This window comes from Pristiophorus japonicus, chromosome 8 (genome assembly GCF_044704955.1).
Source record: "Pristiophorus japonicus isolate sPriJap1 chromosome 8, sPriJap1.hap1, whole genome shotgun sequence".
Lineage (NCBI taxonomy): Eukaryota > Metazoa > Chordata > Chondrichthyes > Pristiophoridae > Pristiophorus > Pristiophorus japonicus.
This window is the reverse complement of record NC_091984.1, coordinates 22,945,090-23,089,268: the sequence shown is the minus strand read 5'-3', so window position 1 is coordinate 23,089,268 and position 144,179 is coordinate 22,945,090. Positions and strand designations below refer to the sequence as shown.

The window sequence follows — 144,179 nt, the reverse complement described above, 5'->3', positions numbered from 1 at the left end:
AAGATTTGTCAAGCATGATTTCCCTTTCACAAATCCATGCTGACTTGGACCTATCATGTCACCATTTTCCAGATGCACTGCTATGACATCCTTAATAATTGATTCCATCATTTTACCCACTACTGAGGTCAGGCTGACCGGTCTATAATTCCCTGTTTTCTCTCTCCCTCCTTTTTTAACAATCCAGTTTATGTGCTGAATTATGGTCAAGGTCCAAAATGGATCGCTGGTACTGTTACGGCCAAGGAGGTTAACAGAGTGTTTACTGTCGTGCTCAAAAATGGTCAAACATGCAGGAAGTATGTTGATCAGATAAAACTGCAGCACACGGATGAACTGGAACCGTTTGCGGAAGATGCAGTCAGTGACCAACCAACCAGTGTTCATTCATCAGAAGACTCTGCTGTCATTACTGAATCTGGACTTTCAGTCTCTGACATGGTCATTGTTATGTATGCAGCACCTTGTAACCAGCATTCTACTGCCACCAGAGGGCGCATCTGTTGGAGTCCCAAGAGATCCCAGCATCCCTTGGGAGCACTGCATATAAGCAGGCCTCCCCTGCTGTGCCAGCACTCTGGAGTCAGAATAAAGAGACTAAGGTCACACTTACGAAAGTCTGCCGTACTCAGTCATGTTGCTTTATTTGAGAGATAACAACTGGCGACGAGTAATAGATAACAAACCATCACATGAAAATGCGGAGAACTATTGGTATCCTGGAGAAATTCTCAGAAGGTGATGATTGGGAAGCCTTCGTGGAGCGACTCGACCAATACTTCGTGGCCATCGAGCTGGAAGGGAATGAGAATGCTGCCAAACGAAGGGCGATCCTCCTCACCATCTGCGGGGCAACAACCTATGGCCTCATGAAGAATCTTCTTGCCCCGGTCAAACCAACAATCAAATCATATGAAGAAATGTGTTCGCTGGTCCGGGAGCACCTAAATCCAAAGGAGAGTGGTCTGATGGCAAGGTATCGATTTTATACATGTCAACGTTCTGAAGGCCAAGAAGTGGTGAACTACGTCGCCGAACTAAGGTGCCTTGCAGGAAATTGCGAATTCGATGGATTCCTGGAGCAACTGCTAAGAGACTTTTTTGTGCTTGGCATTGGCCATGAGGTTATCCTTTGCAAACTATTGACTGTTGAAACACCGAACCTGAGCAAAGCTATAGCGATAGCCCAGAGATTTATGTCCACCACTGATAACACCAAACAAATTTTACAGCATAAAGATGCATTGGCAAGCACTGTACACAAAGTAACGCCATTTTCAGGCAGGAATGCATATGGCAGAACATACAAACCTGCAGCTGCACGACCTCAGATGACTCAGAGTCTGCCATCCAGTGGGAATGCGAGGCAATTAACACCTTGTTGCCGCTGCGGAGGTGAACATCGAGCCCATCAATGCCGTTTCAAACACTATGCGTACAAAGACTGTGGAACAATGGGACACCTCCAGCGAATGTGCAGATGAGCTACAAACCCTGCAAACCACCACGTTGCAGAGGAAGACCGATCCATGGAGGATCAAGCTGAAATAGAGACTCGAACCGAGGAGGCAGAAGTGTACGGGGTACACACCTTCACCACGAAATGTCCACCGATCATGTTAAAAGTTGAACTGAACGGAATTCCAGTATCCATGGAATTGGACATGAGTGAGAGTCAGTCTATCATGAGCAAAAAGGCCTTTGAGAGACTGTGGTGCAACAAGGCACAAAGGCCCAAGCTGAGCCCTATTTATACCAAGCTGAGAACTTATACTAAAGAGCTGATCCCTGTAATTGGCAGTGCAGCAGTAAAAGTCTCCTATGATGGAGCGGTGCACGAACTACCACTATGGATTGTACCAGGGGATGGCCCCACACTGTTCGGCAGAAGCAGGCTGGGAAAAATCCGCTGGAACTGGGATGACATCCGAGCACTTTCGTCCGTCGATGACGCCTCATATGCCCAGGTTTTGAGCAAGTTCCCGTTGTTGTTTGAGCCAGGCATCGGAAATTTCTCTGGGGCGAAGGTGCAGATCCACTTGGTTCCCGATACACAACCCATCCACCACAAGGCACGTGCGGTGCCATACATGATGTGAGAGAAAGTGGAGATCGAGCTGGACAGGCTGCAACCAGAGGGCATCATTGCGCCGGTGGAGTTCAACGAGTGGGCCAGTCCGATTGTTCCAGTTCTCAAGGGCGATGGCAAGGTCAGAATTTTTGGAGACTATAAAGTAATGATTAACCATTTTTCGCTGCAAGACTAGTACCCACTACCCAAGGCAGACATTCCTGCTTTCTCGCCATACCCCTTGATCCCCCTAGTAGTAAGAACTACATCTAACTCCTTTTTGAATATATTTAGTGAATTGGCCTCAACAACTTTCTGTGGTAGAGAATTCCACAGGTTCACCACTCTCTGGGTGAAGAAGTTTCTCCTCATCTCAGTCCTAAATGGCTTACCCCTTATCCTTAGACTGTGACCCCTGGTTTTGGACTTCCCCAACATTGGAAACATTCTTCCTGTGTCTAACCTGTCTAAACCCGTCAGAATTTTAAACATTTCTATGAGATCCCTCCCCTCTCATTCTTCTGAACTCCAGTGAATACAAGCCCAGTTGATCCAGTCTTTCTTGATATGTCAGTCCCGCCATCCCAGGAATCAGTCTGATGAAACTTCACTGCACTCCCTCAATAGCAAGAATGTCCTTCCTCAAGTTAGGAGACCAAAACTGTACACAATACTCCAGGTGTGGCCTCACCAATGCCCTGTACAACTGTAGTAACACCTCCCTGCCCCTGTACTCAAATCCCCTCGCTATGAAGCCCAACATGCCATTTGCTTTCTTAACCGCCTGCTGTACCTGCATGCCAACCTTCAATGACTGATGTACCATGACACCCAGGTCTCGTTGCACCTCCCCTTTTCCTAATCAGTCACCATTCAGATAATAGTCTGTCTCTCTGTTTTTACCACCAAAGTGGATAACCTCACATTTATCCACATTATACTTCATCTGCCATGCATTTGCCCACTCACCTAACCTATCCAAGTCACTCTGCAGCCTCATAGCATCCTCCTCGCAGCTCACATTGCCACCCAACTTAGTGTCATCTGCAAATTTGGACCTATTTGTGATGCTGGCAGGAGGGAAGACATTCACCAAGTTGGACTTGACCTTGGTCTACATGACGCAAGAGCTGTCGGAATTTTCGAAAGGCCTCACCTGCATCAACGAGCAAATGTTCATCTACAATAGATGCCGTTTGGGATTCGATCGGCCATGGTTATTTTTCAAAGGAACATGGAGAGTCTGCTAAAGTCGGTTCCGCGCACCGTGGTTTTCCAGGACGACATATTGATCACTGGTCGGGACATCATCGAACACTTGCAGAACCTGGAAGAGGTTCTAAGTCAGCTAGATCGCGTGGGACTCGGGTTGAAACGTTCGAAGTGTGTTTTCCTGGCGCCAGAGATCGAGTTCTTAGGGAGAAGAATCACGGCAGACGGCATCAGACCCACCGACGCCAAGACGGAAGCCATCAAGAACGCGTCGAGACCACAGAACGTGATGTTCCTGGGACTTCTCAATTATTTTGGTAATTTCCTACCCGGCTTAAGTACCTTGCTAGAACTTCTACATGTGTTGATTGGGTATGGGGGAAATCACAAGAGACTGCTTTTGAGAATGCCAGAAATCTCCATGGGAGCGAGTCCAGCGTCCAAGCGGAGATGCATGAAGGGATCAAGCCATTCCAGCGGCGCAAAGACAAAATGTCCATACAAGCGGACTGTCTTTTGTGGGATAATTGTGTGGTTTTGCCTAAGAAAGGCAGGGAAACGTTCATATGCGACCTACACAGTACTCACCCAGGCATAGTAATGATGAAAGCTATAGCAAGATCCCATGTGTGGTGGCCCAGCATCGATTCAGATTTGGAGTCTTGCGTGCGTCAATGCAACACTTGCTCTCAGCTGAGCAATGCACACAGGGAGGCACCGCTAAGTTTGTGGTCATGGTCCTCCAAACCGTGGTCTAGGATCCATGTTGACTTTGCTGGCCCATTTCTAGCCAAAATGTTTTTGGTTGTTGTGGATGCTTATTCAAAATGGATTGAATGTGTAATAATGTCTGTAAGCACGTCCACTGCCACATCGAAAGCCTACGAGCCATGTTTGCCACACGCGGCCTGCCTGATATCCTTGTCAGCGACAATGGGCCGTGCTTCACCAGCACTGAACTCAAGAAATTCATGACCCGCAATGGGATCAAGCTCATCAATCTGCCCCGTTCAAGCCTGCATCTAATGGCCAGGCAGAATGGGCAGTTCAAACTATCAAGCAAAGCTTTAAATGCGTGTCGGAAGGCTCCCTTGCAGACCCTCCTCTCCCGAGTCCTGCTCAGCTACCGCACAAGACTCCACTTGCTCACCGGGGTTCCCCTTGCCGAACTGCTCATGAAAAGGGCACAAAATTAGGCTCTCTCTAGTCCATCCTGATCTCCAAGCAGCATCAACAAAGCATGTAACATGATCGCTCAAATTTGTCACGCGATATTGAAGTCAATGACCCTATATTTGTACTCAACTATGGACATGGTCCCAAATGGCTTGCTGGCACTGTCATAGACAAAGAAGGGAGAAGGTTGTTTGAGGTCAAACTTGCAAATGGACTAACTTGCAGAAAGCGTTTGGACCAAACCAAACATAGAAACATAGAAACATAGAAAATAGGTGCAGGAGTAGGACATTCGGCCCTTCGAGCCTGCACCACCATTTAATAAGATCATGGCTGATCATTCCCTCCGTACCCCTTTCCTGCTTTCTCTCCATAGCCCTTGATCCCTTTAGCCGTAAGGGCCATATCTAACTCCCTCTTGAATATATCCAATGAGCTGGCATCAACAACTCTCTGCGACAGGGAATTCCACAGGTTAACAACTCTCTGAGTGAAGAAGTTTCTCCTCATCTCAGTCCTAAATGGCCTACCCCTTATCCTAAGACTGTGCTCCCTGGTTCTGGACTTCCCCAACATCGGGAACATTCTTCCTGCATCTAACCTGCCATGTCATGTCAGAATCTTGTATGTTTCTAAGAGATCCCCTCTCATCCTTCTAAACTCCAAAGTATAAAGGCCCAGTTGATCCAGTCTCTCCTCATGTGTCAGTCCAGCCATCCCGGGAATCAGTCTGGTGAACCTTCGCTGCACTCCCTCAATAGCAAGAACGTCCTTCCTCAGATTAGGAGACTAAAACTGAACACAGTATTCCAGGTGAGGCCTCACCAAGGCCCTGTACAACTGCAGTAAGACCTCCCTGCTCCTATACTCAAATCCCCTAGCTCTGAAGGCCAACATACCATTTGCCTTCTTCACCGCCTGCTGTACCTGTAAGCCAACTTTCAATGACTGATGGACCATGACACCCCAGGTCTAATTGCACCTCTCCTTTTCCTAATCTGCTGCCATTCAGATAATATTCTGTCTTTGCGTTTTTGCCCCCAAAGTGGATAACCTCACATTTATCCACATTATACTGCATCTGCCATGCATTTGCTCACTCACCTAACCTGTCCAAGTCACCCTGCAGCCTCTTAGCGTCCCGCTCATAGCTCACACCACCACCCAGTTTAGTGTCATCTGCAAACTTGGAGATATTACACTCAATTCCTTCATCTAAATCATTGATGTATATTGTAAAGAGCTGGGGTCCCAACACTGAGCCCTACGGCACTCCACTAGTCACTGCCTGCCATTCTAAAAAGGACCCGTTTATCCCGACTCTCTGCTTCCTGTCTGCCAACCAGTTCTCTATCCACGTCAGTATATTACCCTCAATACCATGTGCTTTGATTTTACACACCAAACTCTTTTGTGGGACCTTGTCAAAAGCCTTTTGAAAGTCCATATACACCACATCCACTGGTTCTCCCTTGTCTAGTTACATCCTCAAAAAATTCCAGAAGATTTGTCAAGCATGATTTTCCTTTCATAAATCCATGCTGACTTGGACCGATCCTGTCATTGCTTTCCAAATGCGCTGCTATTTCATTCTTAATAATTGATTCCAACATTTTCCCCACTACTAATGTCAAGCTAACGGGTCTATAATTATCCGCTTTCTCTCTCCCTCCATTTTTAAAAAGTGGTGTTACATTAGCTACCCTCCAGTCCATAGGAACTGATCCAGAATCGACAGACTGTTGGAAAATGATCACCAATGCATCCACTATTTCTAGGACCACTTCCTTAAATATTCTGGGATACAGATTCTCAGGCCCCGAGGATTTATCAGCATTCTATCCCATCAATTTCCCTAACACAATTTCCCGCCTAATAAGGATATCTTTCAATTCCTCCTTCTCACTAGACCCTCGGCCCCCAGTACTTCCAGAAGGTTATTTGTATCTTCCTTTGTGATGACAGAACCAAAGTATTAGTTCAATTGGTCTGACATTTCTTTGTTCCCCATTATAAATTCACCTGAATCCGACTGCAAGGTATTGTGTTCCTAACACAGATGAGACTGCACAGAGGTTAAAGTAACAGTGACCTCAGTCTTTATTAAGACACTCCAGAGTGAATCACAGGCCTTAGGGGCCGGCTTATACACAGTGCTCCCAAGGGATGCTGGGATCCCTTGGGACTTCAGGGGATGCACTCCCTGGTGGCAGAACATGGGAGTGCAGGCTTTACAGATACACAACATCACTCCCCGCCAAAGTAAAAGTGAAAACTATTGACAAGGTGAGGCGATCGGGAGCCTTTCCGTCCCTGGTGGACCGCCTCAGTACAAATGTCTGTTCTGGTGTGTTGGCTGTGCCCTCGCTGGGCTGGCGTGTTGTTGGCCCTGCAGGGCTGTTGGGTGAGCCTGGCCTTGCTGGGCTGTTGGGCGTGATGAGTTTGATTTCCTGGTCCGGGGTGGTGTTGTTGATGCTTTGGGTGTGTGCTGTGGGCTCGAAAAAGGTGGTGTCTGCTGTGGGTTGTTCAGGGCAGTCTGTGAACCGTAGCCTTGTTTGGTCCAGATGCTTTCTGCAAATTTGTCCATTGTCTAGTTAGACTACAAACACCCTATACCCTTCTTTAGCTATCACCGTGCCCGCAATCCACTTGGGACCATGTCCATAATTTAGCACATAGACAGGGTCATTCAGATCAATTTCCCATGACACAGTGGCGCGACCATCGTTTACATTTTGTTGCTGCCGCCTCCTCTCTATCTGATTATGCAGGTTGGGGTGAACCTGCGAGAGTCTGGTTTTAAATGTCCCCTTTTCATGAGTAGCTCAGCCGGGGGCACCCCTGTGAGCGAGTGGGGTCTCGTGCGGTAGCTGAGCAGTACTGGGGACAGGCGGGTTTGGAGTGAGCCTTCTGTGACTCATTTAAGGCTCTGTTTGATGGTTTGTACTGCCCGCTCTGCCTGCCCATTGGAGGCTGGTTTAAACGGGGCTGAGGTGACATGTTTGATCCCATTGCGGGTCATGAATTCTTTAAATTCGGCACTGGTGAAACATGGCGCGTTGTCACTGACCAGTATGTCAGGCAGGGCGTGGGTGGCAAACATGGCCCTCAGGCTTTCAATGGTGGCGGTGGCGGTGCTTCCCGACATTATTTCACATTCAATCCATTTTGAAAAAGCATCCACCACCACCAGGAACATTTTACCGAGAAAGGGGCCCACATAGTCGACATGGATCCTTGACCATGGTCTGGAGGGCCAGGACCACAAACTTAGTGGTGCCTCTCTGGGCGCGTTGCTCAAGTGAGCACACACACTGCATTGCCGTACACAGGATTCTAAGTCTGAGTCAATACCGGGCCACCACACGAGGGATCTGGCTATCGCTTTCACCATTACTATACCCGGGTGTGTGCTGTGGAGATCGGAGATGAACGTCTTCCTGCCCTTTTTGGGTAGCACTACGTGGTTACCCCACAACAGGCAGTCTGCCTGAATGGACAGCTCGTCTTTCGCCGCTGGAACGGCTTGATTAGCTCTTGCATTTCAACAGGGATGCTGGCCCAGCTCCCATGCAGTACACAGTTTTTTTACTAGGGACACAGAGGATCTTGGCTGGTCCAAGTCCTAATCTGGCGGGCTGTGACAGGTGATTTATCATTTTCAAACGCTTCCATGACCATCAACAAGACTGCGGGCTGCGCCACCATCAACAAGTTTGCAGGCTGTGCCATTTCTAGCCCCATGGTGGGCAATGGTAGCCGACTGAGAGCACCTGCACAGTTCTCGGTGCTTGGCCTGTGGTGGATGGTATAGTTATACGCTGATATCGCAAGTGCCCACCTTTGTATGGGGGCTGAGACATTAATATTTATCCCCTTGTTTTCAGCGTCCAGGGATACGATGGGCTTGTGATCGGTTTCCAGCTCAAATTTGAGGCCAAACAGGTACTGATGCATTTTCTTTACCCCGAACACACACGCTAATGCCTCTTTCTCAATCATGCTGTAGGCCCGCTCGGCCTTAGACAAGCTCCTGGAGGCATAGGCAACAGTTTGCAACTTCCCCGCAACGTTAGCTTGCTGTAATACACACCCGACTCCGTACGACGACGCATCACATGCTAGCACAAGTCTTTTACACAGGTTATACAATACAAGCAGCTTGTTGGAGCATAAAATGTTTCTGGCTTTCTCAAATGCAATTACTTGTTTTTTTTCCCCATACCCAGTTCTCACCTTTATGTAATAACACATGTAGAGGCTCTAAGAGGGTGCTTAGCCCCGGTAGGAAGTTACCAAAATAGTTGAGGAGTCCCAGGAACGACCGCAGCTCCATGACGTTCTGTGGCGTGGGCGCATTCCTGATAGCCTCAGTCTTGGCTTCTGTGGGGCGAATGCCGTCCGCCGCGATCTTTCTCCCCAAAGACTCCACTTCTGTTGCCATGAAGACGCATTTCGACCTCTTCAGCCGCAGCCCTACGCGATCCAATCACTGCAGGACCTCCTCCAGATTTTGTTGGTGCTCGGCAGTGTCCCGACCCGCGACCAATATGTCGTCCTGAAAATCCACCATGCGTGGTACCGACTTCAGTAGGCTCTCCATGTTTCTCTGGAAGATCGCTCTGCAGCTGACCGAATTCCAAACCGGCATCTGTTGGAGATCAACTAACCCTTGTGCGTTTTGATGCAGGTGAGGCCCTTCAAAGACTCCTCCAGCTCCATAGAAACATAGAAAATAGGTGCAGGAGCAGGCCATTCAGCTCTTCTAGCCTGCACCACCATTCAATGAGTTCATGGCTGAACATGAAACTTCAGTACCCCCTTCCTGCTTTCTCGCCATACCCCTTGATCCGCCGAGTAGTAAGGACTTTATTTAACTCCCTTTTGAATATATTTAGTGAATTGGCCTCAACTACTTTCTGTGGTAGAGAATTCCACAGGTTCACCACTCTCTGGGTGAAGAAGTTTCTCCTCATCTCGGTCCTAAATGGCTTATCCCTTATCCTTAGACTGTGACCCCTGGCTCTGGACTTCCCCAACATTGGGAACATTCTTCCTGCATCTAACCTGTCTAAACCCGTCAGAATTTTAAACGTTTCTATGAGGTCCCCTCTCATTCTTCTGAACTCCAGTGAATACAAGCCCAGTTGATCCAGTCTTTCTTGATAGGTCAGTCCCACCATCCCAGGAATCAGTCTGGTGAATCTTCGCTGCACTCCCTCAATAGCAAGAATGTCCTTCCTCAAGTTAGGAGACCAAAACTGTACACAATACTCCAGGTGTGGCCTCACCAAGGCCCTGTACAACTGTAGCAATACCTCCCTGCCCCTGTACTCAAATCCCCTCGCTATGAAGGCCAACATGCCATTTGCTTTCTTAACCGCCTGCTGTACCTGCATGCCAACCTTCAATGACTGATGTTCCATGACACCCAGGTCTCGTTGCACCTCCCCTTTTCCTAATCTGTCACCATTCAGATAATAGTCTGTCTCTCTGTTTTTACCACCAAAGTGGATAACCTCACATTTATCCACATTATACTTCATCTGCCATTCATTTGCCCACTCACCTAACCTATCCAAGTCACTCTGCAGCCTCACAGCATCCTCATCGCAGCTCACACTGCCACCCAACTTAGTGTCATCCGCAAATTTGGAGATACTACATTTAATCCCCTCGTCTAAATCATTAATGTACAATGTTAACAGCTGGGGCCCCAGCACAGAACCTTGCGGTACCCCACTAGTCACTGCCTGCCATTCTGAAAAGTACCCATTTACTCCTACTCTTTGCTTCCTGTCTGACAACCAGTTCTCAATCCACGTCAGCACACTACCCCCAATCCCATGTGCTTTAACTTTGCACATTAATCTCTTGTGTGGGACCTTGTCGAAAGCCTTCTGAAAGTCCAAATATACCACATCAACTGGTTCTCCTTTGTCCACTTTACTGGAAACATCCTCAAAAAATTCCAGAAGATTTGTCAAGCATGATTTCCCTTTCACAAATCCATGCTGACTTGGACCTATCATGTCACCATTTTCCAAATGCACTGCTATGACATCTTTAATAATTGATTCCATCATTTTACCCACTACTGAGGTCAGGCTGACCGGTCTATAATTCCCTGTTTTCTCTCTCCCTCCTTTTTTAAAAAGTGGGGTTACATTGGCTACCCTCAACTTGATAGGAACTGATCCAGAGTCAATGGAATGTTGGAAAATGACTGTCAATGCATCCGCTATTTCCAAGGCCACCTCCTTAAGTACTCTGGGATGCAGTCCATCAGGCCCTGGGGATTTATCGGCCTTCAATCCCATCAATTTCCCCAAAACAATTTCCCGACTAATAAAGATTTCCCTCAGTTCCTCCTCCTTACTAGACCCTCTGACCCCTTTTATATCTGGAAGGTTGTTTGTGTCCTCCTTAGTGAATACCGAACCAAAGTGCTTGTTCAATTGGTCTGCCATTCCTTTGTTCCCCGTTATGACTTCCCCTGATTCTGACTGCAGGGGACCTACGTTTGTCTTTACTAACCTTTTTCTCTTTACATATCTATAGAAACTTTTGCAATCCGCCTTAATGTTCCCTGCAAGCTTCTTCTCGCACTCCATTTTCCCTGCCGTAATCAAACCCTTTGTCCTCCTCTGCTGAGTTCTAAATTTTTCCCAGTCCCCGGGTTCGCTGCTATTTCTGGCCAATTTGTATGCCACTTCCTTGGCTTTAATACTATCCCTGATTTCCCTAGATAGCCACGGTTGAGCCACCTTCCCTTTTTTATTTTTACGCCAGACAGGAATGTACAATTGTTGTAATTCATCCATGCGGTCTCTAAATGTCTGCCATTGCCCATCCACAGTCAACCCCTTAAGTATCATTCGCCAATCTATCCTAGCCAATTCACGCCTCATACCTTCAAAGTTACCCTTCTTTAAGTTCTGGACCATGGTCTCTGAATTAACTGTTTCATTCTCCATCCTAATGCAGAATTCCACCATATTATGGTCACTCTTCCCCAAGGGGCCTCGCACAATGAGATTGCTAATTAATCCTCTCTCATTACACAACACCCAGTCTAAGATGGCCTCCCCCCTAGTTGGTTCCTCGACATATTGGTCTAGAAAACCATCCCTTATGCACTCCAGAAAATCCTCCTCCACCGTATTGCTTCCAGTTTGGCTAGCCCAATCTATGTGCATATTAAAGTCACCCATTATAACTGCTGCACATTTATTGCATGCACCCCTAATTTCCTGTTTGATGCCCTCCCCAACATCACTACTACTGTTTGGAGGTCTGTACACAACTCCCACTAACATTTTTTGCCCTTTGGTGTTCTGCAGCTCTACCCATATAGATTCCACATCATCCAAGCTAATGTCTTTCCTAACTATTGCATTAATCTCCTCTTTAACCAGCATTGCTACCCCACCTCCTTTTCTTTTTATTCTATCCTTCCTGAATGTTGAATACCCCTGGATGTTGAGTTCTCAGCCCTGATCATCCTGGAGCCACGTCTCCGTAATCCCAATCACATCATATTTGTTAACATCTATTTGCAGTTAATTCATCCACCTTATTGCGGATACTCCTTGCATTAAGACACAAAGCCTTCAGGCTTGTTTTTTTAACACCCTTTGTCCTTTTAGAATTTTGCTGTACAGTGGCCCTTTTTGTTCTTTGCCTTGGGTTTCTCTGCCCTCCACTTTTCCTCATCTCCTTTCTGTCTTTTGCTTTTGCCTCCTTTTTGTCTCCCTCTGTCTCCCTGCATTGGTTCCCATCCCCCTGCCATATTAGTTTAACTCCTCCCCAACAGCACTAGCAAACACTCCCCCTAGGACATTGGTTCCGGTCCTGCCCAGGTGCTATAGGCCGAAGTTAGGCCGAGCTTGGTGAACTTCTTGCTTCCTGCCAGCGTCGCAAATAGATCGTCTGCCTTAGGTAGCGGGTATTGGTCCTGTAGCGAGAAACGATTAATAGTTCTTTTCTAATCGCCGCAAATCCTGACTGTGCCATCACTTTTGAGTACTGGAACAATCGGGCTGGCCCACTCGCTGAATTCCACTGGGGAGATGATGCCCTCGCGTTGCAGCCTGTCCAGCTCGATTTCCACCCTCTCCCTCATCATGTGAGATACCGCTCGTGCCTTGTGGTGAATGGGTCGTGCCTCTGGGACCAAGTGGATCCACACCTTCGCCCAGTAAAAGTTTCCAATGCCTGGCTCAAAAAGGGAAGGAAATTTGTTCAGAACCTGGGTACATGAGGCCTCATCGACATGTGATAGCGCTCGGATGTCATCCCAGTTCCAGCGGATTTTGCCCACCCAGCTCCTTCCAAGCAGTGTGGGGCCATCGCCCGGGACAATCCAGAGCAGCAGTTCGTGCACCATGCACTCGTAGGTTACCTTGACCATGGTGCTGCCCAGGCCAGTGATAAACTCTTTGGTGTACGTTCTCAGTTTCGTGTGGATGGGGTCCAGGGCTGGCCTGAGTGCCTTGTTGCACCACAGTCTCGCAAACATCTTTTTATTCATGATGGTTTGGCTAGCACCAATGTCCAGTTCCATGGCTACGGGTAAGCCATTCAATTTTACAATTAGCATTATAGGTGGACATTTCATCGAAAATGTGTGAACCCCTTGTACTTCAGCATCTGCCTCCTCTCTCTGAGGCTCGAAATTGCTTTGATCCATCATGGACCAATCTTCCTCTGCCATGTGGTGGTTAGCAGGTTTTGCAGAGCTTGCAGCTCATTTGCAAGCTCGTTGGAGGTGCCCCATTGTTCCACAACTCTTGCAAACATATCCTTTGAAGTGGCATGAATAGGCTAAATGGAAGCCTCCACAATGCCAAAAAGGTGTGAATTGCCTTGCATTCATCCTTTGTTGCGGACTCAGAGTCATCTGGGTCACCTGAGGCCTGTTGGCAGTTGCAGACTCATGGTTTCTGCCCTGTACATTTCTGCTCGCAAACACAGTTCCAGTTAATTTATGAACATTGCTAGCACATGTGTGCTGAGAGATTTGTTTGGTGTTATCACTGGTGGACATAAACGCCAGTGCTATCACAATGGCCTTACTGAGGGTCAGTGTCTCTAAAGTCAAAAAATTTTCGTAGGATGGTCTCGTGGCCAATGCCCAGTACAAAAAAGTCTCTGAGCATTTGCTCCAGGTAGCCATCAAACTCACATTGTCCTGCAAGTCGCCTTATCTCGGCAACGTAGCTCGCCACTTCCTGACCTTCAGATCGCTGGCACGTGTAGAACCGATACCTCACCATCAGCACGCTCTCCCTCGGGTTAAGATGCTCCCAAACCAGTGTACACAGCTCCTCATACGACTTATCTGTGGGTTTCACCCGAGCCAGAAGATTCTTCATGAGGCTGAAGGTTGGTGCCCCGCAGACCGTGAGAAGGACCGCTCTCCTTTTTGCAGCGCTTCCTTCTCCGTCCAGCACGTTGGCTACAAAGTACTGGTCTAGCCATTCGACATGGACTTCCCAGTCCTCACCCTCCGAGAACTTCTCCAGGATGTGCACAGTTTGCTGCATCTAAACGTTGGATTCGTATCCTCGTCACCAGCTATCGTGTTCCTAACACAGATGAGACTGCACACAGAGAGGTTAAAGTAACAGTGACCTCAGTCTTTATTAAGACACTCCAGAGTGAGTCACAGGCCTTATGGGCCGGCTTATATACAGTGCTCCCAAAGGATGCTGGGATCCCTTGGGACTTCAGGGGATGTACTCCCTGGTGGCGGAACATGGGAGTGCATGCTTTACAGATACACAACACAAGGGACCTACATTTGTCTTCACTAATCTTTTTCTCTTCACAAATCTATAGAAGCTTTTGCAGTCAGTTTTTATGGTCCCGGCAAGCTTCTTCTCGTACTCTATTTTCCCCCTCTTAATTAAACCCTTTGTCCTCCTCTGCTGAATTCTAAATTTCACCCAGTCCTCAGGTTTGCTGCTTTTTCTGGCCAATTTATATGCCTCTTCCTTGGATTTAACATTATCCTTAATTTCCCTTGTTAGCCACGGTTGAGCCACCTTCCCAGTTTTATTTTTACTCCTGACAGGGATGTACAATTGCTGAAGTTCATCCATGTGATCTTTAAATGTTTGCCATTGCCTATCCACCATCAACCCTTTAAGTATCTTTTGCCAGTCTATTCTAGCCAATTCACACCTCAAACCATCGAAGTTACCTTTCCTTAAGTTCAGGACCCTAGTTTCTGAATTAACTGTGTCACTCTCCATCTTAATAAAGAATTCTACCATGTTATGGTCACTCTTCCCCAAGGGTTCTCGCACAACAAGATTTCTAATTAGTCCTTTCTCATTACACATCACCCAGTCTAGGATGGCCAGCTCCCTAGTTGGTTCCTCGACATATTGGTCTAGAAAACCATCCCTAATACACTCCAGGAAACCCTCCTCCACCGCATTGCTACCAGTTTAGTTAGCCCAATCAATATGTAGATTAAAGTCACCCATGATAACTGCTGTACCTTTATTGCATGCATCCCTAATTTCTTGTTTGACGCTGTCCCCAACCTTACTACTACTGTTTGATGATCTGTACACAACTCTCACCAGCATTTTCTGCCCCTTGGTATTCCCTAGCTCCACCCATACCGATTCCACATCATCCAAGCTAATATCCTTCCTTACTATTGCATTAATTTCCTCTTTAACCAGTAATGCCACCCCACCTCCTTTTCCTTTCTGCCTATCCTTCCTAAATGTTGAATACCCCTGGATGTTGAGTTCCCAGCCTTGGTCACCCTGGAGCCATGTCTCCGTGATGCCAATTACATCATACCGAATAACTACTATCTGCGCAGTTAATTTGTCCACCTTATTCCGAATACTCCTCGCATTGAGGCACAGAGCCTTCAGGCTTGTCTTTCTAACACATTTTGCCCCTTTAGAATTTTGCTGTAATGTGGCCCTTTTTGCTTTTTGTCTTAGGTTTCTCTGCCCTCCACTTTTACTTTTCTTCTTTCTACCTTTTGCTTCTGCCCCTATTCTACTTCCCTCTGTCTCCCTGCATAGGTTCCCATCCCCCTGCCATATTAATTTAACTCCTCCCCAATAGCACTAGCAAACACTCCCCCTAGGACATTGGTTCCAGTCCTGCCCAGGTGCACACTGTCCGGTTTGTACTGGTCCCACCATCCCAGAACCGGTTCCAATGTCCCAGGAATTTGAATCCCTCCCCTCTGCACCACCCCTCAAGCCATGTATTCATCTGAGCTATCCTGCGATTCCTACTCTGATTAGCACGTAGCACTAGCAGCAATCCTGAGATCACTACTGCGATTCACAGACAGCCACGAGCAACCTAAAGAGGACACCACCAACTTCAACCCTCCAATACACACACAAGCGGCAACCAATATCACGGTTGACCATGAAGCTGAATCCATCATCCTCAGCAGCCCAGCAAGGCCAGCTGCGCAGCAGCCCAGCGAAGGCCCAACCAATTCACCTGCACCGGTGTTTTTACCGAGACGATCGACTAGGGAGCGGAAAGCCCCAGATCGTCTCACCCTTTAAATAAGTGTACTATTGACTTTGGGGGAGTGATATTATGTATGCAACACCTTGTAACCAGCATTCTACCGTCATCAGAGGGCACATCTGTTGGAGTCCCAAGGGATCCCAGCATCCCTTGGGAGCACTGCATATAAGCAGGCCGTCCATGCTGTGCCAGCACTCTGGAGTCAGAATAAAGAGACTAAGGTCACACTTACTCAATCTACAGTACTCATTTGTGACATAACAGTCATCACCATTCCCATTAGATCGGTTACTCAGCTTCCAGTCATAACTGACTCGTCCAGAATTGGAGTTTAACTGAGACGATCAACTCGTGAGCAGAAAGCCCCAGACCATCTTAATTTGTAAAGAGACTGATACTAAGATCTTGAAGGGGGATTTTGTTATGTATTGATGCTTGGGGTCACTAGACACTAGGGGCGCCACTGTCGGAGATCATTGGGCTGTATGCACATGTGCGTGGGCCCTGGTATAGAAGAGCGAGTACCATGTCTTGTGCGCAATTTGGGCATGAATAAAGTTGAACCAGGTTTACACCTGAGTGAGTTTACAGTAACAAGTCTTTCGAGTCATTATATACTTTACACCATTATGGCCTATCCTGATGTTTGATCCCAGTATAAATTTGGTGCTTCAACTAGAAAGATCTTTCCTTTGTTTCCCATTCTACAATAGTGACTACACTCCAAAAGTACTTCATTGGCTGTAAAACGCTTTGAGAAGGGCAGTATATAAATGCAAGTCTTTCTTTCTTCTTAGTCGGGCATAGAATATAAGAGCAGGGAGGTTATGTGTGAACTGTATAACTGTAGTTCGGCCACAGCTAGAGTACTGTGTACAGTTCTGGTCACAGCATTACAGGAATGATGTGATTGCACTAGAGAGGGTATAGAGGAGATTTATGAGGATGTTACCAGAACTGGAGAATTTTAGCTATGAGGAAAGATTGGATAGGTTGGGGTTGATTTCTTTGGAGTAAAGGAGGCTGAGGGGAGATTTAATTGAGGTGTATAAGATTATAAGGGGCCTTGATCAAGTGGATAGGGATGACCTATTTCCCTTAGCAGAGAGGTCAATAACCAGGGGCCATAGATTTAAAGTAATTGGTAGAAGGATTAGAGGTGAGATGAGGGGAACCTTTTTCACCCAGAGGGTGGTGGGGGTCTGGAAATCACTGACTGAAAGGGTGGTAGAGGCAGAAATCTTCATCACATTTTAAAAGTACTTGGATGTGCAGTTGAAGTTCCATAACCTACAAGGCTACGGACCAAGAGCTAGAAAGTGGGAATAGGCCGGATAGCTCTTTTTCGAACAGCACAGACACGATGGGTTGAATGGCCTCCTTCTGTGCTGTAAATATCTATGATTCTATGAAAGAAAAGGTAGAAAATTCTGCTGTGGTTACAAATTTACTAGCCTGCTGATGTCACAAAGTGAAAATAGCAGTGTTAAGATCATTAGAATCTGCACTGGAACTGAATACTGCAGTTTTTTTGACTGTCCATGAAAGGTTGGAAACTATTGGGGGAGATATCTTCATAAATAAATGCTTTATGCTCACACTTACTATTTCAATACAAGAAGTGAACAGAGAAAATAGTTCCTGTTTGTAAGATTTGTTTAGTTTGACTGATCCTGTGTTCTGACATTTTGGAGTGAAGTTCTTATATTTTTATGATTGGTATTTGTACCCAATCAGATTGGGGGCACCCGTGTTACGAATCAGTACTGACCATGAAGTTGGTGCGGCCCTCTTGGAGCTCTGTGGAAAAGTTGCAAATCTTGGGTTTTGAAATCAATTGATTTTAAAGTAAAGGGGAGGGCCATTTTAACCTAACCCACCTAATAAGAAACGGACAGCATCAGATCAGGCATCTGTTTAACTTCGATGGGAAATAAAATCATGCAGAGGGTAAAATGGGTACCCAATCCGATCCTGTTAGTTTCCCCCTGGGCAGGTTAGGATAAAATTACCCTCAAAATGTTTTTCAGAGGAGAAGCAAAAATGTATGCCTCACTTTTGTGGAGGAAACACTGTAATCAGGTGCTGGAGTTACACCTGGAGTGGGGCAACTTTCTTTCCTTCATTGAAAATGAGAGGGGAGGGGAGATAGATTAGCTACCTGATAGGATGTGTTTTCATTTTTGGAATGGTATCCATCCTTCACACACCACAAGACTATGGCCTATCGAAGTGTGAGCTTGGCTTAGTTGGTAGAACCAAAAAAGGATAGAACAGGGTATTTTCTAAATGATGAAAAGCTAAAAACAGTGGATGGCGGTCCAAAGAGACTTGGGATCCAGGTACATAGATTATTAAAATGTCATGAACAGGTACAGAAAATAATTTAAACGGAATGCTGGCCTTCATATCTAGAATACAAGGGGATAGCGGTTATGCTGCAGCTGTACTAAACCCTGGTTAGATCACACCTGGAGTACTGTGGACAATTCTGGGCACCACACCTTAGGAACGATATATTGGCCTTGGAGGGAGTGAGGCATAGGTTTACCAGAATGATAGCTGGACTTCAAGGGTTAAGTTACGAAGAGAGATTAAACAAATTAGAGTTGTATTCCCTAGAATTTAGATGGTTAGGGGTTATCTGATTGAAGTTTTCAAGATATTGAGGGGAACAGAAAGGGTAGATTGAGAGAAACTATTTCTGCTGGTTGGGGGAGTTTAGATCGAGGGGGCATAATCTATAAATTAGAGCCAGAACTTTCAGGGACCAAGTTCGAAAACACTTCTGCATGCAAAGGGTGGTAGAGTTTGGAACTCTCTTCCACAAACAGCAATTGATGCTAGATCAATTGTTCATTTTAAATTGGAGATTGATAGATTTTTGTTAACTAAAGGTATTAAGGCTTATGGGCCAAAGGCAGGTATATGGAGTTAGGTTGCAGATCAGTCATGGTCTCATTGAATGGTGGAACAAGCTCAAGAGGCTGAATGGCCTACTCCTGTTCCTATGATCCTAACTCTTGCCTCTGAATCAGAAGATTGTGCGTGTTAGAATTTGGACTTTCCCCAACCATTTCATCTTGGTTTTGCAGGGAAAAGCCCAAGTTTCCTATCATCTATAAACTGCACTCTTCTATGTGCTGTGTATGGCACTTGTCCAAGAGAACAGTTGCTCCCCCCCACCCCATTACATTGCATAGTACACCTGAGGTCATGTTGAATGCCCACCACATTCTCTGATCTCTCTCAAATAGAAAGTACTATACCAACAGACTAATGCATACAGGTTATAATTATTTAATCAGATTTATTTACAAATTAAAAAAATACATAGAAGCAGCAAGACACAGCATGATGCTGAAACAGCACAACACTTCCAAACAGTAACTTTGGGATCAGTTCATAGGGAGTTAAAATGTCCTTTTGAGAAATTTTATTTTTACAGAGTCTGACGACAGCATGATTTGTGGATGGCACAATCAGATTTGTCTCTTGGGTAGACCTTCCAATTGGGATTTTCATAGATGGTGTGAATCTCAGTTCAATCATTAGAATTCAAATGTTCTGCCAGTCTAAAACCTATGGAGAATTCCTCGGTATTTAATCAGTTCACAAGCCTCAGAACTGAAACCTGTCACGTATCCATGATTAAAGACACAATGGTTCTAACTTTTGCAAAAAAACGCGATTGGAAAGTTGCTGACAAATGTTCTGGTTGCTGAAGACCTCTTATACAATTTAATTAGCACCTAGACTAAAATCTTTATATCCTAATTCCAGATCAAACAACCTGATCTGGTCATGTAAACATTTCAGAATAGATTTTCAGATCATCGTTATTTTAATGCTAGTCTTAAATAATGCCGATGACAAATATAGGCTTTTGTCTCCAGATCCACATTTTGAAACTGGGTAAGGCAAAACAGTTTCTATTTTAACTTAAGTTAGTGTGTGCAACTTGAGGAACTTTGGCTCAGAATTGTTGAGCTAGAGTAGGAGCTACAGATATTGTGATGCATCAAGGAGGGGGAGAGTTACCTGGACACTTTGCTCCAGCAGGCAGTCTCACCCTTAAGCTTAAGTAGTACTTTAGAGTTAATCGATGGTCAGGGACAGGAGGGTGTGACTGCGAGTCAGGAAGTTATGAGGACCCAGGATGCAGTGATGGAGGAGCCTCAGCCCTTGACCCTGTCCAACAGGTACCAGGTACTTGCTCCCTGTATGGATGAGGAAAAGGACTGCAGGAAGGATGGGCAAACTGACCACGGCACCGTGGTACAGGGGGCCATCCAAGGGGGAGGGAGAAGGAAGGAATGTGTTAGTGGTAGGGGACAGTATAGTCAGGAGGATAATGTTCTCTGCAGCCGTAACAGGGAGTTCCGGAGATTGTGTTGCCTGCCCGGTGCCAGGGTTAAGGATATCTCCTCGCGACTGGAGAAGAACTTGGAGTGGGAGGGGGAGGATCCAGTTGTCATGGTCCATGTAGGAACCAATGACATAGGTAGAAATAAGAATGAGGTTTTGCTGAGGGAGTTTGAGGAGCTAGGGTATAAATTAATAAGCAGAGCTTCAAGGGTAATAATCTCTGGATTACTACCAGAGCCACGCGCAAATTGTCATAGAGTCAGGCAGATCAGAGAGTTAAATGTGTGGCTCAAAGAGTGGCGTGGGAGGAAGCGGTTTCATTTTATGGGGCACTGGCACCAGTATTGGGGAAAGAGGGAGCTGTTCCGTCAGGATGGGCACATCTTAAGTCAGGTTGGGACCAACATCCTGGCGAATTGAATAACTAGGGCTGTAGATAGGGCTTTAAACTAAAAATGACACGGGGGGGCGGGAGGGGTCAGGTGAGGGAAAATTTAGATATCTGAAGAGAAAGAACAGTGTAGCAATTTGGGTAAAAATAAACAGAGTGTGACAGGAAGGGACAGAGAGTTTAATGGTAGCAGTGCAGCAGAGAATAAGGTTCAAGTAGGGAATAATGGTAAAAAAATGAAATTAAAGGCTCTTTATCTCAATGCAGGGAGCATTCATAATAGAATAGTTGAACTAGTGGTACAAATAGAAATAAATGGGTTTGATCTAATAGCCATTACCGTGACGTGGTTGCAAGGCAACGAAGGTTGGGAACTAAATGTTCCAGGGTACTTGACATTTCGAAAAGACCAGGCAGAATGGTAAAGGGGAGAGTGGGGAGGAGTTGGGTGGTAGCCCTGACAATAAAGGATGACATAAGGACAGTAGAGAGAAAGGATCTCGGCTCGGAAGGTCAGGAAGTAGAATCAGTATGGGTGGAAATACAGAATAACAAGGGGCAGAAAACTGATGGGAGTAGTATACTGGCCCCCGAACAGTAGCTATACCGTTGGACAGAATATTAATCAAAGAAGTAGCAGGAGCTTGTAACAAATGGATTGCGATAATCGTGGGGGACTTTAATCTTCATATAGACTAGACAAATCAAATTGATAACGGTAGTCTGGAGGACGAGTTCATGGAATGCATTTGGGACAGTTTCCTAGAACAATATGTCATGGAACCAACCAGGGAACAGGCTATTTTAGATCTAATGAGAGAGTGTTAATTAGCAATCTTATAGTAAAGGATCCTCTGGGGCAGAGTGAACATAATGCAATAGAATTTCACATTATGTTTGAGAGTGACTTGCCCAAGTCCGAAACTAGAGTCTTAAACTTAAATCAAGCCAATTACATAGGTATAAAGGATGAGTTGGCTAAGGTAGATTGGAACAATAGGTTAAAAGGTACGGCAATAGATAAGCAGTGGCTAGCATTTAAAGAAATCTTTAATAATTCTCAACAAAGATACATTCCATTGAGAAACAAAAACTCCATGGTAAAAATTATCCATCCATGGCTAACTAAAGAAGTTAAGGCTAGCATTAGATCGCAACATTATAAGCTTCTGCTTTCAAAGAAGCTTATAATAAGCCTGAGGATTGGGAGAGTTTCAGAAACCAGCAAATCGTGACCAAAAAATTGATAAAAAGGGAAAAAATAGACAGAGAAAACTAGGAAGAAATATAAAAACAGATTGTGAGAGCTACTATAAGTATGTAAAATAGAAGAGAGTAGCAAAAGTAAACACTGGTCCCTTAGAGACTGAGGCAGGAGAAATTATTATGGGGAATAGGACATGGCCGAAATGTTAAACAAATATTTTGTATCTGTCTTCACAGTAGAAGATACAAAAAGCATATCTAAAATGATGGGGAACCAAGGGTCTATTGAGGGTGAGGAACTTAATGTAATTAATAAAGGTAGAGAACAAGTACTAGTGAAACTACTGGGACTAAAGGCCGACAAACCCACTGGACCTGACAGTCTACACCCTAGGGTTCTAAAAGAGGTGGCTGCAGAGTTAATGGATGCATTGGTTTTGATCTTTCAAAATTCCCTAGATTCTAGAACAGTCCCAGCAGATTGAAAGGAGCAAATGTAACACCGCTGAAAGAAGGGAGAGAGAAAACAGGGAACTACAGGCCAGTTAGTCTGATACAAATCATTGAAAAAATGCTGGAAGTGGTATCAGGGCACGTAATCGTGATTAGGCAGAGTCAACATAGTTTTATGAAAGGGAAATCGTGTTTGACAAATTTATTATAGAGTTTTTTGAGAATGAAACTAGCAGAGTAGATGAAGAGGAACCAGTGGATATAATAAATTTGGATTTCCAAAAGGCATTTGATAAGGTGCCACATAAAAGGTTATTATACAAGGGCTCATGGGATTGGAAGTAATGTATTAGCATGGATAGAAGATTGGTTAACGGACAGAAAACAAAGAGTAGGGAGAAATGGCAGGCTGTAACTAGTGGGGTGCCGCAAGGATCAGTGCTGGGGCCTCAGCTATTTACAATCTATATTAATGATCTAGATGAAGGGACCATGTGTAATGTATCCAAGTTTGCTGACAATACAAAACTAGGTGGGACAGTAAGCTGAGAGGAAAACACAAAGCATCTGCAAAGGGATATAGATAGACTAAGTGAATGGGCATTAAGGTGGCAGATGGAGTATAATGTAGGTAAATGTGAAGTTATTCACTTTGGTAGGTGGTCCGAGGCATGGTTGGGGGCAGGCATTGGGAGGGACAGTGGTCCCTGGAGCTCAGAGTGGAAGGGTAGAGTGGTCACAGCCATGGTACTTGGTATCAGGGCACTTAATCATGATTAGGCAGAGTCAACATAGTTTTATGAAAGGGAAATTGTGTTTGACAAATTTATTAGAGTTTTTTGAGAATGTAACTAGCAGAGTAGATGAAGAGGAACCAGTGGATGTAGTATATTTGGATTTCCAAAAGGCACAGCGCAGCCCTGGACAATGTGGACCATTTCCCATACCTTGGGAGCCTCTTATCAAAAAAAGCAGACATTGATGACGAGATTCAACACTGCCTTTGGCCACCTGAAGAAAAGAGTGTTTGAAGACCAGGCCCTCAAATCTGCCACCAAGCTCATGGTCTACAGGGCTGTAGTAATACCCGCCCTCCTGTATGGCTCAGAGACATGGACCATGTACAGTAGACACCTCAAATCGTTGGAGAAATACCACCAACGATGTCTCCGCAAGATCCTACAAATCCCCTGGGAGGACAGGCACACCAACATTAACGTCCTCGACCAGGCCAACATCCAAAGCATTGAAGCACTGACCACACTTGATCAGCTCCGCTGGGCAGGCCACATAGTTCGCATGCCAGACACGAGACTCCCAAAGCAAGTGCTCTATGCCAAGCTCCTTCACGGCAAACGAGCCAAAGGTGGTCAGAGGAAACGTTACAAGGACACCCTCAAAGCCTCCCTGAAAAAGTACAACATCCCCACTGACACCTGGGAGTCCCTGGCCAAAGACCGCCCTAAGTGGAGGAAGTGCATCCGGGAGGGCGCTGAGCTCCTCGAGTCTCATCGCCGAGAGCGTGCAGAAATCAAGCGCAGGCAGCGGAAAGAGCATGCAGCAAACCTGTCCCACCCTCCCTTACCCTCAACGACTGTCTGTCCCACCTGTGACAGTGACTGTGGTTCTCGTATTGGACTGTTCAGCCACCTAAGGACTCATTTTTAGAGTGGAAGCAAGTTTTCCTCGATTCCGAGGGACTGCCTATGATGATAGTGGATTCACTTTGGTAGAAAGAATAGAAAAACAGAATATATTTTAAATGGTGAGAAACTTTTAAATGTTGGTGTTCAGAGAGATTTGGGTGTCCTTGTGCAAGAAGCACAGAAAGCTAGCATGCAGGTACAGCAAGTATTAAGGAAGGCAAATGACATGTTGTCCTTTATTGCAAGGGGGTTGGAGTATAAAAGTAAGGAAATCTTGCTACAATTGTACAGGGCTTTGGTGAGACCACACCTGGAGTACTGTGCACAGTTTTGGTCTCCTTATCTAAGGAAGGATATACTTGCCTTGGAGGCGGTGCAATGGAGGTTCACTAGATTGATTCCTGGGATGAGAGGGCTGTGTTATGATGCGAGATTGTGTAGAATGGGCCTATACTCCCTGGAGTTTAGAAGAATGAGAGGTGACCTCATTGAAACATACAAGATTTTGAAAGGGATTGATAGGGTAGATGCTGAGAGGTTGTTTCCCCTGGCTGGAGTGTCTAGAGGTTCACAGTCTCAGGATAATGGGAAGGCCATTTAGAGATGAGGAGGAATTTTGTCACTCAGAGGGTTGTAAATTGATGGAATTCTCTGCCCCAGAGGGCTGTGGATGCCGAGTCTCTGAATATATTCAAGGCTGAGATAGATAGATTTTTGGAGTCTAGGGAATCAAGGGATATGGAGATCGGGCGGGAAAGCGGAGTCGAGATCGATGATCAGCCATGATCATATTGAATGACAGAGCAGGCTCGAGGAGCTGTATGACCTACTCCTGCTCCTTTTTTTAATGTTATGTTCTTATACAGTTATGAAATAGCTAGTTGAGATAAAAACTATGAAGTCTGTCTATATTGTCATATTAGGTTCAAACTCCACTCCAAAATACATAATCCACGCTGACACTCCGGTGCAGTACTGAGGGAATTCTGCATTGTCAGAGGTGCTAGCCTTCAGATGATAAATTAAACTGTATGTCTGATCCAGTGGATTAGGTTAACCTCAAAGATCCCATGCATTTTTCGACGGAGTGTTCCTGGCATCTTGGACAACATTCCTCCCTGAATCACTAAATATTGATGAACTAGCTATTCATCTTATCGATGTTAGTGGGATATGCTGTGTACTAAGTATCATTTTATCAGGGAGGCTGTGAGGGTGTCCTTGTAACGTTTCCTCTGTCCACCCTTGGCTCGCTTACCATGAAGGAGTTCCGAGTGCTTGCTTTGGGAGTCTCGTGTCTGGCATGCGGACAATGTGGCCTGCCCAGCGGAGCTGATCAAGTGTGGTCAGTGCTTCAATGCTGGGATTGTTGGCCTGGTCGAGGACGCTAATGTTGGTGCGTCTATCCTCCCAGGGGATTTGTAGGATCTTGCGGAGGCATCGTTGATTGTATTTCTCCAGCGACTTGAGGTGTCTACTATACATGGTCCATGTCTCTGAGCCATACAGGAGGGTGGGTATTACTACAGCCCTCAAAGCCTCTCTGATAAAGCGTAGCATCTCCACTGACACCTGGGAGTCCCTGGCTAGATTGCCCTGAGTGGAGGAAGTGCATCCGGGAGGGCGCTGAGCGCCTCGAGTCCCATCGAGTGCTTGCAGAAAACAAGCGCAAGCAGTGGAAAGAACGCACGGCAAACCTGTCCCACCCTCCTTTACCCTCAATGACTGTCTGTCCCACCTGTGGCAGGGACTGTGGCTCTCGTATTGGACTGTTCAGCCACCAAAGGACTCATTCTAAGAGTGGAAGCAAGTCTTCCTCGATTCCGAGGGACTGCCTATGATGATGATGCACTAGGTAACTGGCACATTTACCAATATAACAATCTCTGCATTTCAAAGTATTTCATCATAGGTGAAGTGCTTTGGTTTTCCACTCAAGTGGAAAACCATGCCAAGAGCATGCAGAAACCAAGTGCAGACAGCGGAAGGAGTGTGCGACAAACCAGGCTCCCCACCCACCCTTTCCTTCAACCACTGTGCCCCACTTGTGACAGAGACTGTAATTCCCACATTGGACTGTACAATCACCTGAGAACTCACTTTTAGAGTGGAGGCAAGTCTTCCTCAAATACGAGGGACTACCTATGAAGAATATAGTGCATGGGTCAGTGCCAAAGGTATACTATACAACTCTGTGCTGAATGGAAAAATCCTATGGTTGCTTTAAGCTCTTGTTTGTTTACTTGTGCCTGATTTGCCCTTTATGTGGCCATCAGTGGAGCACAAGACCAGTTGCTACAGTTATGATCTAAAGGGCATAGCACTTATTGCTTATTCAGAAAATCACAGCCTGTTCAAGTATTTTCTGAAGGTTTGTTGTTCAGTGCTAACACCTTAGCCTCCTGGGAAATTGAAAAAAAAACCCACAAGAAATTGTGCAAGCAGCCCAGTGTAAAGTCGGTCTAATCTAACCTATTCCCATCGATAAGCTGGAGATAGTGGAGGTTATTTTCACCTTCAGCCCTTGGGCAGTAAACTGGCAGAGTGAATTGGCCGCCTCTTATAGAACCCACGTGATTTTCATTTGGGGAATCAAAATTGGACAGTTTGTGTGATGGACAGGTAATCCGCTCTGCCAGTTTACTGCCAAAACGGTGAAGGTGAAAATTAACTCTCACCCCACCACTGTTCTAAATCTTTGGAGCCAAGAGGATGGGATGACTGTAGAAGCCTTAGTTGTGGAAAATGAACCAGGGGTCAATGCAGGTTCAGAGACTGTATACAGCCCAGGAGTAAAGCACAATGTAAAGCACTGTCTATCTGCAGTGTCATGATGGCATTTTCATGTGCATGCTCAGGTGCTTTCTCCTGGATCGATCAAACTTAATAAAATAGTAGGCGGAAGACAGGAAGTAACAAATAATCTGATGTGTTGGGGCGGGGGGGGGCGTGCAGGGGAAGGCTGGGTTTTGGGAAGATTATTTAAAAAAGGTAAATAAACAAAGTGATTTCAATTAATTGCATTTTTATTTGTACTCTTAAAATTCCATAATACATGTTGGTGTGTCATTATCTTGATTGTTCTTTTCCTAAATTTAAAATAAAAAAATCCTTATCTGAAACATTTTATTCTTCTTGTCTTTCTTCATTACTTCTCCAGTAGTTAATCTGCCTTGGCTGTCTCTGAAGAGTTGGCACTGTTGAATAGGCAAAGTTAAAATTCGATGGGTTAGAAAATGAAACTGTATCGACAGACTGCATCCACAGGTTGACTAGGCAGCAAGACTTGCAGGCTGTGCAGTATCAGCATCAACAGAGACTGTTACACCTCAGTCATAGCAGCATACAGGAGCTGATTGAATGCAGAGCTGGCTTTTGTTTGCTGCTATAAAATGTGCAAATTTAAAAGAGGCTGTGTTTCACAACAGTGTCTCCAAATGTTGGATGTTTCCTAATAAAAGCAGCAATAACAGCAAAAATGAAATCAGAGATGGCAACAGCAAAAACAAAATGGCTGGCCGCCCGCAGCCTAACTGTCCCAACCTAATTTCTGCATCCATTGTTCCGGCCCTTACTAGTTCAATATAGATTCTATACATCTTCGAAGATCAAAGTGAAAAAAGATCATTGCTCTGCCGGAGGTAGGTTAGTATTACCAAAAAAACTAGTAAACTACGGGCACACAATGCAGCAAGAACAGTTTGGGTGTTCAGATTGGAACGAGCCATCGCTCTCTTTATCCACCACTTCCTGCTGGCGAAAACATTGTGCAGTAAAACAGGACCATTTTCAACTAACAAAATAAAGGATCACTTCCAAAAGCCATCAACATTAGAAACCAGGTATAACTTATACTCTTGTCTTACTAAGACCCCCATTGAAAAAGGCAGAGTTTTTGCCTTTTGAGTTGATTAAACAATAGTCCAATACTGGCTGGTCCTAATTTGGATTCCGTTATCCAAGTCATCAGAAAGCTGCAGTTTAATATGTTATACAAATGATGGACTTTAATGTGCATAATAATCTACCCAGTAGGAGAAAAGGACAGTCATCTCAAACACTTTCCAACACATTTCTGGTCAGTGACGCAGGTAGATATGGATATTGATTTCAGGCTTTTTGGGAGTTTGTAGGTTCACAGACACGGCTGGAGGTAGGAGCCAGACTCCTTCTGGTACAATTCACTGACTATGCCATTGAATTTGCACTAGAGGGCAGTCATGACCTATGCAAAAACATTTCCTGGCTGTATTAGCAGTGAGTGAACATTTCAAGCACCTTTATTATGTTTTGAAAACAATGCAGACAGGTTCGGTTAAGAATCAATAGTGCATGGACATTAAGATAGCAATGTTTTGCCTAAAATTCAACGATATCTATTCCAAAATTACATATTAATTGGAGAAATATTGGCTTCGAAGAACCAAACATGGAACATTAGTGTACAGGCATGCATGAACAAAACCAACATTTTTTACATCCTTTTTTTAAAGTTACTGTGATAAGGCTAATTATAAACTATATCTTTCACACGTCCATGAAGAAATCGTGCTGCGGCAAAATAAATCAGAATAAAGTTTACAATACAGTAGAGTTGAAACAAACAGGTCAAGATCCTGGGTTTAACATTCACTCAGGTTATTAAAAAAGCTTCAGAAAAATAGAATGCATTCTATTTGCAGTACAATTAAAATTGTAATTGTTATATACATAAAAATGTATTTTGTCTATAGTGCCCAATTGTATTCTAGTTTTTTTTTTAAAAAAAGAGGCCATTGCACAATTTAAACTGGATAATAACTAAGATCCTGTACCTGAATTTCCACCCTTGTACCATTGTTTGACAAATAAATTAAAATGTTTTTGCACTCAGTTGTCATGGCTTTGCATCCATATATTAAAACACACACACACACACACACACACAATTAAAAAAAAAGTTCTGCTGGCACACAAAATCATTCAGCCCATTTCCCCTTCGATCCTGAGCACTAAAACCTCTCGGCTTCAGTACTAACTGGGAGGCAAATTTTTCAAAATGTGTGCAAAGCTCATTTTGTGCTCAACCCAACAGGGTGTTTGTGTCCAAATGGAGCTGGGAGAACTGGGCCCTGAAATAGACTAATACTGATCTTTGCACCATAGGTATGATATGCAAGCATGTTCAATAGAATGCTCATAGCATTAGAGCAGCACCAGGACTCAGCATGCCAGCTGGATTCCTTAGTTACTGATATAGAGTTTCAGCGGATCTACAGCACAGAAACAGGCCATTCAGCCTAACTTGTCTATGCTGGCGTTTATGCTCCGCACGAGCCTCCTCCCATCCTCTCAGCATACCCTTCTATTCCTTTCTTCTTCATCTGCTTAACTAGCTCCCCTTAAAGGCATCCACCACATGGTGGCAACGTTAAACGTATCACAAATAAACCACCTGCTGTCCTGTCACAAAGTTTGGGGATTGCACAGGTTTGTGCTTATAGAAACCTTGGAGCTGATTTTTCCACATGGAATGAATTCAGGCAAAGAATGTCAACTAAAAGAAAACCCCAATTAACTTACAGTTGTTGCACCGGATGCTCCTCCAATATCTATTTCCCAGCACAAATTTTTGACTTGATTTCATTATTTTCAAAATGCAAGTCTTCTTAATTGCAGATCATTTGCTGCCTTTTCTTGAGGTTGGAAGGACCTAGACCGAGGGCCTCGGTGTTAATATTTGCGACAGGTGGGGACAAGCAATAAACATGCTTGTAGGATTTTCCTCAGTTCATGGCTTTAATGGAGGTGCTATCACGTGATAATTGTGCAATAATAGTTCGGTGACTGTTTACCAGTGTCACCAACAGTAACCTCGAGGTTCAGATAATTTGCTGGAAATTCACATCAGGGGTCTGTAAACATCTAAAGAAAAAATATATTTTGGGTGTAGGCACTGGATCAGAACTACCTAGTTCTGACAGAGGGTCTGCACCTGAAACATTAAGCTTTTATCTTTCCAGAGGCTGATGGACTGGCTGTGCAATTGTTTTCATTTTACACTTGCAGTTTTTGCTTTGAATCTCATGGATATAATCAGTTTAATAACTGGATTATGCTCTGTGTCAACTAAAATTATGATTAAGGGATCTCGCTGTGCACAAATTGGCTGCCATGTTTATGTACATTATGCCAGTGACTACACTGCAAGAATTATTCATTGGGACATCCTGAAAGGCACTATATAAATGTAATCTCTTTCTTAGATGTAGTTGTTGAACAGTTGGAGGCACCAATTTACGTTGCTGACACAGACCTGTTTATACTGTTTCATCATGGGGGGAGAATAATGGTCTCTTAAACTTAATTCTGCCCCCCCCCCCCCCACCCCGTCCTCTTCTCCACGTACAGATTCATCGCTGGTGACCTCTAGAACCTTGCCCATAGGGAAATTCATCATAGATGAACATAAGCTTTGAGTGCTCATAGACTATTCAACTGCAAGGAAGGGAGTGGAGGCATAGAAACATTGCCAGCCTTAAGCAAGTCCACACACACACCGGCAGCTGGCGTCTGGTGGCAGATTTAGAAAATGTTCTCGTCCCTAAGCCAGGATCATGGAGATCAATTTGTAGGCGTTCTACTGCTACCTTTGCGGAGATCAGCTATTAAGGATCTGGAATCCTCATCAGTATAGCTCTGCAACTCACGTCAATTAGCTGAGCCAATTAGGGAGCTGGTAATATGGAATTTAATTAAATTTTTTTTTTTAAAGCGGAAAACTCGGTTTAAAGCCATCCATCTAGTTATCGTATTTGTGGATTCTTGCGTATTTCAGCCAGCTAAAGCAACCATTACGATGCACCAAAAGGATGACCGGGATCCCTCAACACTTGGAAAGCAGAAGAAAAGGCCAGAGAATGTGTTTCCCATATGTATTGAAAATGTGAAGATATCTTTTCTCTGCTGGGAGAGATCTTTCATTTAGTGAATCATTTCTCCATTGGCAGCCCAGAGCCAAATATGACATTTATTAGGAGGACAGCCAAGGTGCATCCCAGAGCAACCTCATTCACTTACACAGAAACCTGTGCATCTGCAGATTGATTTAGAGCTGGGCAAGTGGAGGGAGGGGGGGGGGGGGGGGGGGGAGGGGGGAAGTTGCCAGTATTCATGTCTTTTTTTCTCCCTCTGGTTCATCCACAAGTTGGCAGTATGAAGTGTGACATCTATAAAACCAAACGTAGACACTGAATGGGACATGACGCACCCTCGTTATACATTGTCAGAGGGTTTTCTGGGTACAATTATTTGCCAGGCTGAAGATACCTGCTCTACGCGGCAATAGGCACCTTGGAATTATTTAGGTGGGTAGCACACTTGGAGGAGGAGTGCCTTGTGCTGAAATTGTTCTCCTTGGCTCTTCCTGCTTTTATAGCAGCTACCAAGCAAGTTAAAAAAAAAACAATTACTTTGAAGTGAGTGTGTTTTCTTTTATTTAGAAACAGCTGAAATTGGAGCTAGATATTGGCACATTCTGTATGCTAAATTCACACAGTTTTGAGCCTGGAACTCAACTCTCTTTCTACAGAAATACAAACAAAAAAAAAACAAGACAGGTGGTGTGGTGTGGTACCACAGACACAAAATGTGGGTTTATGCAAACTACTGATCTTTAACTGTGCTATTAAGGAGAGGAGCCAAGCTGCCCTGGGAGATAAAGTTAAGAGTTTGAGATAGACAGCTGCTGGCCTCACAAACCTTGTAATGGTCAGCTCAGCAGCTGCAGAGTGGAGTGGCCTAGTGCCTGGAGAGGCCCGAGAGCAGGTCATCTACCCACTCTTTGGACAGGTTATGAAAATTAAAAGGAATTTTTTTTTTTAAAAAGGGTTCAGAATAAATTAAAATTAAATTCATTTACAAACAAGGATATACGAACAAATATTCAGTCATCAACAGACTTGTATAAGACAACCAGTGACCAACAGTTAGTTAATTGGTTACAATTTATTACAATGATTTGAGAGCTTTATCAGGGCAAAAAAAAACTAGCTTCACCTTCATCTAGTTTTTAAACAGTTGCCATGTTTAAGTACCTTGATCTATTTTATACATTTTTTCCAGTTAACAAGCAAACAAACATTCAGTTCCAAAGCTGCTACATATGCTTTGCTCAATACTTTTATATTCCTGCGCCAAAAGTTGAATTTGAGTTAAAGTCTTGATTAAAGAGGTCTTTAACCTCAGGGGGCAGTGTGTCAAAGAGGTGGTCTTCAACGACAAGCCCGCTTTTCTTCAGAAGGCGACAGTGGCCTAACTCTGCTGGAAGTCGGTCTAAGCAGTTCCCCTTCACCTCGAGCTGCGTGAGCTGCACAAGCTGACCAACTTTTTCTGAAATGGAAGTGATGCAGTTTTGCCCTACATTCAAAACCCGCAACTTTGTGCACTTAAAAACCTGCTTTGGCAAAATTTCCACTCGGTTTCCTGTAACTGCGAAATACTGTAAATTCTGGAGAGACGTGATTTCTGCTGGAATGATGACGATGGAATTGTGACTGACATCCAGGTGTCTGAGCTTCTGTAACGTGAAGAGAGCTGCTGGCAGAGATTCCAGTTTATTCTGAGAAAGGTAAAGCAACTCGAGGTTTTTCACCAGGCTGATGGATGAGGGGATGGTGATGATTTTGTTGTGCCATAGTTTCAGGCAAGTCAAGCGCTTCAGGTGTTGAAAACTGATCACTTCTTCGATTGTGCGAATGTTGTTGGATTTCAAGTCCAGCTCCTGCAAGTTGGTCAGGCTGAAAATGGCGTGCGGGATCCGTTCCAGCTCGCAGTTCTGCAGCTCCAGCTCAGTCAGATTGATCATCTTCTTCAAGCTGTTCAGTACTAAAAGTTTTGTTCCATCGTTGTGAACCAGTAGAGCGGTGAGATGGGGTGCAACGTCAGTGATGTTTGAAGGAACTTTGGTCAGATTACTCTTTAGGTGCAAGATCTTCAGGTGTTTTAGTTCTCGCAGCGACTCGAGAGCGATCATCTTATTGTTTTCAGAGTTCAGATTACCGACTAGGTACAGTTCGCGCAGGTTTTTAAGCAAATAGACCCAGGTGGGAATTTCTGCAACGTCGGTGAACTTGATGTGCAGATACCGAAGGTGGTCCCGGAGGAAGCTGAAGGCAGTTTGTTCCACTTTCGCAGGGCAATGGTAAAGGTGCAGTTCCTGAAGATTAATCATTTGGGAAATTTTGGCAGGAATCTTCGCCTCAGGAATCAGCTCGAGCTTCAGCACCTCCAGCTCGGTCATGTCGAACACAGCGTCGGGCACCCCAGAGAGCATGAAGAGGTGCAGCTCTTGCTTGTCTTGAGGATTCCGAGACACGTGCTGTTTGAGTTTCTCGTAAGTCCACTCGTGGTTCAAACTGAGCTCCCGCAGTTTATTTTCACTCACCTCCGACAGAAAGACTCCAAAGCGCTTCGAGTAAAGTTGGTCATATTGATCGACCATGTGCAGCAGAAATGCAAAGTCATTTTTAACGTCTGGAATGTCACTAAAGCTACTTTCTTCACGGACCTTTTCAAATGAGTATTCCTTTAAGGGCCGCCTGAACAGCCAAAACAAAGTATATATGCAAACCAGTCCATAAACGCATATGAGTGCAATGTAACTAATTAGTAATTTTCGCAGCATAAAAGCCATGTTGTGAGTACAATAAAATTGAGTATATCCAGTCAAATGCTCTATGTCTGGTTTGCAGACATGATCAAAACTTATAGAAGTCACAAAAGTAAGCGTATAACATAAAATAAACATTAATTTCACTGTTTTTATGACTGTCTGCACAACATAGAGTTTATATATCAAATCACTGTCTTCCACATGAGCACGGAACTTACGAACTTTTTCAAAAAGGGCTTTGGCCTGCTCGCCATCTTTCTTGTCTAAAATAGTCATGCTAGGAACCTCAATGACAGGCTTCTCAGCCGAAAATTTAGGTCCAGTCCTTGAGATCATGGGTGTGCTGGAGCTCGGGCTTTCTTCTTCGCTGCCAGTCGATAAATGCTTTGCCACAGAAGTTTTAAAGCGTTGCTTATTCTCCTCAGAGTCCTCACACGCAGTTTCAGAAAGCGCTTTTGTGGTCCATGGAGACTCGAAACATTTTCCCAATATAGAAACAAAATGTTCAATCTTTGAACTGGTCTTGGGGTACTTGAACCAGAAATTGCTACTGACCATGAGGATGAGTGTATGGATTAGAGCAAGGTAGGGGAAATACTTGGAGTACCAGGGCAAGGCCACATGATAGCACATCTGATTGATGAAAATATATTGCTGGTACTCTAAGTTAGTCGGACGCCCAAAGTTGAGAGGGCCTCTTTGTACGGGATGATCAATGTCATCAGGTAGGTCAACGGTTATCGTAGGCACGCTTCTAAAAGGAGAGACGTTGGCTCCCTCAGTAGCATGATTCCGTCTCCCTCGCGAAGAGGTAGTGCTTCCTAAATCTGGTACAGCAGATGCTTCGGGAAATGTTGTCGGACTCTCAGAGACGCTACGCTGGGTTTCTGACCTTTCGTCTAATTGGGGCTCAGGAAGACACACGACTTGATCTTTGGTCAGCTGCATGGTGCCCGCAAAGATAGCGACCATCAGCATTACAATGGCTAAATAGTCCATGAACACATCCCACCATGGCTTCAGGATTCGATAGGTTGCCTGTATGTCATTAAGAGATGCAACTTCTGTGAGGGTAAACATTCCTGTAAAATACATAAAAGGCATAATAAATGAGGGAGTAAATTACTGAGACAAACAGAGATCATTTTTGAAATGAGGAGTTTGGTGCATTCCCCTCCTCACATAGTTAACAGAACAATTGTACAATTCAGTGTGGTACTGAGCCACACACATTAGAAGTGCCCTGGTTTAATCCCTGATGCGAGTGGAGTTAGCCGATCTCAGTCGGGATCCTACAAAGGGTCTCAATGGCCTGGGGTAAGGAAACAAAAAGATGGCCAGAGTTTATGCAATGCATGTGGTGCGGGCATAAAGTGAAAACAGGGTCATAGTCAGGCCTGGTACTGGTGGCAGGCTACTTGACCATGGAAGGCAACATTCACCATTTGGGGTCACGTGAAAAATGTCCATTTGGGGCAAGCATCTGGAGGGCTTAGCCTGTGCAACTGCACCTCATAAGAGGAGAGAAAAGTTGTCAACATTTTTGGAGTAAGCAAAAAAATTGGGACATACATGTCATGAACAATCAAGATATTTTAAATTCAAATTTAAGGTATATAGCTCATCCCGATTTAAACAAAGAAAAACCATAACTAACAAACTCAAAAAGATGTTTTAGTATGCATTATAGCAATGATCAGGGCCACTGGTTTACAATTACTGACTGAATAAGTCTAATTCTATAATAAAACAGAAAATGCTGGATATACTCAGCAGGTCTGGCAGCATCTGTGGAGAGAGAAACAGAGGTTACGTTTCAGGTCGTTGACCCTTCATCAGTTAGAGATGTAACAGGTTTTAACCAAGTATAGTGGCTGGGAAATTCTAATTCCATATTTGTTACATGGCATTCACAATTTTTTTTAAACCAGTGTTTTGGGGGAACAAATTCACAATTCCATTTATTTTCCATGACAATCATAATTCACTCTCAGGTATTTGTAGTCTCTGGTTATAAACCAATTTATAATGCTATTTTTTTTTTAATTTGGTAAACTGAATTAAACATTTGTATTAAAAAAACCTCACTTGTACAAATTATGTACAACTACGTAGTGGGTGTTTTTAATATTGCCCTAGTTTCAAATTTCTGAAGTTAAATCACCCAATAAAAAGCTTCATTACAGCCCAAGCTGTGACTCAACAGAAATAGTTTTAGCCTCCGCTTTGCTTAAAGCAAAGCGCATGTACAATGGATTAAAAGCAAACAGACAACCACATCTCGTGCAGTGATGTATGAATCGTTTCTGGGAAAAGACACCAGTCAGTTTTAACCTTTAAGCCGCTGCCAGTAAGACCTGAAACCGATCAGCATTGCTTTAAAGGAGGTACATCTTTCTTGCTCAACCACTTATTTTTGTTCTGAAGGAGGATGCCTTGCAAATGAACAGGGGGAAGCAATGTGACATAGCGTACTTGAATTTCCAAAAGGCCCCCCGACCCGAACCTCCCCGACCCGACCCAACCCAACGCCACCTACCTGTAAATCTGGTGCTGGGGCCGGCCCGTTCAGCCTTCGGTCCCGAAAGGCCTGCCTGAAGCACTTTCACACAGGTAGGAAGATGGTTTATTTAATCTTTTCTTTGCTTATAAATGTTTATTCAGGTTGGATTTATTTGTATAATATTTATATAAGTATAAATAAGGATTTATTATAGAATTTAATGACTTCCCCCCCCCCCACCCCCCCACCTCGTTCTGGACGCCTAATTTGTAACCTGCGCCTGATTTTTTAATGTGTAGAACAGGTTTTTTCAGTTCTACAAAAATCTTCACTTGCTCCATTCTACTTTAGTTTGGAGTACGTTTTCACTGTGGAAACTTTCAAATCAGGCGTCAGTGACCAGACACGCCTCCTTTTGAAGAAAAAAATTCTGTTCCAAACTAGAACTGTTCTGCCTGACGAGAACTGCAGGAAAAAAAATGTGGAGAATTGCGATTTCTAAAATAGTCAGTTCTCCACCAGTTGCTCCTAAAAATCAGGCGCAAATCATGTGGAAACTTGGGCTCATAGAAAATAGGTGCAGGAGTAGGCCATTCAGCCCTTCGAGCCTGCACCACCATTCAATGAGTTCATGGCTGAACATGCAACCTCAGTACCCCATTCCTGCTTTCTCGCATACCCCTTGATCCCCCTAGTAGTAAGGACTATATCTAACTCCTTTTTGAATATATTTAGTGAATTGGCCTCAACAACTTTCTGTGGTAGAGAATTCCACAGGTTCACCACTCTCTGGGTGAAGAAGTTTCTCCTCATCTCGGTCCTAAATGGCTTACCCCTTATCCTTAGACTGTGACCCCTGGTTCTGGACTTCCCTAACATTGGGAACATTCTTCCTGCATCTAACCTGTCTAAACCCGTCAGAATTTAAAACGTTTCTATGAGGTCCCCTCTCACTCTTCTGAACTCCAGTGAATACAAGCCCAGTTGATCCAGTCTTTCTTGATATGTCAGTCCCGCCATCCCGGGAATCAGTCTGGTGAACCTTCGCTGCACTCCCTCAATAGCAAGAATGTCCTTCCTCAAGTTAGGAGACCAAAACTGTGCACAATACTCCAGGTGTGGCCTCACCAAGGCCCTGTACAACTGTAGCAACACCTCCCTGCCCCTGTACTCAAATCCCCTCGCTATGAAGGCCAACATGCCATTTGCTTTCTTAACCGCCTGCTGTACCTGCATGCCAACCTTCAATGACTGATGTACCATGACACCCAGGTCTCGTTGCACCTCCCTTTTTCCTAATCTGTCACCATTCAGATAATAGTCTGTCTCTCTGTTTTTACCACCAAAGTGGATAACCTCACATTTATCCACATTATACTTCATCTGCCATGCATTTGTCCAATCACCTAACCTATCCAAGTCACTCTGCAGCCTCATAGCATCCTCCTCGCAGCTCACACTGCCACCCAACTTAGTGTCATCCACAAATTTGGAGATACTACATTTAATCCCCTCGTCCAAATCATTAATGTACAATGTAAACAGCTGGGGCCCCAACACAGAACCTTGCGGTGCCCCACTAGTCACTGCCTGCCATTCTGAAAAGTACCCATTTACTCCTACTCTTTGCTTCCTGTCTGCCAACCAGTTCTCAATCCATATCAGCACACTACCCCCAATCCCATGTGCTTTAACTTTGCACATTAATCTCTTGTGTGGGACCTTGTCGAAAGCCTTCTGAAAGGCCAAATATACCACATCAACTGGTTCTCCTTGTCCACTCTACTGGAAACATCCTCAAAAAATTCCAGAAGATTTGTCAAGCATGATTTCCCTTTCACAAATCCATGCTGACTTGGACCTATCATGTCACCTCTTTCCAAAGGTGCTGCTATGACATCCTTAATAATTGATTCCATCATTTTACCCACTACCGATGTTAGGCTGACCGGTCTATAATTCCCTGTTTTCTCTCTCCCTCCTTTTTAAAAAAGTATCATCGAAGTCTCTGATTTAGAAAACTAGCTATTTTTTTAAACTGAAGCAGGCCCCGAGGTGTATGAAACCCTGAAACATTTGCTTGTGCCGGTCAAGCCAAAGGGCACATCATTTAAGCAGATAAGTTAGAACAGCACTACAGTCCTGAGCCCCTGGAAATTGCTGAAAGTTATCGTTCGGAATATGAGATCAGTAAACCAACGAAAGAATCAGTAAGTACATTGTAGAATTAAAAAAAGCTATCTATTCACTGTCATCTTGGAAACTTTCAGGACTGAGCATTGCATGACCACTTTGTTTGTGGGATGGAAAATGAGGCGATCAGAAAAAAGTTGTTGAAATCTCCTAACTTGACTTTTGATTTAGCTTGTCAGGCAGCTATGTCAATGGATATGGCCGACCAATATTCCCGCGAATTTCATATCATTTTGAGTCATCAGACAACCGAGGTGAATCGCCATCAGGTTAAAAGTAAAAGGCAGTTGGGCCCCATGGCCTTAGAAACTGGCCAAGGTAACAATACACTGAGGTCATGCTATCGGTGCCTGGGACAACATATTGCTCAAAGTTGTCCGTGTGTGAAGGCAGAGTGTTTCTTCTGCAGGATAACTGGGCACCTTGCGAAGGCATGCCGACTGAAGAGCAAACCAACTTTCAAGGCTTTAAATAGAAATCCCCAGAGACTACATAGCATGGAAGAAAAGCAACAGGATGAAAGAGATACGCATCATCAGGAGCACGAGGGTATCGAACAGCGATTCGAAAAGTATCATCATCCAATTAGATGTTGCAGGAAACAAGATACCCAGGGAAATGAACACTGGTGCATCCATGAGCGTAGTACCGGAATCGCTATATCTCAACAAATTGCGTGATTTCCCATTGGAGAAATCCAAGATAGAGCTGCAAGGCTACTCAGGAGAGAACATTCCTGGATAGGTCGTATCACCGTACTGGTGAAATACAAGGATCAATTTCAGAGCTTGCCTCTTAGTAGTGGAAGGAGACAAGCCTGCTTTCCTAGGAAGAAACTGGTTGGGATCACTGGAGCTGGATTGGAGTGAGATTTTGTATGTTGAAACGAGATTTGCATCAATGGATGATGTCATCAAGTATCTGAGGGTGTTCTGCGAAACAAGCAGTCCGATCCAAGGCTTCAAGGCGAGTGTCAGGGTACAGAAGGACTCGAGACCACTTTACTGCAAACCATGTCCTGTACCATATGCATTCAAGGAGAAAGTTGAGCAAGAACTCGAAAGACTAGAGACTGAGAACTTTGGGCCCAAATTTCCCCAGCCTCTTGGAGCGGCGTAGTTAGACATGGTGCGCCGACTTTGTGGTGGAGAAAACGCGCCTAAAACTTACCGGGATAATTTGGCCGCTCCTGGATCCCTGTGGTCCCGTGGCGTGGCGCTGCGAAACCTGCAGGGGGAGGAGCTTGGGTCGTGCTTGCTCAGCGCAGCCGGCAAGGGGGGCGGGGCTTGGGTTCAGCGTGTCTTCGAGTGCCGGTAGGGGGACGCATGTCCGTTTGTGCATGCATGCGCACTTGCGCGTTGAAGCGTGCGCGCATGCACAATGGGTCAGGAACCTTGGCAATCGACCATTTAAAGGGAGAGCGTCCTCAGTGCATCAGTAGCATTGGCAGTGTGCCATATTGGATGGTAAGGTGTTAAAATTGATTTTTGGGTGGCTGAAGGAGTGGAAAGGAATGCTGCATAGGTTCATGCAAGGTGAGAACTGTGTTTTTTCACATTGCCTGAGTGTGAATTCGATATACCAATGACGCAAGAGCATGCAACAAGAACGAAGAACTTTTTGCATGAGGAAGTGGAGAAACTAGTCACTGTCATTGAGGACAGATGGCAGGAGCTGGATATCAGTAAGAGTGGTCCCATAAAAGTTCCACCCAAAGAGATGAGGAGACACTGGAACCTAGTTGCAGAAGAATTCTCCGCAGGGGTGAGTACCGCAAGAACTGGAAGCCAGTGTAAAAAGAAATGGCAGGATTCTAGTCAAGTAGTGAGTGTAAATATTATCTTGAGTTTTAAATGGAATTGCAATTGTTACTGTGATCATCTGTATATGCCCCATCCATAAGAAGCTCACCATGTGGCAAAAATTGTACTTTCACCTTTGAAGAAATTGGCCAACAAAAGGAAGAGAACTAGAACAGGAGGAGGGCCGCCAAATCTGCCCCAACTATCACCACTGGAACGGAGGGTCATTGCCTTGCTGAGTCGCACCTGCAGAAAAAGAATCAGCTCTGCACAAGCTGGGCTCACACGCGAGGGTGAGGGTCAATCATGAAAATGCATCGTCGCCCTTTAAAATCAACCTGCTGACTGGCCTGCTACGCGTGAGACTATTCATTCTACCCATCCTGCCCCTTCCTTTCCTGCTAACCATTTGACTGATCTATTGTATTTTGCAGAGCAAGAAGATAATCTAGAACATCCTGAAGATCAACAAGAAAATCCAGATGCGTCCACTCCAGATCAAGGCGGGTGGGGGGAGGAGGGGTCCATGGATCTGTGTTCATGGGAGAATGCTGTCGTGGTATGGATCAGTCCATGGTACAGGGCATCACTTTGCCAGACACCTCCATGAGCTCTGCCACGACATTCCTTGGTTTCACACCTTCCGAGGTTGCGGGTCCCAATGGCGGTGGTGGAATGCAGGTTGGAACAACCAGGGCCGCACCGTCCCAGCAAGCGCCTCGCACTGGAGGGGTGCAGATAGGCAGACCCACAGCGAGTGGAAGGAGAAGCTGACCAGTCTCTCCTGAGATGCAGCCTTCATCAGATGTGCATCAGGTTATGTCATTGGGTGAGGAGACAAATGCCCTTACCCAAACACTTGTGGCCGTCAGTGGGGTGCGTGATGAGGTTGTGACACTGTCGGGAGAAATATCAGCAATGAAACAGGAACTGAGGGCGGGCATGTTAGAGGGAGTGCAAACGATGGAAGAGGCCATGAGGGTGCTAGCTGCTGCAATAAGGGCGCACAGGCCTGGCAATCAAATGGCCCTCCCACACCAGCCTCTGTTGAGACCCAAGCCGGGCTCCCAGCCCCCCCACCACCATCACCGCCCCTATGAGGAAGTGCACATTCCCCGATATGTGGTTGAGAGATCGGTGCAGCCTTTCTTTGCTGTTGTTCTTGTTGTTGTGGAAGTGCATTCCAATAAAAGAAGATTCTAAAGCACTAAACACCTTCACAGCATCAGCACAACATCAAAACAACTTCAGCACATCTTCACGACATCATCAAAAATAAATGAAAGATAAATCAGCTATTGAAAATAGAGCAGTCCTGCCTTGCCGCCTGCAGAACAAAAGAAGATTTTTTGTATTAAAACTGAGTCATGTTCCATTATCACCACACATTTAGGAACAACTGTAAAAAAAAACATCCCTCACCCCTACAGTCATGCGTACATGCCGCCCCTAGCCCTGACCGAAGGGCTAGCCGGTGCATTCTGCAGGCGACAAGGCAGGACTGCTCTATTTTCAATAGCTGATTTATCTTTCATTTATTTTTGATGATGTCGTGAAGATGTTGTGCTGAAGTTGTTTTGATGTTGTGCTGATGCTGTGAAGGTGTTTAGTGCTTTAGAATCTTCTAACTCACCTCACACCCCACCCGCAACCCCCCCCCCCCCCAAATCTCTGGCTACCTACGCTGATTTCTTAAATGTAGGTAAAGTTTTTCTGCACCTACAAAAGTGGCCACATACACTGGCCTAAGTTAGTTTGGAGTAACTTTTAGCTGGCCAAATTTGCTTCTATGGCCAAAACAGGCGTAAGTGGCTGGTTGCGCCCCCTTTTGGAGGAAAAAAAACCAAACTTAAAAAAAAACCTAACTAACTGACTTACACTGGAGAAAGTTAAATGGGGAAATTTGCGATTTTTAAGTTACTCCAAAAAAAGCTACTTGCTCCAAAAAAAATGGGACAACTCCTGGGGAAATATGAGCCCATTATCTCTTAAGATAGATCTATGTAATTGGGCTGCACCCATTGATATTGTACCAAAGTCCTATGGTAAGGTAACATTATGTGGTGATTATAAAGTAAGCATAAACCAGGTTCTAGAGGGTAATCTCCCCAATACATTGCCAAATGTAGAAGATTTGTTCATAACACTGACAGATGGTCAGATCTTTTCAAAGTTGGATCTTACAAATGCCTTACAACTTGAACTAGATGAGGAGTCCAACTATAAATATTCATCTAGGCTATATCAATTTAATAGGCTACCATTTGGAGTATCTTCCGCCCCCGTCATATTTCAAGGGGTGATGAACCAGATTTTGCAAGGCATTGAAGAGGTAGTATGTCATTTAGATCACATACCAATATTGAATGAAGTGCTCAAACGGCTAGAGAAGCACAGAGTACGAGTGACTGCTCGCATGTGTGACTTATTTCAAAACTCAGTGGAGTACTTAGGGCACAGGATAGACAAAGATGGTTTACATCCAACCAGGCGTGGTCCCGGCCTGCAAGACCATCAGCAGACGGGGGCCATCGGAGAGAGTAGCGTGCGGCGGCCCAGCCCGGAAATCGGCGCGGTCCCGGCCTGCAAGACCATCAGCAGGCCAGGGACATTGGAGGGAGCAGCGTGCGGCAGCATGCCAGTGCAGGGAGCAGCGCATGTTGTTGCAGGAGGGCGACTGCTACGAAGCCAGGTCGCTGATTGTAGTGCGGGCTGGCACAGCAGGAGAGGTGAAGGAGCAGCAAGAATTTGTAGATGGAAGTGACCGGGGCCCAGGAGAGGCGCGAGTTTGGGGCCCAGAAGAGGCGGGGGCCCAGGGGCAGCATGGGCCAGTCCACACTGCGATATGTGCATGCACTAGATCCGTGCAGCAGGGCTGGTCTCCAGTCGTCTTGGTTAATCCTTGCTACTGGACCAAGACATCTGTCAAGCCCGTGTGGTGGCTGGTGTGCAACAGCCACCACACGTTAAAAAAATCTATGTACAGGCATCTTCCACCCTCCAGGATGTAGTTCGGGATCTGGAATATTAGGTCCTTCATGGAAACACCTGTGAACTCATCCCTTTTTGGCGTGGAAGCAAGTCATCCTTGTTTTGAGGGACTGCCTATGATGATGATGACATCCAACCAAGGGAAAGCTGGATGCAATTAGAAATGCACCCACTCCCAAGAATGTTACTGAACTTCGATCATTTTTGGGTCTTTTGAACTATTATGGGAAGTTCCTACCAAATTTGGCTATAGTGTTACATCTACTGAATGAGCTGTTGAAAAAACAGATCCATTGGCAGTGGTCAGGAGAATGCGACGTGGCATTCAAGGAGAGTAAAAGCCAATTGGTAGAGAGCACCATGTTAGTTCACTATGACGTATCTAAGGAAATCAAGCTAGCATGTGACACATCTCCATATGGAGTCGGGGTAGAGATCTCTCATGTACTACATTGTGGGGAGGAGAGACCAATTGCTTTTGCTTCATGCACTCAGTGCCAGTGAGCGTAATTATGCGCAAATCAAAAGGAAAGCTTTGGCATTAATTTTGGGGGTCAACGAGGTCCACAAATACTTGTATGGTCGTAAGTTTACCATCGTTACGGACCATAAGCCCCTGAAAGCAATCTTCCATCCAAAGTCCCCAATTCCAACCGTAGCTGCAGCCTGAATGCAGGGATGGGCTTTGATTTTGTCAGCATATACATATGATATTGAATACAGACGATCAGCTGATCACAGTAATGCTGATGCTAATGACTTCCCCATCACAAGTTACACCCAATAGGGTGTTCTATTTTTCATACATTGATGAATTGCCAGTCACAGCTGAAGAGACTGGTAGAGCAACCAAACGTGACCCAGTTATGTCAAAGGTGTATGATTATATTGCAAATGGCTGGCCAAACCAGGTATTAGAGAAAGATATTCATCCATTCTTCATTCATAGGAATGAATTATCAGTTGATAAAGATTGTATCATGTGGGATGCAAGAGTGGTTATACCAAATAAATTCAGGTCCAAATTATTCGGAGATCTTCATGACAAGTACCTGTGACCAAGAGTTTTGCATGCAGTTACTTATGGTGGTCAGGTCTAGATAAAGATATATAGAGTACATCATCAGTCAGTGTACAACATGTCAATCGGTAAGCAAGAAACAACCATCAGTACCATTACAATTATAGAAATGGCTTCCCAGGGTAAGGCAAAGATTACATAGTGATTTTGCTGAGCAATTGCTCATTATGATTGATAGCTACTTGAAGTGGGTAAAGGTGTTTCCAATGTGGAAAATAACAAGTAAAACACTGGACCATTTGCGAAGATTATTTTCTTCATTTGGCCCCCCAGAATAAATTGTTGCTGTTTTGTTCAGAAGAATTTGCACAGTTCACAAGCAAAAATGGTGTGAAACATACCAAGGTTCCACGTTACCACCCTGCTGCAAATGGTGCAGCAGAGCGCACAGTACAAATTATAAAATGTGCCCTCATTAAATAGATGTTGGATCCAAATCCAAAGAAACGACAATTGTCATTGGACCACAATTTGGCTAATTTTCTAATTACATATCGTAATATTCCTCAACTACTGGTAGAATACCAGCAGAGTTGTTTCTCAAACGACAGCCACAAACCAGATTCTCATTGTTAAAACCAAACTTAGCACAGTCCGTAGAAAACAATTAAGACAGAAAGAGAATCATGATAGAGGTAGAGTAAGAGAGAGAAAAGTGTGAAATTAAATCAGAAGGTGAGAGTGAAGAACCATCACCATAAATGGTTAAAGTGATTACCAGGAAGAGTGGTGAAGATATGTGGTCCTCGCACATATTTGGTCACGAGGTTTGATCATGGACAGGTTAGGTTTGTTCACATTGATCATATTTTACCTACAGATGTGGAAAAAGAGTTGAAAGTTCGAATGATTCAATTATTTCTGACTCATCAGATAGTCTTATTACAAGTACAGTACCAGTAGCATAACCTACATCAAATGTACTAGAAACAAGTCCAGGAGAAAGTCAGAATTTAAGTCCGAGTCCGACAGACAAACAGTCTGAAGTTATAGAGACTTCAAATGTAAATCAAGGGCATCCCTTGGAGGAAAACTTTCCTTAGGATCAGCCTAGAATGAGTCTATGCTCGACGCCATGTTTGGGAAGTTCTGTTCGAGAGTGAAGGTATCCTCTTCGAAACAGAAAACAAGTGGTTAAGCTTGATTTGTAAATATGGCAAAATAAGTCCTTATCTTTTGTTATGTATAACCATGCAAGTTATGTATAATGATTGTTTGCTTTAATTATTTCTTCATTAAGGAGAAGTGTAATATATATAGCTCCACCCAGTGGACTACTGTGGTAATGCAACCATTGCTGTTTACAACAATAAAGAGGGAACAGGTCACCTGACAGGTTCCTGAAGTTATCAGCCATCTTAAAGCCTGTGTGTTTGTGAGGTCGTTCAGAAGATATCACAGTAGCAAGTATTTCTTTATACCAAGAGTCATCAACAGCTGAAGTAGTGCAAAAGTTGTCGAGGTCGGGATGTTGAACTAATCTGAGAAAGTAAATACTGAGAAGACAATAGGGTCGATATTCTAGAACAATGAGATTGAATGAGATGAGACGAAAGGCTTTAAGCGATCTTGCGGCAACTCAGTTAGTCTGTGATGTTCCCCATGGCCGCTGACAGGATATTTTATCTGGCACTTGTTAACTTTTAAAGTGCAGCCCAAAATAAAAGGGGTCAAAATTTATTGTTGTAATATGACGAGGCAAAACTTTAATTTTCATTGACTGGAAACTGCCTTTGGAACCAGACTCTTTAAACACATCATCAAGAGTCTGGCCCATGACAGATAGATGGCTCTATCACAATCAGTGCGTCTCTATAGTGTAAATTCCTTGCTGTTCAGGGCATCCATGAAATTACAGACCCACAGAAAAGAGCTCTAAAATGGTGTCATTGGGTTATGGCTGCCAGTTGCAGCAATATAAAATGCTGGGATCCAGTCTCTGTCATTTATATTCGAGATCTCAATGTTACAGAGTGGATCCCAGCTCCCATTACCCAGTGTAAAAGGGTAGGGGTGGTTGCAGAGTTCATTTTCTTGAAATATGGTTTCTTGACCTGATGTTTAAGCTCCAGTATAAAAGCACCTTGAGAGATATGGGCACATATTTTCCTGCAATGGCAAGGTCAGTGAAGTATACTGTACATTTTAACATCTAGCGTGCCAATAACTTAGCCTTTTTTTTGCTGGTTTTCAAATTAGAATACGTCACATAGAAAATAGATGCAGGAGTAGGCCATTCGGCCCTTCGAGCCTGCACCACCATTCAATAAGATCATGGCTGATCATTCACCTCCGTACCCCTTTCCTGCTTTCTCTCCATACCCCTTGATCCCTTTAGCCGTAAGGGCCATATCTAACTCCCTCTTGCATATATCCAATGAACTGACATCAACAACTCTCTGCGGTAGAGAATTCCACAGGTTAACAACTCAGTGAAGAAGTTTCTCCTCATCTCGGTCCTAAATGGCTTACCTCTTATCCTTGGACTGTGACCCCTGGTTCTGGACTTCCCCAACATCGGGAACATTCTTCCTGCATCTAACCTGTCCAGTCCCGTCAGAATTTTATATGTTTCTATGAGATCCCCTCTCATTCTTCTAAACGCCAGTGAATACAGGCCCAGTTGATACAGTGAGCATAGTGGAGAATCAGAAGTGGTGTAGCTAATAGCCATTGAATTAAGTGTTATTTGGGAACCATTTATTTATTGATGGTGTTAGTGGCTCAGTGTTAGCACTCTTGCCTCTGGGTCAGAGGGTTGTGGCTTTAAGACTTGGGCACAAAATGTAGACCAACATTCTAGTGCAGTACTGAGGGAGTGCTGCACTATCAGAGCCATCACTATAATGTCTTTTGGATGAGATGTTAGGACAAACTTGGCCTTGGTTTATCAAGTGGACAAAAAAAATCCTGTTTTGAAGAAGAGCAGGGTATCCTGGCCAATATTTATCCTTCAATCTATACTACTAAAACAGAATATCTGGTCATCATCACATTTCTGTTTGTGGGAGCATACTGTGCGTAGATTGGCTGCCGTGTTTCCTACAGTGCAACAGTGACTACACTCCAAAAAGTACTTCACTGGCTGTAAAGTGCTTTGGGACGTCCTGAGGTTGTGAACTGCACTTTTTAAATGCAAGTTCTTTCTTTTGACACATTTAAACAGCTGAAAATTAATTTACTATGAATAATATGGCAATGCAGAGGAAAGGCTGAGTAATTGCCAATAGCTTGTGCTTACACTACAATCATTTCTCTCCAGTTCCTCTTTGAAGTTTTATTTAGTTTAGTTTTCTTTTGTAAAGATAATATTACCTCATACATTTAGGCAGCTTTATAATGAAGTTGGGGCAGATCATTTTCTTTTAAACCAAGAATTGCAGATCCAAACATGTCCAACTTACACAAGTTGCTAACCTCAGATTCTCATGAACGTACTATTAGCTATAGCTATATCTGGTCTAAAGCTGGGCCAGTGGTTGTGGATGAACTGTATGTCTTATGCACAAAAGGACAACTTATTTTATGTATGCAAAGTTGGGCAAACCGAATGGAATTGGAGGCAGGCGTACAAACTCTGAGACCGCGATTGCTCGCATTAATCTTGTTTCTGATTACCATTGCTGACGCTGTATTGCTTAATTTAATGAAATGAAATGCCAGGTTAAAATGAAGTAAAATGAGGAAAGTGATATATACACCTGTTGTACAATACTGTAAAATAAATACTTTTGTATAGAAACTATTCAGTGTAGTACTGTATATGTATAGTAGTCTGTGAAATGTTTAATGATATCATTCATCGTGTTTATAATTTAATACCATATAAATATATTTAGTGCAATAGTCTATAGACAGTTTCGTACTCTGTATGGATACAGTTAGTATAGTACTGTAAAATAATGTTTATTATGCTATACAGATATGCTTAGTACTGTATGGTATACACCTGTTATAGCATAGTATTGTATATTATAGTATAGCATTTTGAGACTACATTAGAATCCACTATAGTGCTTAATGCACTGTCGTATATTTAACATTTAGTGTATTGAGTATTCTTTTGTGCAATACTGCAAGTATTATGCGGTATAAAAATCAGCGCATTATTTTTCAGACTAGTGGCGATCGCCATTGACCCAATGGGGTTGAAGCTATGATAAATACCTTCTCACTGTTTTCCATAAGTCAACAGTGGAGCGGCACAGAAGTTCCAGGAAAATATGGGGTGGTGGAAGTTACTTACTCCACAGGTTCCTCTTTCACTTACGCCATTCAGGGGACCCCGCACCATAGATGCGCCATTACAGTCATGCAAGTCCCCAGGAAAATCTGGACCATGGTCTCAGTGCAGGCACAGGAAAATATAAGTGCACACTTATAGATTCTAAAACAAGAAACAATACAAAAATAAAACTTCAAGTAGTGAGTATGGAAAAAAATAGATGGGGTGGGTGGAAGATGAGGGAAAGTAGAAGTGTTTCTCTTCTCTTCAAATGGCAGACTGGATAATATTGGTGGTGTGATACATTCCAACAGCCAGTATAGCACCTTTAACCGAGTAAAATGTCCCAAGGTGCTTCACAGGAGCGATTAGCAAACAAAATTTGAAACTGAGCCACATAAGGAGATATTAGGACAGGTGGCTAAAAAGTCAGTGTTAGGTTTTAAGGAGGAGAGAGAGATATGGAGGAGTAACAGATAGAGAGGTTTAGGATGGGAATTAAAGAGCTAAGAGCCTAGGCAGCTGAAGTCATGGCCGCCAATGGTGGTGCGATGAAAATCGGGGATGCACGAGAGGCCAGAATTGGAGAAGTGCAGAGATCTCAAATGGTTGTAGGGCTGGAGGAGATTACAGAGATCATCATCATCGGCGGTCCCTCGAACGAGGGTGACTTGCTTCCAGAAAAGTTCACAGATGTTTCAATGAAGGACCCGATGTTCCAGTCCTGGACTCCAATTGAAGGGGTGGAAGATGCCAGTGCGTGGATTTCTTTAACGTGTGGTGACCGTTGCACACCAGAGATAGGGAGGCCATGGAGGGATTTGCAAACAAAGATGAGAATTTTAAATTCAAGGCTTTGCCGGACCGAAAGCCAATGTAGGTCAGTGAGCACAGGGGTGATGGGTGAGCGGGGCTTGGTGCGAGATGGCGTACGGGCAGCAGAGTTTTGGACGAGCTCAAGTTTACAGTGGGAGGCCAGCCAGGAGATTGTTGGAATAGTCACATCTAAATGTAACAAAGGCATGGATGAGGGTTTCAGTAACGGACACCCTGCCAGTATGCCGACAGCCTGAGGTACAGCTGCTGTGCCCCTTTAAAGCTGTTGGCCCAAGATTGCTTTTTCTATCTGTGTACTGCCCATGTGTTTGTTTCTAGCTATTAGTCTCTCCTTTCAATCAGAGCGGGTTAGGATATTGCACCCATCACTAACCAATTAACTGCATATTTCCTTTGATCTTTCAAATAATCCTCTAATCCTCCTCCTTTCGATTCTTTTCTTTTCATTCCATGCTGGCTCAGCATTTCGTATGCAAGGCACATGGTATGCAGCCACTCCAGAATTCTCCAATTCACAGTGGCGATAGTCACCAATAATTCAAGATGGTAGCCAAGAACTGGGTTTTAAAACACGAGGCCCATATTGCCAATGAATTTTAGGAGACTGACATTTTTAATAGGCTTAATACAATGACAGAGTGAAACTCCGATAGTATTTTAAGATTTACCTCAAAAGCATACAAGATTTTATAAAATCTATTAGGGCCATTAAACCAGAATATCTTACTGGAATAAAGGAGTGAGAAGGGAGCATTCCTATATGGAGAGAGCAAACAGCTCTACCACCACTCTAAAGTGCCATTGCTAAATTTGCTTCAGTGATGAAATAGCTTTCCCAATGGGTGACAAACTCACCATCATCATTATGCTGGCTTTGCTCTTGGCTGGGTGAACAAACAAATGGAATGGATAACTGTACGTGTAAATGAATTACAAACCGGCAGCCTTTTACACAAAGGGTAAAGGGCACAGTAGCGAACAATGCACATCGTTAACTGTTAAACAGGCACAAATGTACAACAGGACATGCACATAAACGCCGAGAAACTGCGGGTTGGCAACGTTAGAAAAAGAACAGCTTCCTTTGTCGTCTATTTGAACAGACATGAACCGATTTACTTTAAATTTTAGGTTTAGTTTATTTTAAATGGATTAATACCTCCATAAACAGTTAATACAATGAGGTCATGTGAAAGTGTTAAGAGTTTCTCCGCAATATTACCAATAGCAATTTCCAGGATGTAGTAGTGTCAATGGTTATAATCCCAAGCTAGCCACAATAAAATGTGCAGAGGCATCCCCAAGATAGTGAAATATAGGCAGTAAGGCAAAACCCAATTCCTAATTGCGTTCATGATCCATGTAGGAACGTGTATGATATAATAAGTTAACAACTTGGCATAGGTAATGTGCATCATGGGACAGTTAGCATAGAGGGCTACAGTAAAGGTAGAAATGTAGCAACCACAGACATAAGTTAGGCGTGATACGGTACCCAAAGCTTAGATCATCCTGTGAGAAATAATGAAAGTTAGCTTCATACAGAAGTCAGGGTTAATACCTTTGTAGTATGAGAATGTATTCTGTATACCAGTGTAGCACTGAGGAAGTTGGCATGCCATCTTTTGGATGAGATGTTAAACTGAGACACTGTGTGCCCTCTCAGTTAGGTATAAAAAATACCAAGGAGGAGCAGGAGGATTCTCCCAGTGTCCTGGCCAACATTTATCCTTCCACCAGCACTACTAAAACAGTAACTGGTAATTTATCTTATTGCAGTTTGTGAGACCTTAATGTGAACAAGTTGGCTCCTGCATTTCCCTTCTGTACAACACTTCAAAAGTAATTCATTGGTTGTGAAGAGCTGTAGAGCTGTGAATGTGCACATTTTCTTTCTTAGAATGGCAGAAGTTTTTTTGAACATTGTTTTGCATCTTCATCTGAACAGCTGAGCCCGCAACATTACCACTCTGAGATTCCTTGCCCTCCTTGCTGGCACAGACACCCCAGTCACGCTGCAGATGGCACAGGCATGTGCCGCCCATGCCCATCACCCTGATCCCAGGATTTGGAATGCGGTCAGTGGCTCAGAAGCTGGCTGCCGGAAGTCTCGACCTGCTCACCCATGACTCGTCCAATCATTTTGCAACCAGAGGGGCAGAAACCATTTTATTTTAAAAAGGTGGCAGTCAAGAGACTTCAAAGCCCATTTATGTCAACTCACAGTACCGAATCCTGACCCAACAGTCCAAAGGCACATTCCAAAATTGGAACACACTTTTTAAATAATGCACCATTACAACTTATTCTACATTACATTATTCTGTAGCAATCAACGGATTGGGTGCCAACTAGAATGATTTCGGAAAAATAAAAATTAATCACTACATACCAGGTCTCAACTATGAGACAGAGGCACCACAACTGAACCCATTCAACTGCCTTCTGGTGCGTGAGTGAGTGAGAACGAGAGTGTGATTGATTATATATTTATTTTCCCACATCCAGGTTAATTCATTACCTTTTACCTACCGTCTCTCAGTGTAATCCAGTCCTGTGGTATTCTTGGGTGGCCCAGACTGCAGAATGTCAGACATTGTGTAAGATTTGCAACTCATGAAGAATTTATAACCATAGTCATAAGAATACTCATTCTACTGTTAGAATGACAGGAATGTCCAGCATAAGATATTGTACCCAACCAAATCTTGTGTGCAACCAGTTACTACTAGGTTCCAGTAAACTGAGAGTGTTGTTAGTGTGAGACAGCACTGGCTGAAAAGTGTTCGATCAAACTTCACCACAATTTGTAAGCGATGAGGAAGATAACACAATTAAAAAGGAACATCGACGTAATGGGAGACCACAAATTTGATGCAGTTTGAGTGACCCACAATCCTTTTGAGGACTAAGCTACGAAACATAGGGGCTCAAATTGCCCCTTTCTATAAGGTCAGTGTCCTCCTGAAAGCAGCGGCCATGGGTTAGTGCGGACTGGTCGCCAAGTTGCCGTGGAGGGGCCTTCATTTTGGATATTGCCCTCCTTTCGTTTTGAAGCGCTGTAGGAGACCGCTCCGTCCGTTTTCCCGCCGCATCGTGCATGCGCCGACCCTTACCAACCGGCGAACGGCCCCCTTTCCAAAATTGTCCCACGGGAGCAGCGCTGTCGCTGGTCGGTGCCACCGACAGATTTTTCTTATCGGTAGCATTTCTGTGGCTGGGCAAGTGGCGTGACCAGCGACTCATTTTATTTTTTTTTTATTGTCGACCGACTGCCAGGTTGGGCCGACAATTATGCCCGTGGGTTCGGCCTGGCCTCCAACAAGCAGCCTCGCACCCCCCCCTCCCCCCCTTGGGTGCCAAGCTGCTGGCCCAGCCGAAACCCTCTCTGGTGTCCCAGTGTTTGCTCACAGCGGCCCCCCCCTTTAACTGAAGGGGCGGGACCTTAAGACGCACCACTGCGATAACGTCATCAACGTGGTGCTGATGACTTGGAGCGTCGGCCAATCCGACCCGCCCCCACTCCAAAAAAATCCCCACAAAGACCTTCCGGATTGTCCGCGCCACGCATTGGGGTGGACAGAACCCTTCGAAATCAGTAGGTGTGCCCCGTTTCAGGCGGAGGGCAATTTCAGCCCCCTGGACTCTAATGCTCATAGCTACTTTCCTGCCCTAGTTGTGTAATAAAGATTTGAACAGGGTACAAGATTAAGGATGCCCTTGGTTCTTATTCTCGGGCTGTGGACAGAGCAGCACTTTCCCCTCATGTATAATTTATCCTTTCGAAATTAGAGTTTTACCAGTTCAGCTTACACTGTACTGAGTATGTAACATTTCCTGAATTGGCCACATGTTTGTTGTTCTCCTCTGTTATATTGCTTCTCCCAGGAGATATCAGAACTTGGCAGTGAGAAGATAATGCATGGAGTTACTCCATCTATTTGAGGGGAAGGTTTGATGAATCGAATGCTCTTTTCTCACTCCTCTTTTCCTATGTTCATATGAAGTAGTACAAAGAGGGATACTGAGATGCAGAGAGGGGCATATTGGTACAAAGAGGGATACTGAGATGGAGAGGGTCAGGGGCATACTGGCACAGGGAGGGATGTTGCAATGGCGAAGGACATACTGAGGCACAGACAGACAGGCACACGCACCAGAAATGGGGTAGAGACTTAGGTATTTAGAAAAATGTAATCTGCCACACACAGGAAAAAAAGTGATCTCATTGCACACATGAAGATCACCCAAGCCATAGCTGATCTCTTACGGGGATGTTGCAGGAACTAAATTTAGCAGAGAAGATTGAGAGGAGATTTGATAGAGGTGTTCAAAATCACGAGGGGTCTAGACAGAGTAGATAGAGAGAAACTGTTCCCATTGACAGAAGGGTCAATAACCAGAGGACACAGATTTAAGGTGATTAGCTGAAGAACTAAAGGCAACACGAGGAAAAACTTTTTTACGCAGCGAGTGATTAGGCTGTGGAATACGCTGCCTGAAAGGATGGTGGAGACAGATTCAATTATGGCTTTCAAAAGCGATTTAGATAAGTACCTGAAGGAAAAAAAATTGCAGCGCTACGGGCAAGGACGGGGGAGTGAAACTAGCTGAGGTGCTCTTGCAGAGAGCTGGCACAGGCTCGATGGGTCGAATGGCCTCCTTCTGTGCTGTAACCGGTCGATGATTCTAAATCTGGACAGCAGATCTCCAATTAGATTGCAGTCACTTGTGTTATATCCCTCCCCTCCCCATCCAGCTGTAGCTCCCTAAAGGCATTCCCTTAAATGGGATATAATTAGTGAAGCAGCCACAACATACTGTGGCTTTATAATTTACAGGGCCCTGATTCATAGATGACAGTAAACACTGCTAAAGGAATCTAAAAGTACGCATTGAAGTTTATGACATCAGCTCCTTCTGACGCATTACTTTCAAAGTTGCTGCCTCGAGGAAAATAAAAGTCAAATGTTCAGAAAAGTAACCCAAATATGAAGCTACCAATGTTGGTCAGAATTCCCATCAGTTAAAATGTCCAGTGGAATAACAATCAATGGAAATGGGAACACTAAATGAGACTTGGAAGATCCGCATCTTGTATGAGAACAATTTAAATGAATTGGCAGAACATCACTTTCCAGGTCCCATTAAGTCACTACACTAAAAGTGCCAGGAATTCTAGCTGCCCAAACCTGCTTGTGTGTACTAACCAATGGGAAAACAAATCTGGTTTTATTAACAGTCAAACCAGGAAATGGTATGCATGCAGGGGCATGTGAGACTGAATGCTTGAGCATTGGGAATTTAAGTTGAGGAAAAGATTTGGTCTTCTCAAAAACAAAATCCAGTATCTTCAGCAGAGCATTATAATCTAACCACGTGAAATGCAGATTTTAGGAAACCAGCATTAGGTGATAAGAGACATGGCTGACCCTGGACTGGAGTAGGGAGCAGGATCATTTCCACAATTAGACTGGTCCAATAAAATCTTCATGTCTCGTGATTTATAATGCATCGCTTCCCTTCCCCTATTAGTATTCTGCTCAAGGCAAACAAAAAAAAGAACATAATGGATTATTTCTGAAGCTGGCAGCAAAGTTGAAGAACTATGGTTTGTGAAATTATAAAAAATAGCAACTCGCAGAAGAGGACACAAAAGTAACCAGAGATGAAAGTAAATCTACTAGTCTCACTTCCAACAGCAAAATGGGAGTTAAACTTGGCAAAATCATGACTCCCATTTGTCATTATAAAATCGTCTCCTGGTCAACCAGTAGTGAATTTGGAGTCACGTGCTATCTGCTTAGTGCCATCTTTGGCACCAGACGTCATTCCCAAACTGCCACCGGTGGAAGCAGAATTCATAATAGCTTTTAAAAAATTCGTGGATAAATATTTGAAAAGGAAACACTTAAAGTTGTAAAAGGGAATGGGCAGTAAAATTAGGGCTCAATGGATAGTCCTTTCAGAAGGCACAATGGGCTGAATGGCCTGATTCAGTGCTATAAAATGCGATGGTTCTATGCCCCCTCCAAAGCCTTCACTAAACCTGGGCCTTTTCTCTCATGTGGTTTCAGAAAACCTGAACATGTATAAAACAGGCAGACAGAGGCCCCCATCTGCCTGTTCAGGATATGATAACCCATGGCACTACAGTGGACATGATAACTCGTGGCACTACAGTGGACATGATAACTCGTGGCACTACAGTGGACATGATAACCCATGGCACTACAGTGGACATGATAACCCGTGGCACTACAGTGGACATGATATCCCATGGCACTACAGTGGACATGATAACCCATGGCACTACAGTGGACATGATAATCCGTGGCACTATGCAAAGAACAAAGGCGTTATCCCGGTGGCTCCGTCAACATTTCTTCCTCAACCAGGACCATAAAAAATAGAATATTTGCTCATTCATCTAATTTCTGCTTATGGGACCTTCCTATGTGTTGACTGCAACATTTTTTTCTGTAACGACACTGACTGCACTTCAAAATCAAATGATTGTATATTTGGGATGCTTTGGGACAGCCTGAGAGATGCGATAAAGTGCCATATAATTGAAACTCTCTTATTTGGGGGCCTATTAAAAATTAATGTGAAAACATTGCAAATTAAGAAATGGTGAAGACCAACACAATCCACACACAATATTTTAGCAGAAACATTTCCCCACAAATCGGCAAGGGGCAGATAGCAGAGAATAGTGACGGAATGGTTTTTCTTCACACTGGAGGGAAGTATGCAGTCATGCTCCCTGTGGTCAATGTTAGGATCACTGCTCTTTTTGATATATATTAATGACCTGGACTTGGGATATACAGGGCATAATTTCAAAGTTTGCAGATGACACGAAACTCAGAAATGTAGCGAACAGTGAAGAGGACAGTAACAGACGTCAGGAGGACATGGTGAAATAGGCCGACACGGGGCAGATTAAATTTAATGCAGAATAGTGTGAAGTTATTCACTTTGGAAGAATGGATGGGCAGAGGCAATATAAACTAAATGGTACAATTTTAAACAGGGCAGCAAGAGAGAGACCTAGTGGGGGGTTACATACGCAAATCTTTGAAGGTAGCAGGACAAGCTGATAAGGCTGTTAAAAAAAATATATGGGATCTTTGGCTATTTAAATAGAGGCAGAGAGTACAAAAGTAAAGTTATGCTAAACATTTATTAAAAAAAAGAGTGATTAGGTCCCAGTTAAACAGTATTGTGTCAAATTCTGGGCACCATACTTTTTGGAAGGCTGCCAAGGTCTGTGAAAGGGTGCAGAGATGATGTACTGGAATGGTAACAGGGATAAACTGCTCAATATAATATTTTCTGCAGTTATGTTGAGAGATTTTAGATGCTGGAATTATTCTTAAGAGAAGGTGAAGGGGAAATTTAAGAGAGGTGTTCAAAATTATGAGGGGTTTTGATGGAGTGTAACGGAGGAAAGATTTTCTTTCAGACTGAAAGGAAGAAATTGTTTCCACTGGCAGGAAAGTCGGTAACCAAAGGACAGAGATTTACGGTAATTGGCAAAAGAACCAGAGATGAGATTTTTTTTAAATGCTGCAAGATGTGATCTGGAATGCACTGGCTGATGGGGTGATGGAAGCAGATTCAATAGTAACTTTCAAAAAGGAATTGGAAAATACTGTACTTGAAAAGAAAAAAAGCTGCAGTGCTGTATGGAAACAGCAGGGGGAGTGGGACTAATTAGATAGCTTTACCAAAGAGTCGGCAAAGGCACGATGGACCGAATGGCCTCCTCCTGTGCCATATGATTCTATGATTGAAATAACTATGCAGAGACACTGTAAAGCATTAAAAAGTAAACATGCAGTTTCACTCTAAGTTTGTGCTTTCCCCATCTTTTAATTTCCCTATGGTCTGATGGGCTATCAGGGAGGGAAGTGGACTCGTGCTCATTTTTCAGAAATAGATCTATGAATAAGGAAAGGGTGGGAGGGGGGCGGTGGATGGAAACAGCTCAATATAATACGGGACAGTCCCTAATCATATAAACACAAAGATTAGTCAAACGTGTAGCAAAGGCTAAGAGATTAGACAAGCGTGTAGCAAAGGCAGAGTGGTTTTAATAGGGAATTTTAACTTTCATATAGATTGGGATAAGCAGACTAGCACCTGTTAGAAAGGTAGCGAATTTCTTGAGCGTGTCCGAGATAGTTTTCTACAACAATATGTCCTAGAGACAATAAGGGGGCATCTCATATTAGATTTAGTAATGAGTAATGAGCCAGATTTAGGTAACAGCCTAACTGCGCGTGAACATTTATCCGATAGCGATCATAACATGATCGAGTTCAACTCAGCGTTTGAAAGGGAGAAACGTGAAACAGCAACAGGTTGAACCTCTCAAAGCTGGCACTCTTTTGTCTGGCAACCTCTCTTGTCCGGAATCATTCCCGGCCCCCGCGGGGGTGCATGCGCAGGACGCAGCCAGGTCGTTGACAGCAGCATTGTCAGCATTACCCTTCATCGCCGTTTAATACAGCAGCCGCTTTCTGTTCTTTAAATCTTTCCCTCCTCTCTCCAGCGCTCAGCCCCCCTCCCCCCCAACGGTCGCTGGGCCCGAAATGCTGCGCAGTAGGCTTCTGCACAACGTCGTTGTCAGTAGCGTTGTCAGCAGTGGGTGAATTGGGACGAACTATAATATTCCAGAGTTCTCTAGACTCAGGAACCATTTTTTTAGATTGGAAAATTGTACATGTGCCTCCACTATTTAAAAATGGTGCGAGAGGGAAACCAGGGAATTATAGATCAGTTAGCCTAACATCTGTTGTCGGGAAATTACTCGAGTCTATAATTAAGGATAGGGTGGCTGAACACCTCAAAAATTTTCAATTGATCAGAGAGAACCAGCATGGATTTGTGAAAGATAGGTCATGCCTGACAAACCTGATTGAGTTTTTTTGAGGAAGTGTCTATGGATGTTATTTATATGGACTTCCAGAAGACATTTGATAATTAACAGTTTCTTATGAGGGACTTTAAGATAGAAGCCAATGGAATTGAAGGAAAATTATTGACCTGGTTAAGAAATTGGCAGAGCGGCAGGAGGCAGGCAGTAGGGATAATGGGTAGATACTCAAATTGGCAGGATGTGACTCGTGGTGTCCCGCAGGGATCAGTGTTGAGGCCCCAACTATTCACAGTATTTATTAATGACTTAGATGATGATAGCATAGAAAGTCATGCATCTAAATTTGCCCATGACACAAAGATAGGTGAAATTGTAGGTAGTGAAGATGGAAGCATAAAATTACAAAGGGATATCAATAGATTAAGTGAATGGGCAAAACTGAGGCAAATGGATTTCAACGTAGGCAAAGGTGAGGCTATTTGGACCTAAAAAGGATAGAACAGGGTACTTTCTAAATGGTGAAAGGCTAAAAACAGTGGAAGTCCAAAAAGACTTAGGAGTCCAGGTACACAGAGCATTAAAATGTCATGAACAGGTACAGGAACTAATCAAAAATATTAATGGGATGCTGGCCTTTGTATCTGGAGAACTAGAATACAAGGGGGTAGAAGTTATGCTGCAGCTGTACAAAACCCTGGTTAGACCACACCGGGAGTACTGTGAGCTGTTCTGGGCATCACACCTTAGGGAGGATATATTGGCCTTAGAGAGAGTGCAGGGTAGGTTTACCAGAATGATACTTGTACTTCAAGGGTTAAGTTACGAGGAGAGATTACATAAATTAGGGTCGTATTCCCTAGAATTTAGAAAGCTAAGGGGTGATCTGATTGAAGTTTTCAGGACATTAAGGGGAACAGTTAGGGTAGAGAGGGAAAAGCTATTTCCACTGATTGGGGATTCTGGGATGAGGGGGCATAGTCTAAAGATTAGAGTCAGACCTTTCAGGAGTGAAGTTAGGAAACACTTCTACACACAAAGGGTGATAGAAGTTTGGCACTCTCTTCCACAAACGGAAATTGATGCTAGATCAATTGTTAATTTAAAATCGGAGATTGATAGCTTTCTATTATCCAAAGGTATTAAGGGATATGGGCCAAAGATGGGCATATGGAGTTAGGTTGCAGATGAGTCATGATCTCATTGAAAGGCGGAGCAGGCTCAAGGGGCTGAATGGCCTACTCTTGTTCCTAAGCTGTAAAAACATGTGTGTATTAATATTTTGTTTAAATTACCTCTAAAGTTGGCTAATGTCAAAATCAATATTTCAGTCCAGTCAATAGGGACTCACCATCATATTTCAGTCTCACTAGAACTCACAATTTCACCTTACTAGGTTTGCAAATAACCATCAAATATGTTTTATCCCCACTACAACACTGCAATTCCTGAAGGACCCAACATATTAAGTACAGAATAAAGCACTCATTAATGTTGTGTCGATCAATACGAAGACACAGTTATCTGATATAGATAGCTTTCTGTGACTAGGCAACAATGAAGAAACAGCCTTCACTGTTCTTTTATGCAATGAGGTCTTCCCAAGTTTCTTGCCTGGAATTGGAGTCACCTGGTTTGATACGGTTCAATTTTGGTCAACTTTGTGCAAGTCGTATTGTACAATGTACTAAACATCTTCATTTCTGTAAATACAAAGGGGGTTTAAATTATACACTAGTCTTCACCTCTCTATGGTTGTGAATTCAAGCTCCTGCAGAAGCAGGTAACCTAACCCTTTACCCTGTGAGAGCAGAAACATTTCAGTACAGCTATAGAAGGGCATAGAGACGGGCAGTGCAGTTTGTCAGAGTGAATGGGGTCATCTTCTTGGCCTATGGATATGCTCCTTATTCTAGGAGATGCCTAGCAAAGTACATACTTTGTAAGAACTGGCTGGTCAATTAAAACAAGGCTCTTCTCAAGTCCAAGTCTAGCACAATACTAAAAAGATGTCTTCAAATGAACAGCTGCACAAACTTAGCCTAAGCTTTAAATCCATCGGATTTACCAACAGCTTGAAGTAGGCCATGGTCACATGGAGTCGGATGATTTGAATTTTCCTTTGCTGGTTGTGTCAAGTTGAATGCATCTTTACTTGGCGCTTGGCTCTCGGCTCTCGCCATAGCAATACACAGCGCAGAAATGCATTATAATTAAAGATTGCGAATAGATATTAATATTTACACTTGCCAGACAGTTAATTTCAGGGATAAAATGATCTGGCTGCTTCAATAATCTTTTGTGCCAAACTCAGGAAAGTCAAGAAGCCAGGGCACAAACTCAGGCAGATGGCAATAGAAAAATCAAACCAGTTTTTCCATTTATACCGGAGGTTGATCACCATATACAGCACTGGTCCTGTTCACAAACTCACGTTTCTACCTAACTGGCAGGTAAGTAAAGTCAACCTGCCTCAGGCCCTCAGTATTGCAACAGGCATTTGTGGCATCTAAGAATGCAATGAATCATCTATAAATTATACAAAAGGAAGGGTGCAATACTAGATCTAGTTCTGGATGACAAAGAATGACAAGTAAGTGAACTGCAAGTAGGAAAATATACAGCAAATAGTGGCCATAATTTAAATTAGATTCATATTCAAAACAGAATAGTTCAAAAGAGAAAAAATGAACGAACGTCTGTGTATTTATACAAAACATCCGCGTATTTATGTAACGCCTTCCATGACCTCAGGACATCCCGAAGGGCTTCACAGCGAATTCATTGCTTCTAAGGTGTCGTCATTTTTGGAATGTGGGCAAATGCGGCAGCCAATTTGAGCAGTGCAATGATATAAATGAGCAATTAAACTGTTTTAGTGGCTCTGGTTGAAGGATACACGTTGGCATGGGATCTTTTACACCCCCCTGAGCAGGCAGATGGGGCCTTGGATTAACATCTCACCTGAAGGACAGCACCCCTGACAGTGCAGCCCTCCCTTGGTACTACACAGAAGTCCAGCCTAGATTATATGCTCACTGGAGTGGGGCTTGAACTCATGACCTTCTGACTCAGAGGCAAGAGTGCTACCACCAAGCCGAGATTGCCGCTTCATTGCAAGATAAAAATGTTAAGGCTAGAAAATACTCAATTTCAGTGGAATGAAAGGAGACCTAGATGAATTGGTTGGAAAAAAAAGGGAGATCAAACAATGGACTACTCAGCAAGATCGTGGCGGAGGTGCGGCAAATGTTTGTGGTGGAGGAGTGGCGAGAGATCGTGGCGGAGGTGCGGCAGATGAGGGTACGAGGCCCAGAAGAGCCGAGGGCTCGGGGCAGCGTGGGCCAGCCCACTTGGTGCGTGCAGCAGAGCAGGTCTCCAGTCGTCCTAGTTAACCCTTACCACTGGATAAAGGTCTAAGTCTGTCAAGCCCGTGTGGTGGCTGATGTGCAACGGTCACCACACATTAAAAAAATCCACCCATAGGCATCTTCCACCCCATCAATTGGAGTTCAGGACTGGAACATGGGGTCCTTCATTGAAATATCTATGAATTCATGTGGAAGCAAGCCATCCTCGTTCGAGGGACTGCCTATGATGATGATGATTCAGCAAGAGTTATTTAAACACGATAGGTAAGGTATAGGTTAAAGATATTCCTACGAGGAGTAAAGGTGATATGTCAATAGAGGTCCCATAGATAGAGAGGGGAGAGGAAGAATTTGTACTTTTAACAAAAACAAAACCTATAAAGACTTGCTTTTATATAGCACCTTTCACGACCACTTTACAGCCAATGAAGTACACTACTTTTGAAGTGTAGTCACTGTTGTAATGTGGGAAACTATGATTAAGATAAAAGGGATAATATAGAAGAAAACGACAAGAAATATAAAAAGGTATACAATAGAAGTGAAAAGGTAAATTCAATAGGAAGGCTAGAAGAGTATGAAAGTAAAAGCAGAAAGAACAGGTAGGACCACTTAGAGATATGAGGGGGACCATTCTATAATTGAGACAGGTGAAGGTGTAAAGTATTTTAGGTGTGGAAGAGGCGCTACTGGAGATAAATATTGAAAAGAAAACTATATTAAAATAATTAAGTTAATGAGACCAGATGGTATGTGTAGTGTATGCAGAAAGAGTCAGACCTGAACACTGTGAGCTCAAACTAAAGTGTGACCTTAGTCCTTTATTGCAGGTCTCCAGAGTGCCTCTCCAACCTGTGAAGCCTCCTTAAATACCTGTGCTCCCAAGGGACTATGAGATCCCTTGTGACTCTGGGGAATGAGCCCTCTGGTGGCTGTACAGAGTATATACACAAGTGCAGATACATAACAGTATGCATTCTATAAAACTGAGGGAGGTTGGAGAGGAAATAGCAAAGACACCTACATTTAATTTTCCAAATCATTTTGTGCCAACAACTCATTTAACCTTTAACGCAGTAAAACTTTCCAAGGCGTTTCGCAGGAGCATTATTAAACAGATTTTGACACCGAGCTACATAAGGAGATATTAGGGAAATAGAAGTGATGGGCTCGGGTCCAGAGCGGCAGCCAAAACGCACATGCGAATCAAACACGGAAATCGTAGGCCTGGTTACATAGCTCCCTAGGGAGCAGATTGGAGAGAGGCGCAAGTTATCCTCTTGTTCAAGAAGGGGAAATGGACAAGCCAGATTTGAGAGAGATTTAGGTTGCAGAAAAGGCCAAAAAAAAGGCAAATGGAGCATTTAAAAAAAAAATGTGAACAGCGAATGGGAAAATGTTTAAAAATTAGGCATGAGGGTAAATCGTGAGATTGTTTTCACAGGTTGATAAATCCATTAAAAATAACAAACTCAGAATTAGCACTAAAAGAATGAAGGGGGAAATTAGAACATGGAATACTTTACAGAAGTAGTCATTAAGGGAGAGACTATAATATTATTTCAAACAGGAACCAGATAAGTACAACTTTTAATTCCCCCCCACCCCTTTATGTTCGGAATGTGGGCACCGCTAGCAAGGCCAGCATTTATTCTCCATCCCTAGGTAATAGGAAAAGGGAGGGAAATGAGCTTAAGAGTAGGCAGTTCCAGCTAAAGAAGGACTGGTACTGGCCGGGATGGGCCGAATGGACACCTACTGTGCAGCGATTTCTATGAAATTCAGCTGTAATCACTGACGACAGCAAAGTACAAAAGGTTCACGGATGATGCCGAGTCCTTGTGCAGCATATAATGGAGAGGTGAAGGAGCATCTCTAGTGAGTCAAAGCAACCTATGACAATCCACTGGAGAACTTAGGCAACGCAGCATGTAAAGGACATGATGAATGTGGTGGCCACCAATCAATGAACACGCTTGGCTGAAAAGGGTAAATAAAGGTGTGTGATCTAAGAATGGTACAAAGGAGAGCTGGTTTTCACAGGGGCTACAGTTGCCAGTCCAATGGATATGATGGGCAATTGCTGAGAAATCGCAATCAGTTCCATAAATGGCTAAATGAAGAAGAACCCTGTATAGGAAGCAATGCCACAAGTTCCTCCATTGAGCCACCGCTCGTTTGAATAACCCATCAGTAGCTGTGATGGTGTAAAATGTAACTTGCTGGCATACAAAATAGTGAACTTGCTGCTTCACTGTCTTTTTGTCCCCCCCCCTCCCCCTTTTACTGGATAAACTGGCATAAGCAGCACCCCCACCCCCCACGATCTATATCGCAATCATCTTTGAAGTAATTGTGGATGCGATAGGGTGCAAGACTTCATAAGCTCTGGGTGGCGCCAAGTCAGATGTGGAATTCCCATCTGCTGATCACTGCCCTAAGCATGACTTATTCGAATGTTCACAATAAGCACTCCTCTCAGCATGGCCCATTCGACGACAGTGCAGCTCTGCAGGCAGCACACGTTGCCAGTCATTTGGACATATGGGTACTCCCCAATCACAGCTGTAGCGCTGCAGATGACAATCAAAGTGAAAAGGTTCAATGCACTGGAAAAAGATTGCATTATGGAGGGATTTCGGGACCTTGTGTTGGTGGATCACGTTGAACGCTCGCACAGAGCACTGGTTGCCATGAAGACTCGAGCAGCAGCAAGCATACGGAAACACCAGTGAGAGAAGGATAGGTAGCCTACTGAATGGATTACATGGACGTCCCCTGTTGAAAGGGCCATGTCTATGTATCAACTGAAAAGTATGTCAGTATAGCCAATTTAAATCCTCTGCATCCAATGACTCTGCTGCTCTGTCTATTTTAGTGTCCTCAAGATCAGCTTACAGTTAGTTTTGATATGCAGTTCACCTCTCACGAGTGCTCCATTTTCTCTTTTTAAGCAACTTATCTATTATTGTTGAAGTTCAATAATTATCACGTGCATATTATGGGATGGATCACACCAGCGAATCATGTAGCCCACATTATCCACTACCAGGCTCTGGAACACCAGGCAGACTCAATTCTTTCTGATAACTGTATACATCACACCAATGCTTAAACATGATACCATACACACAATTTTCTTTTGAAAAATCTAAAATCAACCCAAGTAGGGAAGGTGTTTCTTCACACTATTCGTGACTGGTAACTTGTACCAAAACGTCTTTGCTGCTATAGTCATTACATCTCGCATTTTAAAATTGCATTCAAAATATCAGCGGGCAAGCTTTTACAAGTATAGTCTTGGCAAAATCTGAGGATTTATATTGAGCTCTTTTCCCAAATGGTTTGTGCCGCATCATCTTCCCGTCTGGCTGCACGATGTGCTCGCTGCTGTCATTTGGGCACATTTGTCTTTGGGTGGGGATCAAGTGGTAGCAAGGTCTTTTCATCCCTGCACAAACAAATCACAGAGCTGACTAGCCAGAGAGCTTTCAGACAGTTTGAGAATCATTTTGTAGTGCCACAAAAAGTAGTGGGAAAAGAAAACTCGTCCCTACGCACATCCCACCTGTTGGTTTTGTGTGTGTGTGTGTGTGTGTGTGTGTGTGTGTGTGTGTGTGTGTATGTATGTATGTGTGTGTGTGTGTGTGTGTGAGAGAGATCATTTTCATCTCTTTATCGCCTTGCTAGTGGCAATTAAAAGTATCTTGAACACAACCACCCATACAGTTGAATGCATGTGAATTCAATTCTGGCTGACCTTGTGACTCCACTGAACACACTCCTCAATCTGACACTAAACCTCTCGCACCCCTCAGTTACTGTTCCCACAGCCGGAACAAACTGGACAGCTCCAACTAAAATCAAAAAATGATCAGATCAGATCAGAATTAAAATACAGGATCTATTTACTTCTGCCTTGTATTTCAAAAGGAAACATGTATGTTAAATTATACACACAAACTTAAGCAGGCCCTATTTGCAGTTATTTTACAGGATCAGTAAAAGTAAAAGGATATAATTAGAACCCAATTCCGGTGAGCAGCACTGTATAAACATTTACCACAGAATGTCTGATCATTTATTACACTGTGCGGTCTGTATTGTACTAAAAGTACTTTCAAGATGCAGTAATTATTGTTTGGGTAGAGGTCTGGTTCCCCTCTCAATCCCCATCCCCCCACAAGTTATAAAAACTTACAGCTGTATTTTCAATAGGATGTATTTCTGGTGCTTGTGTCACAGGTGATAGGGTCCCATTTACAGTCAGGATGGAATCAGTTTTACCCACCCCACCTCGCAAGCCAACTTTGGAAAAAAGTTTTTAAAGCTTATGAGGAACACTGGGCAGAAGCACTCCACCAACCTCACAATATGACAAAATAATTAGTTAAATTTAAAGGGCCTATTGCCCCCTTCCAGATTCTCAAAATACTATCAGATATTACAAATGAAATTTCATGTTTATGACTTTGTTAGAACACACTTTCTCAATGTATATATATATGGGAAGAGTTTCCACTTAGGGTGCAATGGAGGATCCGGGCTCAAAATGCGCCCAAAATTGCACTCGTTTTCAGAAGTGTTTTTTTCTCCTCATGTTTTCTGCTTAAACTCATTTTGCATATCGTCGAACGTAAAGGCTGCCATGAACCAGCACAATCGGGCAGAATTTTAGAAAGTAATAAAAAAAAATGTTGCTTTAAAAAATGTTTCTTGACATAGTCAAGAGTGGTAACCTGGTGCAGTTTATTTTTTAAAAACAGATGAAAATGGGTTTATCACCCCAAAAATAAGCATTTTAATCAGATTGTCTAGTCCACCACCTGTGAATAACCCGATTTTAAATAATTGAAAATGACAAAAAAAAAACTATACAGAACATTTGCTAGTTATATTGGTGTACAGTTGTCAGGTTCTTAGTAAAGTTTAAAAAAATTATATTCAAAAACTTTTAAAACGTGCCTATTGGTGTCCTTGGGCCTACAAATACCAGCTTAATTTTAGGAGACTGCCCGAAGGCCTGCAAACGGGTGCAAGAAGCAGAAACTCACGGTGGTGAGCAATGTGTTCTGGGTGCATGGTGAGGTTCCAGCGCAATGTTTTTTAAACTAGCGTAGAAGATCTCAGAAATTAGAGATGTGGACATAATCTGCGCTGATAATTCCGCAATTTTTGTGCCGGTTTGGCCTATTTTGGGCAAATTGTGCTAAAAAAGAAACACAGCGCAACCGAATGGAAACTCCAGGCCAAGAAGAGTTTGACGAAGTAGTGAACGTAAGATACACATTTTGTGCACATAAATCATCTCAAATTTGCAGAGGTTCCACCCCACTTGTTATTCCTTCCATGTGGCTGTCCAAATAGATGGAGACTTTTGTCCAGGTCACTGTGACAACAGCATTAAAATCATCTAATCTCACCAGCTGTATGTAAACATTGTAACTGTGTAAGACTTGCCACCAGAGGACGCAACTGTTGGAAGCTCAAGGGTCACCTGCACACCTCGTGCAAGGGAGTATAAAAGGTTGTCTGACATGCTGCTTAGGCACTCTGGAGTTGTATTAAAAAGACTAAGGTCACATCAGTTTCAGCTCACAGTACTCAGTCTTGTGGAGTTCTTCCATACTTAACACACAGTATATGTTGTAAGGTGATAAATACGTGGAACTTTTTACAATGGCAGTAGAGGCGGGGACGTGGGGGACAGGACAGGAGGGTGGGGAGGATGGAGAGCTGGGGGAGGGGGTGGGAAGACAGGAGAGCGGGGGGAGGGGGGGGGTGAGGGACAGGGGAGGATAGGAGAGTGAGGGACGGGGACTGAATGGTTTTGTTTTGAGACACGTGCCCCAACAGATGAACAATCCCTCATTGATACTGGTAGTCGGAGGCTGGAGTGAACAGAATATCTGACCTTCGTCTGTATTCATTTAGAGAAAGAGAAGAATCTATACTTTCAATCGGTGCTATAATAGTACTGTTCGCAATGAAGGTCCCACCTCTGGAGCTCGCTTTGTGGTGATGCTGACTGGCTTCTCCCAGCAGCTCCAATACAGCCCCAGCTCTATCCCACCCACTCTGCTCCACTCGGGCAACCCACATTGGACGAACGAGCCCAGATTAAGCCATCAGGATTTCTCTGTCAAGCAAAACAGACCATTTGTGTCTTTCAAGTTCACCTCCGCAGAACCACGCCCAAGGCTCTATTCTAATTGCAGCGTCAAGCAAATCTTTGCCACTGTCATTTATTTTCTATGCTTGCATTGCATCTATTTTATTTCCAAGTTCTATTATTTTGTGTCGGTTAATTTGGTTAGATTTTGTTTATCATTGGTATTTGATAAAAGTTCCTGAACCATGACTGGGAAGAATAAAAATAAAATGGAATAAATCCACTGATTCGAAGTCCATGTCTTGTAATTACACGGGTCATATTTTTTTTTTTACACAGGCGAAACACGGCACAATACTAAGCAAGTCCAAGAGCAACGTGAAGATCCTGGGGTCGACATTCAGGTGCACCAGAAAGCTGGCCTTAGAGTCAAAGCCAGGCTGACTGGCTTAAAATGGGTCACTTGGGGCCCCCACCACTGTCAATCAGCGGTCGAGTCGTGGTGACATCACAGCGCGCGTGCGTCACCGCGCTCTCTCCCCTCCGGTAAAGGGGAGAGATTCGATCATTTTTGAAACTTTGGCCACTAGACCACGAGGGAGGTTTTTGGCCGGGCAAAGTGGGGGTGCCAGGCTGCCCGTTGGTGGCCCGGCCGAGCTCGGGGGCAGTATTTTGCCGGTCGATCGGCAAGTCGGCCGGCAAATATTTCTCCATTGAGGCCGTGGCAATGGGCTCTCCCCTTCAAGGTCCGCCACGCTGCCGGGCCGCACTCAGTGCGGAGATGGTGCACCGGCAGAAAAACCTGCCGGAGGCACCGTGCGACGGGGGATTGACGGATGCAGCTGAAAATCGCTGGCAAGTATTTATTTTTTTTGCTTTAATTTGGCGGTGCATCTACTTGGGCGGGATGGGGTCCAGGCTGAAAAATCCCCCGACCTGAATTTAGGTCGGGTTGGCCTGCTGACCCCAAAGCGGCAGCCATTCGATTTTTAGGAATGGCCGCTGCAAACGGGCCTCTTTGAGACCCTGAATTCCGGCCCCTATGGCTTCCCAACTGAATTCATCCTAAACCGAGAGGGTGCCAGCAATTAAAATTAGACGGCACATGACAACAAGGCACACGACAACTGGTGTTTCAGTCAGGCCTTCGTGTGTGTATACTGGAAAGGGGGCTGAAAGAAAGGGACATGTAAAAAGTGTGCACCCTTTAAACCACCCTTCCCAAAACACAACTTAAAAATAGGGAATGCTGGACTCGGTCCGTCAGGCATCATCTGTTGAGAGAGGAAGGTAAGGTTAACGTTTCAGGTCGACGACCTCTTGCCGGAACCACTCCTCAGTCTGCCCCCGGAGATGGAGATAGAAAAGTCGAGGAAGGAAAAGAGTCGGAGATGGACCACATGAAGGTGAGGGGTGAACTTTCGAAGAAAAGGTCAATGAAATTCTCCAGCTCAAGGGAAAACCAGGGAGCGCCACCTATGTACTATGTACCACGATCATCTATGTACTGGAAGAGTTCAGCGACTGGGGTAAAGAATGCTTACCGTATTTACAAATAGGCAGTCATAATTAGGAACCAAATAGAAACAGAAAATGCTGGAAACAGTCAGCATGTGTGGAGAGAGAAACACGAGACAGTCTATCTCGGACTCTTCCTTTACTATGCTCGGCTTCTCTATCATCAGCTCTGAAGAAAGTTCATCAACTTGAAACATTGGGCCCAAGTTTAGGGTGGAGATGCTCCTATTTTTTTGGAGCAACTAGTATAGAATGGAGTATCTTAGAAATCGCAATTCTCAGCATTTAGTTTGCTCCAGTTCTAGTGAGTTAGTTTAGTTTCCTTTTAGTTCAGTTTTTTTTTCCAAAAGGGGGCGTTACCAGCCACTTACGCCTGTTTTGCAAGTTCAGGCACCGAAAAGTTATTCCAAGCCAACTTAGAACGGAGTAAATGTCCACTTTTGTCCGCTCAGAAAAACCTTGTGTACACTTTAGAATTAGGCGCAGGTAAGCCAGAGATGGTGGGGGGGGGGCGGGGGGGGAAAGAGAAGAGAAGTTAGGGGATTTTCCAAAGCATTAAACACTTCACTTTTAAAAATAAAGAAACATCAATGATAAATAAATCAATAAAAAATAAAAAAAATCATTCAATAAATCAATAAATAAAAAGTTCCTACCTCAACTACCCGTTCAGGAGCACCGGGAGCCCAGCCAGGGCTAGGGGCTGCGTGCTTCGGGCCCCTCCCACACAGCCAGCAGCACACGCACACAGAATCTGGGGGCCAGGAGCTACTGCACACGTGCGCAGCTGCCGGCACTCTTTGACCCAGGGCTGTAGCTCCGCCCCCCCCCCCCCCCCCCGCTGTTGTGCTGCATCGCGCTGACTGCTGAACAGGCCTGCTGCACTCGGAGAATTGCGAGGTAAGTTTTTGGCATGTTTTTCGTTCCACAAAATAGGCGGGCCTCTCCGAGGATGTGCCGTTCTAGCGGATATCGGAAACCTGGGCCCATTAACTCTACCTTCTTCTCTCCACAGATGCTGCCTGACCGGCTGAGTGTTTCCAGCACTCTGTTTCATATTTCCAGTATCCGCAGTATTTTGCCATGGCTAGGACCCATGCAGGTTCCCATAACACCACCTTTTATTGGAAAGAAGCGAGTAGAGTTAAAGGAAAGCTTGTTCAATGAGAGAACAGATTTAGCCAGGCAGAGGAGGGTGATGCTGGATGAAAACTGATGGGGCCACTGCTCAAGGAATAAGCGAAGGGCCCACCGGCAGTCCTAGTGGGGAGGGCGGTATAGAGGGACTGGATGTTCTTGGTAAAAAAAAGTGACGTTTAAGGCCTGGAAAGTGGAATTTGTTGAAGTGGTGGAGGGCATCAGAAGAGTCGCAGATGTAGGCGGGTAGGGACTGAACAAGGGGAGAAAAAATTGGAGTTGAAATAAAAGGAAAGAAATTGTGAGGCAGGAGCATGCTGAAACAATAGGTCACGAGTAGACTCATGACTAAAGTCAGAGCATCTGGAGTCAGGGGACATTGTCAAGTAGCAGAATGGATAGCATGCTGGTTACAAAACACAAAACAGAGACTTATGATCCAGAAATTGGCCGCCTTAGTGCCTCCGGGGGCGCTAACCACTTACGGACTTGGCGCAGTGAGATGAACGACTCCCGCTAAATTCGGCGGGAGATTTGCAGACGCAATAGGACGTTGCGCCCCGGACCCGAACTTTGGTTCTGCCCCCTACGGCATCGCTGGGAGAAAACACCGGCAGTGCACGAGGTGTTGGTCGGGTGGCCTGGCGTTTGAGGGCGGAACGTAAAGACGAGGCAAGTGAAAAACTTTCTACAATGGTGTCGTGTCAATTTTTTTCCAATCCATCAGCCTGGCACTTTGCTGCAGTGCATGGAGCTGATTGGGCCGGATCGGGGCCGCCGCCGGGGACCAGGTATGACCTTGCTGATGTTGAAGACCTTGCAGAGCCTACAGCGATGAGGGAGCGAAGTAGCCTTCCAATCCGGCAGCACTGCACAGCCCGTGGGGCAGCGCTGCACACCTACCGCCCCACCCATGTCCCGTTGTAATCCAGGAAGGAAGTGGAAGCGGAGCGCACGATTAGCAAACCCCAAATTAGCCTGGCGCTACCTTTTTCAACTTTTTAAAAGTTAGCACCCAAACAGGGCGCTCCCAGATTTTTCCCCCTAGGGGTTAAAGGTAACTACTCAAACTGATGGAAGGTCGGAAGTGGTGCTCCACAGGGACCGGTGCTGGGACCATTGCTGTTCACCATTTATACAACTGATTTGGACTCGGGAATCGGAAGTACAATATCAAAATTGGTGGACAATACCAAATGGGAAGGCGGGGGGGGGGATAGAGTTAATCATGAGGAAGGCTGCGACAAAATACAAGAGGATGTTATCAAACTTGCAGAATGGGCGTGTAAATTTACAGTTAAAGAGATCAAGGGGAATGGAGAGAAAGCAGGAATGGGGTACTGAAGTTGCATGATCAGCCATGATCATATTGAATGGTGGTGCAGGCTCGAAGGGCCGAATGGCCTGCTCCTGCACCTATTTTCTATGTTTCTATGTTCCTAAATTAATTTCAACGTAGATAAGCGAGGTGGCGCATTCCTCTGGAGGAATAAGGAGGCCATCTACTTCTTGGAATATAAGGCCGGAATTTCCAGGGGGTCAGCGGGTGGAATCGGTGGCAGGTCGGGACCCCACTGTCAACCTGCCACCACGCAACTTTCCCAATGTCAGTTCTGTTGGCGCTGAGCAAACCCAACACGCAGCGGCGGGGGACCCAATGAACCCATTATGACCTTGTTTAGACATCATTACAACATTTTAGCTTATCTTTTGACTTTATGTGCTTGCTCACGTGGTCCTCGCTGCTCGGGGATCACATCTGTTAAGCTGAGGCGGGAGTTGAATGGCCATTGAATCAGCTGATTACTTGACAGCTTGAAATGTGCTATAAAAGCTCCCACCTCACAGCTGTTCACTTTGCAAGCTGTTCCTTACTCCATTTGGAACCCAGATTGACCTTTATGAAGGTTGCAAGTATTTGGAACAAATTCCTTATCCAGTGTCACCTCATTGAAACAACCTCTCTCAGCATTGACAGATGACTTCCATCAGCTCAACTTCACCTGCTCTCTATTCCATCAACATGGGTGCCCTTTATACTCACTCACGTTGGTCCTCAGAATCCCACCACGGCCCTCAGAATACCACCATGATCAGCACCAACACCACCAATCTTCTCCTCAATTAACTGATGCAGCACAGGACAGAGGGCATCAGCATCCGACCATATTGCTGCTCGGGAGGCCAGGCATGGCCTCACCATGGCCAGATTTACTTCACCTGAGGCTGTACACCCTGGCTGCCACTAGATGTGCCAGGTTGGCACCACACCACACCAACACCAGTAAGGATGTACAGGAGTAGGGAAGGGAAGGCAGCGTGATGGGGATGTGATGAGAGGCAGAGCAGGACAAGGGCGAATGTGGCTTTGTACTAACGTTTTGTGACCTACTGAGGTCTCTCTAGACCTCGATCGCGATCGCTCTCTGGACCTTGATCGCGATCGCTCTCTGGACCTCGATCGCTCTCTGTCGTACTCCTGCACCTATTTCCTATGTTTCTATAGCGAGGGGATTTGAGTACAGGGGCAGGGAGGTGTTGCTACAGTTGTACAGGGCCTTGCTGAGGCTACACCTGGAGTATTGTGTTCAGTTTTGGTCTCCTAACTTGGGGAAGGGCATTCTTGCTATTGAGGGAGTGCAGCGAAGGTTCACCAGACTGATTCCCGGGATGGCGGGACTGACATATCAAGAAAGACTGGATCAAATGGGCTTGTGTTCACTGGAGTTCAGAAGAATGAGAGGGGATCTCATAGAAATGTTTAAAATTCTGACGGGTTTAGACAGGTTAGATGCAGGAAGAATGTTCCCAATGTTGGGGAAGTCCAGAACCAGGGGTCACAGTCTAAGGATAAGGGGTAAGCCATTTAGGACCGAGATGAGGAGAAACTTCTTCACCCAGAGAGTGGTGAACCTATGGAATTCTCTACCACAAAGTTGTTGAGGCCAATTCACTAAATATATTCAAAAAGGAGTTAGATGTGGTCCTTACTACTAGGGGGATCAAGGGGTATGGCGAGAAAGCAGGAATGGGGTACTGAAGTTGCATGTTCAGCCATGAACTCATTGAATGGCGGTGCAGGCTCGAAGGGCCGAATGGCCTACTCCTGCACCTATTTTCTATGTTTCTATGGAAATGTTTGCAGCACTGCACCCAGGCCCTTCTGAACACATCCCTGCTTGTGCCCTCTGCAGTGTGCAACCCGGCTGTATTGATCTCCTGGGGAGGTCTCTTCTGCCCATAGGGAGGGAAGAGGACCTGCTTGCTTGCTGTGATTCCCTCCATAAGCATATGGAGGGAGTCATGGGAGAGCCTGGGTGCAGCCCTCTGCCTTTGTGCAGTCATTGTCAGTGTTTGCAGCAGCTCAATGCTGTAGAACACTGACAGCACAACTGTCAAAAGTAAATTTGGACATGGTCCCTTTAAGGAAACAGGCTGATGACGCGTCACCAGACGATTCCTCTAATTGGCCTGGAAATGCAGTGGGCGGACTTAACAAGCTGAATCAACGTAAATTCATTTTACAGATCAGGATGGAGCCAGCAATGGGGTCGGGACCCACCAGCGACATTGCTCGCCACGGACCCGCCAAGCTTAGTAAAATCCCGGCCAATGAATCTATATGGGGAAGAAGCTCAAAGGGATCTGGGGGTACAGATTCAAAAATCACTAAAAGTAGCGAACCGCGCTAACAACCCATAAAAATGCAAACAAAGCACTGGGGTTAATTTCTAGAGGAATAGAATTTAAAAGCAAAGACATTACGTTAAACTTGTATAGAACTTTGGTTATACCACACTTGGTGTATACTGTGCATAGTTCTGGACTCCATAATATAAAAAGGATATTGAGGCACTAGAGAAGGTGCAAACGTTTTACAAGGATGATACCAGAACTGGGGCTCTTTTCTCTAGAACAGGGAAGGCCAAGAGGTGACCTGCTAGATGTCTTTAAGATTACATAAGAAATAGAAGCAGGAGTAGGACAATGGGCCTCTCAAGTCTGTTTATGAAAGGGTTTGATCGAGTAGATGTGGGGGAGTCCAACACTAGGGGCACAAAAAATAATAAATCCATTAAGAAATTCAGGAGAATTTAATCAGAGAGTGGTTAGAATGTGGAACTTGTTACCACATGGAGTGGTGGAGGCAAATATCATAGATGCCTTTGAGGAGAAGTTAGATAAATACATGAGGGAGAAAGGGATAGAAGGATATGTTGATAGGGTGGGATGAAGCAAAGTGGGAGGAGGCTCGTGGGGAGCAGAGTTGGCCCGACTGGTCTGTTGGAGCTGTAAATGCCATGTAATAGTGCACAGACAGCCCTGTTAGTGGACTTGGAGGGAAGAGTTAAAAACGGGCTGTGAGGGATTGGAGGACATTGAAGTTGGAGACCATGGTGGGAAGATCTCCAGAGATGACTGACGTCAGTGACTGTCCGGAGATGCTGGCTTGGTGTTGTGATCTGGAATGTTGACCCTGCCTTCCTCGATGCTGCCTGAACTGCGGAGTAGTTCGCAGTATTTATTCTTTTCATTTCAGATTTCCAGCATCTGCAATATTTTGCTTTCCAAAATGCATGTAGATTGAGTTTGGAAATGCTTCCATGCCGTTAAAAGTTAATGGACTCAATTCATGTGATGGCCTTCCTTCTAAATAAAGTCAAATATTTGGTTTCAATATAACAGGGAACAAAAAAAAAGGATGGCGTTCTGAAGATATTGGATACACGCGCGATAATAGAACATCTTTGTTAGTACAAACGGCAGGAAGAGAGAGAGAGGGCAGCGAGTTATTGACAAAACAAGCCCGGCCCCACTTCCCCATCAATATCTCCTCCAAACAACATTTAACTTTCTACAAATGAAAGTGGAAAATGCTGTAAAAACCCAATGGCAGACCTGTAAAGAGATGGTAAACATTTTTGCTGTTGAACCTTCATTGACATCCAAAACATTAATATGTCTAAAAAGGCCTGCTGTGTATTTGCAGCATTACATTTTTCTTTAATTTGTTTCTATCTTTTGAATTTTCTTTATTAATTTTAGCTTTTAATATGGATTTTGTTTTAATACTATCTTTTTATTGGGGTGGCCGGGGGGGGGGGGGGGGGGAGGAAATTAATTCTGAGCAATGTTCCCGCAAAACCGTACAGCAACGCAGAAGTCTGGAGTTTCTGCGCGGGCTGCTCACCAGCTTTTCAATGGAAATAACCGCACATGCGAAAAATTGGAATGAGTCCGCAGCCAATTAAAGGGACCGTGCATGGAAAGAGAGAAGGTACATCGGTTGTGAGCAATTTAATTTGCATTATTGGTAGAGACGGCAATATAAGAGGCGAGACTTGCGTGACCTAGTTTATTTTTTAATGGAGCAGTGATTGAAGATGTGTTCTTGTCCGATTTATAAAAAAGACCTTGTGACATGTTTCAATGCTCTTCAGTGTTGGGTGTCGACAAACGTCACTGCCGTCCCACTAGAATTCAAGTGGTTAAAATAAATCAATGCTGTGAAAAAAATGTACCATAAAAAAGGCAGCTTAATAAAATATTGTCACACTTAAATATATCGCCATCAGCCAAATTTTTGGTGGTGAATTTTTCTATGCACATATGGGCAAAAGTTGTTAGCATGAGGAAGTGGGGCACTTTCCCCTTCCAGGCACACGCTAATTTCATCGATTTTTGTTAGGGCACGTACAGAATAGTTTTAGATGGTATTAGAAACCCACCTCCGCCACCCCCCCGCCCCCGCCCCCGCCCCCCACCCCCGACCATTTACTAATGTGTCAGCTGTGGTTGTGGGTTCAAGAGCCACTGCAGAGGCTTAGCACAAAAGAATCTAGGCTGACAATCCAGCGGACCAGGGGTCACAGTCTAAGGATAAGGGGTAAGCCATTTAGGACCGAGATGAGGAGAAACTTCTTCACTCAGAGAGTTGTGAACCTGTGGAATTCTCTACTGCAGAAAGTTGTGGAGGCCAGTTCGTTAGATATATTCAAAAAGGAGTTAGATGTGGCCCATACGGTTAAAGGGATCAAGGGGTATGGAGAGAAAGCAGGAATGGGGTACTGAAGTTGTATGTTCAGCCATGATCATATTGAATGGTAGTGCAGGCTCAAAGAGTCGAATGGCCTACTTCTGCACCTATTTTCTATGTTTCTATGCTGCACTGTTGAAGGTGCCGCCTTTCAGATGAAACGATACACCGAGTCCCCTTCTGCCCTCTCAGGTGGATGTCAAAGATCCCATGGCACTATTTCAAAGAAGAGCATGGGAGTTCTCCCTGGTGTCCTGGCCAATATTTACTCTTCAATCAACATCAGAAAAACAGATCATCTGGTCATTATTACATTGCTGTTTATGGGAGCTTGCTGTGCGTACATTAGCTGCCGCGTTTCCCACATTACAACATCAAAAGTACTTCATTAACTGTTAAGTGCTTTGGGACGTCCTGAGGTCATGAAAGGCGTTACAGAAATGCAAGTCTTTCTTTTGTTCTAATGTGCTAAGTTCTATTTCCCACAACACCCGCTATTGTGGACCGAGTGAGACAGCCCATTCGGTGCCGATGAGGAGTACATTTTTTGCTGGACAGAGTTGAAACTAGCCAAATACATTTCACAAATGACCTTTATAACTAGCTTAGAAGAGAAACTTTCATTCTATCAAATTAAACTTGCAGTCAAACCCAGATATGAAAAGGTAAAACACTGCACCATAACTCCGATTGCTTGACAAAGGTGAGTCATAAATCTTGTGACACCTTTCCATACAAACAGTGGAAAAGATTCTGTTGCAAGGGTGTGTTGCAGCCTATTCGATTGTTCCCCCACCTTGTTCCCTACAAACAGGATTGTTTACAATGTCACAGTAAAGACAGTCTTTTCAACAAGCCCTTACTTGGTTTCAGAACCTCTGACTGTGTACTGAACAGCTCCTTCAGATCCAGTGCAGGCCTGGTCTGTTTAACATGGACGGGCTCTGCCAATGACTCCACAAGTGCATCCAGTGAGGAGCGGAGTCATTTTTTTAAAAATCCAATTTCGTTCCAGATCAACTTTAACGCCAAAGATCACTTTGCGCCAATGTGTTTGATCTTAGGCCAAAAGGCCGAGAGGCGAAGTTGCACCGTTCCTGGAAATATTGCAATACCAGGTCGGTGCATGGAGTGGACGGGGCATGCCCCTGATCCAGCTCCCTGTCCAAAAATCAATTCAATATCATGTCCCCATAGGGGATATTAAACTGATAAGAACAGATACTACACTTGATCTTAGCCAAAAGGCCGAGAAGCGATGAGCTGAGTCATACAAAAGTAGAAGATCACGGGTTCAACCCCCAGTCTATGCTTGGCCATCTTAGCCCATGTAGTGGTAGAGATGCTGCAATTCGTCTCAGTGAGCCTAGGTTTGGGAACTGGGGAAAAATTCAATGACTCCACATTCCCAGTGAGGAACTTAGGTTGGAGAATCCGGGCAATGATATTGCAGGCCCATCTCTGATTTATACTCTTTTTTGAATTAAGCAATGTAATTTAACTCAACCAAGTGAGAATTTAATGCATAAAAGAATGGAATTATCTGATGATCCAAACTGAAGAAGTTTGAATGAAGAGAAGTAGACTGGAATATGTAGGGGTCAGACAGAGGAGGAAGAATTCTAGAGTACATATCGTAGATTCAAGTCCTCACTCTTTCAATACAATTCCATTTCCACATGTCAGCCAGTGGCTCAGTTGGTAGCACCCTTGCCTCGGTGTCTGAAGGTTGTGGGTTCAAGGCCCACTCCAGAGACTTGAGCACAAAAATCTAGGCCGACACTCCAGTGCAGTACTGAGGGAGTACAGCACTGGCAGAGGTGCAGTCTTTCAGATAAGAAGTTAAACTGAGGCCCCGACTGCTCTCTCAGGTGGACACTGAAATAGTGCCATAGGATGTTCTAAGAACAGCAGGGGAGTTATCCCCGGTATCCTGGCCAATATTTATCCCTCAATCAACAGAGCAAAAACAGATTATCTGGTCATTATCACATTGATGTATGTGGGAGCTTGCCGAGCGTAAATTGGCTGCCACGTTTCCCACATTACTACACTGCAAAAAAAGTACTTGATTGGCTGTAAAGCGCTTTGGGAAAAGCGCTATATAAATGCAAGTCTTTCTTCCTCCCACTTGAGCCAATTTTGGATCCAACTTACCACTTTTCCTTGGATCGCATGGGCTTTTACTTTCGTGACCAGTCTGCCATGTGGCACCTTATTACAAGCCTTGCTAAAATCCATATACACTACATCAAACGCACCACCCTCATCGACCTTCCTTGTTAGCTCCTCAAAAAATTCAATCACGTTAGTCAGACACGACCTTCCCTTAACAAATCCATGCTGACTCTCCTTGATTAATCCATGTCTTTCTAAATGTAGATTTGTCTTGACCCTCAGAATTTTTTCCAATAATTTTCCGACCGCCGAGGTTAGGCTGACTGGCCTGTTATTACTCAGTTTATCCCTTTCTCCCTTTTTAAACAAAGGTACCATGTTAGCAATCCTCCGGCACCACACCTGTAGCCAGAGAGGATTGGAAAATGATCAGAGCCTCTGCTATTTCCTCTCTTGCTTCCCTTAACAGCCTGGGATACAATTCATCCAGGCCTGGGGATTTATCCACTTTCAAAGTGGATCCCTTAATACTTCCTCTCTCACTATGTTTATTTTATCTAATATTCCACACTCCTCCTCCCCGATTGCAATATCTGCATCGTCCCTCTCTTTTGTGAAAACAGGCGCAAAGTATACAATAAGAACCATACCCACATCTTCCACCTTCACACACAGATTACCCTCATGGTCTCCAATAGTCTCTACTCTTTCTTTGGTTATCCTCTTGCTCTTAATGTATTTACAAAACATCTTTGGGTTTTCCTCGATTCTACTTGCCAAAATGTTTTCATGCACTCTCTTTGCTTTCCTAATTTCCTTTTTCATTTCACCCCTGCACTTTCTACACTCCTCTCGGGTTTTTGCTGTGTTGGCGAGTCACTAGAATTATTCCGCTGCTTAAACATGTTACATTTCCATAGTGCATAAAAAAAACAATGAGGCCTTTATTTATTTTTCTACTGCTAGATGCCTTGAAGAATTCACTGACATCAACATTACTGAGAGTTGTGCTGAGCTATTAAAACACGGTGCAATTTTTTAAGAAACGAAGCTATGCAAATGATGTGTTGATGCTTTTTATAGGGCTGTAGCTGAAGGGGTGCAGGGATAAATGTGACCAGGGACAAAAGGCTCGGACTGCAGATCCCATGTTGGTGTGCAGGGATCTGGGACTTGAGTGCTTCACGAACAGCCTGGATCTTTAAAAAGTACAAAGTGCATCAAAGTATTGAACACTTGCCAAAGTCTTGCAGATTGCATTTGCCACAGCACAGCTCCAGCAAGTTTAACTTCGCTTCCCAGAATTATAAGAACAAAGCTGCACGTTATCAGTAACCCAATCACACACTTGCTATCAGTCACTTTAACTGATTAAATTCTGTTTTGTACAAGAACAGCATATTCAGCATGACAGAAAATCTGTATATGAATTGGCCTCAATGGCTTCCAAAAGAATCAAAAATCCTGCAAAACACAATTCAAATCGCAAATCGTGCTCAAATCAAAATATTCATACATCAAAGTGAGGACTTAACTCCACAATATTAAAACGCTGTTTGCATTGCTTGGTGATCAGAGAGTTTGAGTGTAATGCTGAGACAGACAGATGGAAATTCTTTTCCCCTCCTCCTCAAGTCCCCATGCCGAGCACCAGTGACTTCAAACAGAGAGGAGAACAGGGCAGGGTAAATGACAGGCAGCCAATCCGATAGCGCCCATTTTAAAGTCCTCGCCAAAGCTGAAAGTTCGGCAAGCATCAATACTTTCCCTTTCCCACTCACTTCCAGACTTTGACAGAATACCTTGTAAACATCCTGCCTTCCTTAGCCAGTTTGGTTGAGATTTTGAATTTGCTGCAAGAGGATTCTACAGGGGAAAATGTTCTTACCTTATTTTTATATAAAAGAAGTCATTCAAATAAATACAAGAAATTAATCAGAATGAAGCAGTAGTCACTGGATAAACTAATGACTCAGCTATCATAACTATTGCAGGCCATGAATGATACATGTTTAGTAACCTCTGTCCCTGAACAAGAAGCCAATTGACCAAAGTCCAAGCTACTCCTAAAACAGAGCCATTATTGAACCAGTTCGGATCTCTGAATTTCTCTTCCATTTTTGCAGATTAATTCTTGCACTTCAAGTGAACTTGCTTGAGGACTGTATTTTTAACCATTCTAAAGCCTTATCGCGCTATTGGCCAAGAGCAACGACTATGACATTTGCCGCATTTCACAATTACAATTACTTTTAGATTTTAGAAGAGCTGGATTTCAGCTCTAGTTTCTCAATCTTAAAACTACTGCAGCATATGGAGGCCGTGTGAAGTCATGAAATGCAAGGTTCAGTTCTGACATAGACAGACAATCAAGGTTCAAGAGGAGGCTTTGTTTACCAAGCCTCTTCACAGTAGGGTGCAATAAGTTTTAATCCACTAAGTAAGTTTTTTTTAAAAATGGATCCGGAAGCTTCAATCCAACAGAAGAAGGGCTTTGGTCAGCCATCCAGCAGGGCCTCAACAAATTTACAAGGGGCCTCAGCTATAATCAGCAAGTACAACTGCAGCTTTAGCGGCTAGAATTGCCCCTCCCGATAAGACCTCTGACCTCCACAAAGCAGCGGCCACGGGGCGGCACGGAATGGTCGGCGACTCTCCGTGGAGGGGCCGCCATTTTAGGAACTGCCCTACCTCAGGATTGGAGCGGTGTCCGGGACCGCTCCGCCCGTTTTCCCACCGCAGCGTGCAAGCGCCGACCCTTTTCCAACTGGTGGGGACGCCCTCGCAAAATTGCCCCGTGGGAACGGCCCCGCAGCTGGCTGGTGCCCCCGACAGCTTTTGCTGTCGGTGAGCTCTTTGTGAAATGGCGGCACAGCCACCCTTTAAAGGAGAAGGCACACTGCCGCAATGTTATTTTTTTTGTCGGCCGACTGCCAGATCGACCTGACAATTATGCTCCCGGGTTAGGCCGGGCCACCAACAAACAGCCTAGCACCCCCCCCCCCTCTTGGGTGCCAGGCCACTGGCCTGGCCGAAACCCTCCCTGGTGGCCCAATGGCCCTAACTAAAATAACTGCAGAGTTCGCAGCGACTCTCCCCTTTAAGGATGGCTGTGCTGGGACCCCAACTATTTACAATCTACATTAACGACTTGGAAGAAGGGACTGAGTGTAATGTAGCCAAGTTTGCTGATGATACAAAGATGGGAGGAAAAGCAATGTTTGAGGAGGACATTAAAATTTTGCAAAAGGACATAGACAGGCTAAGTGAGTGGGCAAAAATTTGGCAGATGGAGTATAATGTTGGAAAGTGTGAGGTCATGCACTTTGGCAGAAAAAATATCAAAAAGCATGTTATTATTTAAATGGAGAAAGATTGCAAAGTGCTGCAGTACAGCGGGACCTGGGGGTACTTGTGCATGAAACACAAAAGGATAGTACGCAGGTACAGCAAGTGATCAGGAAGACCAATGGTATCTTGGCCTTTATTGCAATGGGGATGGAAGCAGGGAAGTCTTGGTGCAGCTGCGCAAGATGTTGGTGAGGCCACACCTGGAATACTGCGTGCAGTTTTGGTTTCCATATTTATGAAAGAATATACTTGCTTTGGAGGCAGTTGAGAGAAGGTTCACTAGGTCGATTCCGGTGATGAGGGGGTTGACTTATGAGGAAAGGTTGAGTAGGTTGGGCTTCTACTCATTGGAATTCAGAAAAATGAGAGGTGATCTTATCGAAACGTATAAGATTATGAGGGGGCTTGACAAAGTGGATGCAGAGAGGATGTTTCCACTGATGGAGGAGACTAGAACTAGAGGGCATGATCTTAGAATAAGGGGCCGCCCATTTAGAACTGAGATGAGGAGAAATTTCTTCTCTCTGAGGGTTGTGAATCTGTGGAATTTGCTGCCTCAGAGAGCTGTGGAAGCTGGGACATTAAATAAATTTAAGACAGAAATAGACAGTTTCTTAAACGATAAGGGGATAAGAGGTTATGGGGAGAGGGCGGAGAAGTGGAGCTGAGTCCATGATCAGATCAGCCATAATCTCATTGAATGGCGGAGCAGGCTCGAGGGGCCTTATGGCCTACTCCTGCTCCTATTTCTTATGTTCTTATGTTAACTGAGGGGAAAGAGACGTTGTGACGCGATACGGCACGTCTGTGTTGTGCTGACTTCATCAGCGCGGCGCTGGTGATTGATCGGGGCGGCAGTCCTGCTGCGAGGTCGCTTCCGTCCAGCACTCGACCAGAACATTGCACCATGGAGAAGAAAAAAAAAAGTGCCCAATTTCTCCGGTATCTCTGCCCCATGGATTTCTAAAAACCGTAGGTGCGCCCCGTTTCTGGTGGAGGGCAATTTCTACCCCTTACTTAATGTAGTAAAACATCCCAGGGCACCTCACGGGACGTTATCAGACAAAATTTCACAGAAGGAGATATGAAGACAGGTGGCCAAAAGCTTGGTCAAATAGGTAAGTTTTAATAAGTGTCTTAAAAAGGAGAGGTAGACAGGCGCAAGTTAGTTTAGAATTAAAAATAATTCAGGACTTGCAGATTTGCTGAAAAGCAATTTTGTTTTGAAGGTGGGGAAAAAAACTTTAAAAAGTGCAAAATTGTTGAATCAAACCATTGCAGTATGGGAATTATGCTTGTTTGAACATGGTCAAAGTATTAGAGGCTCAACCTTTTTAAATAGTGGGGCTGAAATTGCCCCTTTCTGTAAGAGCCGTGACCGCCTCAAAGAGGCAGCCATGGGTCGGTAAAGACTGGAGTCACTGACATTTAGGAAATTGCCCTCCATTTGTTTTTCAGCGGTGATTGTTACCACGCTGCCCATGTTGTCGTCCCGTCAGGCACGCGCCGATCCTCCCAGCGACTGGCGGCGACCCCTTTCCGCCTCCCCAGGGGTAACTGCCCCACGGGAGTGGATCGGCCGCCGCTTGGCGCTCCTGACAGCTTTCCCTGGCGGGAAGCTGTGTGTGGCTGGGCGTCGCTTCCGCACTTAAAGGGGAGGGCGCGCTGCTGCGGCAGCCATTTTATTTTAATTGTCGGCCTGACCGTGGCGTCCACGGGTTCAGCCGGGCCTCCAACAGGCAGTCCGACACCCCCTCTTGGGTACCGGGCCGCTGGTCCGGCCGAAACCCTCCCTGATGGCCCAGTGGGCCAAACTAAACTAACTGCAGAGCTCGCAGCGGCCCTCCCCTTTAACTGAAGGGGTGGGACGTTGTGACGCGTCAGGGTGGCGCTGATGACCCCGGGCGATGTCCGCTCCACTCCAAGGGCAGTTCTGCCCCGCAGCCACCCCAAACACCGCCCCGGCCGGAAAAAAAAAAATCAAAGAGCATCGATTGGGGTGGAGAAAAATCTTCAAGATCGGTGAGTGCGCCCCCTTTCGGTTGGAGGGCAATTTCGGCCCCAGTATGTTTGGATATTATGCTTATGGAAAACAATGATATTGTACATACACAACGTGGAAATAAAGCAACTGAAAACTTAGTGCCGCTCATCTGATTGAATGCTGGCTGGGGCTGATCAACAAACTCCCTTATTCAGGAATCTGACGTCACTTAGTCTCGTGGGAAGGTGGATCAGTCTCCAGAAGGGCAAGAAAGGTCGGGGTTGTAGGAGGATTTAACAAGAAGTGGCCAGTAGAAAGAGACCTGGGAGCATGTCGCCTACCTCGTGGGTAGAGAGGGTGAAAGTTCTTTCATAGTCGAAGGACAGAACAATGGAGAAAGGTTAGTGGAATACAGCCATAAAAATAAACAACAGTAAGGTTAGAGACAATGTTGAAAAGAGGCACCATGTAATGGGGCAGATGACGTGCGGCCGAGGCAGACAGCAGGAATAACTGGACACGTTCCCAGTTTAAAAGTAGAGAATATCTAGAATTCTTTCCTTTCCTCTGCCCTTTTCCCTGCTACTTTGTTCTCCCTTGTCCCCCGAAGGCATGGCCTTTAGTAGCATACAGTTTCACAGGTGTCAGCCATCCTCCACCAGCTGCCAATTGCTGTCTTTATAAAATACATGAGCCTCAAGAGTGTATGCTGCTAGGCTTTTTGAGCACTGGAGACACCCAGTCAGATGTCCACACACATGCACTTACAGCAGAATTTGCAGGATGGTGGATACTGGCTGATTTTTGTCTCTAAATCAGGGACACTAAGCCAACCTTAACACATAAGAACATAAGAAATAGGAGCAGGAGTAGGCCCCTCGAGCCTGCTCCGCCATTCAATACGATCATGGCTGATCTGATCTTGGGTTCAGCTCCACTTCCCTGCCTACTCCCCATAACCCTTCACTCCCTGATCGCTCAAAAATCTATCTTATTTCCATCTTAAATATATTCAATGACCCAGCCTCCATAGCTCTCTGGGGCAGAAAATTCCACAGATTTACAACCCTCAGAGAGAAGAAATTTCTCCTTATCTCAGTTCTAAGTGGGCAGCCCCTTATTCTTAAACTATGCCCTCTAGTTCTAGATTCCCTTCTGCTGTAAGATGAAGCCTAGAAGGCCTATACATGCTTATTTAGATATTTTGCGTATTGAAAAGGACAAGTATACCAGCTTGCGTTTCCCACAGGCTAAGAAGCTCTTGATGAGATCTAGCAGCTACTGGGCCCTCCCAATAGCCAGACAAATGGGCTGCGCAAGGCAAGTCCTTGATTAGCAAGCTATCAATCTCCCACAATAGCTAGACTAAAAAGAATACCTTTCGCAGAGCACTCAGTCGCTGCCCTGCTCTTGTAGCCACAGGGTTGATATTTAAAGTTATTTAAAGGTGTACCTTAAAGAAAAATACATTGTACTAAAATGTTAAAAGGAGATATCATTGTGTTTCTCAGTCACCCCTTCATTAATAGGCTTTGGACTTTAAAATTGCAGCGTGGATAGGACAGAGGCTTTGTTTCGAACCTGCCCTGGTGTGATAAGGCATTCTATTTCTGTGGTGTGGTGACTGGGGGCAGTGCTGTCCATTGAACTTCAGATGGCTGCGCTTTGGTGATTACCAAATTTGGTTATTCAGTTCGAGATATCAAGCAGCCTCAAATAAAACAGGTTTACAAAAGAGTTGGGACAGGGAATGAGGGGAAAAGAGTTTTAATAAAAGGTTAGTCATAGTATGACATAGATGGAAAAATAAACAAACACAGGCCAACAGAACACTCCCAAGATGGATGGATGCAACTGGGGCTAGATTTTCACCCCATTTATAGTCAACAGGTAGAAACTCCAGCTCTAATAAAGACTGTCAAAGTCTTCTTAATGTTCAACTTCCTATCTTGATTATATTGAAATTCACTTTCAATAAAGGTTATCTAAACTCATCTAAACAGTTTACCGTTTATTTAGACAATGTGTGTAAACAAAGACAGCACAGAATTGATCAGGGACAGATTATATCATTGTCCTGCGGAATACTAAGGATTGTAAAATGCCCGAGGTCGGTATCGTTTGCATACCAATGCTCTGGTGGAAAGTAGAGGACTGCTTCAGAAGGCTGTTTACGTTGTGGGTTGCAATGTTCAAGCCTTTGCTGGAGATAACCCGTGTGAGACACAGTTGTATAGAACTGCTACTTTCAGACAGACATAACAGAACATGCTCACTGCTTAAACCAGAACAGCTGTGTACCCTTCATCCCACACAACAGAAAAAAAAATTGCGTGCTGCACAAAACATTCTCCCAGCAACCACAATGTCAAAAAGCAAGATCTAAATGATCCCTGCAGGTACATGGGCAGAAACATTATTTATTGCTGTTGCTTTGAAAGGACATAGCCGTGACATCATTACATGCTGTGACATCTCAACAAACATAAGATTCATTTACCACAGATTTCTCATGGCCAAAATCTAGCTTGGAGGAACGGTGGGGTGATGGTGGGGCGTGGAGGAAGTGCAGGTGATGCAGTGGGTTAAATACTAACCAGTCACCTCTGAACAGGATTGAAATCTAGATGAAAGTCCTCTCCAACTGCTGGTTATAAAAAGGTCCCACGTGAAATGAATGGGCCACAGCACAAAACTGCTTCTAAGGCACCACGCATGGCAATATCTCTCCGAGATGGTGCGCTTTTGAGGTTGGGACAGATCAATGAATGCTTTACTTTGCATCAAGTAATGCTATGCCTGATGCAGACATCAGCTGCCTTATCTAGGCTGCCTTAAGAGTCAACTATGATTCAGCTGGTAGCACACTCGCCTCCGAGTCAGAAAGTTGTGGGTTCAAGTCTCACTCTCGAGACTCGAGCACAAAAACATAGGCTGACACTCCAGTGCACTGCTGAGGGAGTGCTGCACTATCAGAGATGCCACCTGTCGGATCAGACATTAAACCGAGGCCTCGCCTGCTCTCAGATGGACGTAAAAGATCCCATGGCACTTTTTCAAAGAAAAACAGGTGGGCGTAAAATATTGCATGGCACTATTAAAGGATGAGCTGGATGTGTTCCCAGTGTGCTGGCCAATATTCTTCCCGAAACAAAATCAAAATTACAGATTGACTGGTAATTCATCTGATTTTATGGGACTTTACTGTATGCAAGCTGACTGCCACATTTGCCTACATGACAATGCACTTGAAAAACAATTCATTGGAAATGAAGCATTTTGGGACATCCTGAGGATGTGATAAAGCAAATAGAAATAAATGTGTTTTTTTCCCCCTCTTGAAGGCTTTGAATCCAGAGACTGCAGTCGTCCAAGTGTCTGTGTGCATGAGCCTGACACAATAAACCATAGTGGCCAGCATAACCAAGCTTGGTCCTATTCCCCATCCAACAAGTACACCTGTGCACTTCTAGTAGGAGTCACTGGATACCAATCAGAGGCAAGAACTCTGGTCAAATTAACCTTTCTCTAGTCCAGAGTCACAAAGACAAATTATACCACCCCGGTGCCAATCCCAACTCAGTTTCATATGGCACACAATGCTTATTTAGCTTTAATAAACTGTTCAATAAAGAAATTCAATGGGCAAAAAAATTTGGTTGGGTGCTACGGGTGCTGTTTTGGGTCACACTTCTGGTGCAGCCTGCGACAGATGCTATCTCCGAGGGAGTTAACTTCGGCACTGGGAGCGTGCGCCAGAAGCATGTAGAGTAGGCAGATCATGACATCAATCAACGTGCAAACGCTGAATTGGTGCCAGCGCTGTGATTTCATCCTCAACGCTGGGTTAACCTTGCACAGGTGAACTTGCATTCAAGCAGCTGCAAGACCCCCGACCAGCACTATTTAAAAAGATCACTTACTTACAGGTTAGTTGCTGATTAATTTCTACTGGCTCTGTGCAAGTTTGTGCAAGTGTTTGGAGATTTGCAGAGTTGTTTAAAGTTGTTGAGGTGACAGCGAATGCTGCTGCAAGTGGAGAAGGCCGTGGCTCAGACTTCAAGGGTTCTGGTCGGGCCACGTGCTCTCAGTCATGGACACTCTCGTCGTCATTCCCCCATGGCCTACAGCATGACAGGGAGATGGAGCAGAGGCAGCGAAGAAGAGGACAAGCTGCTCACAGAGTGAGGAGGTGGAGGGGGAGAAAGGCTCCCAGCAGGAGGCCTTACCCACCTAGGGTCTTCCGAGAGCAATTCTCATACCTCAACCTGAGCCAGGAGCAATGCGTGAGGTGTCTGCGCTTTATAGAAACATAGAAATTTACAGCGCAGAAGGCGGCCATTCCGGTCGATCGTGTCCGCGCCGGCCGATAAAGAGCCACACGGCCCCCGGTCAGCAGCCCCAAAGGCCACATACAAACCGATGAACAATGACGGAAAGGCAAAGAGCACCCAGCCCAACCAATCCGCCTCACCACAACTGCGACACCCCTTATACTGAAACATTCTACACTCCACCCCAACCGGAGCCATGTGATCTCCTGGGAGAGGCAAAAAACCAGATGAAAACCCAGAGCAATTTAAGGAGGAAAAAATCTGGGAAAATTCCTCTCAGACTCATCCAGGTGATCGAAACTAGTCCAGGAGATCACCCTGGCCTTATTCGATTCCCTACAGTACTTACCATCTGCTCCGTCCAACCAAAGGTCATCCAGTCTAATCCCAATTACCAGCTCTAGGTCCGTAACCCTGCAGCTTACTGCACTTTAAGTGCTGATCCAACCATCTCTTAAAAGTGCTGAGGTTTTCTTCATCCACCACTCTTCCAGGCAGCGAGTTCCAGATCCCCACAACCCTCTGCGTAAAGAAGCTCCCCCTCAAATCCCCTCTAAACCTTCCACCAATCACCTTAAAACTATGCCCCCTCGTAATAGACCCTTCCACCAATGGAAATAGACCCTTACTGACACTATGTCCAGGCCCCTCAATATTTTGTACACCTCAATGAGGTCTCCTCTCAACCTCCTCTGTTCCAATGAGAACAAACCCAGCCTATCCAATCTGTCCTCATAACTAAGATTCTGCATTCCAGGCAGCATCCTAATAAATCTTCTCTGCACCCTCTCTAGTGCAATCACGTCCTTCCTATAATACGGCGGCCAGAACTGCATGCAGTACTCCAGCTGTGGCCTAACCAAAGTATTATATAATTTAAGCACAACTAGCCCTGCTCTTATATTCTATGCCTCGGCCAATAAAGGCAAGCATTCCGTATGCCTTCTTAACCAATGAAGGAGAAGCACAAACAACTCTGCTACCTCTTGCAACCAGACCTGCAGCCTCACTCCAGGGCAAGGACAGCATTGCCAGTGGCTGTGGCCCTGAATTTCTTCGCGTCAGGATCCTTCCAGGCTGGAGCAGGCGGCGTCTGTAACATCTCGCAGTTCACTGTCCACTGCTGCATAAGCGAGGTGACAAACGCTCTTTATGCCAGAAGAGGGGACTTTGATCAGAGAGAAGCAAGCGGAGAGTGCATGTGGCTTTGCCAGGATAGTGGGCTTCCTCATGGTGCAGGGCACCAGCGACTGCACGCTTGTGACTTTACGGGCACTACATGTAAATGCTGAGATGTCCCGCAACCACAAAGGTTATCACTCGCTCAATGTGCAGTTGGTGTGCGACCATGCTCAGCACATCAGGATGGTGAATGCCCGGTATCCTGACAGCCATCTGGATGCTTTTATCCTGCGCCAGTCCACTGTGCCCTCAGTCTTTGAGCCACCAAGACAAGCCAGAGGGTGGCGACTGTGCGAGAAGGGCTATCCCTTGACCACCATGACTCCGCTCCACAACCCAACCACACGTCGGCAGCGTGCGTACAATGAGAGCTATACTGCCACACGGAATCTGACACAGTCCTTAAACAACGCTTCCGCTGACTAGCCCACTCAGGAGGTTTGTCGTGTGCTTATCAACCTCACCATCATAGCGGCACAGCCCTTGCCACCTGCGGGCAGCTGAGGAGGAGGAGGAGGAGGAGGAGGAGGAGGAGGGAAAAGGCAACCCGGACAATCCCTTTCTGCCTGGGCTGTCCATGTTTGACTCATCCAACTGCAGTATGAGTGAACACAACCCCAAATCCTCATTCACCAACTGTTGCACACCTAACCTTCCCTCCATTACTGACCATCACTGCGTCCTCGTGGACACATTGCTGAAATAAAAACCACCACAAAAAAAATATTCCAACTTTATCTGTAAATTCATCCAATATTACATAACAAAGTCAACTAATCGCCCTCGTGCATTCCCTTAGTGCCTGTCTTCCGTGTGTCTTTGCCTGACCGAGTGCTCCTATGCAGTGCTATCCCAGTGGCTGCAGCATGGCTGGTGGAAGGCTGCTAACTTGCAGTGAGGGAGATTTCAGATGGCCTTGGAGGACGACCTCGAGGAGCTCTGGGCCTAGAAGGCCCGGCTTCGGACTGCAGCATCTCGGCATGGGTGGCACTTGTCTGGGCTGGCTGTCTGACAGGCAACAGCAAGGGCACTGGCAGAGTGGCAGTGCTGATTGGATGAATGCTGTCATCCCGAGAGAGAAGACAACAGATTCTTGCTTAATGGAGACACTGCCACTCCCCGGGGCGGCATCTCAGCATCCCTAGCCATTTGTTGGAGGACAGATTGCTGGACTGTTGAGGCACCCGACAAGCCCCTTTCCACACTGGTAAACACAGCCACAATGGCAGCAGTCTAAGTCTGCATGAAACATAGAAAATAGGTGCAGGAGTAAGCCATTCGGCCCTTAGAGCCTACACCACCATTCAATAAGATCATGGCTGATCATTCACCTCAGTACCCCTTTCCTGCTTTCTCTCCATACCCCTTGATCCCTTTAGTCATAAGGGCCATATCCAACTCCCTCTTGAATATATCTAACGAACTGACATCAACAACTCTCTGCGGAAGAGAATTCCACAGGTTAACAACTCTCTGAGTGAAGAAGTTTCTCCTCATCTCAGTCCTGAATGGCTTACCCCTTATCCTTAGACTATGTCCCCTGGTTCTAGACTCCACCAACATCGGGAACATTCTTCCTGCATCTAACTTGTCCAGTCCGTCAGAATTTTATATGTTTCTATGAGATCCCCTCTAAACTCCAGTGAATACAGGTCCAGTCGATCCAGTCTCTCCTCTACGTCAGTCCTGCCATCCCAGGAATCAGTCTGGTGAACCTTTGCTGTACTCCCTCAATAGCAAGAACGTCTTTCCTCAGATTAGGAGACCAAAACTGAACACAATACTCAAGGTGTGGTCTCACCAAGGCCCTGTACAACTGCAGCAAGACCTCCCTGCTCCTATACTCAACACTATACTATATGAGAACTATACTATACTATATGAGTACAGTCTGAGCTTTCACTGCAGCACACAGACATTGGATGGCTTTGGATTGTGCTCCAATGGAAGACGAGACACAAGTCATCAGCTGCTGCGTGATGGTTGGGTCCACATGTGTGCTAATGGATCTGCCCACCCCTTCCATGCTGGAAATCCTGGGCTCCAAGCTCTGCGCAAAGCCCTGTGTAAGGTTGGTGCCAGACTCCTCCATGCTCCTGGATATTGCACTCAGGGTTTCTGGCAGTCCTGCCAATGCACCAAGTATTTCATTGTGTATACCCATCAGCGTTCTTCTGTAGGCCGCCCCAGCCAAGTCCTCATCTGAGCTCTCTGCTGCAGAACTAGTGTGTGACCTCGCCCTCCGAGGAGCTGGTACCTGCACTACCCTCCCCCACTGCCCTGTCTGCAGCCTGCTCGTGCCCATCCCGGCTCCAAGCTACCCTCTAAGCTCTGCACAGGGCCAGTATCCGAGCTGGTGGCTGCGACTGTCTTCATCATTACTGTCCTCTCCCTCTTGCACTACTCGCTGGGCAGACTTGATTTCTTGGGGGTCTGAAATGAGAAAGGTACCAGGGTAGGGTTGTGGTGAGGGGAACGAGGGGGGATAAGCAAGAGGTGTATGCTTACACCATGTGCAGCTTGTAAATCAGAAGAGATTGTGGGATGAGGGGGAAGTGGGACGTATGTGGATACCGGCATCTTATTTTTTTCAGCCCTGCCACTGGCCACAGGCTCAACGATGCCCTCTGCCAAGAATGGCCTGCACCAGTGTCCCCCTTATGGGGGAGGTTATGCAAGCGTGCCTGTCCCCAACTGGTTAGGTCCTGTTGGTGTTGGGTGTAAGCCACCTTCTCCTGCAAGTGAAAGGGAAGCGTGTCAGTGAGTGTGGTGCAATGTGTTTGAATGATGTGGCGGTCATGGTTGAATAGCTGACTGTGTGTGCAAATTGTGAGGCTTGCAACAGTGGTAAGTGTGCGAGGGTGAGATGAAGCTATGAATGAGAGATATGAGTCACGTTTGGTAGAGATTGTTGGTAGGCGAGTGATGGGGGTGTGATGCATTGAGCAGTGTGTAAGGCTAGTGGTGCAGATGGTGGGATACGGCATTTGAAGATGAATTCACTGATCTGGACCACTCGTTGGAGGTCATTAGTGGTTATCTGCTCCCACTGCACTGTGCACGATTGCCTGGAGGGCCTCCTGGCTCCATGTGAAAAGAGGACCCATCTCCTCCTTTCGACCTCCTGTGTTGCATCCCAGAACTTGGTGCTGCTCTCTTCCCTGTTGTGCCATCATTAATTGTTCTTCACTCTATTCTCTAGCCAGTTCAATGATCTGCTGCAGGCAGAGTGTATCTCCCCTTTGAGAGGTGCAGACTGCCTTTTAGTAGTGAAGGCTAGCTTTAAGTGGTGCTAGCCTCGCACGAACTTGTGCCCCCTGCTGAGCATTCAGCCACTCAGCAGCGTGTTCAGCACTGAGCTGAACGCTATAATCAATGAAACAAGCAGGCAGTAGGTGTTTTCACACGCTGCCTGCGTTCCTCCGAATGGGCGCAGGTTCGGGGGAAAACCAATTCCTAGGCTAATAACTTCACCGTGTAATTTGGGGCAGGCTTTAAAGTTTTGAAATAGAAGCTTCAAGTTACTGTTGGGAGGGGGGGGGGGAGGGGCGGTTCCTGTAAAGTTAAAATGGACAACAATTGAGCTGCACTGTTAAAAATTTAAAATAAGTATCAGAAAACCAAACAAACAAATGTGAAAATTCCCACTATACTGTCGTTGTTAAATAAACTACACAAGAAATTCTGAAGTGAGGCCATAATCTTCCTTCAGCATGGCCTTTGGATTTATACTCAGCAGAATGCCATGGTTAATCTTCTCTCAGGTTATTGCTTTGAGGAGTGTGCTGTTCATGGCTGCAGATGTACAGGGTACATCTACAATTATAAACGCTGTATAAATGCATGCCTCAGTACATTTAATTTAGACGTTCATTGTTCTCACCAATTAAAGTACTAGAGTGTACTGTAATAAAGGTGGTGACTTTATGTAGATAAGATTCAAAAGGAAGAATCCTGAATCAAACCTGCAATTTGATCAATTAAAAACAGGTCTCAATGCATTACGGGACTGTCATCTATGCAACAGCATTTTATACACGGGTCCAATAATTGTAACAAATTAACAACATTGCTGCTATAATGTATAGAAATGACAAGTGTTTGTCGTATGTTCCACTTGACCAAGTCGTGCGCAAGAGTAATTCAACTTTATTTTAACCCTTTAGCACTTTCCCACCGAAACAAGATAGCATTCATTTAAAGAATTAAGCAAGTTAATTAACATCAGCTCCAAAAAGAGAGGCAGAATTGTTGAGACACATTTCCTATAAGTTTGCAGGCAGTCATTTACTGAAATGGAGAAGGCAATAATACAGCACAGCACACAAGTCTTTTTCAAGTTTAATAGCTGAAACTTTGGTGTCCTATTTGTCGGAGTTCCGACCCCGTGTGTTCTCCATCACCAAGACCGTCTGCTTTCACCTCTAACATCGCCAGTTCCCGCCCCGGTCTTAGCTCAGGTTGAAACCCTCATCCGTGTCTTTGTTACCTCTAGACTCCATTATTCCAACGCTCTTCTGGCCGGCCTCACACCGTGCACCCTCCGGAAACATCAGTTCATCCAAAACTTTGCTGCCTGCGTCCTAACTCGCACCCAGTCTCGTTCATCCATCACCCCTGAGCTCCCTGACCTACATTGGTTTCCAGTCCGGCAACACCTCAATTTTAAAATTCTCATCCAGTTTTCAAATCCCTCCATGGCCTCGTCCCCTCCCTCTCTCTGCAACCAGCTTCAGCCTTACAAACCTCAGAGACCTCTGCGCCCCTCCTATTCTGGACACTTGTGCATTACCGATTTATACAGCTCCACCGTGCTTTCAGCTACCTTGGCCTCAAGTTCTGGAATTCCCTCCCTAAATTTCTCTATCCTTCTTTAAGACGCTCCTTAAAACCTACCTCATTGACCAAGCTTTTGTGACTCGGTGACCCTGGAGCTCCTGTGAAGTTCCATGGGACGTTCTACTACATTCAATGGTGCTATATAAATGTAAGTTGTTGTCACAGCAAAGCTATTTCATTCATTCAGGTACCTTTTAGTCCCATTGCATTGCCTCGTGTTTGAAAGTCTAGAGGGCTGAAATTGCCCCTTTCTATAAGGTCTGTGACCAAAGCAGCGGCCATGGGTCGGTGTGGAATGACCGCCATTTAAAAATTGCCCTCCCTCAGGTTTGGAGCGGTGTAGGGGACTGCTCCACCCATTTTCCCGCCGCATGGTGCACGGGGCGACCCCTTGCCAACCGTCGGGGACCCCTTCCCGAAATTGCTCCTCGGGAAATTGCCCCTTTCCCAGAATTGCACCGCGGGAGTGGCACCGCCGGTCAGTGCCACTGACAGCTTCTTGTGTCGATGCACTTTCTGTGGCTTGGGGGAGGTGGCGCTGCCGGCGACCCCATGTAATTTTCGACCATTATGCGGGTTCGGCCGGGCCGCCAACAGGCAGCCTGGCACCCACTCTTGGTGGCCCAGTGTTTGCCACTAAAGTGGCTGCAGAGTTCGCAGCGGCTCTCCCCTTTAACTGAAGGGGAGGGGCGTTGTGATGCACCAGTGCGACCTTGACTTCTTCGAGTGTCGGCCACCCCGACCCAACCTCACTTCTACCCCGATGTTGAGACCACTTCCGCCGCACTTGGGAAAACATAGAAACATAGAAAATAGATGCAGGAGTAGGCCATTCGGCCCTTCGAGCCTGCACCACCATTCAATACGATCATGGCTGATCATTCACCTCAGTACCCCTTCCCTGCTTTCTCTCCATACCCCTTGATCCCTTTAGCCGTAAGGGCCATATCTAACGCCCTCTTCAATATATCCAATGAACTGGCATCAACATCTCTCTGCGGCACAGGTTAACAACTCTCTGAGGTGAAGAAGTTTCTCCTCATCTCGGTCCTAAATGGCTTACCCCTTATCCTTGTCCCCTGGTTCTGGACTTCCCCAACATCGGGAACAATCTTCTTGCATCTAACCTGTCCAGTCCTGTCAGTATTTTATATGTTTCTTGGAGATCCCCTCTCATTCTTCTAAACTCCAGCGAATACAGGCCCAGTCGATCCAGTCTCTCCTCATATGTCAGTCCTGCCATCCCGGGAATCGGTCTGGTGAACCTTCGCTGCACTCCATCAATAGCAAGAATGTCCTTCCTCGGATTAGGAGACCAAAACTGAACACAATATTCCAGATGAGGTCTCACCAAGGCCCTGTACAACTGCAGTGAGACTCAAATCCCCTAGCTATGAAGGCCAACATGCCATTTGCCTTCTTCACCGCCTGCTGTACCTGCATGCCAACTTTCAATGACTAATGTACCATGACACCCAGGTCTCATTGCACCTCCCCTTTTCCTAATCTGTCACCATTCAGATAATATTCTACCCTCATGTTTTTGCCACCAAAGTGGATAATCTCACATTTATCCACATTATACTGCATCTGCCATGCATTTGCACACTCACCTAACCTGTCCAAGTCACCCTGCAGCCTCTTGGCATCCTCCTCACAGCTCACACTGCCACCCAGCTTAGTGTCATCTGCAAACTTGGAGATATTGCACTCAATTGCTTCGTCCAAATCATTAATATATATTGTAAATAGCTGGGGTCCCAGCACTGAACCTTGCGGTACCCCACTAGTCACTGCCTGCCATTCTGAAAAGGACCCATTTATTCCCACTCTCTGCTTCCTGTCTGCCAACTAGTTCTCTCTCCACATCAATACATTACCCCCAATCCCATGTGTCTTAATTTTGCACACTAATCTCTTGTGTGGGACCTTGTCAAAAGCATTTTGAAAGTCCAAACCCACCACATCCACTGGATCCCCCTTGTCCACTCTACTAGTTACACCCCCAAAAAATTCTAGAAGATTTGTCAAACATGATTTCCCCTTCATAAATCCATGCTGACTTGGACCGATCCTGTCACTGCTTTCCAAATGTGCTGCTATTACATCTTTAATAATTGATTCCAGCATTTTCCCCACCACCGATGTCAGGCTAACCGATCTATAATGCCTGTTTTGTCTCTCCCTCCTTTTTTAAAAAAGAAAGACCTGAATTTCTCCAGATTGTCCACCCCATGCATTGGGGTGGACAGAGCCATTCGAAAACGGTAGGGGTGTTGGGCAATTTCAGCCCATAGGCAAGTCTTTTTTTAAATAAAGGGGCGGAGTTGCAAAGCAGCATCCATTTTCTCCCAACAGATATTTCTATGCGCCTCTTTCATACATTTATTAGGTCACAGATTGAACATTTTTCAGGTTTTGATTTTCATGATTCACTGACTCAGTTTAACTATCGTCTCCTTTTCTTCTGCTGTACTGCTCAGTTTCAATTCCCTTTCTTTTGCACTGTGCCGCAGAAGACCACTGCATCAACAGTTCTCACATGCCACTTAGGCTCGCGGTGAGCCAGTAGTGTTGTTTAATTCCACACCCACGAGTCAAATAATGAACCACTCTAATCATGTTTTAAAAGTAATTTATAGATTAAGGAATTCATGCATGTCCGCATTAAAATTCATTATACAAGTCACAACTTTATACAAGACACTTTTAAAATGTACAATCAACATTATATAAAATCCTTGCAGGACATACTGAATTAATAATGAATTAAACGCTACCTTGTAAGCCAGGAAGACCTTCAGGGATTTTAGAAGACAAAATGTTGATGAAGCTGCACCTAATACAGGTAAGTAACCAGAACACTGATTATTCAGTTCAGCTAATGGGTATACCAACCAATGCATTGGATGTGATTAAACATTTTTGTTCATAGTCTACAACAAAAAGGGAGAGAGTAAGGGGGCGAAATTGCTCCACATCCCATTTGGAGTCTGTAACTTTCCGGAGCCAGGTCATTTTTCGCCTGGCCCAGAGGTCCGCCCCCAGCGTGGAATTCAGCCCTTCCGCTCCTCAACGGAGGCAGAGCATGACCGGAGATGCTCCGCGTCCATGGAGGGATGCTCCCGGGGTGGGGAAGCGGTGCTCAGTCCAGCGCTGCGCTTCGGAGTCCAGTGCGCCGCCGGCAACGTCAGCGATACGCGGATGCTCCATGTAGCACTGACGCAGCAGAACGCCCCCCCCCCCCACCTCCCACCTTCTATTAAAGGGGAGGGCCGCTGTGTGCTCAGCAGTCCCTTTGGCAGCTGCTGCTGGGCCACCAGGGATGCCCTCGACCGGTCCAACAGCCCAGCACTCATAACGGAGAGCCAGGCTGCAGAATGGCAGCCCGGTTGAAGCAAGGGCCACCATTGTTGGGCCGACAGAAGAGTCGGCAGACAGAAAAATATGACAGCCATTGCGCAAATGGCCTCCCCTTTAAGGGGCACCCCCGACAGCAGATGTTCGACATCAATCGGCGCCACCCTTGCCGCCTGTGGGGAGGTGAGGGGTTGACGCGCATGGCGATGATGTCATCACCGTGCATGCGCAAATCGCATTGCTAAAAGCCCAACACCCCTCAAACCTCCAGGGCAATTTCTCTGGAGGCGCTATTGACCCCTTCCCTCAGCCGATTAGCACCCCCCGGAGGCGCTGATTGGGGCTATAAAAAAAACGCAATTTCGCCCCGTAAGTTTTAGAAACATAGAAAATAGGAGCAGTAGTAGGCCATTCGGCCCTTCGAGCCTGCACTGCCATTCAATATGATCATGGCTGATCCTCTATCTCAACACCATATTCTCATTTCTCCCCATACCCCTTGATGCTTTTTGTGTCTAGAAATCTATCTCCCTCTTAAATATATTCAGTGACTTGGCCTCCACAGCCTTCTGTGGTAGAGAATTCCACAAGTTCACCACCCTCTGAGTGAAAACATTTCTCCTCATCTCGGTCCTAAATTTCCTACCCTATATCCTGAGACTGTGACCCCTTGTTCTAGACTTCCCAGCCAAGGGAAACTTCCTCCCCGCATCCAGTCTGTCCAACCCCATCAGAATTTTATATGTTTCAATGAGATCCCCCCTCATTCTTCTAAACTCTAGTGAATACAGGCCAAGTCAACACAATCTCTCCTCATACGATAATCCTGCCATCCCAGGAATCAGTCTGGTGAATCTTTGCTGCACTCCCTCTATGGCAAGTATATCCTTTCTTAGGTAAGGAGACCAAAACTGCGCACAATACTCCAGGTGCGGTCTCACCAAGGCCCTGTATAACTGTAGTAGGACATCCTTGCTCCTGTACTCAAATCCTCTTGCAATGAAAGCCAACATACCATTTGCCTCCTAACTGCTTGCTGCACCTGCATGTTTGCTTTTCTACTTCCCCAGAACATAAACTGTTCACTTTGGGTCATAAAAATGTTGCATTTATTTCAGTAAAGCTGCACTCTAATTTACATGACTGCACATAAAAAGATTTCTCTTCACATCTATCGGCAATTGGGAGCGAAAGCAAGTTTAAATTCCACCCACCCAATGACTTTAAGTAACCCATCTCAGTGGCAAGTCCTATGCTCGGCCCAATTTAAAAGCAGTCCGATATAAGCAATCACAGAATTCTTCAGACTGTGACAGGAACCTACCTTCTTCCACTGAAGAAGATTGCAACTGAAAGCTAAACAATGACTAAAAAAGAAACCGAGCACGACTTAGTTTCCAGCATAACCACAAAATGCCAATCACAATCATGTCCATTTATGCAGGATGGATTATTTATAGCCTCTTCTTGGAGATTGACATCTCGAGATGATATTTATGTGTTCACTTTGTTATGGACTTAATCATCAGAACAAGATTGAAAGTTAACGATTAGCACTACAGTCTATCCTCCCCACCCCTTCACCCAAAGCTATTAATTCAAGAGGATATACCAGTTTTTTACGGTAATATTTTGGTAAATTGAGGGAATCCTAGCGTTAGAGGAAGTGCTAGGTTAGAAACTTACTTTAAATGATACAAGTGTTTAGCAAAACATGAATGTGCATCTACAGCAAACAGCTGTAATTAAACCAAAGATGATTAAAAAAACACATACGAAAATTAACAGGTCAAAGTTTGACAACAAGGTTAACAGTGATATGATTGCAGAGTTACACTGCAAGCAGAAAGATTCGGGATAGATGGGACCGACTGGATAAATACCAAGAGCGCAAGACAAAAAAGTTGATGAACTTTAATTCATCATATCCCATTGAGCAGCTGTTTCCCAGCACTGGGATCTGCTGGACTCAATGACAGAGTTAGCATGCCGGTTCCTGTAGGATCTGCTGCTGGTAGACTTCGTGTGAAGGCTCCAGGTTCCTCACTGTGGATCAGGAAAGACTCACTGCAAGAGCAGCTACGTCAGCAGAAGAAAAATAAAATTAATTTGGCAGAGGGGGGGACAGGGAGGGGTTAATGAAAATACACAAGAGTTGTCAGAGAGAACAAAAGCACAACTTCAAGCAAGCAAGAAAGTTTCCTTTCAAAGCTTTATTTGGAGGAAACAAACAGGAAAGGTGCCTGCCCAAACATATCATCCGGCTTTCATCATGTACGGGTCTGGCTGGAAGCTCACAGTAATTAGAATAGAACACCACAGAGGATTTTACACTAATATCTCAAATGCACATCCTACCCACTGGTTCTCACAAACAAGTCTATAACCCAAATTGTGAGCAGGAAACAATCTTCTACTAATAGTCATACCAATCATCCACAGTTGTAGGTAAGTCACAGACATTGCCTCTACCGCAACTGCAAGGTGTAAATAAGAGGTACGGTCTCGGGGTGGAACCTATGTAGACCTTGAACTCAAAATGGAAACATCTGGGTTCTGGTAGTCCCACCATCAATTTAAAAGGGAATATGGCTGAAACACATCAGCATGCAAAATGGCGGTTAGGGTTACTACAATATCTTGATAGCTTGAACACAACATTTCTTGCTGGACAGCCAAGTAATCTAAAAATGTAACCAAAATAGGCCATCACCAGACAAAGCTGCCTTGATAAAAAAAAACTAATTCTACACATGGTTCAGAAAATTTGGATTTAGTCAACCTCTAGACATGAAATCTTACAATGCAGAAAGTGTCAATAAGCCCATCTCTGACAGTTCTCTAAAAGAGGCATCATCTTAGTCCCATTCCCTTGCCCTTTTCCCATACCTTTTTAAATGTTTCTTTTTCAAATATGTATCCAATTTCTTTTGAAAGAAATTATGGATTAAGCTTTCACCACTATTTCTGGTAGGTCATTCTATGTCCTCTGGTTGCCAATTTACCAACCCATGTAAATAGTTTCAGATTTATCTGATCAAAATCCTTTGTAACATTGAATACCTTCATTAGATCTTCTCTTAACCTTCTTTGTAATAATGAACAGAGCTATTGTTTCTTTGTTCTACTCTGTCGTTATAACAAAAGCATCCCCTTCCTGGTCTCATTTTAATGAATCTTTTCTACAGACTCTTCATGGCCTCAACATTCTTTCCTAACAGTAAGGTGTCCAAAAGTAGGACACAATATTCCAACTGCAGCCTAATCAACGAGTTCCATATTTGTTCTTGGGATGTGGGCGACATGGGCATCTCCCTGGTTGCTTTCAGAAGATGGCGGTAGGCATTCTCCTTGATCCATGGCAGCCCTTAGTGATGGTGCTCCCACACTGGTGCAAGGAAGTGAATTATAGGACTGTGACCCAGCAATGATGAGGAAATGGTGATTATATAGCCAAGTTAGGATGGTGTGAGACTTGCAGGGGAATTTGGAGCTGGTGATGTTCATCCATCTTGATGGTAGAGGTCGCAATGGCGGGAGGTGCTGTCACAGTAGTCCATGATTTTCTGCCGCACATCATGTAGACCATATATAATTGTAGCCACAGTGCTCAAGTGGTGGAGGGATATTGAGCCCAGTGGCAGTGGCACCAATCAAGTGAACTGCTCTATCCTGGCTGGTGTGTAGCTTCAAGTGACACTCCAGTTGCACCCATTCAGGTGAGATGGGGAAACTAGATAAGCACAGGAGGGAGAGGGATTAAAAGGATGTACAGATAGGGTTAGATGAAGGGTGGGTGGGGGGGGGGGGGGAAGGAGGCTCCTATAGAGCATAAACACTGGTATAGACCAGTTGGGACAAAAAGCCTGTTTCTAGGCTGTAAATTCTATGAAATACTTCCGATTTGTGCCTTGTACATTGTAGAGAGGCTTTGATGAGTAAGGAAGTGAGTCACATGTCATTAAGTACCCATTCTCACGCTGCTTTTGAGCCATGGTGGTCCAGTTAAGCTTCTGGTCAATGGTGACTCTAGGATAAATGATGGGGAGGGACTCGGTGCCATTGAAGGTCAGTGAGAGGTGGCGAAGCTTTCTTTATTCAAGATGGTCATTTGCTGGCACTTATCTGGCACAAATGCCATTTTTCAGCCCAAATGTAGATGCTATCCAGGTCCTGTTGTAGGCTGGCGTGGGCTGCCTCATCAGAGGAGTTGCAAATGGAGCTGAACACTGGAATCATCAGAGAACAGCCTCACTCCTGACCTTACGATGGAGGGAAGGTCACTGATGAAGCAGCTGATTGCATTGGCCTCAGCCAAACTGTCAGGATCTCCTGCAACGATATGCTGGGGCTGTGATGACTGGCCTCATTCTAAGGTATATCCCACCAATTAAAAAAAAATCAGGACAAATCTAACCTGGATGAGGCCAGTCATCACAACCATTTTCCCTTGCATCAGATATGACTCAGCCATTGGAGAGTTTTCCCTTTGACCCATACTCTTGTCGATTGCTGCCTTGATGTTGAGAGCAGCTAATCTTATCTCTCCTATGGCATTTAGCGCTTACATCTGTTATATATGTAGACTATAGATATACTCTCTGTGTAGTCACTGTATAGTTGCATACGGTGGAGACTTGTTACCTGATGTACTATCAATAAGGTTTACACTGTGTATATACTATGCTGGCACCACTAGAGGGTGCAACTGGTGGAGACCGGGGTTTCCTGCCCCTATGGCAGGGGCTGTCCACCTGAGGGTACTGCGGTGGGGGACCTGAGGGTCACCTGCATAGGTGTGCAGGGCTCAGTATAAAAGGCTGCCCACCATGCTTGTGCCTCACTCTGGAGCTACAAATAAAGGACCAAGGTCACTACAGTTTGAGTGCAACACATTGCCTCGTGGAGCCATTCATAAGTGTATTACAGACATAACACCCATATTTGGATCAAGATTGTGAGGAGTTCTGAAGTTGAGTGGTTCTGGCAAAACTTCAAGTGAGCAGGTTATTGCTTGATGGCACTATTGATGACTCATTCCATCAATTTACTGTTGATTGTGAGGAGACTAATAAAAGGTGGAAACGGTCCAGGTTAGATTTGTCCTGTTTTTTTTTTTTTAAATTGATGGGATATACCTGGGTGATCTTCCAAACTGTTGGGTAGCTACCGATCTCATAGCTATACTGGAATATCTTGGCTAGGAGAGAAGCTAGCTGTGGTGAACAGCTCTTTAGCATTTACCACTGGGATGTTGATAGAGTCCATAGCCTTTGCGTCAATGTCCAGTGCATTCAGTTGCTTCTTAATGTCACGTGAAGTAAACCGAATTAGCTAGCCACTCTCGAGGCAGAGTAGGATCATCCATTTGGCACTTTTGACTGAAGTCACTTGTAAATACTTGGCCTTGCCTCTTGCCCTCGCGTGGAGGTGGAGGATGGGGAAATTCTTGGAGTTTCCTCCTGCTGTTAGCTGCCTGGTTGTCCACCAACATTCTCGACTGGATGTGGTACAAAACTATGCTCTGAGCCATTGATTGTGGGACTGCTTAACTCGGTTTACAGCCTGCTGCACTTGGCAATCAGCTTCACTGGGTACCTCATTCTAAGGTGCGCCTGGTGCTGCTCCTGGCACACCCTTCTGCGTTCATATCTACAGTTACCCTATCTAGCCGCTCTACATCCTCCTCTTGTAAACCTTTCATTCTCACGACCATATGCTTCTGTAAAAACTGATGCAAATACTCATTTAGTATCTGCACCATTCCTTCATTCGCCATAAAGATTTTCTTTGTCATAGAAAAATTACGACAGAGAAGGTGGCCATTCGGCCTATCGTGTTCATGTCGGTTGAAAAAGAGCTACCCAGCCTAATCTCACCTTCCAGCAAGAGGTCCATAGCCCTGTAGATTACGACTCTTTAAATGCACATCCAAGTACTTTTTAATAGTGATGAGGGTTTCTGCCTCTACTACCCTTTCAGGCAGCAAGTTCCAGCCTCCCACCACATGTTTCCTCCACCCCTTCAAACCTTCTACCAATTACTTTAAATCTATGCCCCTGGTTATTAACCCCTCTGCTAAGGGAAATAAGGCCTTCCTATCCACTTTATCTAGGCCCCTTATAATTTTATACACCTCAATCAATCTCCCCTCAGCCCCCTCTGTTCCAAGGAAAACAACCCCAGCCTATCCAATGTTTCCTCATAGCTAAAATTCTCCAGTCCTGGTAACATCCTCCTCTGTACTCTTTCTAGTGCAATCACATCTTTCCTGTAATGTGGTGACCAGCACTGCACACAGTACTGTAGCTGTGGTCTAACAAGTGTTTTATACAATTCTAGCATAACTTTCTTGCTCTTGTATTCTATGCCTCGGCTAATAAAAGAAAGCATTCCATGTGTCTTTTTAAACTACCTTATCGACCTGTCCTGCTACCTTTAAGGATCTGTGGACATGCACTCCAAGGTCCCTCTGTTTGTCCACACCTCTCAGTATCCTCCCATTTATTGTGTAGTCCCTTGCCTTGTTGCCCCTCCCCAATCATCTTTAATCACACCATTTATGTAACCAATCAGATCAAACCAGCTCACAGGTAAGGCACCAAACAGCTTCTAGTATTGAACAGTTCAAGTGAAGTAAATTACAGTCAAAATACAGTAAAAGTTGTAAGTGACAATTTCTGAATTTATGTCCCAGTCGCTCCCATAGAGACTAAATTCCACATTTTCCTGACCTTTTGCACCAAGGTCAATCTGTTGTTAATTGGCTCAACTTTATATCATTTTAACTTGCACAATAGCCCAGGAGAAAACAGCCAGAGAACAGCTAATCACATCACTATATTACCAAATGAATTAACTTATCATTAACTCAACAAATACAGCAAATAAGCAAGTTTAATTAGCTCCCAGAACTGAACAGCTAAAGTGAAGTAAACTAAAGGCAAAGCATCACAATCTGCTGGCCTTTCACAGTCTATTAACTTCTTGCAGCTAGCGATTCAAATCTACACAGCATCATCCAAAAAATGGGGCTCATGCTGTGAAATGACCTGTGATAGCTGTTGGATCAAAAAGGTTAAATAGAAAACCTCTGCTATAACCCACGGCGATATCTTCAGAACAGCCATATTAATCATGTAAAATAATAAATGATTAATTTGACAGATGACTCAACTCAGCAGATTGTTAAACTAATGGCTTCACTCCAGTTTCCAATCGGCTTCGAATACAAAATGGTTACAGACTATATCAAAAAGTAAACACCCATAAATAACACACTGAATCAGTGGCACAGGTAAACCCATAGCTACCCTTTCAGCCTCCCCGCCAGCACAATCATGCTAGGTGCATGATCAGCCATGATCTTATTGGATGGTGGTGCAGGCTCGAAGGGCCAAATGGCCAACTCCTGCACCTATTTTCTATGTTTCTATGTAAATCTCTACTACTAGTCAACAATACCTTGTCCTAAATCAAGGTTTACCCCTTAAACTTTCTGGTAAAAATGAGATGACAGTTTTGTACACAAATCAAGAACGTCAAGTGAGAAATCATTACTGTGGAAAGTACTTCAAAATTGATAAGGTAGTCCTAAAAAGATTAAACAAAATAGTAAAACAAGAAAAATCTGGTAATATGGATCATACATACGATTTTAGATGCAAGTATGAAAAATAAAATACTGATACAGGGTACTGAGAAGTTATATATAGTGAAAAGTTGGAACTTTATTATTTTTTAAACAAATCTCTTAGAAAGGGTAATATTGATCGGTTTTCTTTTGGGGGGGTGGGAGGGAAGAGATAACTTTTTTTTTTACACAGCAGGTGATTAAGATCAGGAATGCACTGCCTAAAAAGTTGGTGGAGGTAAGACTCAATCATGGCTTTCAAAAGGGAATTAGATAAGTACCTGAAGGAAAAATAATTGCAGGGCTACAGGAAAAGGGCAAGGGAGTAGGAATAGCTGAGGTGCACTTGCAGAGAGCCGGCACAAGCTTGATGGGCCAAATGGCCTACTTCTGTGCTGTAACCATTCTATGAAGGAGTAGCATTGTTAACCAAATGGTTCCAATAAAGCACAGCAAAAAATAAATCCAAAAGGAGAGCCTGTGGTGAATTATTTTGGTGGGAACCATATCAGGAATGCCAAAATGGTTAGGAGCATTGCAGTCTTCATTCAATAACCAGTAATCAAGGGGTCAATTTAAAATGTCCCTCAATTTCTCTGCCTTTTCCCCTCCCGTCCTCACCATGCATAAACTGTAGGTGCAGGAACTTGCTCTTCAACCCCCGTCAATAGAGCTTGGAAGTCCAGAAGCATGACCTGGGGGATCACTCTAATCCTTCCCTCTTCTTTTGGGTTTCTACTCAGCACCACATCTCCCCTCTCCAGCTATTAGTTTCTGACCTTTGTGTGCGCATGGATTCAGCATCCCATCATTCTTTGGAATAATATGTTGGGAGTGCCAACTTTGTACCAAAATATCACTGACATTCAAAGTTTTTAAATTGTATCAGGCTCAGTTGGTAGCACTCTCGCCTGTGAGTCAGAGGTTATGGGTTCAAACCCCACTATAGTTCTGAAGCACATGACCTAGGCTAATCACTTCAGTGCAGTACTGAGGGATTGCGACATTGTTGAAGGTGCCATCTTTGAGTTGAGACATTAAACGGAGTCTCCTCCGTCTGTTTAGGTGGACATAAAAGATCCCAGGGCACTATTCAAAATGCAGGGAGTCTCCCTACATCCTGGACAACATTAACTGGTGTACATTCATTTGCTATTTCTGGGACACTGCACAAACTGGCTACGGCTTTTGCCTCCAGTGGCTGCAATTCAAGAGTAACGCATTAGATGTGAAGCATTTCGGCACATCCCAGTAAGTGCACTATATAAATGCAAGTTCTTTCTTATACTGAAAGTTGGCAGAAATGGTCATTAAGAAACTTGAGAGACGGAAGATTATAAAATGACAGGCCCTAATGGAATCCATTTGAGTGGTTTAAAAAAAACCAAGAGGGAATATTAGTCATAATAACTCCTTCAATAAACAAGGTATTAATGTCAGCAATAAACACAGAAAATGCTGGAAATACCAACAGGTCAGACAGCCTCAGTGGAGGGAGAAACAGAGTTAATGTTTTAGGTCCATGACCTTTCATCAGAAATGTAGTAGTGCTGATGAAAGGACCTCAAACGTTAACTCTGTTTCTTTCCACAGATGCTGCAATCTCTAGCTTTGCGCAAGGGTGTAAACCCGGCTGGTAAATGTGGCATGGACCAGCCTTCAGATCGCATTAAATAACATTTGGATCATCCCGAGCATCCAAACGTGATTCCGATTCAACCCGCCTCACTGAGTCCTGGATGATTTTGACACAATTAATCTGAATCCATTGAGAATCAGCTATTTTGATTTCACGTTGAGCAAGCAGAAATAAACAAACAAATCGTGGAATGACATTTTATGAATGTGAATTGATATTTCTGATTTGCCGAAATGGCTTTTTTCAGAAATTAAACTATTCTTTGAAGGGTGGGCAAATCCTAGCATTTAGAAAAGGATCTACCTAAAGGGGGACCAAATTAAATTGAACCAAAAGGAATGATCATAGGGGGTTTAGCGATAGGAGACACATATAAAAACGTCTTTCTAACTAGACACAAATTCGTAAATGGGAGCCTATCTGAAATGAAACATGAAGAAATAACACGGAGGATTTAGTTTTTCACCTAATTTTTTCCACCACGGTGTCAGCTGTGGCTCAGTTGTTAGCACACTCGTCTCCTAGTCAGAAGGTTGTGGCTTCAAGTCCCACTTCAGGGACTTGAGCACATAAATCTATGCTGACATTCCACGGCAATACTGAGGGAGCACTGCACTGTCGGAGGTGCCGTTAAACCAAGGCCCAGTCTGCCCTCTCAGGTGGACGTAAAAGATCCCATGGCACTATTTCGATGACGAGCAAGGGAGTTATCCCCAGTGCCCTGGCCAATATTTATCCCTCAACCAACATAACAAAAAGAGATTATCTGGTCATTATCACATTGCTGTTTGTGGGAGCTTGCTGTGTGCAAATTGGCTGCCGCATTTCCCACATTACAACAGTGTCTACACTCCAAAAGTACTTCATTGGCTGTAAAGCGCTTTGAGACATCTGGTGGTCGTGAAAGACACTATATAAATGCAAGTTTTTCTTTCTTTCTAATTTTCTCCCTTCCTGACTTGAAGCTACCAAGTCTTGGTAATAGTTGCTGTGGTACCTTGTTCATATGTCCATTCTTTGCCTTAACCTGGATACTAAGTATTGGCATGCTATGACAGCTGAACTGATCTTGTCCTCATCAGTGCCCACACAGCACACTTCTAGCAGGAGTCTTTTGGATAGTAATCAGGATTGGGAAATTTGGCCCCGGTTACTTTTTTCTCTTCTTTGGGTAGGGTGCTGACTCAAACTGTAGTGATCCTCCGTACTCTTTGACACCAGCCAAGTCATTGGAGACCAGGGATCTAACCAGAGATCACCTCTGGTCTGTGAAAAGTGTCACACAAGAGTGTATTCAGCCAGGGGGTAATTGGAGGAGCTCAAGTGACATCTGCCACACAAGCAGGTTGAAGAGATGTTGGCGAAAGGAGGCACAGAAATAAATTGTCAAACATCACACCAAGGATAGACAAGACTGCAGTGAGAAGTAGGCACACCCATCTCACCGATATCTGGAAGTAAATACCTGTTTTCTTACACTTTAATTTCAGTACTATAATTTCGATGGGGGTCCAGGATTACTAATAGATTTCTAAAGGGGTCCTTTAACCAAAAAAGTTTGAGAAGCACTGAATTAGCAGATCCTGCTCAACCTGTCACTGGGGTTATTTAACATTTTGGTCCAAAACATTAGAGGGGGGAAAACAAAAATCACATTTAAACAATTTAGTGCCAATACACTTCTTGTAACTCGGTCTATCTCGGATTACTCCCACCACTGCCAGTGAAAGATCTGTAACTACCAGTAAGTTCTCCCTACTGTCTTGCAGTTCAAAACACTCTCCAAAAACACAACCCAAGTTTGCAGAAAATAAACCTATAATTAGACCGCTAGGCCACACAAAATTTTCACACTCTCATCATTACCCGTTACTGAATCCTAGTCACAACATCGCTGCTGTTCACAATATTGACTAAATTTAAAAACTAAAAAGTCAGCGGCTACAGACTGATAGTACCGACAAACAAGAGATGCTGAGAGGAAAACTGTTCAAATGGAGTCAGAGCAACGAATCATCCAGATAGAGGATTACTAAAGGCCACTCAATTGTGATGCATATGCTACCTTACATTTAGGTGTTAAATACAATGTATTGAAAAAAGAAAATGACCATACATACAACTGAGCCAAAGAAACATTTGTACGTCACAGCAGACTCGCCACTGAACAGAACTCCATGACGGGACAATAGTTGTGAAAGCAAGTAGCGTGCAAGGGCAATTGCCAGATGTATAGAGTACAAGTTGCAGGAGTGGAGACCATTTCTCTCCGAGATCATACCAGTTATCTTACCTACCAAATGACATGGGGGCTTTGGAAAGGGTACAAAGCAGGGAAATTAGACTGGTGCTTAGGCCAACCTGATTTGGTAGAGAGTCTCAAATTCGCCCACACACTCATTTAGTTGCATAACCAAAAGGGGGGCAGGGAATTCCAGTTTCTCACACAATCCTCCCACCTCTCAAGGCTCCTGTACAATAAAGGAGTGATGAAACATAACTTTAATACATGGAGCACTGATGAAAGATTTGACTGCACCTAGGAATATAGGTGTGTTGACTTACTTGGTTAACTGCTATGCAGAAAGATCAAGGGCAGCTTGCTGTCACCAGATGAGGCTGTCAGAGTGCCTGTCCCATTCTGAAATAGATGGACATCTGGAGAGTTGTGCTTTTACTTAAAAAAGCAGTGCCAGAGTGCAGGATACCTAGAAAAAAAGGGCAGAAAAATCTTCTGTTTAAACACTATTTTAATTAGTTCCAATTTTTAAGAAAAAAGCCTCCCCGGTTGACACTTCTATATTCACATATGTCATTAGTATGATATTTGGTGACAAAGGATGTTACAGATTTCACAAAAGCAATTAAACTGTTACTTACAATTTTCAGTAGTTTACTCACAAACAAAATGCTAAGTGCTATGAATGTGTTACGGTTAGCACCATGCCGTCAAGGACCGAGTGAGTCACCCACCACTTAGAACATTGCAAGATCCACAATATAGGATTCCTGCCTTCATGAAATGTCCACCGGCTTCTGCAGCAAGTCAGACAATGCAAATGGCAGACGAGGCCATCAACCTTCCTCTCACTCGGAGTCAGAAGGATGTGGTTTCAAGTCCCACTCCAGAGACCCGAGCAGATAATCTCGGCTGACTCTCCAGGGAGTGCAGCACTGTTGCAGGTGCTGTCTTTCGGATAAGATGTAACGTGATGTAAATAAGATGTCCCCGCCTGCCATCTCAGGTGTATGTAAAAGATCCCATGGCAATATTCAAAGAAGAGCAGGGGAGTTCTGTCCAGTGTTCCCTCAACCAACATCACTAAAATAGATTGCTGCTCAAAAATATTCCACTAATCCCAAAGCTAAACAAACAACTCCAGACATCAAAAAGCATGAGAAACAGAATACAATAATAAACTGCAAGTTAAAGATGATAACATGTATGTTCACTCCTATGCCACAAGTATGGGAATGGTTTCATTTCTCTCACCTTTCTTTGTGTACACAAATAGGAAAATATGACCTCATCAGCCATTCGCACAAGGGTGGCCTGTAGAATGTTAACTAATAAGGAAAACGATTTCAATGGGGCCGAGAGGGGAGTGAAAGAAAGCACAAGCTCCTCTTTTGGATACCAGGATATATTGCTTGGTCAAAAGTGCCACTCCTAATGTGGCAGCGAGTAGGTAGCACTCGTGTCTCTGAGGCAGAAGATGGTGGGCTCAAGTCTTGAGCACACACTCGAGGCTGACACTCCAGTGCAGTAGAGTGAGTTCTGCACTGTCGCAGATGCCGTCCTTCAGATGAGACATTAAACCAGAGCACCATCTTGTGTCTCAGATGGATGCGAAAATCCCATGGCACCATTTCGAAGAGGAGCAGGGCAGCTCTCCCCGGTGTCTTGGCCGATATTTATCCCTCAACCAGCATCACAAAAGCAGATTATCTGGTCATTATCTCATTGCTGTTTGTGGAAACTTGCTGTGCACAAACTGGCTGCTGCATTTCCTATATTGCAACAAAGACTATACTTCAAAAATGCTTCATTGGATGTCTCGAAGCACTTTACAGCCAAAGCCGCTGTAGAAATGCAAATTCTTTCTAATGGACACCTCTGCTATCTTAGGGATAAATATACTTGGTTAACGTTATGGGGAGGAAAAAGAATAACCATTCATCCTGTGCAGTATGAGTATACAATGACAATGAGCATTCTTACCAGCAGTAAAGCATAATGTCAAGAATGTAAAAATTCATACCGTGTCAACTTGAACGTTGAAAAATACCAAACAGTACAACTATACATTGTGCCCACTGCTCTAGATCAATACCGAGCATCTTAAGCAATATAGCATAAAGGAGAAGGACTGCTACTTCCAGGTCTATGGGCTCAATTTTGCCCAAGCCTGTTTTCTGGCGTATTGCCAGAGTTACGCCCGTTTTTCTAGGCCAGAAATAATTTGCCAAAGTTTCCCCGATGTATAATTTGAATTTGGCGCCGCGCAGCGTGTTCAGTCACCTCGGGGGGGGGCAGGGGTGGAGCCTGCTGTCTGCGCCGAAAAACAATGCTGCACCTTCTGCGCATGCGCGGGAAGAAAAAGTTACGTTTCTGATGTCGTTGCAATGGATGCGCATGCGCAGTACAGCTCCGGGTTGGCAATGGGCCATTTTTAAAGAGCCAGTTGTGTGTGTTACAAGTGCTGTGTGAGAGCATTGGAAAAAAAAAAAAATCGCAGCTGCAGCAGTACAAGATACAACGCGGTGCAAGGACCAAGCATTTCTTGCAGGATGAAGTGGAGGCACTAGTTACTGTGATTGAGGCCAGATGGCAGAAGCTGGACACCAGCAGAGTTCACATAAAAGTTTCACCCAAAGAAACGAAGAAACGCTGGAACCAAGTTGCAGAAGATTACTGTGCAATGGTGGCCTGGAGATCTGGAGGCCAGTGTAAAAAGTGGCAGGACCTTGGTCAATTAGTTAGTGTAAGTTATATTTTCATTTATTCAATGCAATTGCAATTGTAAATGTGACCATCTGCATATGTCCCACCCAGCAGGAAGACACCCTCACGAAAAAGTTATGTTTTCATCTTTGCAGAGGAAAGTGGCACACAACAAACAAGAAAGAACCCCAACGGTAGGAGGCTCGGCAAATCTACACCCACTGACGCCTTTGGAAGAGAGGGTCGCTGCTTTGATGGGTCCTGCCTGGAGAAAAGCAACCACCACTGCACAAGCTGGGCCCACACTCAAGGGAGAGGGTAAGTCCTGCAAATTCCACAGTCTGGCTTTGCTAAATGTGAAGTATTGCGCGGGCTAGCTATGCTTCGGTTCATGGGAATGTCTCCGTCAGCTACGCTTCTGTTGATGCAATGTGCTATCATTCATCGTGGTCCTTCAAATCAGCCTGCTGCCTGCACTGTGTGAGCCTACTCATGCCACCCACCCTTCCCCCTACTCTGCTGCTAACCATTTATCGGTGTTCTGTTATGTTTTGCAGAACTTGAGGCCGACCCGGATGATGTAGAAGAAAATTCAGATGAGGACCAGCCTGAACAGGATAACATCTTCAAATCCAACCCTCCAGACCAAGAATATTGAGGTGAGGGGAGGGTGAGGGGGTGGGGATGGAGCTGGAAGAAGCCACCATTGTTTTACTGACTTTGGAGGAGGTGCCACTCATTGTGGTGATAGCCCCTTCCGTAACTAGTGATTTGAGTGCTGGTGGGACTTTCGATGGTTTCTCACCTTCCAAGGTTGCGGGTCCCAGTGGTGGGGTGCAGCGAGGCACACCCAGGGCTCCACCATCCCAGGCTACGGGTCCCAGCGGTGGCATGCGAGCCACACCTGTGGAGAAGCGGGGGAAGGAGAGCTGGACCTCACTCTCCTGAGGTGCAGGATCTAACAGATGTGGTTCAGGTGATCTCAGAGTGAGAAGAGCATTGACCTTACCCGATCACTCCTGGACGCCATCAATGGGGTGAGTGATGAGGTAGCGGGACCGTCGGGAGAAGTAACAACAATGGCACGAAAAATGGGAACGGTGTCTGGGACCATCAATCAGGGAATAGGGAGGGAATGTCAGAGGTAGCTGATATGCTGTCAGTGACCATCAGGGAGGGATTGTCAGAGATAGTGCAAACCACATCTCTGACCATGAGGGAGGGAATGTCGCAGGTAGTTGAGTCAGTTTTGCTCAACATGAGGGAGGGAATATTGCAGATCGTTGAGACACTGTCAGGGCACATGAGGGACGGCATGTTGGAGTTAGTTGCTGCAGTAAGGGAACATGCCCAGACTCTGCACCCATTGACAGAATCAACTGCCACTCCCACTCCAATCCCCACACCAGCCTCTGAAGAGGCCCAAAGCCGGGCCTTCCATTTGCCGCCTGGGCCTCGGCCTGACGCCTCCCCCCACTCCACCCGCCCTCAACAGGTGCGCACACCCAGAGATCTTAGAAAGAATAAGCTTGGTACCTAGCCCAGAAATACTGCGCCACCGCCTGCGGGCAGGGATGGTAGAGAGTCCAAGACTAAGCGCAGCGGGCGGTCTTAGAATAAGGGGGAGGAAAGATGGGTGCAGCCTTTCTTTGCTGCTGTTGTTATTATTATTATTGTAGGTACTGTTGTAACTGTTTTCAAATTAAAAGTTTTTGTAAGTTATGTAAATTTACAAGTTTAAACATTTAAGTGATCTTAAAGTAAAGTTTGATACAAGAATAATTTTATTAAAGTACAAAAGAACTCTGTTAAACTTTTGAATAAAATATATTTTACATTAAAATTGAATCATTTCTATTATTTGTCCGATTATTAAAACAACTTTCGAAGTAAACAAGAATCATTTCCATCATTTGTTCCATTAACATAACACATTACCGAACAGCTCCAAACAGTAAACATGGTCCATATGGAATAGTTTCGCTGAGCCCTCAGGCAGCAGTAAAACGTTCACTGATGAGGGGCTGGTGCAAGGCTCGAGCAATCCTTAAAGAGGCACGATGGCCCGCCCTCCTCCACCGTCGTGCTCTGGCCTCAGGCACTTGCATGGCTTCCTCATCCTCGTCCTCCTCCTCCTCCTCCTCCTCCTCCAACTCGCCATCTGCATCTTCCACATCATTATCACGACCCTCCAGCCCTATTTCAAGACGTTCGGTGGTGGCGTGTGAGTGAGTAAAAAATAGAAAACTTCTGAAATCCAACAAACTTCCATTGACAGGTAATAAAAGTTGAACTTTATTATTGATTTTTTTTTTAAAAAACAGTGTTCTTGACTCCCTCCAAATTTGTCAATGTGCGCTGGTTTTCTTAAGTGCCCAGAAGATTTTTCGGGAATGGCCAGATACACTGACCAGGAGGAAAGAATTTTGGCCAAACTGCGAAAAATTAGAAAAACTGGCACAGACATGAGGGAAGGCCCCTGATGACGTCAAACAAAACTGGCGGAGAAAAATCATAACGAAGTCAGTTATGCCGGCGCAGATCGCAGGGGGAAACTTTGAAAAAAATAAATACACCAAAAAACCGGCACAAATGACCCGGGAAAATTGAGCCCTCGCAGTGGTGGTGGTAGCAGTCTGACCTGATGAATTACAAGTAACATATTGTGCACCTGCAAGGTAAACTAACTGAACCAAGATCCTTCCTGTCACGAATATGTCAAATAAGCTCACGGATAACACCGATAATTTATTTTACAACAACAGATGCTGGAAATATACAGGTCAGTCACATCTGGAAAGAGAAAAGAAAACGCAGATTATTGATATTTCAGGCGAGTAACCCTTCTGGAGTGCAGGAACAGGGAGGATAGATGCCTGCAACTCAATTTGTCTTTTCCCTTTAAAGATAATGTCTGACCTGTTACGTAATTTCCAGCATTTCTTTTATTTCAGATATCCAGCAGTTGCAGTTTTATTTAAATATTAATGTGATTTATATTTAGCAGGTAGTTCATTTTCCCCAACTTTCCACAGAACACAAACTCTTGTTTTGCTATTTTAAATGCATGTTTACTGGTCACAATTGGGACTCTTTTCTCTCTCGGAATCTTCAGATGTTACACTGCTAATCTTCTCACAGACAACAGCACAATGCACCAGAGCTATTTTAATGCACATTCATGTCCCAATTCTGAACACTGCACTTCACAGCATGGTTTCAATGCCAGTTAAACGTAGTTTACAATCAGACTCGAGCTGAGGAATTGCTGGGGGCTGCATTCCCCTATCCTTCCTCTTCCCCTGAAGCAGTGGCTCATGCTGCAGTGTAGCTCCATGAGCACCTGCAGCCCTCCAGGACATCATGCAAGCAGCAATTGTCCATGCGAGCCTGGACAGGGAGCATCAGCACGTTAATTTCATGGCCGAGGCAGCAGAGGAGAGTAGTATTACCCGTTCACAAGCTTGCACCTTTCTTCAGGTGTGGCTCATATCTCCCCTCCCTATGTGGGAACATTAAAGCCAGCTGGAATCTCCTTCTCCACTCTTCCCCCAACCAGACTCCGCTGGCTGAGTTCAGCTAACTTGACAAGAGCCCATGGAGCAAATCATACAATAGCAACAGCATAGACGAGCAAGCCCGTGCCAGCTCTCTAAGAGCACTTCATTCAACTCGTCCCACTCTCCCGCCCTTTCCCCATAGCCCTGCAAGGTTTTTTACCCCCCTTTAGATATTTATCCAGATCCCTTTGGAAGCCAGGATTAAATCTGCCTCCACCACCCTCTCAGGCAGTGCATTCCAGATCCTAACCACTCGCTGCATAAAAAAGTTTTTCCTCATGTCGTCTTTGGTATTAGAACTTTCCTAGTTTGTTCAACTCGCAATCAAGTGAGAAACTTCATGTATCCAGTGAATCAGAGCTGGGTGCTTACATTTGTCCTGCATTTCAAAGCCAAAGTCAAACAACAGACCTACATGCTCCTCTTACAACACTCCTGCCCAGCACTATTCAGCATTTTGCTCGGATTCAATCGCCTTTTCACAACCATATAGATAACGTGGCATTGTGAGCTTTTCTCCTTGAATAGTGCATTTATTTATTCAGTACACAAGTCCATTAGCCAAAAGTACACAGCTGCCAAATACTTGCTTTTATTCGAGTGAGCGACTGGTCAATCAATGGTGCCAGATTTGGTTGCCGGAAGACTGTGCTTCGTAACTGAACAGCAGATTAGTTCACGCACCCATTTCAGAGATCAAAAGAGATCTGTTATTACACAACAGCCGTGTGTTTTTCAGCACCAGTTGATACTGTATGCTCCAGGATCAAACCTTACATCACAGATTGTGCTCAATCTCTGCTATCCAAAGAAAGTTATGAAATTAAATGCCCTCAACATCCACTTCTTCTCCCTGATTTTTAGAATTGAAATTCTACTATTTAAGGTGAAATTTCTTCAAAATGTGTCACAATTCTGGAAAAAAAAAATAAAAGCTTCATGTGCAAAACCATCCATTAATTTTACTAGCAATTCCCCTTTCAAAGATTTTGTGGGGGGGGGGGGGGGGGAGGGGCTAGCCAGATGTCTCTCATACAGAAGCGTATCATCATGCTTAAGTCTCCAAAGTTATCAAGAAATCTGTACACAGATTTTGTTTACCAGAGATTCAGTGCATGGAGTAGGCCATTCAGTCCCCAGAGACTGTTCCACCATTCAATTAGATCATGACTGATCTGTACCTCAACTCCCTATGTACTGTTACTATGTCCCTTGCACAAAGATCCGAGAAATAGGCTGGCAGCAGCCAAAAGCTTAGGTACCTCAAGGTGTGCACAAGGCCACTGCTGGAGTTTAACCAGCTCAAACAGAAAAACTTTCTACCACAAACCGATAGTAACTTTCTTAATGTCAGTGCAGCCAGGACCATCCTACCAGTTAAGATATTGGCTCTCAGTATTATCCTTTGAGGGATAAAGTTTGTTGGAGATAAATAATATGCAGAGGGATTTGTGTGGCATTGTACACGAATCACAGAAAGTTAATATGCAGGTACAGTAAACAATTAGGAAGGCAATAGTATGTTAGCCTTTATTGCAAGGGAGTTGGAGAAGAACAGTAAGGATCTGTCAGGGCAGTGTCCTAGTCCCAACCATCTTCAGCAGCTTCATCAATGAACTTCCCTCCATCATAAAAGGTCAGAAGTGGAGATGTGCGCCGATGATGGCAGTGTTCAGTTCCATTTGCAACTCCTCAGAAAATGAAGCAGTCCATACCCGCAACCAGCAAGAACTGGACAACATTCAGGCTTGGGCTGATGTGGCAAGTAATGTTTGTGCCACACAATGACCATCTCAAACAAGCAAGAGTCTAATCATCTCCCCTTGATATTCAACGGCAATACCAGCGCCGAATTCCCCACCATCCTGGGGGCTCACCATTGTCCAGAAACTTAACTGGACCAGCCACATAAATACTGTGGCAACAAGAGGGGGTCAGAGGCTCGAGTGTCTCTCCTGACTCCCCAAAGCCTTCCCTTCTAGGTGGTAGAGGTCACTCGTTTTGGAGGTGCTGCCAAAGAAGCCGTAGCGAATTCCTGCAGTGCATCTTGTAGATGGTACACACTGCAGCCACGGTGCACCGGTGATGGAGGGAGTGAATGTTTAAGGTGGTGAATGGGGTGCTTCTACAAGGCATGTCAGGAGTGTGGTGGAATACTCTCCACTTGACTGGATGAGTGCAACTCCAACAACAATCAAGGGGTTCGACACCATTCAGGACAAAACAGCCCGCTTGATTGGCACCCCATCCACCACCTTCAACATTCACTCCCTCCATCACCGTGGCTGCAGTGTGTACCATCTACAAGATGCACTGCAGGAATTCGCCAAGGCTTCTTTGGCAGCACCTTCAAAACCTGCGACCTCTACCACCTAGAAGGACAAGGGCAGCAGGCGCAAGAAAGCACCATCACCTGCAAGTTCCCCTCCAAGTTACACACCATCCTGACTTGGAAATATATCGGCGTTCCTTCATCATCACTGGGTCAAAATCCTCGAACTCCCTCCCTAACACCACTGTGGGAGTACCTTCACCACACGGACTGCAGCGGTTCAAGGCGACAGCTCACCACCGCCTTCTCAAGGGCAATTAGGGATGAGCAATAAATTGCTGGCCTTACCAGCGACACCCACATCCCAAAACAAATGTTTTAAAAGTCTTGCAATTATATAGGACTAGGACTTTGGTGAGCTCACATCTGGAGTACTGTGTACAGTTTTGGTCTCCTTACCCAAGAAAGGATATACTTGCCTTAAAGGGGGTGTAACGAAGATTGACTGGATTGATTCCTTTGATAAGGAATTTGTCCTAGGAGGAGAAATGGAGTAGAATGGGCCTACATTCTTTGGGAGTTCAGAAGAATGAGAGGTGCTCTCATCTGAATTGTATACAATTCAGAGGGCAAATGACAGGGTAGATGCCAAGAGGTTGTTTCCCCTGGCTGGAGAGTTCAGAACAAGGGGTCATAATCTCAGGATAATGGGTTGGACATTTACGACTGAGACGAGGAGAAAATATCTTCACTCAGAAGGCTGTGGATACTCCGTTGTTGAGTATATTCAAGATTGAGAACAATAGATTTTTGGACACTAAGAGAATCAAGGGGTTTGGGGATGGGGCGGGAAAGTGGATCTGAGGTAGATCAGCCATGATTGGTGGAGCAGGCTCGAGGGACCACATGGCCTACTCCTGCTCCCAATTCTTGTGTTCTAATAATCAACAAACCAGCTCCAAATTTCTGTGCTGCACTGTGCATTGTGCAGAGGTAGAATAGACTTGGGAAAGCACCTAGACACCATAATAGTCCCTGCCTACAAAAATGATAAAACAGGTCTTTGACCAGATAGTTTGCTACACCCTTTTGTCTCAAACAATTTTGTCTCAAACAAAGCATTAAGCATTTAAAAATATTTCAACCTCGGCACCAAAACAAAAAGGTAAGAAAAGTATTATGGGCCCAAGTTTCCACATGATTTGCGCCTGATTTTTAGGAGCAACTGGTGGAGAACGGACTATTTTAGAAATCGCAATTCTCCACATTTTTTTTTCTGCAGTTCTAGTCAGGTAGAACAGTTCTACTTTGGAACAGAATTTTTTCTTCAAAAGGGGGCGTGTCCGGCCACTGACGCCTGATTTGAAAGTTTCCACAGTGAAAACGTACTCCAAACTAAAGTAGAATGGATCAAGTGAAGATTTTTGTAGAACTGAAAAAGCCTGTTCTACACATTAAAAAATCAGGCGCAGGTTACAAATTAGGCGTCCAGAACGAGGTGGGGGGGTGGGGGGGAAGGGAAGTCATTAAATTCTATAATAAATCCTTATTTATACTTATACAAATATTATACAAATAAATCCAACCTGAATAAACATTTATAAGCAAAGAAAAGATTAAATAAACCATCTTCCTACCTGCGTGAAAGTGCTTCAGGCAGGCCTTTTGGGACCGAAGGCTGAACGGGCCGGCCCGAGACTTCGGACAGGGCCCGTCCCCAGCATCAGATTTACAGGTAGGTGGCGTTGGGTTGGGTCGGGTCGGGGAGGTTCGGTTCGGGGAGGGAGAGAGAGAGAGAGAAAGAGAGAGAGGGGGGGAGAGAGAGAGAGAGAGGGGGGGGGAGGAGAGAGAGAGGGGGGGGGGGGAGGAGAGAGAGAGAGAGAGAGAGAGAGAGAGAGAGAGAGAGAGAGAGAGAGAGAGAGGGGAAGAGAGGGAGGGAGGGAGGGAGGGAGGGAGGGAGGGAGGGGGGGGGGGGGGGGGGAGGTCAGGTCGGATCCAGTCCGGGAGCGGGAGTCGGGTCCGGTCGGGGGGGCGGGGAGCGGGAACAGGAGCGCGGGTCGGGTCGGGTCCAGTTGGGGGGGCGGAGCGGGAACAGGAGCGCGGGTCGGGTCCAGTCGGGGAGGCGGGGAGCGGGAACACGAGCGCGGGTCGAGTCGGGTCAGTCGGGGGGGGGGGGCGCGGGTGTCGGGTCTGGTCCGGAGGCAGGGGGGGGCGGGGAGTGAGTGTCGGGTCTGGTCGGGGGGGGGGGGGAGCAGGAGCTGGCCGTGGGAGGAGCCTTATTCACGCAGCCCCAGTGAGGCCATTCGGCCAGGGCTAGGGGCTACGTGCTTCGGGCCCCTCCCACACAGTTCGGCGCCTGGAGCTACTGCACTTGCGTGCCCACTGTAGCGCGCATGTGCAGAGGTCCCGGCACTGTTTTCAGCGCAGGGACCTGGCTCCGTCCCCCCCCCCCCCCCCCACAGCTCGTGCTGGCTGCGCCGAGGGCCAGAGGACCTGCAGGTAGGTGGAGAACACTGAGGATTTTTTTAGGCGCACTTTGTGGCGCGAAAAACGGGCGTCCAGGTCGGGACTGCGCCGTTCTAGGCGCGTGTGGAAACTTGGGCCCTATGTATCTGTAGTTGAAGTGAATTTGGCATACATTTCTTTGGAAGACCCCACAGAATTTTGCCTTGTCATGATCAGACAGTGGTTCTGAAACGGAGTTATGACCTGAGGATGACAGAATCCATGTCCTGAAGCGAGCCTTCACTAGTCTAGTCCACCAGCAATGAAGTTCTGCCCCGAGCGTGCTCTTATCTATTACAAACACCACTTGCTGCGTCCTTTATATAACATGCTTGAAATGTTTTTTTTTTACACACATCATAGGTATGTAAACAAAATTATATCCACACTTTCCAAGTATTGAGGGCAATAAAATGTTGTTTTAGAAATAGAAAAGGAAAGGGGAAAGGTCATGTTATTTTCAGTTGTTCAGGATTTGCTGTATTCTTTTAACAACATAAGTTATATAATAGAGCATCACATTATACTGCAAATGGATTGATTATTGATCCATGTTCATTTACAGAGGTCATCTCCAAAAAAAGCTCTTTGACTCTCAGTATCATCTGTCATTATTATACCCAGTGATGGCTGCCTTTCAAAACTGCTCTTCCTTCATATTGTCTTATAAGTCATAAAATTCTTGTCAAATGAAATTTAGTATCAACAAATGCAAACTATTGCTATATTGGGAAAAAGAATCAACACCACTGGTATAGAATGAAGAGACCTGAATTTGCACAAGAACTGGAACTGATAGTTGATTCATCACTTTCAATGTCATAGCAATGTGGAGAATCAATTTTTAAAACTCGTATCGTTTCTTTCTCCCATACATTCTGTGGCCCTCCGGTTCAAAAATTGACTTTAGTAACTGTAGGCCTGAGCAAGATCATATTACATACAACCTACAGCACAGGAACAAGCTATTTGGCCCAACTGCTCTGTGCCGGTGTTTATGTTCCACAGGAACCTCCTCCCACCCCTCTTCATCTAACCCCTTTAGCATAACATAGAAAATAGGTGCAGGAGTAGGCCATTCGGCCCTTCGAGCCTGCACCGCCATTCAATGAGTTCATGGCTGAACATGCAACTTCAGTACCCCATTCCTGCTTTCTCGCCATACCCCTTGATCCCCCTAGTAGTAAGGACTATATTTAACTCCTTTTTGAATATATTTAGTGAATTGGCCTCAACAACTTTCTGTGGTAGAGAATTCCACAGGTTTACCACTCTCTGGGTGAAGAAGTTTCTCCTCATCTCGGTCCTAAATGGCTTACCCCTTATCCTTAGACTGTGACCCCTGGTTCTGGACTTCCCCAACATTGGGAACATTCTTCCTGCATCTAACCTGTCTAAACCCGTCATAATTTTAAACGTTTCTATGAGATCCCCTCTCATTCCTCTAAACTCCAGTGAATACAAGCCCAGTTGATCCAGTCTTTCTTGATCTGTCAGTCCTGCCATCCCTGGAATCAGTCTGGTGAACCTTCGCTGCACTTCCTCAATAGCAAGAATGTCCTTTCTCAAGTTAGGAGACCAAAACTGTACACAATATTCCAGGTGTGGCCTCAGCAAGGCCCTGTACAACTGTAGTAACACCTCCCTGCCCCTGTACTCAAATCCCCTCGCTATGAAGGCCAACATGCCATTTGCTTTCTTAACCGCCTGCTGTACTGCATGCCAACCTTCAATGACTGATGCACCATGACACCCGTTGCACCTCCCCTTTTCCTAATCTGTCACCATTCAGCTAATAGTTTGTCTCTCTGTTTTTACCACTAAAGTGGATAACCTCACATTTATCCACATTATACTTCATCTGCCATGCATTTGCCCACTCACCTAACCTATCCAAGTCACTCTGCAGCCTCATAGCATCCTCCTCGCAGCTCACACTGCCACCCAACTTAGTGTCATCCACAAATTTGGAGATTCTACATTTAATCCCCTCGTCTAAATCATTAATGTACAGTGTAAACAGCTGGGGCTCCAGCACAGAACCTTGCCAATTAGTCACTGCCTGCCATTCTGAAAAGTACCCATTTACTCCTACTCTTTACTTCCTGTCTGCCAACCAGTTCTCAATCCACGGCAGCACACAACCCCCAATCCCATGTGCTTTAACTTTGCACATTAATCTCTTGTGTGGGACCTTGTCGAAATCCTTCTGAAAGTCCAAATACACCACATCAACTGGTTCTCCCTTGTCCACTCTACTGGAAACATCCTCAAAAAATTCCAGAAGATTTGTCAAGCATGATTTCCCTTTCACAAATCCATGCTGACTTGGACCTATCATGTCACCTCTTTCCAAATGCGCTGCTATGACACCCTTAAAAATTGATTCCATCATTTTACCCACTACTGATGTCAGGCTGACCGGTCTATAATTCCCTGTTTCCTCTCTCCCTTCTTTTAAAAAGAGTGGTGTTGCATTAGCTACCCTCCACTCCACAGGAACTGATTCAGAATCTATGGAATGTTGGAAAATGACCGTTAATGCATCCGCTATTTCCAAGGCCACCTCCTCAAGTACTCTGGGATGCAGTCCATCAGGCCCTGGGGATTTATCGGCCTTCAATCCCAACAATTTCCCCAAAACAATTTCCCGACTAATAAGGATTTCCCTCAATTCCTCCTTCTTACTCAACCCTCTGACCCCTTTTATATCTGGAAAGTTGTTTGTGTCCTCCTTAGTGAATACCAAACCAAAGTACTTGTTCAATTGGTCTGCCATTTCTTTGTTCCCCGTTATGACTTCCCCTGATTCTGACTGCAGGGGACCTATGTTTGTCTTTACTAACCTTTTTCTCTTTACATATCTATTGAAGCTTTTGAAGTCCATCTTAATGTTCCCTGCAAGCTTCTTCTCGTACTCCATTTTCCCTGCCCTAAACAAACCCTTTGTCCTCCTCTGCTGAGTTCTAAATTTCTCCCAGTCCCCGGGTTCGCTGCTATTTCTGGCCAATTTGTATGCCACTTCCTTGGCTTTAATACTATCCCTGATTTCCCTTGATAGCCACAGTTGAGCCACCTTCCCTTTTTTATTTTTACGCCAGACAGGGATGTACAATTGTTGTAGTTCATCCATGCGGTCTCTAAATGTCTGCCATTGCCCATCCACTGTCAACCCCTTAAGTATCATTCGCCAATCTATCCTAGCCAATTCACACCTCATACCTTCAAAGTTACCCTTCTTTAAGTTCTGGACCATGGTCTCTGAATTAACTGTTTCATTCTCCATCCGAATGTAGAATTCCACCATATTATGGTCACTCTTCCCCAAGGGGCCTCGCACAACGAGATTGCTAATTAATCCTCTCTCATTACACAACATCCAATTCCTTTCTCTCTCTCTCATGTGCTTATCTAGCTTCCACTTAAATGCATCCATGCTATTCACCTCAACCACTCCCTGTGTTCCATATTCTTACCTCTCCCTTTGGGTAAAGAAGTTTCTCCTGAATTCCCTGTTGGATTTATTAGTGACTATCTTAGGGGACAATTTTCCACATGACCGATGTTTGGTGCAGTTGTAGAAGTTCGTCCGAATTTTTACTGACCAACTGCGCCAAAAAAAAGTTGCAAGTTCCGCCGGCATAACCTTTCATTTTGGAGTGGCGCAGATTGTCCTTAAGCTCTGTGGGTGGAGCTTAAGGTCTGCGCCAAAAAACTGAGGTTGCCAGGGTAACGAGGGACACACTGAAGGGCTGAGGCTGCAAAGTGAAACATAGATGCAGCAAGACAGATGCAGGTACATATTACCATTGCCAAGATCTTTTCACTTCTGTTTATTGGAAGATTGTAGCGACAAACTATCATACTCTGCAATATTTATTTATTTAATTTTCGATAAAATGAAAGTAATTCCACACACAATCGCACATTAGGTTACTGTTTTTTTGTAGCGCCCCAGTGCCGCTACTATCCCGGACCGAAAGGCCCCCCAATCCCGGTGCTGTGTCTTCAGCCCCACGAAAACAATGGCGCCTTCTCTGCACCGATTTTCTTAAGTGCAGGTAAGGTTTTTCAAAACGGTGCACTGCGCCATTTTTGAAAAAAATCCTACTTGGCCAAACTCGCTTAAATGTCCAGAAATGGCGATGCCAGCAGCCAGCATCCCCAGTGACGTCAGAAAATCGGGAACTTAAAAAAATCGGCCGTAAGTAATTTAGGATGGCGCAACAATTTTGGCAAAACTTGCAGATTTTAATCTGCTACCCAAAAAAACGTAGGCCAAAAAAAGGCACAGAATGGTGGTGAAAATTTCAGCCCTTATATTTATGGCCACTAGTTTTTGACTCCCCCATAAGTGGAAATATTTTCTCTACATCCATCCTATAATCTTAAAGACCTTTATCAGGTCATCAATTTTATTTTTTTTAACAGCAAGGGTTGCATGTGATTTGGGGTGGATCAGTGTCCAGAAGGCCAGGAGACATATTGTTTTTTAAATGGGGTGGGGGAGGGGGCAGAGGGAGTGAGACCACTCATCAGAACACAGAGTGGGTGGAGGTAAGTGCAGGCAGTGCGAAGAGGGGTTGTTGATCTGCTTTCTCTTTGTTCGGAGCTGGCCGACCCAATGTACCTTATCAGCAATTTCTGTTTTAGTTTCAGGCCTGATATGCAGGCTTCCTAACTTTTCCATCTTTCCCATTTTCTTGCTTTTCCTTGGGGAAAACCTTCCTAATGTCTCAGCAATTGACGTGTTCTTTGTTTAATGCTTTTTTCCATTGCTCAACAGATTATCTGTTACATCACCTCACAATCATTCAAGTGACACTTTCTCTCTGTTCATTTGTTTTTCCCTTATCCCTTCAGATTCTATTAATAGGCTTGTTAATCCTTTATTTCATTGTACTGAAGTCGGGCCCAGCCTAAAATGTTGACTTGTGTGTTTCCTCCAGAGGCTAACAGGTCTGCTGTGTGTTTACAGTGATTTCGGTTTTAAGTTAAGAACATATGATGATACATAGCCAGAACAGCTCCGTTGAAGTCTATTGAAGTAATTTTGACTTTATTACCCAATTTGGATGGCACATTTCAAAAGGGAGTAGTGAAGAGCAAAAAGTGTGATCCCAAGTGTAAAGCGAATGATCCCAAATGTAAAGGGTATGATCTACAAGGAAAGATGGGATGAACTTAAACTCTGCAGTCTAGAGGAGTGCTAGTTAAAGGAGGGTCTCACTGAGGCACATACAAAGTATTAAATGGCATAAGTCTTTGAAGGTGGCAGGATAAATTGAGAAGGCTGTTAAATAGCATTCGGGATCCTTGGCTTTGTAAACAGAGGCATGGAACACAATAGCACGGCAGTTATGCTAAACTTTTATAAATCACTGGTAAGGCCCCAGTTGGAGTTGTGCGTCCAATTCTGGGCATCACACTTTAGGAGGGATGTTAAGGTCCTAGCGAGGATGCAGCAGAGATTTACTAGAATGGTACCAGGGATGCGGGACTTCAGTTATGTGGCGAGACTGGAGAAGCTGGGGTTGTTCTCCTTTGAGCAGAGAAGGTTATGGGGACTTTTAATAGAGGTATTCAAAATCATGAAGGGTTTTGATAGAGTAAATCAGGAGAAAATGTTTCCAGTGGCAGAAATATCAGTAACCAGGGGACACAAATTTATGATAATTGGCAAAAGGAACAGAGGCGAAATGGAGATTTTTTTTTAAATGCACAGTTATGATTTTCACTGCCTGAAAGGGTGATGGAAGCAGATTCAATAATAACTTTCAAAAGGGAATTATATAAACACTTGATAGCCATGCACATGTTTCCTATGAGAAAAAGGGCAGGGGAGTAGGATTGATTTGGATAGTTCTTTCGAAGTGCCAGCACAGGCACAATGGGCTGAATGGCCTCCTTCTGCGCTGTATCATTCTATGAAATGACTTAAACCGAGACTATTATTTCGAGACACATCAGGTCTTAGACAAGACATTACAGATGTTAAATAAAGATTTACTAATATGGGGAGGGGGTAGCAGGGGGAGTGATAAGGTAAATAGAAATGATTGCCACTGGTCAGTGAGTGAACATGAACTTAAGGACACTCTCAAAGCCTCCCTGATAAAGTGTGACATCCCCACTGACACCTGGGAGTCCCTGGCCCAAGACTGCCCTAAGTGAAGGAAGTGCATCCGAGAGGGCGCTGAGCACCTCGAGTCTCAACGCCGAGAGCATGCAGAAATCAAGCACAGGCAGCGGAAAGAGTATGCGGCAAACCAGTCCCACCCACCCTTTCCCTCAACGACTATCTGTCCCACCTGTGACAGAGTCTGTGGCTCTCGTATTGGACTGTTCAGCCACCAAAAGGACTCACTTCTTGAGTGGAAGCAAGTCTTCCTCGATTCCGAGTGACTGCCTATGATGATGATGATCACCAAAAGGACAAAGGGCAAGTTAAATTTTTAAAAATGCGTCGTGTACAAAAGCAAGAATGTTATGCTAAACTTTTGTAAATCATTGGTTAGGCCCCAGCTGTTAAGAGGATACGGAATGGAATATCCCTTACAGAAACAGCGATGGAAACAGAACCTGTAACAGATTTATTTTTTTTTTTTAAAAAGGTAAGTTGATAAATATTTGAAAAAGAAAAACAACTAAAAGTTGGGCTAGCTCTTTCAGAGTGCCTGCACCAGCTGAATGGGTACCTTCTGTACTGTTACAATTGTACAATTCTACATCATTGATGTTCAAACTACAATTGGATGTTAGGCTGGTGAGTTGGAGAACACTTGGGCCAAGCTCCATAGGCCAAATGACTTTCTAATCCTCAACTTTTTCTTCCGTTGATTGGGGGAGAAATGATCATTCACAGCACCATAAATTATGTACCAATTAGCTCACTGCCACACTAGTTACTATGTAACTGCATTAGAGTACAGCAACTATGTCATAGAGCATGCAGCAGTATTTCAAGATGATGAGTTCCCACAAAATAAAACCCGTACATTGTCTCAGTTTTTAGAGAGAAAAAAATCCAAGGAAAATACATTTGTTGGGAATGTGTTGTAACAAGTTCCAAACTATGATCCCCTTGAGAACACAAATTTGCCACTTCAAGTTTTGCACGATTCTTCGAAATTGTGTCTTCTTCGCAGATAACATTCAGATTAATATATAATTTTCTTAAAAGTTACAAGAAGTTACACTACACGGTAGGTTTGCCAGAGTGACATGAGAAGAAAAAAAAGAGGATCAAATACACAATGTTCTGGGAATAGGTCATTCCGCCCTCAGACTGATGTTTATGGGCTATTTCTCCCCCAATAGCTTCCCAAAGCAAAATGTTTTTAAAAATCAGAAATGTCAGCGATGAAAAACCCAAACTCATCACACAACAAACTGCATTGGACCGGCTGCCACTTTTCCCATTCAGCAAAATATGACGCAAATCGCTGAGATTATTTACCCCTGGATTCAGTTAAAATGATTGCTGTGAGTGCACTGGGTGGTGAGGGGATCATGCAGGCATCATCAAACCTAACAAGCACTGCACTGGGTGCATTTACAAGGCTCAAACCTAAACCGCCATAGCAGGGAGAGTGCAGGCAGTGAAACTCAAGAAACATCACAACATTAACAAGGCGAGGGAGGCTTGTGTTTTAATTCCCTCCCTCCTCCTGTCCCTGAGCCGGCCCCAAATATCACACACTGAAGCCCCTATGGTGGCAGCTGCACAAGGCGAATAGCAAACGGTTGGCTTGCTGCTTTGATCTTGAGCAACAATGGAGAGGGAGGGAGATCGCTGGAACATTGCTCTGCAGTCATTTTGTCTTAGTCTCTCTCTTTCTCTCTCTGTACTTACCGGGTCCTGAGTGGCCGGGCACTGCCCGCGACGAATCGCCGCCGCGTCCTCGCCTCTCCTCCTCTCTCTCTCTGCCTGTCTGTCTGTGCGGTCTCTAGACAGAGCGGAGCGCTTCCCTCCAGTGTGAGAGGAGGAGGCGGGCGGCCGGGCACATTCTCCCCTTTTGCGGCGAGGATCCTTTCGCTTTGCTGCTGCTGCTGCTTTTTATGACGACGTGGTGCTGAGCCCCTGTTTACTTCCTATTCACAAAAAAATAGGGGCGCTTGAGAAAAACACCAATAGGGATTTAATATATGTGTGTGTGTGTGTGTGTGGTTGGGGGGGGGGGGGGATTTATATAAAATAGACACAACCTTCCTCACTCTTAACCTGACACAAACACTTATTGCAGCACCGGCTGAGGATGGGAGTGCATCCTTCCACAATATTCACCTCACTTTGTTATCTCTCTCTCTATATATAAATAAAACAAACACGGTGCAATCTGCTTTCTTTCTGGCTCAAAATCACTGATGTTTGTCACCTTTCTCCCCCCCCCTGCCCATGTCCCAAGTTCTACTTTTGTGTGTGTGTTTTTTTCTTTCAAACCCAAAAAAAATAATGAAGCTAAACGCTAGCTGGCAGGCGCGGCTCGACTAGTCAGAACCTGTTTCAGTCGGAGCTGGCCGGCTCCTGCCACGTTTGGTGTAATCCCAGGGCGGGAGGGAGGCGCTGACTCTCACCATCTCCTGCTGCACAAGTCATGCGAACTCGTGCCGGGGAGCGAGAGAGGGGAGGACGGAAGTTAGGCGCTGTGTGATTGCAAAGACATTTTTCCAGCAAAGATATATATTTTTAAATACCACAAATCACCAACTTTTTATATATATATATATATATCACACACACACAAATAATCAATAACCCTCCCCACCACCCTCATTTTTTTTTTTTAAAAAGCTTTGCAAATCAAACTTAAAGCATCCTTGGGCCCCCATTGTGCCGCTCTCACGGATAATGACAAGCCCGCTTGGCGCCGCTCCGGTATACCGAGGCTGCAGTTGTAGCGGGCGGACGCGGCTGTCACTCCGGCCCCGCGGTATAAAGTGCGCGTGCTGCCCCCAGGGCTCTGGCGGCCTTCCAGAAACCTGTTCGGGGGCTGAGCGGGTCCCGACTGAGATGCAGCGAAACCTTTTTCTCACTTGAAGAATTTTAAACACACACACACAAACTGCAACAGCGCCTCCCTGATGCAACTCTTGTATCCTTTTGTGTGTGTGTGTGTGGAGGGGCTGATGATGCTGGCTTGCAGGACTACATTGTAACGAAGGCAGATTGGGGATTCTGTTCCCAGGAGCACAACCCCGAGTTCAATTCCTGCAGGGCCAAGTCAAAAAAAAAACTTTGTGCTGATTCTCCTCCAGCTGCATCCGACCAGTCACCGATGGTCTGACTGCTCATTTTAAGTAACAAGCAATGAAGCGAAGCATGGTGTGGATATATATATCCTATTTGTAATATATTCACAGAACACAGCTCCTAACATGGCAGGCAGCTCTCTCCGAAGCCTCCGGAAATCTGCCTGGTTCTGTTTAATGATTAACTCTGCAGTTACAGTACACAATACCGCCACATCCACAGTGTGGAGCTACAAACATGACAAGCTTACAGACATTACATTTCTCCCTCCTTAATGAAGAAGTTATTATAACAAACATCATACATAACTTTCATGTTTATACATAACACAGGATATCAACTTATTTTTTTCGATATTTACAAATTTAACTTTACCACATGTTTTCTGTTTCGAAGAGGATACCTTCGCTCTCGAACAGAACCTTCCAAACATGGTGTCGATTTCACACTCATTCGAGGCTCATCCTGAGGAACGTTTTCCTCCATGGAATTTCCTTGATTTTCATTTGAACTCACTCTAACTTCAGGCTCTTTGTTTTCCTGACTCGGACTCCGACTTTCATTCTGATTCTCTCCTGGATTTGTTTCCAGTACATTGGATTTAGGATTTGCTACTGGTGTATCAAAACTATCTGATGAGTCAGAAATAATTGAATCATTCCCACCTTCAACTCCTTCCATGTCTGTAGGTAAAATATGATCAATATGAACAACCTTAACCTGTCCATTATCAAACATCTTTACCAAATTTGTGCGAGGACCACATATCTTCACCACTCTTCCTACATAGAAACATAGAAACATAGAAAATAGGTGCAGGAGTAGGCCATTCGGCCCTTCGAGCATGTATTCAATAAGATCATGGCTGATCCTTCACCTCAGTACCCCTTTCCCGCTTTCTCTCCATACCCCTTGATCCCTTTAGCTGTAAGAGCCATATCTAACTCCGTCTTGAATACATCCAATGAACTGGTATCAACAACTCTCTGCGGCAGGGAATTCCACAGGTTAACAACTCTCTGAGTGAAGAAGTTTCTCCTCATCTCAGTCCTAAATGGCCTACCCCTTATCCTAAGACTGTGTCCCCGGTTCTGGACTTCCCCAACATTGGGAACATTCTTCCCGCATCTAACCTGTCCCGTCCCATCAGAATCTTATACGTTTCTATGAGATCCCCTCTCATCCTTCTAAACTCCAGTGTATAAAGGCCCAGTTGATCCAGTCTCTCCTCCTATGTCAGTCCAGCCATCCCTGGAATCAGTCTGGTGAACCTTCGCTGCACTCCCTCAATAGCAAGAACGTCCTTCCTCAGATTAGGAGACCAAAATTGAACACAATATTCCAGGTGAGGCCTCACCAAGGCCCTGGTAACCACTTTAACCATTTATGGTGATGGTTCTTCACTCTCACCTTCTGGTTTAATTTCACACTTCTCTCTTTTACTCTACCTCTATCGTGATTCTCTTTCTGTCTTAATTGTGTCTCTTCTACGGACTGTTCCAAATTTGGCTTTATCAACGAGAATCTGGTTCGTGGCTGTTGTTTGAGAAACAACTCTGCTGGTGTTCTACCAGTAGTTGTATGAGGAGTATTTCGATATGTAATCAAAAAATTAGCCAATTAGTGATCCAATGACAACTGTCGTTTCCTTGGATTTGGATCTAACATTTGTTTTATGAGGGCACGTTTTACAATTTGTACATTACGTTCTGCTGCACCATTCGAAGCAGGATGGTATGGTGGAACCTTGGTATGTTTCACATCATTTTTGCTCCTGAATTGTGCAAATTCTTCTGAACGAAATTGTGGTCCCTTATCCAAAATAATTTCTTCAGGGAGGCCAAATGCAGAAAATAATTTTTGTAAAATGTCCAATGTTTTACTTGTTATTTTCCACATTGGAAACACCTCAACCCACTTTGAATGGCTATCACAATGAACAATTGTTGTCCTTCTAACTCAGCAAAATCAATATGTATCCTTTGCCACACCCTGGGAGGCCATTTCCATGGCTGTAATGGTACTGGTGGTGGTTGCTTGCTTACCGATTGACATGTCGTACACTGACTCATGATGTACTCTATATCTTTATCAAGATCTGGCCACCATAAATAACTGCGTGCAAAACTCTTGGTCAACCACATTCCCAGGTGCTGGTCGTGGAGGTCTCCAAATAATTTGGACCTCAATTTATTTGGTACAACCACTCTTGCACCCCACATGATACAATCTTTATCGACTGATAATTCATTCCTACGAATGAGGAATGGATGTGTATCTTTGTCTGTTACCTGGTTTGGCCATCCAATTGCAATATAATCATACACCTTTGACATCACTGGGTCACGTTTGGTTGCTCTACCAATCTCTTCAGTTGTGATTGGCAGTTCATCAATGTATGAAAAATAAAACACTTCTTCCCTATCGGGTGTAACTTGTGATTGGGAAGGCAATCTAGACATTGCATCAGCATTACTGTGATCAGCTGATCATCTGTATTCAATATCCTATGTATATGCTGACAAAATCAAAGCCCATCTCTGCATTCGGGCTGCAGCTAATGTTGGAACTGGGGACTTTGGATGGAGGATTGCTGTTAGGGGCTTATGGTCCGTAACAATGGTAAACTTACAACCATGCAAGTATTTGTGAAACGTCTTGACCCCAAAAATTAATGCCAAAGCTTCCCTTTCAATTTGCGCATAATTATTCTCACTGGCACTGAGAGTGCGTGAAGCAAAAGCAATTGGTTTCTCCTCCCCACTACGTAATACATGAGAGATCATTGCCCCAACTCCATATGGAGAGGTATCACATGCTAGCTTAATCTCCTTAGATATGTCATAGTGAACTAACATGGTGCTCTCTACCAATTTGCTTTTACACTCCTTGAATGCTGTATCGCATTCTTTTGGCCACTTCTAATGGGCCTGTTTTTTCAAAAGTTCATTCAGTGGATGTAATATTGTTGCCAAATTTGGTAGGAACTTCCCATAATAGTTCAACACACCCAAGAATGAACGAAATTCAGTGACATTCCTGGGAGTGGGTGCATTTCTAATTGCATCCAATTTTTCCATGGTTAGATGTAAACCACCTTTGTCTACTCTGTACCCTAAGTACGCCACTGAGTTTTTAAATAACTCTCACTTACGAGCAGACACTCGTACTCTGTGCTTCTCTAGCCGTTTGAGGACTTCATTCAATATGTTCTTACAAATTTGCCTATTTGGTGCTGAAATTAGTATGTCATCCAAATAACATACTACCCCTTCAATACCTTGCAAAATCTGGTTCATCACCCCTTGGAATATGGCAGGGGTGGCAGACTCTCCAAACGGTAGCCTATTAAATTGATATAGGCCTAGATGAGTATTTATAGTCAAACATGACTTGGACTCCTCATTTAGTTCAAGCTGTAAGTAGGCATTCATAAGATCCAGTTTTGAGAAGATCTGACCACCTGTCAGTGTTGTGAACAAATCTATATTCGGCAATGTATTGGGGACATTACCCTCTAGAACCTGATTTATGGTTTCTTTCTAATCACCACGCAATCTTACCTTAGCACCAGACTTAGGTACAACAACAATGGGTGTAGCCCAATTACATCGATTTATCTTACAAATAATGTTCTCAGTCTCTAGTCTTTTGAGTTCTTGCTCAACTTTCTCCTTGAGTGCATATGGTACAGAACGTGGCTTGTAGTAAACCGATCTAGCGTCCTTCTGTACCCTGACACTCGCCTTGAAGCCTTGGATCGGACTGTCCGTTTCACAGAACACCTTCGGATACTTCTTGATAATCTCACCCGTTGATGAAAATCTCGCTTCCACACAGAAAATTTTACTCCAATCCAGCTTCAGTGAGCTCAACCAATTTCTTCCTAGTAAGGCAGGCTTGTCTCCTTTCACTACTGTTAGAGGCAAGTTCTGAAATTGATCTTTATATTTCACCGGTACGGTGATACGACCTACCACAGGAATTTTCTCTCCCTAGTAGCCTCGCAGCTCTATCTTGGATTTCTCCGGTATATCGCGGTATAGCGACTCCGGTACTACACTCACGGATGCACCCGTGTCAATTTCCATTGGTATCTTGAATCCCGCAACATCTATGTGGATTTTGATGCTTTCCGAATTGCTGTTCGTTAACCTCGTGCTCCTGATGATGTGTAACTCTAACATCTCCTCGTCCTGTTGTCCTTCCATGCTATGTAGTCTCTTGGGATTTCTACTCATAGCTTTGAACGCTGGACTCATAGCTTTGGAAGCTGGTTTACCCTTCAGTTGGCATGCCTTCGCAAGATGCCCAGTCTTTCTGCAGAAGAAACACTCTGCCTTCACGTATGGACAACTTTGAGCAATGTGTTGTCCCAGGCACCTATAACACGACTGCGACGCTCTATTAGAATTTCCAGTTTCTGAGACTTTGGGCCCTCACCGTCTTTTACTTTGAACCTGCAGGTGATTTATCTTGGTTGACTGATGACCGTAATCATTATTTAATTCTCGGGAATATTGTTCAGTCATGCCCATCGACCTCACTGTCGGACAAGCAATCTCAAAAGTCAAGTCATCGTCATCAATAACTTCCTTCTGATCGCATCATTTTTCACCCCACAAACAAAACGATCCCGTAATGCTCGGTTTTGAAAGTTTCCAAAATTATAGTGCATCAATAGCTTTTTTAGTGCTACAATGTAATCACTGATACCTTCATCAGTCTTTTGATTCCAAATCCCGAAATGATAGCTTTCAGCAATTTCTAACGGTTTGGGGTTATAGTGCTGCTCCAGCTTCATTAAAATATCTTTAAGCATTGTGTCCTTTGGCTCGTCAGGCAAAAGCAGATTTACAAGGGTTTCGTATAAAGCCGGACCCGCCTCCGATAAGAAGATCGCTTTCTTACATTCCAACACAGCCCGATTCTGGACTGCATTGTCTGGAACTTTGATTATGTTATTTGCAGTGAAATACATTTCTAGCCGTTCCACATACGCTTTAAAACGTTCCCAGTCGTGTCTATATTCCCCTAAATGTCCGATTACACCTACCATTTTAATCTCTAGCTGTTCACACCGTGTGCTGTATTTTACCTCGGATTTTGTAGCTTTTTCCAAAGGCAGAAACTGCCAAAGTCTCTCTGCCGGCTGGCTGAATCCTTCCCCGACAAAATTTAAGCTTTAAATCATCCGAAAAATCCCAGCTCGCCGCCAAATGTGATATATTCACAGAGCACAGCACACACAGCTGCTAACATGGCAGGCAGCTCTCTCGGAAGCCTCCGGAAATCTGCCTGGTTCTGTTTAATGATTAACTCTGCAATTGCAGTACACAATACGTCCACATCCACAGTGTGGAGCTGCAAACATTACAAGCTTACAGACATACAATTTTTTAAAAAGTTTATAGTTCCAGTTTTTTTTTAAAAAGAGGGGATGCTGTGCAATAAAATGAATGCGCCAAGAAACGTTATTCCACAAACCGGCTATTGTGCAAATAAAAAGGGGAGGAGGTTTTTGTTTAATGTCTAGAAGTTGTCAGTATCTAAGTGCAAAGGTGCAGACAGGAAGGCAGAAATTGACAATGTTTGTTGGCAGACCCTAGCCAATGCAGGTGCTGCACCGACATGTAACAGTGCATCAGTGTCACTCTGCCAGTTTAAAAGTTACAACAAACCACACACACGCACATTAATCCCGGATATTTGATTACAAACACGCTGATTTTAAAATCATTTTGTCGAAAAGCAAACAAATCTCGTTCTTAACCATCAACTGTCGACGTAAAAGCCACTGGCACGACCGTGCACAAAACTGCGAGTCTGGCCCCGGGGCTTCCGTGCGATCTGCGAGGGATTCCCCTGTCACAAGGGGGGAAACACTTTGAACACATCCCGCCAAATGCGGTCCTCCGCCACTGATAAAAGACACAATATTAACCACGGATTAATCACCCCCAGTGCGATTGGACGATTTGTGTCTAAGCCTCCGAGGGCCTCGAGGAAATTCACTCGGGACAGTCGTTCCAAAGGTTCACATTCTCACAGCTCCAGCTATTTGCAATAAGAACGGGAATCAGGCTCAGAACCCGGGTTGGACTCGGCGTGGAATGGAAGTAAGACTGAGCGGATGGTTCTGTAAGTGCTGGAAATACTCCAGTCATTTTCAGATCCAGATTTACTACAGAGCACTCCACTGGTTCTTTATTAGTTTCTATTTGCAGTCCGTTTTATGAATTGACATCCCTAGCTGGCATCGAGCCACAACATCCTGCCTATTAAATCCTGGCTGTAAATTTTCTCTCACTAGGTATACAACATGACTAGCAGTAACAACCTTGGTTTCTCCCCTCCCCACCACCCTCATCGGAAGTCTGAAAAATAATTACACAGTCACCCTCACACTAATAATAAAGGGGAAAATACAGCAACAGTTATAAAGCAGAATAAGTCACTATTCTCGGCCAGAAGAAATTTTGAAAGCGAGACTAATCAATATGTGTATTATTTGTCACCCCCCTCCCCATGCTCAACCCTTACCCCCGAAAGGGTTTTCTGTTGCTTAGGCCCTGAGGTCTGGAATTCCCTCCCTAAACCTGTCCGCCTCTCTATCTCTCCTCCTTTAAGACGCTCCTTAAAACCTACCTCCTTGACATCTGCCCTAATTTCCCCTTACGTGGCTCGGTGTCAAACGTTTTGTCTTATAATACTCCTGTGAATTATACTACAATAACAACTTGTATTTATAGAGCACTTTTAAAATAGTGAAGTGTCCCAAGGCGCTTCACAGGAGCATTACGAGATAAATATTTGACATCAAGCCGCATAAGCGCAGGTGACACAGAGGTATGTTTTAAGTAGTGCCTTGAAAGAGGAAAGAGAGGTAGAGAGGCGGAGAGGTTTAGTTAGGGAGTTCTAGAGCTTGGGGCCTAGGCAACAGAAGGCACGGCCACCAATTGTTGAGCGATTATAATCAGGAATGCTCAAGAGGGTAGAGTTAGAGGAGCACAGACATCTTGGGGCGGGGGGAGGGGGGTGGGTTGTGGGGCTGGAGGAGATTACAGAGATAGGGATATTACGTTAAAGGTGCTATATAAATACTTGTTGTTGAAAACATTTGACACATGTTAGAGTAGGGTTCTATGGGCCTTGCCTGGTATCTTTTCTAAATGTTCATTTTTCATGCATGGGCCAAGACAGTGTGCGCTGGCAAGCTATTTGAGATGGGGGCATCATGACCCAGACGGATGCTGTCCTCAGCCAATCACAATATGTGCACTTTTCAGCATGTGTCATTGGATCAGGAGTGGTAAATCGGGCTGATATTTTCTCCAGGGTACCCCTGAGTCACAAAGGCTAATTGTGCTATCAGTAAATTACTATCAGGAAAGACAGGACAGGCCAAGGAGTGACCTAATCGAGGTCTTTAAAATTATGAAGGGGTTTGATGGGGTAGACGTGGAGAAGACATTTCCATGCGGGGGAGTCCAAAATTAGGGGTCTTAAATATAAGATAGTCACTAATAAATCAAATAAGGAATTAAAAAAAAAACCTCTAAACCCAGAGAGTGGTTAGAATGTGGAACTTGCTACTTGTAGTTGAGGCGAAGGTTAAGGGGAGATTTGTTTGAGGTTTTAGATTTTGAAAGGAACTGATAGGGTAGATAGAGAGAATCTTGTCTGCCAGTGGAGGAATCTAGGATAGGGGACATAATCAGAGCCTGGCCAGGAGAGAAGTTAGGAAACACTATTTCATACAAAGGGTGGTAGAAATGAGGAGACATTTTTGAGGAGAAATGTTTTTACTCAGAGGGTGGTATGGATCTGGAACTCACTGCCTGAAAGAGTGGTAGAGGCAGAAACTTTTTAAAAAAGGAGGGAGAGAGAAAACAGGGAATTATAGACCGGTCAGCCTGACATTGGTAGTGGGTAAAATGATGGAATCAATTATTAAGGATGTCATAGCAGCGCATTTGGAAAGAGGTGACATGATAGGTCCAAGTCAGCATGGATTAGTGAAAGGGAAATCATGCTTGACAAATCTTCTGGAATTTTTTGAGGATGTTTCCAGTAGAATGGGCAAGGGAGAACCAGTTGATGTGGTATATTTGGCCTTTCCGAAGGCTTTCGACAAGATCCGACACGAGATTAAGGTGCAAAGTTAAAGCACATGGGATCGGGGGTAGTGTGCTGACATGGATTGAGAACTGGTTGTCAGACAGGAAACAAAGAGTAGAAGTAAATGGGTACTTTTCAGAATGGCAGGTGGTGACTAGTGGGGTACCGCAAGGTTCTGTGCTGGGGCTCCAGCTGTTTACATTGTACCTTAATGATTTGGACGAGGGGATTAAATGTAGTATCTCCAAATTTGCGGACGACACTAAGTTGGGTGGCAGTGTGAGCTGTGAGGAGGATGCTATGAGGCTGCAGAGTGACTTGGATAGGTTAGGTGAGTGGTAAAATGCATGGCAGATGAAGTATAATGTGGATAAATGTGAGGTTATCCACTTTGGTGGTAAAAACAGAGAGACAGACTATTATCTGAATGGTGACAGATTAGGAAAAGGGGAGGTGCAACGAGACCTGGGTGTCATGGTACATCAGTCATTGAAGGTTGGCATGCAGGTACAGCAGGCGGTTAAGAAAGCAAATGGCATGTTGTCCTTCATAGTGAGGGGATTTGAGTACAGGGGCAGGGAGGTGTTGCTACAGTTGTACAGGGCCTTGGTGAGGCCACACCTGGAGTATTGTGTACAGTTTTGGTCTCCTAACCTGAGGAAGGACATTCCTGCTATTGAGGGAGTGCAGCGAAGGTTCACCAGACTGATTCCCGGGATGGCGGGACTGACCTATCAAGAAAGACTGGATCAACTGGGCTTGTATTCACTGGAGTTCAGAAGATTGAGAGGGGACCTCATAGAAACGTTTAAAATTCTGATGGGTTTAGACAGGTTAGATGCAGGAAGAATGTTCCCAATGTTGGGGAAGTCCAGAATCAGGGGTCACAGTCTAAGGATAAGGGGTAAGCCATTTAGGACTGAGATGCGGAGGAACTTCTTCACCCAGAGAGTGGTGAACCTGTGGAATTCTCTACCACAGAAAGTTGTTGAGGCCAATTCACTAAATATATTCAAAAAGGAGTTAGATGAGGTCCTTACTACTAGGGGGATCAAGGGGTATGGCGAGAAAGCAGGAATGGGGTACTGAAGTTGCATGTTCAGCCATGAACTCATTGAATGGCGGTGCAGGCTAGAAGGGCCGAATGGCCTACTCCTGTACCTATTTTCTATGTTTCTAAACCATCATAGCGTTTAAAAAGTACTTGGATATGCACTTGAAGTGCCGTAACCTACAAGGCTATGGACTAAGAGCTGGAAAGTGGGATTAGGCTAGATAGCTCTTTGTCAGCCAGCATGGACACAATGGGCCGAATGGCCTTCTGTGCTGTAAATTTCTCTGATCCAATGATTCTATGAAGTGTGGAACTCTCTCTCACAAAAAGCAGTAGATGCTAGCTCAATTAATAATTTTAAATCTGAGATTGATAAATTTATTTCTAGACAAGGGTCTAATAGGATTTGGGGCCAAAGCAGGTGGATGGAGTTAGGATACAGATCATCCATGATCTCATTGAATGGTGGAACAAGCTCGAGGGGCTGAAACACCTACTCCTCTTCCCATGTTCCCGGGTCAAGTTTCGGCCTGAGTTGTTCCTATTTTTTTGGAGCAACTAGTTTAGAATGGAGTATCTTAGAAATTATAATTCTCGGCATTTAGTTTGCTCCAGTTCTAGTGAGTTAGAACAGTTTCATTTTAGAACAGATTTATTTTTTCAAAAGGGGGAGTTTCCGGCCACTTACGCATGTTTTGCAAGTTTAGGCAGTAAAAACTTACTCCAAACTAACTTAGAATGGAGTAAGTGTAGATTTTTGTATGCTCAGAAAAACCTTGCCTACACTTACAAATCAGGCGTAGGTAACGGGGGGTGGGGGGAGGGGATGAAGGGAAGTAATTAAATTTTACAAGCATTCAACAGTCTCACTTATACAAATAAAGAGCCATCCTGAATAAAAAATTATAAATAAAGCAAATAAAAAGTACATTGAAATTCCTACCTGTGTGACGCAGCAGCAGCAGCAGCCTTCGAGCTGCGGAGCTTGAGGCCATTCGGCCAGGAAACAGGGGCGGCGTCAGGTCATCCACAGAGACGACAGCAAGCAGCCTTTGAGCTGCGGAGCTTGAGGCCATTCGGCCAGCAGAAAGGGGAGGGACACGGTTGGGGCCACATACAGAGGCAACGCCTCCACAGCTGTGAAGTTATTTTTATAGGCTGCAGGCCGTTCAGCCAGGAGACAGGGGAGGCGTACAAAGCACCGGGAGGGAGAGCCAGCCAGCCAGCAAGTTTAAAAGTTAAATTTGTAATTCAAGTATGGGTGCTGCATTGTCAACACCACGGATTATGCAATGGTTTGCCATCAATTCACTGCATAGGAGAGAATTGATTAAAGCTCACGGCACCAGGAACATCATAGCCCGTAGGCTGATGGGCAGGAGACCTTACCCACGTCGGCAATATCGAGCCAGGCGCTCGTACCTGGACATGAGCGAGGCTGATTGTGTCAAAAGGCTGCGTTTCTGCAGAGAAGTTGTCATTGAGATCTGTGATATGCTGAGAGCAGATTTGCAGCCCAGAAGCAGAACGCCGACTGCCTTGTCTGTTGAAGTGAAGGTAACAGCTGCACTTGCCTTCTATGCCTTGAGATCGTTTCAGGCTACAACTGGAGATGTGTGCGCCATCTCTCAACGTGCAATACATGCCTACGTTTACCAGGTCACGGCTGCACTGTATGCGCGGAGGAATGACTTAATCAATTTCCCAATGACCGCACAACGATCCATGAGAGGGCTGTGGGCTTCTTCAGGATTGCTGGCTTCCCAAAGGTACAGGGCTGCATTGATTGTACCCACATAAGCCTTGCGAGCACCTATGGAGGATTCTGAGCAGTACAGGAATAGAAAAGGTTTCCACTCCATCAATGTGCAGCTCGTGTGTGACGGCAAACAGTGCATCATGTCAGTCGATGCGAGATACCCTGGCAGCACCCATGATGTGTTCATCCTACGCGACAGCGTTCTATCTGACATGTTTGAGCAGCAGCCAGAAGGGCAGAACTGGCTACTGGGAGACAAAGGGTACAGCCTGACCACCTGGTTCATGACGCCCCTACGTGTGACACGGACAGAAGCTGACCATCAATACAACATGGCGCACATTGCGACGTGCAGCATCATAGAGAGGATGATTGGCCTCTTCAAACAGCGTTTCCGATGCCTGGACCATTCCAGAGGCCACTTGCAATACTCTCCTCAGATTGTCGGTCACTTCAGTGTTGTGTGCTGCATGCTGCATAACTAAGCCATCATGAGGCAGTAGGAACTGGTAGTGGAACCAGAAGACCCACATGAGGGGCCAGTGCCTGATGATAGTAATTTGGAAGAGCAGGATGACGACGATCAGGAAAGCATGCAAGTGCCTGATGCCGGAGCACGAGGGAGGAGGAGGTCCGTCCATCGTGCTCCTTTAACGATTGCTCGAGCCCCACGCCAGCAGCTCATCCGTGAACGCTTCAATTACTGACGCCTGAGGGCTCTGCGACAACTGTTGTGCATGGACATGTGTATTTTTTGGCGTTGTTTCTATGTTGTGTTGTGTTTATGGAACATGATTCTATTGTGTTCCTAACACAGATGAGACTGCACACAGGGAGGTTAAAGTAACAGTGACCTCAGTCTTTATTAAGACACTCCAGAGTGAGGAACAGGCCTTATGGGCTAGCTTATATACAATGCTCCCAAGGGATGCTGGGATCCCTTGGCACATCAGGGGATGCACTCCCTGGTGGCGGAACATGGGAGTGCATGCTTTACAGATACACAACATCACTCCCCCCCCCCCCCCAAAGTCAAAGTGAAAACTATTTACAAGGCGAGACAGTCGGGAGCCTTTCTTTCCCTGGTGGACCACCTCGGTACAAATGTCTGTTCTGGTGTGTTGGCTGTGCCCTCGCTGGGCTGGCGTGTTGTTGGCCCTGCAGGGCTGCTGGGTGAGCCTGGCCTTGCTGGGCTGTTGGGCGTGATGGGTTCTATTTTCTGGTCCGTTGATCCTTTGGGTGTGTGTTGTGGGCTTGAAAAAGCTGGTGTCTGCTGTGGGTTGTTCAGGGCAGTCTGTGAACTGCAGCCTTGTTTGGTCCAGGTGCTTTCTGCAAATTTGTCCATTGTCTAGTTTGACTACAAACACGCTACTCCCTTCTTTAGCTATCACCGTGCCCGCGATCCACTTGGGACCATGTCCATAGTTTAGCACATACACAGGGCCATTCAGATCAATTTCCCATGACACAATGGCGCGACCATCGTTTACATTTTGTTGCTACTGCCTGCTCTCTACCTGATCATGCAGGTTGGGGTGAACCAGCGAGAGTCTGGTTTTACGTGTCCTTTTCATGAGTAGCTCAGCCGGGGGCACCGCTGTGAGCGAGTGGGGTCTCGTGCGGCAGCTGAGCAGTACTCGGGACAGGCTGGTTTGGAGTGAGCCTTCTGTGACTCGTTTAAGGCTCTGTTTGATGGTTTGTACAGTCCGCTCTGCCTGCCTATTGGAGGCTGGTTTAAACGGGGTCGAGGTAACATGTTTGATCCCATTGCGGGTCATGAATTCTTTAAATTCGGCACTGGTGAAACATGGCCCGTTGTCACTGACCAGTATGTCAGGCAGGCCGTGGGTGGCAAACATGGCCCTCAGGCTTTCAATGGTGGCGGTGGCGGTGCTTCCCGACATTATTTCACATTCAATCCATTTTGAAAATGCATCCACCACCACCAGGAACATTTTACTGAGAAACTGGCCCGTGTAGTCGACATGGATCCTTAACCATGGTCTGGAGGGCCAGGACCACAAACTTAGTGGTGCATCTCTGGCCGCGTTGCTCAACTGAGCACACACGCTGCATTGCCGTACACAGGACTCTAAGTCAGAGTCGATACCGGGCCACCACACGTGGGATCTGGTTATCGCTTTCATCATTACTATACCCGGGTGTGTGCTGTGGAGATCCGAGATTAATGTCTCCCTGCCCTTTTTGGGTAGCACTACGTGGTTACCCCACAACAGGCAGTCTGCCTGAATGGACAGCTCGTCCTTTCGCCACTGGAATGGCTTGATTAGCTCTTGCATTTCAATGGGGATACTGGCCCAGCTCCTATGCAGTACACAGTTTTTTACTAGGGACAGCAAAGGATCTTGGCTGATTCAAGTGCTAATCTGGCGGGCCGTGACAGGTGATTTATCATTTTCAAACGCTTCCATGGCCATCAACACGTCTGCGGGCTGCGCCACCATCAACAAGTTAGCAGGCTGCGCCATTTCCACCCCCGTGGTGGGCAATGTTAGCTGACCGAGAGCATCCGCACAGTTCTCGGTGCCTGGCCTGTGGCGGATGGTATAGTTATGCGCAAGTGCCCACCTTTGTATGCGGGCTGAGGCATTTGTATTTATCCCCTTGTTTTCAGCGAACAGGGATATGAGGGGCTTGTGATTGGTTTCCAGCTCAAATTTAAGGCCAAACTGGTACTGATGCATTTTCTTTACCCCGAACACACACGCTAATGCCTCTTTCTCAATCATGCTGTAGGCCCGCTCGGCCTTAGACAAACTCCTGGAGGCATAGGTGACAGGTTGCAACTTCCCCACAACGTTAGCTTGTTGTAATACACACCCGACTCCATACGACGATGCATCACATGCTAGCACAAGTCTTTTACACGGGTTATACAATACAAGCAGCTTGTTGGAGTATAAAATGTTTCTGGCTTTCTCAAAAGCAATGACTTGTTTTTTTTCCCCCATACCCAGTTCTCACCTTTACACAATAACACATGTAGGGGCTCTAAGAGGCTGCTTAACCCCGGTAGGAAATTACCAAAATAGTGAGGAGTCCCAGGAACGACCGCAGCTCCGTCACATTCTGTGGTCTGGGTGCGTTTCTGATAGCCACTGTCTTGGCGTCTGTGGGCCGAATGCCATCCGCCGCGATCTTTCTCTCCAAAAACTGCACTTCTGTTGCCATGAAGACGGATTTCGACCTCTTCAGCCGCAGCCCTACGTGATCCAGTCGCTGGAGGATCGCCTCCAGGTTTTCCAGTGCTCGACGGTGTCCCAACCCGTGACCAATATGTCATCCTGAAAAACCACCGTGCGTGGTACCAACTTGAGTAGGCTCTCCATGTTTCTCTGTAAAATCGCTGCAGCCGACCGAATTCCAAACGGGCATCTGCTGGCCCACTCGCTGAATTCCACTGGGGAGATGATGCCCTCGTGTTGCAGCCTGTCTAGCTCGATTTCCACTCTCTTCCTCATCATGTGAGGTACCGCTCGCGCCGTGTGGTGAATGGGTCGTGCCTCTGGGGCCAAGTGGATCCGCACCTTCGCTCCGGAAAAGTTTCCAATGCCTGGCTCAAAAAGGGAAGGAAATTTGTTCAGAACCTGGGTACATGAGGCCTCATCGACATGTGATAGCGCTCGGATGTCATCCCAGTTCCAATGGATTTTGCCCAGCCAGCTCCTTCCAAGCAGTGTGGGTCCATCGCCCCGAACAATCCAGAGTGGCAGTTCGTGCACCGTGCCGTCATAGGTGACCTTGACCATGGCGCTGCCCAGGACAGTGATAAGCTCTTTGGTGTACGTTCTCAGTTTCGTGTGGATGGGGCTCAGGGCTAGTCGGAGTGCCTTGTTGCACCACAGTCTCTCAAA

At 44.9% G+C, this 144,179-nt stretch overlaps 1 protein-coding gene and 1 pseudogene across 2 annotated transcripts; both read right to left on the bottom strand.

Annotated features, from left to right (window-relative positions):
• Positions 1-31,517: 31,517 nt before the first annotated feature.
• LOC139268432 (volume-regulated anion channel subunit LRRC8D-like) lies at positions 31,518-128,188 on the bottom strand. Of its 2 annotated transcripts, XM_070886565.1 has the most exons (3): positions 127,973-128,188; positions 109,401-109,543; positions 31,518-34,783 (listed from the first exon to the last, which is right to left on the bottom strand). In XM_070886565.1, the coding sequence occupies exon 3, from the start codon at positions 34,779-34,781 to the stop codon at positions 32,211-32,213; it is 2,571 nt and encodes an 856-aa protein (XP_070742666.1). In that variant the 5' UTR covers positions 34,782-34,783; positions 109,401-109,543; positions 127,973-128,188; the 3' UTR covers positions 31,518-32,210. The 2 variants fall into 2 exon arrangements, with proteins under 2 accessions (XP_070742666.1, XP_070742664.1); XM_070886563.1 differs by lacking the exons at positions 109,401-109,543; positions 127,973-128,188 and adding an exon at positions 109,197-109,255.
• Positions 77,477-77,655, bottom strand: LOC139269865 (U2 spliceosomal RNA; annotated as a pseudogene).
• Positions 128,189-144,179: the final 15,991 nt, after the last annotated feature.

What these genes read in the sequence shown, in the direction of transcription:
- LOC139268432 (XM_070886563.1), bottom strand. Translation starts at nt 109,236, where the DNA reads ATGAGTGTGTGGGCGAATTTGAGACTCTCTACCAAATCAG. An exon ending in GAGACTCTCTACCAAATCAG is followed by an intron (nt 34,784 to 109,196) that starts GTTGGCCTAAGC and finishes TGTATTTTACAG; the next exon opens with GAATGTTTACCCTCACAGAA.